General features: G+C 43.7%; 1 protein-coding gene across 1 annotated transcript; it reads left to right on the forward strand.

Moving 5' to 3' along the window:
- Positions 1–9927: 9927 nt before the first annotated feature.
- On the forward strand, positions 9928–93042 carry LOC124711455 (fibroin heavy chain-like). The gene is made up of 4 exons (XM_047241548.1): positions 9928–10120; positions 61356–61650; positions 81461–81710; positions 89219–93042. The coding sequence occupies exons 1-4, from the start codon at positions 10097–10099 to the stop codon at positions 91377–91379; spliced, it is 2730 nt and encodes a 909-aa protein (XP_047097504.1). The 5' UTR covers positions 9928–10096; the 3' UTR covers positions 91380–93042.
- Positions 93043–144179: the final 51137 nt, after the last annotated feature.

Raw genomic sequence — 144179 nt, forward strand, 5'->3', positions numbered from 1 at the left:
ATCTACATCTACATTGATACTCCGCAAGCCACCCAACGGTGTGTGGCGGAGGGCACTTTACGTGCCACTGTCATTACCTCCCTTTCCTGTTCCAGTCGCGTATGGTTCGCGGGAAGAACGACTGTCTGAAAGCCTCCGTGCGCGCTCTAATCTCTCTAATTTTACATTCGTGATCTCCTCGGGAAGTATAAGTAGGGGGAAGCAATATATTCGATACCTCATCCAGAAACGCACCCTCTCGAAACCTGGCGAGCAAGCTACACCGCGATGCAGAGCGCCTCTCTTGCAGAGTCTGCCACTTGAGTTTATTAAACATCTCCGTAACGCTATCACGGTTACCAAATAACCCAGTGACGAAACGCGCCGCTCTTCTTTGGATCTTCTCTATCTCCTCCGTCAACCCGACCTGGTACGGATCCCACACTGATGAGCAATACTCAAGTATAGGTCGAACGAGTGTTTTGTAAGCCACCTCCTTTGTTGATGGACTACATTTTCTAAGCACTCTCCCAATGAATCTCAACCTGGTACCCGCCTTACCAACAATTAGTTTTATATGATCATTCCACTTCAAATCGTTCCGTACGCATACTCCCAGATATTTTACAGAAGTAACTGCTACCAGTGTTTGTTCCGCTATCATATAATCATACAATAAAGGATCCTTCTTTCTATGTATTCGAAATACATTACATTTGTCTATGTTAAGGGTCAGTTGCCACTCCCTGCACCAAGTGCCTATCCGCTGCAGATCTTCCTGTATTTCGCTACAATTTTCTAATGCAGCAACTTCTCTGTATACTACAGCATCATCCGCGAAAAGCCGCATGGAACTTCCGACACTATCTACTAAGTCATTTATATATATTGTGAAAAGCAATGGTCCCATAACACTCCCCTGTGGCACGCCAGAGGTTACTTTAACGTCTGTAGACGTCTCTCCATTGATAACAACATGCTGTGTTCTGTTTGCTAAAAACTCTTCAATCCAGCCACACAGCTGGTCTGATATTCCGTAGGCTCTTACTTTGTTTATCAGGCGACAGTGCGGAACTGTATCGAACGCCTTCCGGAAGTCAAGAAAAATAGCATCTACCTGGGAGCCTGTATCTAATATTTTCTGGGTCTCATGAACAAACAAGGCGAGTTGGGTCTCACACGATCGCTGTTTCCGGAATCCATGTTGATTCCTACATAGTAGATTCTGGGTTTCCAGAAATGACATGATACGCGAGCAAAAAACATGTTCTAAAATTCTACAAGAGATCGACGTAAGAGATATAGGTCTATAGTTTTCCGCATCTGCTCGACGACCCTTCTTGAAGACTGGGACTATCTGTGCTCTTTTCCAATCATTTGGAACCCTCCGTTCCTCTAGAGACTTGCGGTACACGGCTGTTAGAAGGGGGGCTAGTTCTTTCGCGTACTCTGTGTAGAATCGAATTGGTATCCCGTCAGGTCCAGTGGACTTTCCTCTATTGAGTGATTCCAGTTGCTTTTCTATTCCTTGGACACTTATTTCGATGTCAGCCATTTTTTCGTTTGTGCGAGGATTTAGAGAAGGAACTGCAGTGCGGTCTTCCTCTGTGAAACAGCTTTGGAAAAAGGTGTTTAGTATTTCAGCTTTACGCGAGTCATCCTCTGTTTCAATGCCATCATCATCCCGTAGTGTCTGGATATGCTGTTTCGAGCCTCTTACTGATTTAACGTAAGACCAGAACTTCCTAGGATTTTCTGTCAAGTCGGTACATAGAATTTTACTTTCGAATTCAATGAACGCTTCACGCATAGCCCTCCTTACGCTAACTTTGACATCGTTTAGCTTCTGTTTGTCTGAGAGGTTTTGGCTGCGTTTAAACTTGGAGTGGAGCTCTCTTTGCTTTCGCAGTAGTTTCCTAACTTTGTTGTTGTACCACGGTGGGTTTTTCCCGTCCCTCACAGTTTTACTCGGCACGTACCTGTCTAAAACGCATTTTACGATTGCCTTGAACTTTTTCCATAAACACTCAACATTGTCAGTGTCGGAACAGAAATTTTCGTTTTGATCTGTTAGGTAGTCTGAAATCTGCCTTCTATTACTCTTGCTAAACAGATAAACCTTCCTCCCTTTTTTTATATTCCTATTAACTTCCATATTCAGGGATGCTGCAACGGCCTTATGATCACTGATTCCCTGCTCTGTACATACAGATTCGAAAAGTTCGGGTCTGTTTGTTATCAGTAGGTCCAATATGTTATCTCCACGAGTCGGTTCTCTGTTTAATTGCTCGAGGTAATTTTCGGATAGTGCACTCAGTATAATGTCACTCGATGCTCTGTCCCTACCACCCGTCCTAAACATCTGAGTGTCCCAGTCTATATCTGGTAAATTGAAATCTCCACCTAAGACTATAACATGCTGAGAAAATTTATGTGAAATGTATTCCAAATTTTCTCTCAGTTGTTCTGCCACTAATGCTGCTGAGTCGGGAGGTCGGTAAAAGGAGCCAATTATTAACCTAGTTCGGTTGTTTAGTGTAACCTCCACCCATAATAATTCACAGGAACTATCCACTTCTACTTCACTACAGGATAAACTACTACTAACAGCGATGAACACTCCACCACCGGTTGCATGCAATCTATCCTTTCTAAACACCGTCTGTACCTTTGTAAAAATTTCGGCAGAATTTATCTCTGGCTTAAGCCAGCTTTCTGTACCTATAACGATTTCAGCTTCGGTGCTTTCTATCAGCGCTTGAAGTTCCGGTACTTTACCAACGCAGCTTCGACAGTTGACAGTTAGAATACCGATTGCTGCTTGTTCCCCGCATGTCCTGACTTTGCCCCGCACCCGTTGAGGCTGTTGCCCTTTCTGTACTTGCCCAAGGCCATCTAACCTAAAAAACCGCCCAGCCCACGCCACACAACCCCTGCTACCCGTGTAGCCGCTTGTTGCGTGTAGTGGACTCCTGACCTATCCAGCGGAACCCGAAACCCCACCACCCTATGGCGCAAGTCGAGGAATCTGCAGCCCACACGGTCGCAGAACCGTCTCAGCCTCTGATTCAGACCCTCCACTCGGCTCTGTACCAAAGGTCCGCAGTCAGTCCTGTCGACGATGCTGCAGATGGTGAGCTCTGCTTTCATCCCGGTAGCGAGACTAGCAGTCTTCACCAAATCAGATAGCCGCCGGAAGCCAGAGAGGATTTCCTCCGATCCATAGCGACACACATCATTGGTGCCGACATGAGCGACCACCTGCAGATGGGTGCACCCTGTACCCTTCATGGCATCCGGAAGGACCCTTTCCACATCTGGAATGACTCCCCCCGGTATGCACACGGAGTGCACATTGGTTTTCTTCCCCTCTCTTGCTGCCATTTCCCTAAGGGGCCCCATTACGCGCCTGTTTGACTCAATGCCCAGGCGTATACCAGAGGTGGTTGTTCTGGGTGCTGATTTCTCAGGATCTATGCACCCAAACTGCGTGAAAATGTAATCACATGTCAGTTCTAGTATAATATATTTGTCCAATGAATACCCGTTTATCATCTGCATTTCTTGTTGGTGTAGCAATTTTAATGGCCAGGAGTGTATTAATTTAATAGGCCGGGAAAGATCACGAGTTCATTTTATTGAAGTTCTGCTGCATACCTTGCTGGACAAGCAGTGCTACAAGAAGTACACTGACGATTACTGGGTTAGCTACAGTCTATGGGATTGCTTCCAGAACGGATATTCAAAAATTATATCAACTACGAAGTGAAGAAATGCAGACCTTTTTGAAATGAAATGGAGCTTATATGGAAGTCTACCTACAGTAATTGAAAATTTTTCAGCATCTGTGTCGTTTCTTTTTGTACCGTCTCGTGTTCCACATTTTCTGGACGAACCAGGAACACATCTGCAGTAAATTGCTCTCATACTCTGACTGAGTTAACTGATTTTGGTGAAACTCGTCCTGACTCTAGAACACAGTCCACGTTCAAAATACCGTTGTCCGCAAATAGGACGCTACGAATGATACCTTATCACTGTGAGCAGAGTCGGGTTATTTTTCTCGGACCTTGTACGGTACGGAACGTAAGCCTATGGTGTTGTAATTTGCTTCTAGAAGAGTTTCCGATTACATTTTATGCATAGTATATAGCGGACACTTGTATTCATCTTCTTGGAGTACTCTGAATGGCAGTCATACACGGATGAGCTGAAACACGACGGGCGTTCAATAAATAATGCAACAAAACAAGTTGGTTTTATTCGGGAGTCCAATAACCATAGTATTCCTCACTCTATGAATCTTATCCATAGTTAACGCTGTTGAATTCAGTGACTGTTCCTTTATAGGGTGTAGAAAAATTTCCGTTACCAGTCACAAGTTTTTCTACACCCTGTTCCTCACGCTTTTGCCTTCAAAGCTCTGTCTTTCAATATAATCCTACGCCATCTAACTAGGAGGTCTTGTATGTCCGAATGGTGGGTACCAATCTACCAATCGACGTCGGGGCCAGCGTCTTTCTTCATCAATAATCTGCCCGTCTCCAGGTACTGCTCCCCGCGCTGTGCATCCTTTACTGAGTCAAGCACACGGAAATCGTAAGGTGAGAGATCCGGGATGTAGGGTGAATGAGGAAGAACAGCCCAACGACGTTTTGTGAACACTGCCAACAGAGAAGTCCAGTTCTGCAGCGAGATGTTTGGCTGTCATCCGTCGATCTCTTCCAGTGAGAGTGTCCGCACGTTCCAGCACTGCAGGAGTCACAGCTTTGCGCTGCCAGCCGTTACGCCGGAAATCGAACAGACTGACGCGACCGTCATGCGATGAATGACAGACGCCTCGATCAACGAGTTACCGATCGCTACGAGGTCTTCGTAGACATTCTGCAGGCGCCTATGAATATCTGAGATGTTCGGATTTTCCTCGAAAAGAAGCTCTTTGACAGCTCTCTTGCTGGAACTCACGTCCGTTATAGACGCCATTTTGAAGGCTAAGTATAGCGCCGCCACCTACTGGTTTTTCATGAAACTATAGTGGCTGTAGCGGGAATCATTCGACAATCTCTCACAACAAATTCGGCATTTCTTTAAATCGAAACTGGCCGATAAAAAAATGGTTGCGCTACTTATTGAACGCCCTTCGTATTATAACCAACTTGATAATAACAACTATCTGCTTAAAACTGTGTTGATTAACCTTTGGAATGGAATACAGCTGTGATGCTGCATGGAATGGATTCAACACCTTGGTAGGTTTCTTAAATTATGTGGCACCGGATGTCTACGCCATTCCGCAGCTGGCAACCGATAGTGTCCCTAAGTTCACATCAGGCAAATTTCGTGACTAAGACGTCAACTTCAGTTCACTGTCGTGCTCTTCAGACCACTTTACCACGATTCCTTCATTGTGATAAGGAGAGTTACTCTGGTGGACGATACCATCGCTGTCGGGGATGTCATCAAATATGAAAGGATCCATAATCTACATCTACATGGATACTCTGCAAATCACATTCAACTGCCTGGCAGAAGATTCATCGAACCACCTTCACATTTCTCTATTATTCCAGTCTCGTATTGGGCGCGAAAGGAATGAACAGCTATATCTTTCCGTACGAGCTCCGATTTCCCTTATTTTGTCGTGGTGATCGTTCCTCCCTATGTAGGCAGGTGTCAACAAAATATTTTCACATTCGGAAGAGGAAGTTGGTGATTGGAATTTCTTGAGAAGATTCCGTTGCAACGAAAAACGCCTTTCTTTTAATGATTTCCATCCCAAATCTTGTATCATTTCTGTGACACGCTCTCCCATATTACGCGATAATACAAAACGTGCTGCCTTTCTTTGAACTTTTTCGATGTACTCCTTCAGTCCTATCTGGCAAGGATCCCACACCGCATGGTGTAACAATAACGTCAATGTCTTGGATTACTACCATACGTTCCGTGGAACCCCAGGTGAACGACTTCCGTAGCGTAATACAGCCCCACCTACTAGCTTCCGTCACGCGGTGCACATTTCCAGCAATCGTTAGCATGGATGACAGAGCACTCGGACATGAGCGTCGGCCTTGTGTAACACGAAACATGATTCAGACGAACAGGCATCACGTTTCCACGGAAAAACTGTCCAATATCCATGATTCCGTGGCCACTGCAATCGACAATGCCCGCTCAACACGAACACCCAATGAGCTTTAACGTTCCCTAGGTGCTCGTTTCCAGGCCTCTGACCATAATCGGCTTTGGGCCAAAATTAGTTACTTCAGTGGTTTTCCCCCACTTGCGGCCAGTTTCGTCGCTAGAATGATTCCTCATTCGTGCCCCACTCCACCTATACACTTTCATTACCGCGTCACTGGCCGCAGCTCCATCAGAGGCCGTACAATCTCGCGGTCAGCGGTGACCACAGTATTTTGGCTCATCATTGTATGTGATCAAGGATGCAGCACCTCTTACTGAGCCATGTTACAAAGTGATAAGGCGCTGGACTCGATTTCGTGAAAACCAGAGTGGTATTCCCTTCTAAATATCCTCCGCTAGATTCCACTTGATCTGTCTAATTCGCTTAAGGAAAACGCTAGTATAGTTCCTATGAAAAGCACACGGGTGACTTCCCTTTCCAACGTTCCTCTGTCTGTGATGAAATCATAAGCAATATATTTCCTTCTCCTTATGAAGTTTTGGGTACCGATAGGACGATTCAGCTAAGTAGAGTGTAAGAAGTGTGTGTGCGAGAGCGTGTGCATTCGCTCCAGTATGTCCTCGACGCGTGGATCAATTTCATCCGAGCTTGGAAGATATATGACTTAACTTAAGGAAAAATATACTGTTGGGCTAACATACTTCTTGTGTCTTTAGCACGTGGATGTTGGTGACGAGGAGTGATCTGCCAAGTAATGGAAAACAATCTTGTCAACGCCGGCCGGGGTGGCCGAGCGGTTCTAGGCGCTACAGTCTGGAACCGCGCGACCGCTACGGTGTGTGATGTCCTTAGGTTAGTTAGGTTTAATTAGTTCTAAGTTCTAGGGGACTGATGGCCTTAGAAGTTAAGTCCCATAGTGCTCAGAGCCAATCTTGTCAAATCCACAGTTTTAGTGGTAGCCATTATTCAGGGACTGTTGGAGGAATTTCTCCGAATCGTTGGGTATTTATGACTTGGTACAAGCAGACGACTGCCATGGGACGCAACACCTTGAGCGCAGCTATTTGTTTGAAAGGGAGAAGGAGGAGGAGAAGGAAGGGAATGGGGGAGGATAGTGGTGTGAAACAATAATGATGAAAAGCTCGTATTAATTTCAACCAAGATAGGTGTAAAAATGATTAGTTTGTAAAAAAAATATTATGGAGCCAGGGCATCCATATCACGCTTAGATATGAGGGTTGAGGTTGGGGTTGCAAGTGGGTGAGATGTAAGTATAGCTCTAGAGTATAAATTTCCACCAAACGTGCTACGCATACGGCTTGCTAGATAGGAAAAAGCTCGTGTGGGTGTAAGGCACTCCAAGTAAGGTTCAAATGGCTCTGAGCACTATGGGACTCAACTGCTGTGGTCATAAGTCCCCTAGAACTTAGAACTACTTAAGCCTAACTAACCTAAGGACAGCACACAACACCCAGCCATCACGAGGCAGAGAAAATCCCTGACCCCGCCGGGAATCGAACCCGGGAACCCGGGCGTGGGAAGCGAGAACGCTACCGCACGACCACGAGATGCGGGCTCCAAGTAAGGCTTGACTTCAGATGAGACTATCCACAGCAACGTTGAGTGGAATGACCATATAAACAGATAGTGGAAAAAGCAGACAACAGACTCAGATTCATCGGTGAAATCTTTAGCAAATGTAACTCAACCACGAAAGAAGTGGCTTATAAGGAGCTTTTCGCCCGATTCTTGAGTATTGTTCATCCATCTGGGATCCCTATCAGGGAGGATGATAGAGGAGATAGAGGAGGTCGAACGAAGAGCGGCGCGTTTCGTCACGGGATGGCTTAGCTGGCGAGAGAGCGTTACGGAGATGCTAACCAAATCTGAGTCTGAGTCTGACATTACAAGAGAGGTGGTGTGCATCACGGAGAGATTTAGTATTGAAATTGCGGGACATCGCTTTTCAGGAGGCGTCGGACAAGATATTACTTCCCCCCACATACACCTCGCGTACTGACCACGAGGAGAAAATTCGAGGTATTAGAGCTGGTACAGAGGCTAGTTGACGATCATTCTTCCCACGCACTATGCGCGAGTAGAACACGGTTGGAGAGATCAGATAGAGGTACCGAAAGTACCCTCCGCCACACCCAATAGGTGGCTTGTGGAGTATGATGTAGATATAAGTGATATGTGAAAATATCCTTTAACTGTACCATACAAATGTCACTGGGATGGTGTTTCTAGGACAATTTGTGACAAATCCGATATGGGTTCATTATTTCATTCAGTTTCCTTTCTAATGTCTATTTATTTATGCAACCTGACCTGATTAGAGCCATTAGGCCCTCTCTTACATCTGACCAGCGTTTCAGTCGTCCAGTGCCTTTTTTGCATGATAGCTACATGAGAAATAATAATTTTCGTATGAGAAACAGTACTAAAATGCTTTGAGTGTCTATAGAGACAATATGAGTTAATACTGACTGTGAAATAATGAAGTTAATACTCACAGTACTTCTACTACTACTGCTGCCACTAATAATGATAATGATTTTAATAACAATAATAATAATAACTGTAGCGGATACAAAAAGAAATAATGGTTGTACAGAACAGATGTTTTCTGATACAGCGAGTTCTGGAGAAAGGAAATTTTAGGAGACTATAAACACTAAGAACACTGGAAAATCAGGAAGATCCGGCTGGAAAGAAATATGTACAGGGGTATAAGGTGGGTACTTGGAAAATGATAAAAATTAATTTTGCTTCAGTAGACATGTAATCAACTGTCGTCTGAAGCTGGAGACGTTATTCAGTCGTCTAATGCGGTAGGTGATTTCAGCGCCGGGTTTCTGCCATGTTGTTCAGACGACATCAGTATTGAAGTAAGTTGGTAACTGGGCGAAGTGAGGTAATCAGGTAGTTATTAACAGTAGCAATGACAAAAAATGGTTCAAATGGCTCTGAGCACTATGGGACTTAACTTCTATGGTCATCAGTCCCCTACAACTTAGAACTACTTAAACCTAACTAACCTAAGGACATCACGCACATCCATACCCGAGGCAGGATTCTAACCTGCGACCGTAGTGATCGCGCGGTTCCAGACCGTAGCGCCTAGAACCGCTCGGCCACTCCGGCCGGCTATTAGCAATAACAAGAAGAGTTTCTTTCTTGAACTATGAGACTTAATTATTGTGTGTATTAGAAGTTTAATGGACACAGGAAACGTGAAGTTAAGAGACTAATGAAAGTGACAATGAGAGGAGTCTGCGAGAAATTGTTTCCAAAGAAAGAGAAAATTCGACGGAGACGACTTAATACATCCGGGACCAGCTAAGCTGGCCATGGGTAGAGTTAAGGAGTAAGAGAATCGTAGGAATTTGGGGAAACGTAACTGAGTAGCATGCTTTAATTGGTATGTCGAGAGGATGAGAGGGGTCCAAAGTGGAAAGAGATGGGAGTTGGCGTCAGAAGAGTGGAATGTGTAGCAGTATTTGGATAAGTACAATTTCGTAGTCGGGTGCACCACATACGATGCTGCGATGGGGTCGTGAATCTCTTTAGACAGCTCGAACGGACCGTGTCGGCAAGTCAAAGGGTACCCCTAGCGCCCAGGACGATCATCCGGAGCACTTAACGGTGAAGCCAGTCACAGTTTGCCGCCGCCTCATTCCGAAGTGACGAGTTACGCGGCCGGCCGGGGAATGCGATCCGGCGCTTACGCAAGGTAAGGCCGGGCCGGGGTCCCCGCGGTGCCAGCTGCCCCCAGAGGTCGCGCGCGCCGCGGCGGTGAGCGTCCTTGGCAGTGAATCCGCCGACCGCGGCACCCCGCGCGCGCCGGCCCCTCTCTGGTGGGAAGCACCCCCCACCACGCACCGCGGCGCGCATATATATGTCGACGGCGGCCGGCGCCGGACACTCGGTCACTCGGCGGAAGCCCCTCAGGACCGGCCGGCGCCTACCATGACAGCCGCCCTCGTAACTCTCGTGAGTACCCAACGCCTACAAACAAATACAAGGCTTTCTCTTTTTTTACGGATAGGATTGGAAAAGGGGACGTCATCAGTACACTGTCTGATTTTTATGCAGCCCATCACAGCCTCTTCATCTCTGCCAAATCCTCCATCCTTAATTATTTGCTAAATACATACCAATCTCGCTCTTGTCCTACATTTTTCACCAGCTCTGGCTCACTATAGAACTGTGAGATTCATTCCGAAGTCTTGAAACAAGACATATCATCCAGTCCCGCAGTTTGCTTAGTGCTTTGTAAATGCTCCTTGACTGGTTTTATCTGACCACTCTACTTTATTTTCCACGTCAACAGTAGACTTCAAATGCTCCGAATTCCTTATTTTCTACATCTATAGACCGTGGTTCACTTCTGGACAGTGCAATGCCGCAAATGAATATTCTTAGAAACTCCTTTCTAAATTAAGGTCGATATTTAATGCTATACACTAGACCAATACATCTCTCATTCTTGAGAAGCACCAATGAAGCTTTTATCAGCACAATCAACACAATCAATATTTGTCTTAGCATATCGTACTCAGCAGGCAGTGGAGCTGACCGTGATGACGATGATGTGGTTAAAATTCATACTCATATCTTCTACAAATTTATAGTTATGCCCATACTGTACTGTAGTCAAATGACGACTACTAACACGATTACTCATCAGTTATTGCTCAATGGTATTTAATGTTATTTTCTAAAGAATTTGCTCGTGCAGTTTACAACATTCTCCTAAACAATACCAATTATTAAGCTGCCAGAGATCTTTTTCCTAACCAGTTTCCATCCTGACTAACTAAAAGAATGCTGAGTGTCAAAAAAGGAAAACGATGGAATGCATTAGTGGAAACGGAATATTCAGATTTGAAATAATTACTATGGGCGCACTACAAGGATCACTATTCGGTCCACTCTTTTTCGTGGTATATATAAATGATCTCCCATTGTATACCCAATAAGTTGAAACAGTTCTCTTTAATGACTTTTCAGCTATTTTAACCAAGCCTAATTGAAATATGTCAATACTTGAAAACAGATTCATTTTTTGAACATTATTAACTCATTCTGTGCAAGTGTCGCTGAAATTTGATAAAACACAATAGATGAAACTCCGTTATACACTTGTCTTGACCACTCCGCTAGAACTAAAGCTCGAAGTCAAAAGAAACAGGTTAACGCAAATTCTTGATGTTTCGTAAGAACGTGAACTGGTTGATAATCATTAATGTTTAAGTTCTATAACTTTTGCATTAACGGTAGTAGCATACTTTCGTGACTCAAATTTCAAAAAGTTCACTTACTTATTCCATTTCCACTCGCTGATGTCTCGTGATATTTTATTTTTGGGCAAGGCTTCATTAAGAAAGAAATGGTTCACTACAAGGAAGCGTGTAGTAAGGATACTATGTAGTGTTCATTCTAGGGCTAGTAGACAACTCTTCAAATAGTTGGACGTACGGCCAACAGCTTCACTGTACACTTACTTCCTTATAGAGTTTGTTATCGAAAATCAGTCACGTTTCGCAAAACACCAGTGACATTCATAAACGTAACACCAGAAGGAGAAATGAGTTACATTATCGTTCACTCGTCTTCATGTGTTCACCAACAAAAATTTTAAACTATAAATTCAAACACATACTGAAAACGTATCTGCTGAACAACTTTTACTAGACTTAACAATTTCTGAGTAAACTTTTACTAGACTTTACAATTTCTGAGTATATAATACGTATGTGTGTGTGTGTGTGTGTGTGTGTGTGTGTGTGTGTGTGTGTCTGCGTGCAAGTGACTGCACATCTCAGAGCACTCTACTACTTTAATTTAAAATTAAATAAAAAAACTGAATATAGCCAAAACTTCGCGTAAAGGTCAATTTTTCAGTGAGAAAACATTGTAAACTAAAAATCGCTCCACACCATACTGAAAGATCGCAGTTATAGAACCTGCAGATAATTAAGTAACCTTTAAGATCTACTGCTGACTTAACAGAAACACACATACCACATCGAAACATGTAGGAACATGTAATCTTTAACCTCCACTTTTAACTTAACTGGTACACACATACCACACATAACGTTGTTAATACACTGAGACAAAGCTTCTTCCTTCAACGTCGAACACTCCCCTTGCATGCGTTGACGATGGAAGGATGGAAGACAGGGTTCAATGTCCCGTCGACGACTATGTCATTAGTGACGGAACACAGGCTAGGATTTGGGATCAAAGGGGAAGGAATTTGGTCGTGCCGTTTCAAACCATTCACCTTTATCAATTTAGGGAAGTCAAGCGAAACTTAAAGGTGACTGTTTGGGTGGGTATAGGAACTGCTGCCCGCAGAATTCCGAGTCTAATGCCTTAGCAATACGCTTTTCACTATCCTTTCGAAAATTCTCAGTCGTAATGTTTCCCACATTAATGTCATTACCAGTGTCATCTGATTTCTTATGGATGCTTGAGCTCATTTCAGCATCTTCCTTTCTCGCTTAGTTAGCGATGTTTAATGTCTTCCGTGACTCAATCTTGCAGTTGCACCCTAACAGGCGTTAACCTGTGTTTTCCTGGTGCTTCTGTATTTGATACGTTTTCATACGATACTGTTTACCGGAAAGCTTTACAATACGTTGTGATATGTTCATGCCAAAAACTTGTTTCCATTTCTGTCGCGTGATTTTCATTAAGTGCTATACGTCGCTTCAGATTTGACTGAAGGCGCTTCCCTGATGATATTGTGCTGTGAATCTCTTTCTGTATTGTAGAAGAATAAAGGAAGACTCGGGTTTAAAGTGTCTTCGGTGATGAAATCATTAGAATTTAACACAAGATCGGAATGTATTGGATGGAGAGAGAAATGGGCCGTGTACGTCGTAAAAGTAAGCTCCCCGGAATTGCCCTTGATGTGGTACACCAGGTGATGTCCAAGAAACTTAGCAAGACATTTGCCTTAGTTCAAAGTCTCCTATTCATATATTTTTTGTTTTTTGTAATGCTTTTGTCTCCTGAGAATTTTGGAGTTTGCCGTTAGCGTTTTTTTTCTTTATTTCATACAATAATGAGCCAAACTAGACCCCCTGTTTAATAACTTGTTTGTCCGCCTTTGGAACGAAGTATCCGACAGTTTTTTGGTAGGTTTGTGGAAGTATATGACATTACATGACTACGCACAGGACATGAAATTCGAATAAATAATGGGCCGCTGACTTGCGTACGTGGTGATGGTGTCCGATTGCGACCCAGATGGGTTCCATAGCATTTACATCAGGCGAATTTGGTCGCAGAGATATCAATGTGAGATCACTACGATGTTCCTCAGACCACTGCATTACGATTCTGGCTACGAGACATGAAGAATTAAAGTGCTGAAAAGTGACATCGCCATCGGGGAAGACATGAAGCACGAAGGGGTGCAGGTGGTTTGTAGCTGTCAGCACGTCTTCGTTTTCTACCATAATTCCCATCCAAGCGCAGGAGGACGTGACCCCTAACACCATACTGCTCCCACCAGCCTTCGTTCGCGGCACTCTGCACGTTTCGCGCCGCCGTTGCCGGTCCCCACGGTGACGGCCTTTGTGGAGACGACCACTGACCTAGTGTAGCAAAAATGTTATTCATCCAAAGAGCCGACCCGTTTCCATTGATCCACGGTCGAATCCCGATGATCCCGTGCCCGCTACAATCGTACTTCACTATGGCATTGGGTCTTTGTGTGAACATATTTCTGCTGCGAAGCTCCATGTTCAACAGTGTGCGATGAACGGTGTGCCCAAAACACTTGTGCTTGCACCAGCATTGTGCTCTTTAGGCAGAGGTGTCACAGATCACCAACTATCCCACTTTACAGAGCAGACAAGCCTCCGAACCCCACGTTGTGTGAAGTATCGTGGACGTTCAACCATTTAGCCCCTAGTGGTAGTTCCACTGTCCTTCAACCTCTTTCCGAGATGCTCACGACAGTTGCACGTGAACATTCAACCAGCTTCGCCGTTTTCGAAACACTCGTTCACAGGCTCTCCATAATAATAATCCGCCCTTTGTCAAAGTCCCTTATCTCAATGGATTTCCGCACTTCGCTAGGGTGATCCCCGATCCGTGTCTACTACGCTTACACACTTTTGCTACCGCGTCACGTGCCTGCAACGCCATCAGTCGGTATCCAACGTCGCGGTGGGCAGTGGTTCAAAATGTCACTGACCACTATGGGACTTAACTTCTGAGGTCATCAGTCGCCTAGAACTTAAAACTACTTAAACCTAACTAACCTAAGGACATCACACACATCCATGCCCGAGGCAGGATTCCAACCTGCGACCGTAGCGGTCGCTCGGCACCAGACTGTAGCGCCTAGAACCGCACGGCCACTCCGGTCGGCTAGGCAGTGGTCATGAAGTTTTGGCTGATCAATGTATTATTACTTGGAATCGTCGTTATCAATTTTTTAAAAGCATATATTTCCGTGATTTTCGATCGCATATTGTTCTGACCTGGTGCACGAAAGCTATTTGTGCAACCAGGGACTGTTTACACGAAGCTTTACAAGGGAATGACGACACTGAAAATATGTTCCAAACCGGGAGTCAGACCTTTATTTTCTGCTTTATGCCAGCGGTCACCTTAACCGCTTTGCCTATCCGTGCCCAACCCACAGCCAGAACCAAACTTCCATGTGTCACAACGAACGCGTATTCATACGTATATATTAATTGTCGCCGGCCGGAGTGGCCGAGCGGTTCTAGGCGCTACAGCCTGGAACCGCGCGATCACTACGGTCTCACGTTCGAATCCTGCCTCGGGCATATATGTGTGTGACGTCCTAAGGTCAGTTAGGTTTAAGTAGTTCTAAGTTCTACGGGACCGATGACCTCAGAAGTTAAGTCCCATAGCGCCCAGAGCCATTTGTACCATTATTAATTGTCGTGTAGGGGAGGACATTTTAATTGAGTGTCTTTGCCTGGTAACGGGGGATAAACACAATACCGCGGTGCCTGTGTTGTTAAGAGGAACGACGCATTGTTCCTTCGGACATACATACACAGGCACAGGAATATTGTCTCAGAGAGAAGTTTTTGCACTGAAAAGGAAGCTACAATGGTTTCGAAAAATGGCTCCAAGCACTATGGGACTTAACATCTGAGGTCATCAGTCTCCTAGAACTTAGAACTGCTTAAACCTAACTAACCTAAGGATTTCACACACATCCATGCCCAAGACAGGATTCGAATCTGCGACCTTAGCTGTCGCGCGGTTCCAGACTGAAGCGCCTAGAACCGCTGTCACACTGCCTGGCTACAATACTTTGTTAAGTTCTGCAAAATATATTTAGTACCTCAGTCGTGGGATTTCTTTTCGTTACAAGAGAAACTGTACTTAGCACACTTAACTATATCGTATTATTAAAAGGGTAAAGGAATCTGTTATTCAACGAAGAAAATTTTTTTCTCATTTTTTTCGTGCCCCATGCAAGTGAATTTAATTCCTGTACCAATTTATCTCCTTCACTTCAATCTCGATGTATTTATTATGTTTTACATGCTATTGACCAGCAGCTATTGAAAATTCACGACGTATTTTTAAATTTTGTAACTGTTACATATGTTTCTGTCCGCCCCGATAGCTGAGTGGTCAGCGCGGCGGTGTGTGTCACACCAAGGGGCCCGGGTTCGATTCCCGGCTGGGTCGGAGATTTTCTCCGCTCAGGGACTGGGTGTTGTGTTGTCCTCATTATCATTTCATCATCATCAGTGGAAACCACCACTGGAATCACTTCCGTAGACGCTCATGCGGTGGACCTCTCTGACGAGTCTACCCCCCATGACAAGACCTGCCGTAAGGCAGAACAAGTTAAAACATACATGTCTCTGGTACTCACTGATCTAGGTTGAAAATGGTGATTATTACAGTTACATTTTGTAATTATAAAAACCCTATGTCAGTGCGGAAGTAGTGAAGGGAAAATTAAAAAGAATGTCACTGTAGTGATGAACGCAATGTGTACCGTGCAGCAGGACAAGGAAAAGCTAATAGTGCAAACTGTGTGGTGAGCATCGGGCACTCTTCCCTGAAGATTCTCGTGAGGACGCAAACTGTAACACTTTGCGATTTACTGTCTACTGTCTCTATACGCGAGGCGTTCTCTGCCAAGCGAAATTTTTCCTGTGATTTGCATTAGTGACACGTTGTGCTTTAGCACGAACAACATTAAGCCATCGTGAAATACTCTCACCGGAACGACCGCTGTTAAGGGCGACAATTATTTTAGAAAGTCAGCAGCAAATGGCCACTTCGAAACACTTAACTACATTTCAGGGATGCGAATGACGGGTGAAAGGGCGCGAGAAGCCATTCGCGACGTATATGTTGGACACGAAAAACAGAGCGGTTGCGAAAAAGCGTAGAAACCACTGCAGACGTAAAAAGTAGACTATGACGTAGTTCAGTCAGCCTCTAATTTGGTAGGGTGACGAGGCTACTATTGTGTTGTTGAGGCGCATACGTCAAGGAAGGACTATGGAGATATTTAAACGCTCAAACTTTGGGTAAACTAATAGGTTGCAACTCCTTTCAGGTCGTAGCGTATCTTACATTGGCTTGGTTAAAGATTTCATTGATATGTCGAGAATGGCGGAAGGACGTGAAAGTGAAGTTTTATCGCTGGTGTATATTTTGGTTATTTTGTATCTGGCTTATTACTAGATCATGATGGGAGAACTAGAGTCATTGATACTGCTCTTTACCTACTACGGCGCCGTACCCACCGTATCTTTATTTTGTTTTCTTCCATTATAAATGTTCATGCGTGTGATAAATTCAGAACCAAAGAGGCCGTCAGGCTAGGAAATTCCTTATAATGACAACTATTCTGAGCAGTCATGGATCAAGTGTTCATTTCCGAATACTGAGCAAACGAAGAAGAAATACATTAAATGAAGCATATCTCCCTTTTGCGCACGATATTGGGTTGTTTGTGTGTAATACCGATACAATACAACAACGAATCGAAGGACAGTGGAGCAAAGTTGAAAGTAGCCTGTAGATCAGCTGAAATAAGACTAAAGTAATGCATAGCCAGCACGTTGTATAGAAAGTGGTTAAAATTAACAATGAAGTCGTAGAACTATCTAATGAGTGAGTAGAAAAAGACAGAAACAGCAGAGAAAATCTGACGTCAAGTGCTCTTGGTGAGCTAGATAGACTCTTCAAACTAACCCTGCGATATGTTTTAAAATGTAAGTTTACCGCCAGTGTACGTTACCAGCTTTGAATTACGGCGGTGAGAAATGAAGACAGAGAACAAATGAGAGATGCGTTAGCGGAAGTAGTACGAGGGATAAGAAAATAACAAATATGAATTAGGAAACAGACTGGTGTGGAAGAAGTAGCTTTCATATTAATGAAAATAAGATGTAAATGGCGGATCGTGGAGCAAGGCTAATGGATGATAAACGGATGAAATAAATTCCTTCCAAGACATGAGACGATGACCCACTGGAAGGTGTTTTATTTTATGTGTTTTGCAGTGTCTTAAGATGACAATGCTTACTGACAGATGCTTTACAAGAGATAGTGAAAGGCAAAAGGAGGGGTAAAATATGCCAGTTAATAGGTAAGGTAAAATTGCATAACAGTTAGATACTGAGAAAAGAATGGCAGGAGACGGAGACTGATGGGGATCCAATATTATACAAAGACATGCTTGACGAGCATAACATAACAAAATCCTTCCATTAGTACATCGTCTCGGTCTTTTCTCATCTCTTTGTGTCCAGTAAAGAACGAATGAGAAAGTTTTAAACATTCAGGTTCAATTACGTGCTGTGACGGCACTTTTGAGGACGATATGGGGACCGAAATAGCTATGCGTAAGTGAGCGCCGAAGTTACTACCTCGCCTTTTCTGAAAAAATAGTATTGTTCATCAGATAGCAAAAGGATATTACACAGTATTAGTCGAGAATATATTTACTTCTGGTGCGGAAATGTGGCCATTTACAAATAAAAGAAGCGACAAGATTAGGACAGTAGAACTAAATTATATGAGAAGATGCCTGTAGGTTAGCCGTGAAGATAAGAGCAAAACATCAGCAATATAGGAGAACATGGCAGTGACACACACCATAATGAGTTGACTGGAGAATAAATGTTTTCAGTGGTTTGGACATGTTAAAAGAATGAGAAATGACAAGTGGCGCAAGAAAGCGTTAATGTGGGCCCCAAGAAGAACTAGCAGGGGAAGGCCACTTTTGTTATGGAAATTATATATTAATCGAGAAATGGATAAGAAATGGTTAACAGCTTACAACATCTCCATCTATATCTACATCGATATTTCACAAGCCATCTGACGGTGTGTAGCGGAGGGTACTTCTGGTGGCAGTAACTGATTTCCCCCCCTCCCCCTCCTCCCTGGGAATAACTGAGATTACTGGAAGGAGAAACAGTCTAATCTCTAATGGGAAACGTCTAAGAAGAAGAAAACGTCCATCCAGTTGCTTGCCCACATATTCCACCGATCTGCATTTTATTTTCCTTACAGTCTACAGGCTAGGTAGGTGAAGTGAGAAAAATATGCGAGAGCAATAGTAATGGGTTTACCTGAAGGTCGGAGTGCACGATAAAATATCTGGAAGGGTGATTGTCCAATACTGGTTGTCAAATGGCTGATGATGGTGATTGAGGCGGTGGTGGTGGTGGTGGTAATGATAACCTAACAGTGTTAACGACTTTGTAGCATTTTTTTTTAATTTCATGTTTAGATTCCACCCTTTCAGCCAGCCTTCAACAACAATAGCTCGAGTATTCGGTGGATTATTTCACAATATAATTAAAAGTTACGCATAGTATCGGGACGTTTAAAAGCCACGCCAATGTTCGATGTGGTACTGGAGCCTGTGACATCATCTTTTCTAAGCAACCATACTACGTCTGCACCAAGGTGGTCGATCGCCGAGTCAGTATTTTTAGTAATCTTGTACAGGACAGTAAGGTGACCATAAACTGTCCTCAATTAGACATTAAGACACTTCTAAGAGACAGTAACGTAACCAGAAAAGGAACTCATTTGGACGTGACACTTAGTAGTTACCAGTACTGCTGTTATTACGAAATACTAGCTCCAGCGACGTCTCCAGCTCATATCTAAGTGAGCGTCTATTACACGTTACACAACTGCCCTCAGTGCAGGAAGCATACACGTAGAAAGCGCTGGAGCAGGACCTTGCCTCCGTCAGGTATGAGGAAGTGGAGCGACCGTTTTTGTTATTTTCATTACCCGGAGGAGGCAGCCTCTTCATCTTGAAGGACAGTTCGCGTACATCGCCACGTGTTGCACATCGCTTCACAAATGTAAAGCAACAGAGTCGTCTACCAGGAGGTTTGTTTCCACTGGGCCTAGCTTTACTAGCCTTTGTCCCATTTCGGAAGAGACAAGATTAGAGCGTACTTTGCTTAACTCTAAATCTGTTTTGGAGGATCAGAGATGGCATTCCACAGAATTTAGTGAAGAAGTTGTACCTTGCTTTGATGAATTTCTCGGATTCCAACGTGCAAAGTACTCGAACTCCCGTGGAAGACGTCCTTTCTCATTTGATATGAGATTTGGGAAACCGTCTTAATACACATGCGAATCACATATTCTGTAACCCCGGATTAGTCTGGAGAAGAGTTCAAGTGTGTAATGGTTCATATTTAGTTTACAGTCTAGTCCAGTCGAAACTACTTCTGGCGTCGTTTTCACATGGATTCAGTCCACACAAACGAGACATACTGAATCGCACTGTCTTCCTAGGCAACTACGAGGTGTGGTTATAAAGTAACGATAACGGGACTGATGCTGTCACAGAGTAAGTACGCTTGCGCCAAAGATGAACGACCAATAGCTGCGAAGCATGAAGCCTCGAATTCGGCGTCTTTGGCGTCTGCAGACAAATCAATGAATCAATGCGGTCGCGGCCTTCGTTTGTGTGAGAGCTATTATTTTCTTTTGTCGGAAAAAGTCTTAAACGTTATAACAGAGCAGAGAATTTCATGAAGTTTCACATGACACTTGGAAAAACTGCTACTGAAACTTATCTGTTACTAAAAGAAGTCTCTGGCGAAGACAATTTTTGAGTGGTTCAGGCGTTTCCAAGATGACAGAGAAGACGAAGATGAATCATGCTCTGGACGCACTTCACCATCAAAGACCCACGAAAATATCTAAAAGTAAGTATCCTGATTAGATCTGACCGCCTGTTGAGTATTAGATAGATTATTAGGAGTGTAGGAATTGACAAGGAATGCGTAAGGCAAATTTAGCATAATGAATTTGACATGACAAATGAGTGCGTGAAACTAGTGCCGAAAGTTCTCACGATCTAACAAAAAAGAAGCTCGTAAAAATGTTATTACTGACACTGGAGTGGCCGAGCGATTCTAGGCTCACCATTGTATGTGATAGACGCAAGGATGCTGCACGTCTTACTGACTGATGTGACGGAGTGATAAGGCTCTGGACTCGATTTCACGAGAGCCAGAGTGGTATTCCCGTCTAACCATTCTCCGCTAGATTCCACTTGGTTTGTCTAATTCGCATAAGGCAAATGCTGGGATAGTTCCTATGAAAAGGACAAGGATGATTTTCTTTTCCAACGTTCCTCTGCCTGTGATCAAATCATAAGCAATATATCCTCCTCCTCCCGAAGTTTTGGGTACCGATAGGACGATTCAGCTAAGCAGAGCGTAAGAAGTGTGTGTGCGAGTGTGTGTGGATGAGCTCCAGTATATCCCAGACGCGTTGATCAATTCCATCGGAGCTTGGAAGATATATCACTTAACTTATGGAAAAGTATACTGTTGCGCTAACGTACTTCTTGTATCTTTAGCAGGTGGATGTTGATGACAAGGAGTGATCTGCCAAGTAATGGAAAACAATCTTGTCAACGCCGGCCGGAGTGGCCGAGCGGTTCTAGTCTGGAACCGCGCGACTGCTACGGTCGCTGATTCGAATCCTGCCTCGGGCATGGATGTGTGCGATGTCCTTAGATTAGTTAGGTTTAACTATTTCTAAGTTCTAGGGCACTGATGACCTCAGAAGTTAAGTCCCATAGTGCTCAGAGCGATTTCAACCATTTGACACTATGAATACCAGTGGAAATGATCTTCATTTCTTGGAGGCAGTGATGACACGTGAGGGATCTTCGTTTTTCACTTAAGATCCCGAAACGAAGGTCCAATCTACGCATTAGAAGAGCCCAACTTCAGCGAAAGTGACAAAAGCTCCAATGAGCAAACCTATATTAAAAGCTATGGTTTTCTCGATCTTCATGGAATTGTGCACCTTCACTGGGTTCCTGAAGATGACACTATTTATCAGTATTATTATCTCGAGGTTCTTATTCAAAATACAAAAAAAAAGTCCGAATAGTTTAAGAATAAGTCATGGGTTCTGCATCAAGACAGCCCACCGGCTCATACCACACTGTCTGTTAAGATGTTTCTAGCAAGTAGAGCTTCCCAGTACTAGACCTTGCACCTTATTCGCCCTACCTAGCACCATATGACTTATCTATTACCCAAAGCCAAATCTGCACTAAAAGGAACAAAATTTACATCCGTTGAAGCAGCGAAAGAAAGGGTGGCAGACGTCGTCAAGGATCTCACATAGGAAAACTGTAATGTGTGTGAAATGTTATGGGATTTAACTGCTAAGGTCATCAGTCCCTAAGCTTACACACTACTTAACCTAAATTATCCTAAGGACAAACACACACACCCATGCCCGAGGGAGGACTCAAACCTCCGCCGGGACCAGCCGCACAGTCCATGACTGCAGCGGCTCAGACCGCTCGGCTAATCACGCGCGGCATAGGAGAACTACCGGCACTTTTTTCATCAATGGAATACTCGTATGGGGCTTTGTAGGGATAGAGGAGGGGAGTATATTGAAGGTGACTGTAAGTAAATAAGTATGTTTTTGAAATGAAAATGTTTATCACCAATAGGCAGCTGGTTTGAAATCTGGTGATGGAAGGGGCTTAGTCAGCATTTGGCCGCCAAGGGGAGTATTGGTGAAGAAGTACAGCTATTGAACTCCGAACTATGCTCCAGTACCGTGGTTTCAATTACGAACCTGCCCACAGTAGCCAACGAAGTGATAGAACATGTCACGGTTGGTAGCGACCCATTCGTCGGATGGAGGCCTTAAGCTCAGCGGCGCAGTTCCTTGTTTTCCTTTACCTCAAACAAGAAATGCATGGGCAGTGATTTTCGTCATCCCTGCAGACCCAGTTTTGAGGTATAAACATCAGAATGGAAAGAAGTGTTACGATAACTACTTGGAAAGCAAGAATGTATAAATTGAAAAGCTGTGTAATTCGGGAAACAATAAGACAACTTTAAGCACAGCTGTGTGCAGTTGCCGTGAAAATATTTTTTTTTCTGTTTTAGTTGCAATGGATTTTATAGTCGAATTGACCATGGTTTCGACTCCTAAACTAAGGTAGTCTTCATCAGAATTTATATTACATACGTAAAAAGTCGAGCATTACAGCTCTCGTCATACAATTTTAACACCAGAAAGGCCACGTCACATGGTAAAACATCCTACGTAAAAGTTTTACTGTTATTTCTAGTTGAAAATTAAAGATTGCCGCTTAGCGCTGCTTGTGTATACTGCTTTTCAGTCTGATGCCACCTGTCTCAGTATACACAAGCACCCCTTTAACTAAAAATGACAGTAAAACCTTTAGGTAGGATGTTTTACTATGTGACGTGGCCTTTTTGGTGTTAAAATTGTATGACGAGAGCTATAATGCTCAACTTTTTACTGACGTAATATAAATTCTGATGAAGAATCCCTTAGTTTAGGAGTCGAAACCATGGTCAATTCGACTATAAAATCCATTGCAACCAGCGGGCTGTCTTTACTACCAAAAAAAAGGAATCAATAAGAGTAATTGTACAATTTTTTTATTTAAAAACTAGAAAGACGGTGCTGGTAAGTGCTTCCGCTGAGCGATTCTGGACACTGTACTCCTGGACGCAGCGCGCCGCTGTGACGGAGAGCGGCCGTCAGCTTTCGCTAGCTCGCGCGCCGGCGCCCCAGCGCCAGGCACCGACCACTTTCCGCTTAATCGGCCGGAGGCGGTCGCTGCTGCATCTGAGACCGTTGCGTGGCCACTTTCACGCCGCGGCATCTCCGCTGCGGGCCGGCGCAGCAACACTGCACCCGCTCTGAGGCTGGCCATGACATAGTGTTCACCAGCGCGAGGTGGACCGACACTGAGAAACCCATTCGCAAGTCTGATGACCGACAGAGGAATGTAAAGGGGTAGGATGTGAGTCTGGTGAAGACAGACTAAGTAATGGCTCTGAGCACTATGGGACTTAACTTCTGAGATCACCAGTCCCCTAGAACTTAGAACTACTAAGGACATCACACACACCCATGCCCGAGGCAGGATTCGAACCTGCGACCGTAGCGGTCGCGCGGTTTCCAGACTGTAGCGGCTAGTACCGCTCGGCCACACGGACCGGCTTCTCGATTTCATTTTAGATATGCGCGCTCAAGTAAAGGACCGTATGAATGAGCTCACATCACCTGCAAAGCAGCGGTCTACAAGAGCTGCTAAGCGTATCGAAGTTCATGGTGGACTTTCTGGAGGAGGAGGAGGAGATTAGCGTTTAACGTCCCGTCGACAACGAGGTCATTAGAGACGGAGCGCAAGCTCGGCTTATGGAAGGGCGGGGAAAGAAATCGGCCGTACCCTTTCAAAGGAACCATCCCGGCATTTGCCTGAAAGGATTTAGGGAAACCACGGAAAACCTAAATCAGGATGGCCGGAGACGGGATTGAACCGTCGTCCTCCCGAATGCGAGTCCAGTGTGCTAACCACTGCGCCACCACGCTCGGTTGGACTTCCTGAACATCTTTTGTAAAGAAAGGTAAACAATTAAACAATAAATTAGATCACTGTGTTCCATTTACAGTCACTGGCATTTGTCCTGCTCCCCACTGTCTTCTTTAGTTTTCTTGGAAACTATTAGAAACAGGACATAAGTTTGCATGACGAGCTTTTTCATAATCACTAATAATGTCAATCCCTCAAAGATGTACCTTTTCTCCTGAGTCATGACAAGGAACCCTGTCACAAAACTGCGTCTGTGAGGCAATGGTTTGCGGGCAGGTAACGTTTGGGATGCGTTATAATGTCAGCATCACTGCAGACCGCTGCGTCTAACATCAGTTTCGGATCTTGAGGAAGAATGGTGTGCCATTCCTCCACAGACATTCAGGCACCTCAGTGAAAGTGTCCCCGGCAATATTCAAGCCACCATAAAGGCGAAGGATGGGCACACCCCCTCTTAATGTACACTAATACAGTGACAGTATGCTTTTATCAGTTGTGTATCTCTGGAATTTACTATCAAGCTCTTAATTGCAGAATTCTAATATTCAGTTCCTGAGATCCTGTGTGCGATTATCAATTAACAATACTGAATCAATAACTTGATTTCCGCGCTCATTTGTCTATAGGCCCAAGTCACAATGCCAGTACGAAATGGTTCAAATGGCTCTGAGCACTATGGGACTTAACATCTACGGTCATCAGTCCCCTAGAACTTAGAACTACTTAAACCTAACTAACCTAAGGACATCACACAACACCCAGTCATCACGAGTCAGAGAAAATCCCTGACCCCGCCGGGAACGAACCCGGGAACCCGGGAATGCCAGTACGAATTCGGCACCAGAAGAAGATATTATATTCCGCAGATATTTATTACCCATGCTGTCTCTCCTGTTTCCTCCGCGTGAGTGATTAATAGTGTACTTGCTGGTAGTCATCCGACTTGTTTTTCCCATCTTAACTCAGATGAACAGCCGCAAGCGTACCGGAATTCATTCCCTATGTCGCTTATGGGGAGTGCTGTGGTTGCTAGTCACGTGCAGTAATTTACCTAGCAAGCTGCCAACTTTGGTATAACGTTATGTAGGATACTCTAGAGAGGGCCATAGTTTTATCAGTTGTGGCGCACACTCGCAGTGAAAGGAAAGTGGTAGGTGTGCAGCACTTCACGTTAAACACAGCACCGGCTACGAATTTGTCTCTTGTCTACCGCCTCCGGCACCCAGCACCGAACAGGCCCGGCGAAACGCAGTACAGCAAGAAAAAGTTGCTCCCAACAGAGTCACATTAAATTAGCAGCTGGTCTGGAGAGTTTCACTTCCTTTTGAAGGAATCATCAGTTTTTCATGCAACTGTTCTTCTGAATTAGTTGGTTTTTGGCTTGAGTGGTTTGGATGAGCTTTGAGCCCAGCTACCCGTTTGTCAACTGTGAGGAATTTTTCCAACTTTCTTTTGTCCTCGCGTACTGAAGGTGAATGTCAAGGCGGAATGCCATGTACGGGAGTGTGTTGGGGGAGGCGGAAGACTGCCTGTTCGTTGTCGCCTATCTAATAAATGCACGTACTTTATAGGATGATACGTTGTTACAACTTCGTCGTGCATTAATTATGAATTCCAACAGTTTTCAAGAAGTTTTATACAGAATGGGGCAAATAAAAGTAGTCCGGACGTTCTGAAGCCATTTGTAGCGGCATTAACGGAGGAGGAAGAGCCCTACAGTTTCTTCCAACAAGATGGAACAACTGCCCATACAGTCGGCTGAACCTCGGAGCACACTTACACAGTCTTCAAGCCTCACGGAGACGTTAGCAGAGGTCAGGCTGGTCATGGCCCTACCTAGCCGCTGAGGTCATCTGATCTGTCAGCGTACGATTAGCTTGTGTGGGGAGCCCTCAAGTCTAAGGTGTATCCTAACAACCCTCATAATTTTCAAGAATTGCAGTAGAACATTTCGGATGAGTCTGCAGCAATTCCAGCCTGCCGGTATGGTCGAGCGGTTCTAGGCGCTTCCGTCTCGAACCGCGCGACATTTACGATCACTGTTTTGATTCCTGTCTCGGGCATGGATGTGTGTAATATCCTTAGGTTAGTTACGTTAAAGTAGTTCTAATTCTAGGGGACTGATGACCTCAGATGTTAAGTCCCATAGTGCTCAGAGCCATTTGAACCATTTTGCAGCAATTCCAGCAGCCCAGCTTCGATCCATCTCCAGTAACTTGCTAATCAGGGCCCAAAAGTTCCGAGAGACGAATGGTGGTTACTTTCAACAACTGCTAGTCAGGTCTACTTCCTTTCCTCTGCTGTGTTTCTTTGTACTCTGGGACTCTGTTCTCCGGGCCCCTTTTATTTGTCCACCCTGCAATAACTCTGGAGAGTTCAGAATTTCGTAGTTTCCGGTCAAAGAGCGCTCGAGTCTTGTCGATATATCTTGCAAATGATGCGTAACCGCAAAGCCAATATCGATTTTAGACGTAACATTATCTCCTACCGGTTTCGATAATGTGCTTCCCGATCATTTATCACTCCCCTCCATTTCCTCCTTTTAATTTCGTTTCTTCGTCTTTCCTCATTGTTCCTTTTCTCAAAAGAAGAATTTAGTGGTAATCAACAAATTGCTTGCTGACGTAACTCATATGAAATGTGTAATCCTTTGCCGCAGGTCATCTGAACTACCGCAGACAAAGGCTCTTGGACTTTGGAGCAGTGAATAATAACTTCGTTGACCGAGAGAGATGGCACAGTAGTTACCACACCGTACTCGCATTAGGGAAGGTGACAGTTTAAATTGCCTTCCGGTCATTAAAACTTAGGTTTTCCTTGATTTTCTTACACTAATTAGGACAAATGCCAGGATAATTCTTTTGAAAGGGGAACGGCCAAATTCCTTCCCCAGGCTTCCCTAATCCGAACTCTCCATTAACACTATTGTCGTCGAGACGTCGAACTCTAATCTTACTGCTAGTAACTTCGTTATAAATCTTGTGAAAATAATGTTCTTCTATTCGTTTTTGTACACAAAAAATTCGATCGCTCTCGTCGTTTTAAGTGCAAGAAGGGCACGTTTACTTCGAACGTCATAAAGGCTTCAAGTCCGATTGAATCATGACTATAGGAGGCTGTGTTGGCAGATCACATCCATGCTACGGAGAAGGCGCTAGATACACATGCAGGAGAGGGTTCAGAGCGACGTCTGCCCATTCACGTTTTGGTTGGCCGTGGTATACTTAAATCTCTGAATGCGGATCTCGGGATGGCTCCTTACAGTTCGAAAAGACCGTGTTCCACGGTCTTATTTGCTAATCCTTGGGTACACTCCATCTCGTACCGTCAGCAACGAGATGTTAAGCCTTAGTCTTTAATCCTTCCTTTTCCGTGTTGTGAAGCACATCTCTTACCGATTAAGATGTGACTCGATGATAAATAAATTGTAATAAGGTGATCTATTCAACCAAAGAACTACTGTGTGATTTGGCACGTAAGTCGGAATTGAAGGCAAGACATCATTGTTATAAACTGTGATGCTACACTACTAAACTCTCTGCAAAATAAATATTCCTATAATACCTTCTACAGTCATATTTAGATCATGTTTACTTTTCGCCTTAATCGCTTCCGCTATCCGAGCACTCTTCGTGGCCTACCGAAACGTTCAACTCCTCGCACACTACTTCCGCGGCGCTCCTTTGCCCATCATATTCGTTGCTCACAACAGACACCTCACACATATTAGTAATATCTATACACATTGACGGTATTTCATAATTATATATTCAATGTGTATGCACCCGAGGTGCGACCTCTCGTGTGAATCACGCTGAATGCTGCGAGCAAATAGGAAATAGGGCAGGAGGCGCTGCGTAAGTAGAGTGCGACAAGAATGAAATTTTCACTCTGCAGTGGAGTGTGCGCTGATGTGAAACTTCCTGGCAGATTAAAACTGTGTGCCGGACCGAGACTCGAACTCGGGACCTTTGCCTTTCGCGGGAAAGTGCTCTACCAACTGAACTACCCGAGCACGACTCACGCCCGGTACCCACAGCTTTATTTCCGCCAGTACCTCGTCTCCTACCTTCCAAACTTCACAGAAGCTCTCCTGCGAACCTTGCAGAACTAGCATTCCTGGAAGAAAGGATATTGCGGAGACATGGCTTAGCCACAGCCTGGGGGATGTTTCCAGAATGAGATTTTCACTTTGCAGCGGAGTTTGAGCTGATATTAAACTTGCTGGCAGATTAAAACTGTGCGCCGGACCAAGACTCGATATGGATCTGAAACTTCCTGGCAGATTAAAACTGTGTGCCGGACCAAGACTCGAACTCAGGACCCTTGCCTTTCGCGGGCAAGTGCTTGATATTTTGGGCAGACTGTGAAACACGCTAGGATAATCCAAACAGTTAAAGTGACCGCTGTCTTAAGAGCGGGAATTCCGGGTTCGATTCCTGTTACGGCGTTAGTTTTCACTTGTCGCCACTCAGTTATTTCAATGACGACATGCGGCCGACGTCTCTATTTCTTGTCCATCACGTATATATACGGCCGCGAGGTCATGAATGTGTGGTGGCTGTTGTTCGAGTCACGCCTTAAAGAACGGATGGCATACATGTAATTGCTGAGAGGTATGAGCCGTACACATTTCAGTGTTCTTGAAAAAAGAGACAGCATTGGTCGTATATTTTTTACTATTGCAATCTTCAGTGCTAGAAGTTAAAAAATTTTTTTTCACATTACGATCAGAGAGTACAACATAGAAAAATCCACAATTACATCTGCATATGAACATAACACTTGTTAGAAACAAACCTATATTGTATAACTTAAATTGGGATGCAGTGTTGTCACTAAGCTTACGGCAATAACATAGACTGAGGTCGCTGTTTACCTGCACTTGTTCAGCAGACCTCGGTGTGACGGGGCTTGACACGCCCTCTATGTGACATGTGTCACTGAAGACGTAGTATTATGAATTTTTAACACTAAATAACTCTTGTACTTTTATGAATGGTGTAGTAATTCAAATTTAAAATGTACGTACAACACATAGCAGACGCAGGAGAATATCTAAAAAATATTAGCGTATTGTTTTTTAACTATAAAACATAAAATAGATCGATGATAAGTTGTTAGAGTGCAGAACATATAAAAAGCAAAAGATAATGCCAAAGAACAATAAATGAACCACATAAAAAGAGGCGCAACACAGGTCTTTCTTAAAAAACATAACACCCACCATCTGGCGTGGGAAGTCAAAAGTACAACGTTCGTAAATTATGTAACAAACGTAAATACCAAGGCGTCAAATATATAAAAAATAACGTTAATACCAAGGAGTCAAATATATAAAAAAAAATCACAGTACAAAACTGCCGTTACTTAATAATTAAAATACCGTGCAAATATAAGGTGTGAACAAGTAGTATACATCAATCCTCGAGAAACCATCATGAGGTAGAACAAGTAATAGTGTCACTTATACCAAAATGTACGTCGTACTTCAGAGAAATTAAACAGACTATGCACGGTATCCAGCACTTATTCAAATAGCAAAGGAATTGTTAACATACATTAAAAATAATTACGTAAAATGATAACCGGTTTGTATTATTTTGTGTCAACGCCTACGAGATGTCGACTGTCGTAAAATTATGTTTAGTAGGCGTCCATAAGTTCTGTAAATTACAGAACAAAAAAGAAAGAAGCATCTTTTAAAAAACCGAAATTAGTAATGTTATTGAAACAAACTTCTCTTTTTTCAAGTATACCTGTTATCTGGTCGTAGTGCACAAGACAACATGGAGTCGCCAATCAATAACATTTCAGTGTTGATGCATTCTTTTCCAGTCTGGAATGAGAAACTGTTAGCTGTTAAAATAAAATCCTTTGAGTAGTCGGATATTGTAGTGCAAAGGTACCAAAGTGGCGGAACTGTGAGAATTTAAATTGGAACCGAAGTTACGCTGATCGGAGAAGTAATAAAAATTAATTGCAATTCGGTTACCCCTGAAAACCAATTGTACCACCTATGTTGTTTCTCGATACGTCAAAAGTCCCGTGAATGATTTGTAACACGGAAACTGCACATCGGCCGTGTGCTGCGAACTGTGGCCCGCGTAACAGGCTCGCCGCAGTCTAGTGCCCAAACCAAATTACCTTGTACAACGCAGGCTATTGTGCGGGATCCTGTGTGCGCTGACAATTGAACGCCAAACGCCAGAGGAGCGGCTATCCCGAGAACGTCGACCCACTCTCTGCGGTTGGCGGACGACCTTGCTTTCTCCGCGACATGCGGAAATCAACGTGATACGCCGCTCCCAATGAGCCGACACCAGCGACTCCCAAACCGCAATTGAGAGACTGGCCTCTCAAAGCTCAGAACTGCAGCCTTTGTTCCCCTTCTGATTGTAGCCCGTGCCTTGTGTACCGTATACATACCGGGTGTTTATAATTAAGGTACAGCTACTCACGGATGTCCAGTGTGAGCCGTCACCACCGTACGGCAGTCAAACTAGGAAGATATTTTAATGCGTTAATGCTTAAAAAAAGTTTCAATTTATGTCACTAGCTGCATGTATGGCGCTGTGAGTGCAAGAAAGACGTATAGAAATGTTTCCTCATGTAGTGGATTAGGAAAGGGATATGGGCAGAAAAGGTCAAACAAGCGAGAAAGGGATAATGTTCATTTTATTATTAATTTTTAATTATTTTGTGCGATACAGTTCCCCACAGTAGTTTAATGAACAAAGTAAGCGCATATGGACTACCAGACCGATTGTGTGATTGGATTGAAGAGTTCCTAGGCAACAGAACGCAGCATGTCATTCTCAATGGAGAGAAGTCTTCCGAGGTAAGAGTGATTTCAGGTCTGCCGCAGGGGATTGTCGCAGGACCGTTGCTCTTCACAATATACATAAATAACCTTGTGGATAACGTCGGAAGTTCACTGAGGCTTTTTGCGGATGGTGCTGTGGTATATCGAGAGGTTGTAACAAAGGAAAATTGTACTGAAATGCAGGAGGATCTGCAACGAATTGGCGCATGATGCAGGGAATGGCAATTGAATCTCAATGCAGACAAGCGTAATGTGCTGCAAATACATAGAAAGAAAGATCCTTTATCATTTAGCTACAATATAGAAGGTCAGCAACTGGAAGCAGTTAATTCCATAAATTATCTAGGAGTAGGCATTAGGAGTGATGTAAAATGGAATGATCATATAAAGTTGATCGTCGGTAAAGCAGACGCCAGACTGAGATTCATTGGAATAATCCTAAGGAAATGCAATCCGAAAACAAAGGAAGTAGGTTACAGTACACTTGTGCGCCCATTGCTTGAATATTGCTCACCAGTGTGGGATTCGTACCGAAAAATGGTTCAAATGGCTCTGAGCACTATGGGACTTAACTTCTGAGGTCATCAGTCCCCTAAAAGTTACAACTACTTAAACCTAACTAACCTAAGGACATCACACACATCCATGTCCGAGGCAGGATCGGAACCTGCGACCGTAGCTGTCGCGCGGTTCCAGACTGTAGCGCCTAGAACCGCTCGGCCATCCCGGCCGGCAGATCCGTTCCAGAAAGGGTTGATAGAAGAGATAGAGAAGATCCAACGGGGAGCAGCGCGCTTCGTTACAGGATCATTTAGTAATCGCGGAAGCGTTACAGAGATGATAGATAAACTCCAGTGGAAGACTTTGCAGGATAGACGCTCAGTAGCTTGGTACAGGCTTTTGTTGAAATTTCGAAAACACACCTTCCCCGAGGAGTCAAGCGGTATATTGCTCCCTCCTACCTATATCTCGCGAAGAGACCATGAGGATAAAATCAGAGAGATTGGAGCCCACATAGAGGCATACCGACAATCTTTCTTTCCACGAACAATACGAGGCGGGAATAGAAGAGAGAACCGATAGAGGTACTCAAAGTACCCTCCGCCACACATCGTCAGGTGGCTTGCGGAGTATGGATGTAGATGTTGATGTAGAATCACCCCTTACACAATTTATTCATTGTGACCACCGGAGACGTCTATGAGATACTGTACAGTGCCAGACTTGCACCTCGTGTCCAAAATTAGCTTCATTTATTTATTTATTGCAGAAAAAGAGTGGGCGCGCCCACATGTTGTGAAGTTTGTTTCGACTGCACTACAGAAGTTTCGCTGGGTAGCCCTTTACACTTCCTCTATACAGTTCCTACCTCTTCCTATGTGATCACTATACTTTTGGAACACTAAAGAAATACTTTCGTAGTCGTCGATTTGCTTCGGACGCAGGAGTGCACGCTTGGGTACTATCATGTTTCTGAAGGCAACAGTGCTTTCGCATGAACGCATTGAACGCCTTGACTGACAGTGAGATAAATGCATTTACAGTTATGGCGATCACTTTTGAACTACTGAGCAGTTTACTCACATTTTTTCCATGTCTCTTACTTTCATTTGGTTGCCCCTATTGTATGAGGCTGAGGGAATTAGATTAGGAAATGAGACACTTAAAGTAGTAAAGGAGTTTTGCTATTTGGGGAGCAAAATAACTGATGATGGCCGAAGTGAGAGGATATAAAACGTAGACTGGCAATGGCAAGGAAAGCGTTCCTGAAGAAGAGAAATTTGTTAACATCGAGAATAGATTTAAGTGTCAGGAAGTCATTTCTGAAAGTATTTGTATGGAGTCTAGCCATGTATGGAAGTGAAACATGAACGATAAATAGTTTGGACAAGAAGAGAATAGAAGTTTTCGAAATGTGGTGATACAGAAGAATGCTGAAGATTAGATGGGTAGATCACATAAATAATGAGGAAGTATTGAATAGGATTGGGGAGAAGAGAACTTTGTGGCACAGCTTGACCAGAAGAAGGGATCGGTTGGTAGGACATGTTCTGAGGCATCAAGGGATCACCAATTTAGTATTGGAGGGCAGCGTGGAGGGTAAAAATCGTAGAGGGAGACCAAGAGATGAATACACTAAGCAGATTCAGAAGGATGTAGGTTGCAGTAGGTACTGGGAGATGAAGAAGCTTGCACAGGATAGAGTAGCATGGAGAGCTGCATCAAACCAGTCTCAGGACTGAAGACCACAACAAACAACAAACAAATGTATGAGGCATCTCTCCACTGTCCTGTTACAGATACAGTTTATCAGATAGGATCAACGGCGCTACATAATTCTTCGCTGACGATACTGTCGTACAGAGGAAATGTAAAAAGACTTGCACAAAATATTCACTTGTGATAAATGACAGTTCTTTTCAAACGTGCATAAACTGGAGATAATGCATACAGTAGAGAGAAAGAAACCTATAGTATCCTATTACACGGTTAGTGGCGATTGTGCACTTAAAAACGCATAAGTTGTGGTAATATTAAGAAGAGATACGAAGCAGGATGATCGCGTAATTAGAGAATGTGAATGGAAGACTCAGACATACTGCAAGGTTTCTGAGGAAGTGCACTGGTTCTGTAAAGGAAATAGCTTGCAAGATTCTTGTGCGACCAGTTGTATTTATTCATCGTTTGAAGTTATTACCAGGAAGGAAGGCAACAGACATCTAATGTGCGTATTCAGACACGTGTTACTGCGGTCATATCAGACGTTTATAGACGACGCGAAACTGTAAAAGAAATTTTCGGGGCCCTTACATGACAATCCGTGGAGGAATCGTTATGTCCATACCTACAACACTACAGGAAGAAATGACCTCTGTTACGCATAATTAACGCTGTTACTGACTCCGAAAAGGATTCAATAAGCATCAAAAAAAATTTTTTTTTGTTCTTTGTCCAGTAACGTAAAATGCCTAACAGGTAGCAGAGTTTTTGATCTAGCTTAAAATAATTTCTTCTGGACATCTCCCTCTACTCGAAGTAGCCGCTCGCATCTCCGCAGCTCGTGGTCGTGGGGTAGTGTCCTCGCTTCCCACGCCCGGGTTCCCGGGTTCGATTCCCGGAGGGGTCAGGGATTTTCTCTGCCTCGTGATGACTGGGTGCTGTGTGCTGTCTCTAGGTTAGTTACGTTTAAGTAGTTCTAGGGGACTGATGACCATAGATGTTAAATCCCATAGTGCTCAGAGCCATTTTAGCCGCTCGCGTCAGCACGCCATTCCGGGATTCGGGGAGGCGCGCCGGTCACGGGTCGAATAAGCCCGAGGATTAACGACGAGGAGCGGTGTGGCTGGCCGACTGGATGTGGTTTTCAGGCGAATATCGGGCTGGTATCCACGTTCCACTTCAATTATAAGCCTACGATTCGCAAAAAATTCGAAAATGTTCTCGCACTTCCACGTAGGGTAAATCAGGATGCAGACAAACGGAGTTCACAAATTGAAAGGGGGAGGAGGAGCCAAGAGGATGGCAACAGGAAAGGTATGAGGCCGCCCTCCACTACCAACATTGTCAAATCCAGAATAATACGCCAATCGCGTGAATACATCGGATGAGGCTATAAAAAAAGAACAACTTTTATCTCCAAATCACTATCCCGTAAAAAAAAAGTAATTTAAGGCTGGTTGCAACACATTCATTAAAGTTAAAATTAATCATGTGTACATATACTGCACACTGATTAATTCTAAATGATTTCGATGAAATGAAATCGTCCCGTTCTTCTATGTAACGTGCAACTAACTACGTTGGAAAAAAGACAGCATAGTTCTTAGGAAACATAGTTGCGCGAACTTAAAGAACCACTACTTAAAGAGAACTGTGTGATTATTGTGTTGACATAACAGTGCTTTTCACGTACCGGTAGGAGAATAGGACAATAGAGATTGCAGTGCGTAGGACAGCAGATAGACAGTTATATTCCTGTCGATTAATACGCAAACTGAATAGCACATAAAATCAGCTAATATTGCTTCATAGTGGCTGTATTAGCTATTCCTATTCACTCAGTGTTTAATCTATTTTAATTTCAGTAAACAATAGCCAAATTGCTCATAGCTATAAATGTCATATTAGTTGTGACAACTACAAAAACTACTGCAGCCTCGAAGGTGCTGAACATAAACGGTACTTGGTTTGCACCGTAATATCGAACTCTGTTGCACCGTATTAACCCATTGTAACAATGTAAATCCAAACAAAGCTAAAAGACAAACTGCTTTCAACAGTAGCATTAATTTGATAGTAAAAATGTACAGCTTCAGCACCTTGCTAACCTGTTTCGATGCAGGTCACAGGGGCTAGTAAAGCATTAGGTACGTGAACTGTTTCAGAACCGTAATATTTCAGTTTTCCATGTTTTTCCTTTTGTAATACATTTGGTACGTGAAAAGCTAGCTTTCAACGGTTCTGTGTTCTCTGCACTCCCCCGCAGGAAGCTCCCATTGGAGAGAACTTGACTTTCTCTCTGGAAGCGGTATCTGCAGTGCTGATACATCTCCGGATGGAGGAATTCAGGGCCGTGGAAGCCAATCTTAATTGCAAAGGATACTTACTGGCGATAAAACAACACGGCTCTCTCCTGCGGAACAGAAGTATTTCCTGCGCGGTCTGTAATTGTCCTCCACTTCTGCGCACGGGGAACGTACGCACGCATTTCACGAAAGTTTCGACTCAAACCTGAGTATAAAATGTATCAACAACTATACGACAGAAAAGGAAAGTGTTAGCCGTGAAGCACTGGTCCAGTACTTGTCAAACTTCTTTGACATGTTCAACACATAACAATTATGAAATGTTTAAACTTTCATTTCAGTCGGAACTAGTAACCATCATCAACGTCTGTATGACATGTGACCGCCACGGGCACGTATGCACTCTAGTATTGTTACAGCGCGGAAGCAAGCAGCATCGACCTCCATTTTGAGGTCCGCAGCTCGTGGTCTCACGGCCGCATTCTCGTTTCCCGAGCACGGGGTCCCGGGTTCAGGGATATTCACCTGCCTCGAGATGAATGTGTGTTTGTGTTGTCCTCATCATTTCATCATCATTCACGAAAGTGACGATACTGGACTGAGCAAAGTTTGGGAATTTGTATGGGCTCTGATAACCTCGCAGTTGTGCGCCTCAAAAACCAACTATCGTCATCCATTTTGAGGAATTTCTTGCGATGTCTGGAACACATGCTGTGTAAGACAATGAATATTGCTGACAGGAGTCCGATATGATAGTCTGGTGTTTCAGTCACATTCCAGAGATGCTGTATCAGAGACAAATTAGGTGACCTGACAGGTTAGTCAAGGAACCATACGTTCTTTATGCCTCTTGCGGATAGAGGTATTGCAGTATTCTGCTGGAATGTGTAATGCAAAGTTTGAGAAAAGTCATGATATAGTGATATGTGTATAAACAGATGGCGGTAGTACCGTGTACACAAGATATTAAAGAGCAGTGTGCTGGTGTAGCTGTCATTTGTATTCATGTGATTCGTGCGAAAAGGTTTCCGATGTGTTTATGACCGAACGATGGGAATCAACGGGGATTGGTGGTTAGAGCTAGAGGAAAGGGACGTTCCGTTTCGGAAATTGTTAGAGAATTCAATATTCCGAGGTCCACAGTGTCAAGATTGTGCTGAGAATCCCAAATTTCAGGCATTAACTCTGACCACGGACAACGGAGCTGCCTATGGCTTTCACTTAACCACCGAGAGTGGCGGCGTTTGTCTATATGTCAGTGTTAAAATACAAGCAACACTGCCTTTAATAACCGCAGAAATCAATGTAAGTCATACAACGAACGTATCTGTTTGGACAGTGCGACGGAATTTGGCGTTAATGGGCTGTGGCGGCAGACAATCGACGCGAATGCCTTTGCTAACAGCACGACACAGAGTGAAGGACCCGTCCTGGGCTCATGACCATGTCGGTTGGACCCTGGACGACTGAAAAACTGTAGTCTAGTTATATAAGTCCCAATTTCAGCTGGTAAGAACTGATGGTAAGGTTCGAGTGTGGTTCAGAGCATATGAAGCTACTGGTTTAAACTGTCAACAAAGCACTGTGTAAGGTGCTGGTGACTCCATAATGGTATGTGCTGTGTTTACATGGAATGGACTGCGCCCTCTGGTTCAATTGAACCGATGATTGACTGGACCATGTTCCCAAACAACGATGGAATTTTTATGGATGACGAGCACCGTGTCACCGGGCAACAATTGTTTACGGTTGGTTTGGCGAACATTCTGGGCATCTCGATCGAATGATATGGCCAACCACATCGCCCGACATGAATTCCATAGAACATTTATGGGACGTAATCGAGAGACCAGTTCGCGGACAAAATACTGAAGCGGCAACACATTCGCAAATGTGGTCGGATATAGAGGCTGCATGGATCAATATCCGCGGGGGACCTCCAACGATTTGTTCAGTCCATGACACGTGCAGTTGCTCCACTACGGTGGCCAAAGGAGGTCAGACACGATGTTAGGAAGTATCGATGGATTTTGTTACCTCACGGTATGGTACCCCAGTCTTGACGGTGTGATTTCATCGGTCACATATTTACCACGTAAGTTCAAATGGCTCTGAGCACTATGCGACTTAACTTCTGAGGTCGTGACACACATCCATGCCCGAGGCAGGATTCGAACCTGCGACCGTAGCGGTCGCTCGGTTCCAGACTGTAGCGCCTAGAACCGCAGGCCCACTCCGGCCGGCGCACGCTAGAACACGATATCTACACTAGATAAAGACAGATGAGACACACAAATTCCTCCGAGGCTAGAGTTATGACGTCAGGAAGGGTACTCGGCCACCTAAAGCCTCTAGCACTGCCAAATCCGGTGTATGACAATGCCAACCACAAATAAAAACTGGCAAAATCAAAAATGGAAAGAAGACAGGTCATGTAGACACTCTGTGTGTAACCAGCTCCTAGAGTTAATGACATATACTTGCATGTCATAACCAGTACAACTATTGTATGCTCTCGTGGTGTAGTTCTTCTCGCCACACTGTTGTCTTTTTTGTGTCAGCACGTACCAAAAAGCAAAGCGACTTACAAATCCTGGCAACTTTTGCCCTTGGTCGGAGCTCCCATAGACCGCTGCATACATATTAACTTCTGCGACCTTTGAGACTAGTACAGTTACTAGTCTGTCTTCCTTAATTCTCAGAAGACGGTGATGTGCTACACAGCTGTCTGCCTGTTGCTGTCCAGATGGAATATGACGCCGTGTTGGTCGACTACTCCCTGTCGAAATCCTCACTACTCATCATCTACATTAATAATTTTTGAAAACATTATTGGAATCTGATTAAATAATTTGAAGCAATAGTCAGTCTTGATCGAAACTGTAATTCAAAAATTAAAAATCACTTGCCAGTGGTAACCTGTTTCGATGAACTCTAGATCATCGTAAGACCGTGTATCGTTAGGTGGTGAGCAATAACGACGAGCGCAGTACTGACAACTGTTGGACGACACCTCCGGCAACTGCAGTCGTGAAAACCTGGAATATTTACGGAGGACTGACATTTGGAACAGTGACTGACAGTTGATAGTCGACATGTGGCATATCAATAGGTGCGAAGGCCCTTTACTTTTCGATTACACTATTGGCGAAAAATCACTAGTAACAGTAACAATAGCAAAAAATTTGTACCTATCCTTCTGGAGAGACCTAAGGTGCTGGGATCATGTAAAACTACTTATAGGAAAACAGATGCCATGGTGATATTTGTAAACGTGAACATCAGCCAGGGATTAGGCGTTAGGCGTATTCCGACTTAACATCTACATGGCAGTACGAGGAACAGTCTACGATCGTGTAACATGTGATCGGCATGTCGACAATCCTCCCAGCCATTAGCACCACTCGATGAATCCAGGGTGATATTTAGTGCACGAATTGTCAGGAACTGTAATTCACCTACACAAACAAGGGGGTTAAGAAACAATTGTTTGACAGTATCTTGAGTAGTTATCGACAATCTGGGAGCCGTTACCACGCTGGATTAGTGGAGGAGATGGAGAAGCTACAAAGAAGAACGGCGCATTTCGTTACATATCTGATTTAGCAGTACCTGTGTTGTTCGGAAGTGTGATGCAATGTTTCTACAGACTTGCATGCGTGCGAGGAAAATGGTTCAAATGGGTCTGAGCACTATCGGACTTAACATCTGAGGTCATCAGTCCCCTATAACTTACAACTACTTAAACCTTACTAACCTAAGGACATCACACACATCCATACCCGAGGCAAGATTCGAACCTGCGACCGTGGCAGTCGCGCGGTTCCCAACTGAAGCGCCTAGAACCGCTAGGCCACCGCGGCCGGCAATGCGTGGCATATTTGTTTGTTAAGACAGGGAGCGTTACGGAGGTGCTCAATGAAGTCCAGTGCCACATGCTGCAACAGAGGCGTTGTTCGGTCGCTACAAATGGCTCTGAGCACTATGGGACTCAGCATCTGAGGTCGTCAGTCAACTAAAACTTAGAACTACTGAAACCTAACTAACCTAAGGACATCACATACACCCATGCCCGAGGCATGATTCGAACCTGCGACCGTAGCGGTCTCGCGGTTTCAGACTGAAACGCCTAGAACCGCTCGGCCACCTCGGCCGGCTCGCTCGCTACATTCGACCGAGGCACTGTACAGTGTTGTCCTCTTTGGAGTTATGGGTACTTGCGGGACTGTGGTCAGCAGGCTACTGCTCTAACTGCACCTCAAGATACTCTCGCCGCTACGAGAGTAGAAGTACGGGAACAGAGTCTCGGTCGATGGGATGTCGTAAGTGTGTGCTTCGTTCGAGCCATGTTCGTTAAAAGGCAAATATGTACAATTATTTTGGTTTTTGAATATCATCTTAACTGCGAATAATAAATGAGTCTCCATCACATACCCTTATTCGTGGCATTCCGAAAGGTTCCGCACCATTGGTATCGTACAGTTCTTCAAAAGCCTTCATCGTCCGTTAACAGTTATCTTTTACATTTTCGTCTGTGGACAGTAAGAGGTGTTGTAGATCAACGAGAGTTTTACTGTTGAAATTCCGAGAGCACACGTACCGTGACTTATGAGGCTACAAATTACTTCATGCATCATTCGCCAACTGAAGATGAAAAGGAGGATACGATGATGACACCATAATTTGTCCGAACCACACATCGAATGGCAGCTTCCGGAGATTAGATGTAGTGGCGCACGTAGACTACGGTATGGCTACCAGTCTACGGACTGACATTTTCCGAATGCTCGTTCAATAGTACAAGGAAATTTGCGATGGACTGACGTCACAAGTCACCATTTATATCACAGAAATATTCCACAACAAATCAGAAATTAAGCTGCACAATTTCTACTAGTAGACAACTAGGTCTTTCGAATCACTGTGCAGTGAAATTTTTGTCCTCCATTCGACATGTACTTTTCATACCTAAGCGAAGCAATTGTTTTCTCAGACAGAAAACCAGCAATTGCAGCGATAGGTGTTGCTTGTGGTGTTTCATTAAGACTTGATACTGGAGAGTGTTGTGGAGGGGCGTATGAGGCTGGACCTGCATCCTACCGATATCACACTGGCGCTCTACCTGGGAGTGGATGCGGCTAACCGGTAATCAAGCCGGCGAACACAGAGGGAATGCGGAGAAACTGTTCGATGGAGGAAAGCGGCGCTCGGTAGTGACCCGCGGTGCGGCTCCGTGGGGAGGATAGCTCTCGCCACATTAATTGCCGACGCCGGCGGACAGACGGTCTCGCCGGCACGCGGCGGACACCCAGGACGAAAGCAGGCGTTGTCTCGTCTCGTCTGGACGCAGGCGAGGTCAGCGGCTCACGGTCGGCGCAGCAGGGGGAATCAGGACGCGACGACAGGACCCCGTCTGTAATGGGGGCAGCAAGCAACTCGACCCGGTGGACAGGGGACGGGGGACGGGTGACGGGGGACGGGGAGGGGAGGGAGGGAGGCGTCCCCTTCTGGGCAGAGACTTCTATTTTCTTCCACCCGTCGCGGCTTCGCTTTCATCGCTGCTCCAGCTACAGCCCAAATACAGACACACACACACATGGGGACTCCGGCATACGCTCTGGGTGAAAAGAAAGAGAGAGATGAGCGCAGGGGGGAGAAATACACACGACGGACAGGGGGACGACAGGTTCTCCTGCTTATTAGAAAGTGAGCGTTCGGAGTTTCACTGAGGAATATCGTACTCCCTTCGGGTGGTCACAGCTGCTTAGGCCACCATGCCGATTGGGATTATAAACGTAGATGGCACTGGTAAGAGAAGTCTCGTGTCTGATTACATACTCTTTTATCTGGTTGGCTCCTGTAAGTAACAACCGTCAGGACAAGATAAGGCCGGCCAACAATATAATTACATTAATACACTACTGGCCATTAAAATTGCTACACCAAGAAGAAATGCAGGTGATACACGGGTATTCATTGGAGAAATTTATTATACCAGAACTGACATGAGATTACATTTTCACGCAACTTGGGTGCATAGATCCTGAGAAATCAGTACCCAGAACAACCACCTCTGGCCGTAATAACGGCCTTGATGCGCATGGGCATTGAGTCAAACAGAGCTTGGATGGCGTGTACAGGTACAGCTGCCCATGCAGCTTCAACACGATACCACAGTTCAAGAGTAGTGACTGGCGTATTGTGACGAGCCAGTTGCTCGCCTACCATTGACCAGACGTTTTCAGTTGGTGAGAGATCTGGAGAATGTGCTGGCCAGGTGTAAGGGGTCCATAGGCCCTTACTATAACTTTGAACTTGGCACAGGTCGATAGGACGAACAATCGATTGCGACGTGTTGAGAGAGATATTGTTTTGAGATGCGCCAGTGTGGTTGGCAGGTTTAGGTGTGTGAAGGCCATTGTTGAAATAGGGCCTTTAACGGAGAAGGGTGTCGCCATCGCCGTGGTTAGACCCCTATGTAATAGATTAATACCGGGAAAGTATCAGTGACGTTACTAGTGCCGATATTTGGTTTCGCGTCTACCGCGCCGGCCTAACTTTGGATTGCAGTGTTGGATGCAGTGATGGATTAGCGTGTGACGAAAATGGAAAATGAAGGAAGCCTGTGCTGAGATTAGCCGTAATTAGATATGTATGGCGAAGGCAGTGGCTGTCTCCTTTTTTGTGTTTTGAGAAGAATATAAGTTCGTAATTAGTAAAACTGTGTTAGTGTTCCTCATTACCAGACATTCAGTATTACAGTATTGAGCAGAACGAACTGGAAAGTAACAACTTCCGTAGCAGTCAATTCCGATTACCTGCCCCATTAGGTTCACGGTCATATTAATAATAAATATTGGACTGCTATTAGATCAGATCAGGTCGGGATAAAAAACGGAAGTGTTACACAGGGCACAGGTCGAACATGTTCTGTATCCGGAAAGGCCCCTACAGGACCTGCAACATGCGGTCGTTCATTATCCTGCTGAAATGTGGGGTTTCACAGGGATCGAATGAAGGGTAGAGCCAGGAGTCGTAAGACATCTGAAATGTAACATCCACTGTTCAAAGTGCCGTCAATGCGAACAAGAGGTGACCGAGACGTGTAACCAATGGCACCCCATACCATCACGCGGGGTGATAGCCACTATGGCGATGACGAATACACACTTACAATGTGCGTTCACCGCGATGTCGCCAAACATGGACGAAACCATCATGTTGCTGTAAACAGAACCTGGATACATCCGAAAAAATGACGTTCTGCCATTTGTGCACCCTGGTTCGTCGTTGAGTACACCATCGCAGGCGCTCCTGTCTGTGATGAAGCGTCAAGGGTAACCGATTCCACGGTCTCCGAGCTGATAGTCCATGCTGCTGGAAACGTCATCGAACCGTTCGTGAAGATGGTTGTTGTCTTGCCAACGTCCCATCTGTTGGCTCAGGGATCGAGACGTGGCTGCACGATCCGTTACAGCCATGCGGATAAGATGCCTGTCATCTCGACTGCTAGTGATACAAGGCAGTTGGGATCCAGGACGGCGTTCCGTGTTACACTCCTGAACCTACAGATTCCATATTATGGTAACAGTCATTGGATCACGACCATCGAGGGCAGCAATATCGCGATACGATAAACCTCAATCGCGATAGGCTGCAATCCGACCTTTATCAAAGTCGGAAACGTGATGGTACGCATTTCTCCTCCTTACACGAGGCGTCACAACAACTTTTAACCAGGCTTCGCTGGTCCACTGCTGTTTGTGTATGAGAAATCGGTTGGAAACTTTCCTCACGTCAGCACGTTGTAGGTGTCGCCACCGGCGCCAACCTTGTGTGAATGCTCTGAAAAGCTTATCATTTGCATATCACAGCGTATTCTTCCTGCCGGTAAATTTCGCGTCTGTAGCACGCCATCTTCGTGGTGTAGCAATTTTAATGGCCAGTAGTGTATATTATCACTTTGTCACCAGGTGTGTTAGCGCTCCAATAAACCACGCGAACTCATCCACTTAAGTTTACTACATGTTCTTTACTGACGCTATTACAAACAGCCGGTTTAATACGGTTCTAGCGACTATATACACAAACATCTCGCAACTGTAGCAGAAATATGAGCATGGCGAGGTAACATAACCACCTCGTCTTCAACTCGACAAGCCTACATGAGAAATGAATATCACTAAGTCTCTGCCAGAAGAGCACTTTAGGAAGTCTGCCTGGGAACTAACCTTTATCAAACACATCGGTAGGCCTATCGGATGTCAGGTATAGTTACGGGCAGACGGTACATTGTGCTAGGCTCGCTTCCCCCTTCCCCCCCCCCCCCCCCCTTTCTACTCGATTCCCTCATTCTCCCCCAACTCCATAGCTTTGCCGTTACGTTTTGGTATTTACTAGTATTAAATTCTTGTTTCGTTGTGTCAGTCAGTTCTGTGTCAGTCTTACCTAACAATTTATCTAGAATAAGCGTGCAAAATGGCTAAGCAGGGATGGCTAGAGGACAAATGTAAGGGTGTAGAGGATTATCTCACTAGGGGTAAGATAGATACTGCCTACAGGAAAATTAAAGAAACCTTTCGAGAAAAGAGAACCACTTGCATGAATATCAAGAGCTCAGATGGAAACCCAGTTCTAAGCAAAGAAGGGAAAGCAGAAAGGTGGAAGGAGTATTTAAAGGGTCTGTACAAGGGCGAGGTATTTTAACACAATATTATGGAAATGCAAGAGGATGTAGATCAAGATAAAATGGGAGATAAGATACTGCGCGAAGAGTTTCACAGAGCACTGAAAGACCTAAGTCGAAACAAGGCCCCAGGAGTATACAACATTCCCTTAGAACTACTGACAGCCTTGGGAGAGCCAGTCCTGACAAAACTCTACGATCTGGTGAGCAAGATGTATGAGACAGGCGAAATACCTTCAGACTTCAAGAAGAATACAATAATTCCAATCCCAAAGAAATCACGTGTTGACAGATGTGAAAATAACTGAACTATCAGTTTAATAAGTCACTGCTGAAAATACTAACGCGAATTCTTTACAGACGAGTGGAAAAACTGATGGAAGCCGACCTCGGGAAAGATCAGCTTGGATTCCGTAAAAATATTGGAACACGTGAGGCAATACTGACCTTACGACTTATCTTAGACGAAAGTATAAGGAAAGGCAAACCTACGTTCCTCGCATTTGTAGACTTAGAGAAGGCTTTTGACAATGTTGACTGGAACACTCTCTTTCAAATTCTGAAGGTGGCAGGGGTAAAACACAGATAGCGAATGGCTATTTACAATTTGAACAGAGACCAGATGGCAGTTATAAGAGTCGAGGGGCATGAAAGGAAAGCAGTGGTTGGGAAGGGAGTCTCCCCGATGTTATTCAATCTGTATACTGAACAAGCAGTAAAGGAAACAAAAGAAAAATTCGGAGTAGTATATATCTTCCATGGAGAAGAAATAAAATCTTTGAGGTTCGCCGATGACATTGTAATTCTGTCGGAGACAGGTACTGGGAGATGAAGAAGCTTGCACAGGATAGAGTAGCATGGAGAGCTGCATCAAATCAGTCTCAGTACAGAAGACCACGACAACAACAAGCTTTCATTTTAATTTTTGTTGTACAACTCTAATTTCCTCCAGGAGGATCGTTAGGTGTTCTTGCTGTTTCTGCACCAATGTGTATCAGTAGCTCGAACTGCCGAATACACCCTTCCCGCTCATCACAGAACAGTCAAAGCAAAGAATCCAAGTGATCAATATATTTTATTTACTGTTTAATACCTGCGGGGGACGACTGTATCGTTACAGGGTGCTGAGTTACTTTCGTAAAGTCTGTGAGTAATGCAGACTGGTCGCTCGTTAAGCTGCTTGATGTAGATAATTTCCCAGAAGGAGAAAGGCTGTTCTGTGAACATACTTGCTATCTCAGTACAAATAGCAACATTAAGGCAATAATTACAAATGAAGCATATATGGTCATCATTAACTTTTACAAATGGGCACTATATTGTACTTTATTTCGTACCAGCTAGGTGATTACAAAAGTAAATGCAGTCTAGGTACACAAAATTCGATGTGTGGAACATTGATCCCTCCTACAGTAATTGTCACTCTAAAACACACTTAAATGAACCACAAGGCTGATTTCTCACGTTGTGGTTGGAATGAGCAACATCGATAATGAACAGCAGATAATACGCGATCTCTGAAGTGCTGAGATCTCGAGAGAGTGAGCTAGCATCTGTGTGAGAGGGGAAAAAGAAAGACGGGATCCTTGGTGCTTACCTGATGTGGCGGTGAACGTAAGCTGCTCGAACAAACGGCAGGAGGCTTCACTGCAAGCAGCGTCATGGCGAGCGGTGACTTAACAAATGATTGCGCTAGTTTCAGAGGCTGTTACTTATGTATAACATGAATATGGTCAGCCGCTAAATTTCTACCACATTACAGGCCACGTGGTGTGTAAGACGAAGCCGCCCGCATTCGCCTACCCGGATACAATTGAGGTCCAAAATGAGAATTATGTACCGTCCGGCGTTTCGGTAGACAGAGCTCTTACATCTCGCTGAAGTGGGACTAATTTATGGTGGAAACCTTTTTGGTACGTCCTAGAAAGCTACCTACTTCAGTAGTCAGTGGAACAACAGCAGGACAATTTTTTCTTTTTTTTCCCCAACGTCTGATTCCCAATTACATTAACTATGAACTTAATTAACAAAGATCTTTACATGCCTGAAAACCACAACACCTATGCCTCACGACGATAGCACCGTTGTTCTCTTCTTAGCTTTTATAAATACAATCTACGAAAATTGACGTTTTGTCCGAATCTCTTCACGAATTTGGACTTCCGACGCTAGCCTACCGTATGAAGCTGAGTAGGAACGCACGATGTCTCGAAGGAAGCGCAGCACATCAGTAGACAGGCCAGCATCTACAGCCTTAAGGTTAAGGCGAGAGCGTGAAATGTGTAGGCACGCCGGGATCTAACCTCCAGGTCGGTCCTGCTGGATGAAACAGCGCCTTTCACCACAGGACGCGGCTCACGCGGCGGAAGACAAGTGCTTCGCGGTTTCCGTCTTTCACTCCCGTTCAGCAGTTAAGTGCAACGTGATGATCGTGAATGTTCCTTTGGATATCGCACCATTTTTGCTTGTATGGGAACCTTTGATGGAAATCCGACATCATTCGTGCGAAATCTCTTTGATTAAATTCAGATAACCGATGTTCATGGCATATTGCTCGATAATTCGCTTTCGGGTTACGAGAGTAAGGCAAGAGAGGTCAGGACTCTGACATAGGCATATAGACAGTCATCTTGGCCTCGTCCAATGCACAAATGCAATAGGACATAAAATTGCTAATATTATTGGTAGAAAGTACTTTCCGCTGTACACTGTGCTGTTCATGACCATCGGTCGCGGCAGTCGCTCTTTTCAATTCTGAGCGTACAGTGATGGAAATGGCCGTGCGGTTCTAGGCGCTACAGACTTAGGTTGGTTAGGTTTAATTAGTTCTAAGTTCTAGGCGATTGATGACCTCAGAAGTTAAGTCGCATAGTGCTCAGAGCCATTTGAACCATTTTTGAAGTGATGGAAATGAGTCTTTGGCGTTATTGGCCGGGAGGCCCCTTGTGGGGCAGGTGCGGCCGCCTTGGTGCAGGTCTTATTACATTCGACGCCACATTGGGCGACCTGCTCGCCGGATGGGGATGAAATGATGATGAAGGCAACCAACACAACACCCAGTCTCTGAGCAGAGAAAATCTCCTACCCTGCCGGTGGAAAGTTAGTACAACGCTACGGCAAAAGTCTAAATCGAAGGGGGAAGGTGTAGCTAAGTACTGCAGATAAAACAGTTTTGAATTTCACTGTGATTTACATTTCACGACCTATCGGAATATACACTGAAGAGCCACAGAAACTGGTTCACCAGCCTAATATCGCGTAGGTCCCCTGCGAGCACACAGAAGTGTCGCAGCGCGTCGTGGCATGGACTCGACTAATATCCGAAGTAGTGCTGGAGGGAGCTGACACCACGAATCCTGCATGGCTTTCCATAAATCCGTAATAGTAAGGGGGGAGGGGGTGGAGATCCCTTCTGAAAAGCACATTGAAGGCATCCCAGATATCCTCAATAATATTCATGTCTGAGGAGTTTCCTAGACTGCGAAATTGTTTAACCTCAGAAGAGCCACTCTGCAGCTATTCTCGACGAGTGGGGTGTCGCATTGTCCTGCTGAAATTGCTCAAGTCCGTCGGAATGCACGGTGGACATGAATGGATGCAGGTGATCTGACAGGATGCTTACGTACGTGTCACTGTCAGAGTCGTATGTAGATGTATCTGGGGTCCTACATCACTCCAAATGCAAACGGCCCACACCATTAAAGAGCCTCTACCAGCTTTAACAGTCACCTGCTGACATGGAGGGTCCATCGATTCATTAGGCTGTCTCCATACCCGTACTCGTCCATCCGCTCGATACAATTTGAAACGAGACTCGTCCGACCAGGCAACGTGTTTCCAGTCATCAACAGTCGAATGTCGGTGCTGACGGCACCAGGGGTAGTGTAAAGCTTTGTGTTGTGCAGTCATCAAAGGTACACGAGAGAGCCTTCTGCTCCGAAAGTTCGTATCGACGATTTTCGTTGAATGGTTCGAACGCTGACATTTGTTGATGGCCCAGCACTGAAATCTGCAGCAATTTACGGATAGGTTGCACTTCTGGCACGCTGAATGATTCTCTTCAGTCGTCGTTGGTCCCGTTCTTGCAGGATCTTTTGCCGGCCACAGTGATGTCGGAGATTTGACGCTTTACCGGATTGCTGACATTCACGGTACACTCGTGAAATGGTCGAACGGGGAAGTCCCCACTTCATCGCCACTTCGGAGATGCTGTGTCCCGACGCTCGTGCGCAGACTTTAACACCATGTTAACACTCACTTACATCTTGATAATCTGCCATCGTATCTTGATAACATGGCATTGCAGCAGCAGGAACCGAACTAACAACTGCGGTAGACACTTGTTGTCTTACATAGGCGTTGCCGACCGTAGCGCCATATTCTGCCTGCTTACACATCTCCGCATTTGTATACACATGCGCATACCAGTTTCTTTGGGGCTTCATATATAAGGGATATAAGTGCAGACATTGTGATCATTCGTACATTAGTATGATGTACCCACTTCAGTCTGGTAGTTGTTTTTTTCTCTGCGTCTAAAAGTCTTCCCGCCGGTACGTCACGTATTATACTACCTGATTTTCTTGCATCGTCTTAATTGTTGCTCCACCAAGTGGACAGGGCGTGTCAGGTCGTAACTGCATCACTAAGTGGACAACGCCTGACAATGTGTCAGCAAGAACTAATCGTTTTGCATCCAAGCGTCGTCACATCGACCTCTGATCTACTGATAGGAGAACATAAGCATTAATGGGTTTCTCTTGCCCCATTTACTTGGAGGTAATAACAACACCAAAAATATCATCTAGTACTAATCGTGTAGTTGCTAGTCTGCAAATGAAATAAATGCTGATGAAATTTTCTTTAGCACACCACCCTCAACCACCAATTAAAATATCTGCACTTATATCCCTAACACCCTACATATATGTGTATTGGCGTGGTTGTCTAGCAGGTAAAGCAGCATACTCCTGCCCCGGAAGTTCCGGGTTCAGTCCTGGGTAGGGGCAGAAACTTTTCCTCGTTCCTGTCTCTGCAGGATGGCTACAGGTCCATTCAGACAAGTATAAAACTGGTATCAGGGATTTATCTCGGGGACAAAAGGCGGTCGGAGCGATGGACGCGTTGCCGTCCCCGTCCTAGTGCTACGCGGATAAAGGCTACACTCTACGATCCTTCAAGCCTATAGCCCGTCACGGGCTTGTGCTGTACGACACACATACAGGGACCAAGATTTCCGTCTCTCGAAGCAGTGAAAGAAACAGTGGCAGGCGTCGTCAAGTAGCTCTCAGAGGAAGACTTCCAGCCCTGTTTCCACCAATGGAAAATTCGCGTAAGATTTTTTAGGGATACACATTGGGAGTACATTGAGTCTGACAGTAACTAAATATATATATTTTGGAAATAAAATGATTTACAGCAATAGGCACGTAGTTCTATGGGCACACCTCGTCTAGTGAAATGTACAAAGGCCGGCCGAAGTGGCGGAGCGGTTCTAGGCGCTACAGACTGGCATGGATGTGTGTGATGTCCTTAGGTTCGTTCGGTTTAAGTAGTTCTAAGTTCTAGGGGATTGAGGACCTCAGCAGTTAAGTCCCACAGTCCTCAGAGCCATTTTTTTAAATGTACAAAAATATGTAAATAGCGATAAAATGAAATATCTCAATCCTGTTAACATAATTCGTGAACGTTTACACTTTTCAAGTGCTTAAGAGTGAAAGAAAGGAACTGTAATTCCGTAAGCACCCAGGCTCTACTAATAACAAAGTGATCTCGAAAGCCTATGGCTTAGGCGGAACAGCAGTGGAATGGGAACTCGTAACAGCTGCTTGGGGATGTTTTTATTAACGCCGCAGAGCCTCGTTCCAGGCGCTCTTATTGCAGCTTTTCTTTGTCCGCAGTGACAGTGACAGTGAAGTAGCCACTGCGAGCTGCTGCCAAACGAGCTTCATTGCTAACACCTGCCGTCCGTTCTAAGCCTCCTGGGCCGTGACGAACGCGAAGGAGCGTGTTGTGCTTCCGGCTTTCGGTTTACTTATAGATAATTTGGACCAGCATGAATCGTTGGATGTTCTCATGTCGTTATAAACTGTGCTTACTTTAATGTTAGAAACGTTATCTGAGGAGCGTTTGTTAATCCGAATAATTTACTTTTGGACGCAGCACACAGGCACTCGCCGTAAGGCACTCGCTTCTGTAAACTTTCCTTTCGAATCAAATACCAATTCTCGCCGTACTGGAAATGTATAAACAGTTTTCTTTCTTAAGAAAGACTGGCAGTATCATTCTGCTATACATCTAACTTCATGTCCAGCGTAACTAAAACGCTCAGCTATAGTAGGTCAACTCTACAATGGACATCTGTCAAAAAATGGTTCAAATGGCTCGCAGCACTATGGGACTTAACACCTGAGGTCATCAGTCACCTAGACTTAGAACTACTTAAACCTAACTAACCTAAGGACATCGCACACATCCATGCCCGAGGCAGGATTCGAATCTGCGATCGCAGCAGCAGCGCGGTTCCGGACTGAAGCGCCTAGAACCGCTCGGCCACAGCGGCCTGCTGGACATCTGTCTACGCCTGATTTTTCTTGATTCAGTTGTTGTATTACATTTAGCAAAAACTTTTTCTGGTTACTAGACAGCGGCCCGATTCTGGAAAGAGACCTATGTTCTCTTCAGAATACCTCATACGATTAAGATAAAAATCATATGAACAACAAAAGATCGTAAACTGGGTTTTTCGAACTCACGAAGTTGGAAATTAGAATTTCAAGTGGAACATCGACTTGAATAAGGGATGGGTCTGAGGAAGGTGTGTGTAAACCTATTTCGTAATAAATATTCGTATGCTGCATTGACGTAGGTGGTGACACCTGGAACGGCAATACATCATTATCTGTGATGTTTTCATGGTGTTGGTTTTCCTATAAGGTTACGTAATGTCGTAGATGTACGAATACCCAGTAAAAACTAAAGAGAAACTTAGTGGTAGGGTCTTAACAGCCTGTCCCTCGTGTAAAAAAAAAAAAAAAAAAAAAAAAAAAAAAAAAAAAAAAAAAAAAAAAAAAAAATTACCTGGGCCCGTGGGAGAGGTGTGAGAAACAATACGCGCCATTGTAATGCGTATATTTCGACTGATTTTCATTACTTCGAACATTTGCTACGGTATTAGGATGATTCCTTATCTCGGGGCATTAATTTCACTATATTTTGTACAATTTTAATTCCACGTAGTGAGACAGTTCGCCATATTCTGAGGTATTGAAGCTGAGCTCCGAACTGTTAGTCGGATGTTACCGTCAAACTGAGTGTATGCGCAATACAATGGTGGCTGTGTATTCTGTGAGGATCAGAATTCTCACAGTTAATATTTGCACACAACGAACAGTCGTACTTAATTCATTCATTTATTTTTCACGTTTCGTGGATTACGTGGATAAGGAAAAACATCGGAGATATGGAACGAGTTTAGGTATCCATTAACAAAAGGTAAGAAAACTATAAAAATTTCTTATGTTCTCTGTATTATACATACGCTGTCAGTTTACTGTCTAATACTGTTTGCACTAACACTTTCTAAATTTTACCTGATAAATTACAACGACAACTGGCACGTCGTAAAAAATTGTTGACTGGTTAGTTAAATTAAATAGTTGTTGTTTATACGGCAATGGAAGCTTGATATTATCTGTTAGCATTTATATATAAACTTTACTGCTACCAGTCACGATTTTCTTTTATTCATAGTTTAAATGACGCGTTTCGGGAAACGATTCCCATTTTCAAGTGTGTTTTCTCTGTGTACCTTGCCATTTTTACATACCGTTTTAGATGTGTGAAGTTCTGCTTTGTTTTGTTGACTTTATTAAAATACATAAAAACGCGCAGTTTAGTTAATTATCGATTTTCATATGTAGTTAGTGGCGAAATTTGGAAGAACTTTTACATTCAGTTGACTTTCAAGAAACCATATATAATGGACAAAATCTAACTGCATTGATTTATTTAAAGAAAATTGCTGCCTTCTACATCTGTAACAACAATGACATACCTGTCTGGTGGACATGTAACTTCAGAACTATCATTAATACTTGTCATGTAGCTAAGAAGAAAGTCTAGTGCTTTAATCTAGATTATCAGATAATTTACAGAAGATACTGCTGATGGGACACGTTTCTAATTTCGTTTTGAATTGGTTGTGGTACCCAACTTGTTACACACTGTCATGAACAGATGAAAATGCTTCAGGCGTTTTGGCTACACAGCATAGTTACAATTCTTTTCTCATCAAAAGTAAAAAGGGCATTGTCGTAAGTAACATATGTAAATCCAACGTAAAACTCTATTTTTTCCTGTAGAAAGATTACACTTGCAGCCAATAGCATCTTAAAATTGATAATATTTGCCAAGGTAGCAAGGAGCAACAGCAAGTGGTAAGAATTTATTATGTAGTATACACCTCTTTTGAATATTACAATTTGCAACTAGAAAATGGATGCTTGCCATACAAAACTGTTCGAATATAAATGCTAGTATTCAAATGTGACTCAATATTACGTACAATGAAACATTATTTCGTCACTTACATCTACCATTGTACGTCTTGCGACATTAACCTGATTTGAATTTATAGCCAAAGAAACCATTTCGTCTTAGTTATGGAAGTGTGAAAAGATGGTTCTTTGGAGTAGGTACTGGTATTCATTCTTGCAGGAGAACATCGAAGTATTTATTTCACCTTAATGATTGCAGTGAAATCTTCTAAATAATAAGACAATAATTTGATAATTATTGGTTTATCAATACATGCATGAGGGCAGTGTTATACGCTTTAGTTTTCTCCTTATATTTTGTAAAACGTTATTTTGTTGATGACCAATCACTCGAGATGTTAATGAGTGACACGTGATTGGCTCAGTGTTCAAGTGCAAATTAAAAATCCAGAAATCTGGGCTTCGATACCCCGCATGTCCTAAGGATTTATCCTTTCACTTACTGCTTCTTTCAAATCTATCAATGACTCATGTGTGTGAACAGTTTCGAATTGCAGCGTGCTTCCGAATCAACATGAAAGTGCAGCTTCCCAAACAGCCGGCTGGGTACGTCTGTTGCAAAGTCGGAGGAAGGCAAAGATGTACCCTTGTCGAAGCACAGTGCCAGTAAAGCCTTCGGTGTTCAAACTAACCGTCGGGCTTATATTAACATTAACATTTTAGTACGAGCTACGAAACGGGATGAGTACTTCCTCACTCTACGCTGGAAATGAAGGTGGAATCAGCCATGGCTCATGAAGAAGCCCAGAGAGAAAGAGTGGGTAGTTGGGTCAGGACGGCCGATCCGTAGTGAAAGCTAAATGAGAGTCGGGAACGGTACTGTCAGCCGCCAAGCCGACAGACCGGCAGGTGGTAGCGCTGTAGAGGGACGTCCCAGCCGCAGCCGCAAACGGTCACGCAACAATGCCCTGTGACGTCACAGTGTGCGGAGGGCAGTGGGCCAAGGTCAGGCAGGCTACGGGCAGATACGAGTAGCTGTGACGTGACCTCCCCGGTCGTTTCTTAGCCGCGGACAACTGTCGGCTCCACTAGCGGCTGTGACAACACTCTATGTGCATTCTGCAAGTTCACTCTAAATACTAGATGACCCACAACCGTAGTCGGAATCGCCAACGCACACCTGGCTCATAGGTCTCGACTCTGAGGTAAGCCGGTTCGAATTCCGGTGGTGGAAAATTTTCACTGGCTGCATTTGGCCGGCAAGGGGAGAAGAAGTGGTTGCATCAGTTTCCTGATCATCACTGTTTGTGACGTGTCGTACATTAAATTCGAAACCTCTTTGCAGTGTCTCGTGAGGCGAGGGCCTGTGACACTGTTGATGGTGAACTGTCGGATGGGGTGCAGTTCGCGAGGCGTATGCTATGTGCCGGCATCGGGGTTTCATGCTCACCTTTCCCTTCATCCATAACAATACGAACCCAACACTAGGCTGTACCAGCACTCACCAGTGTTATCTATACGACACAGACACACATTTGACACTTTATAACAGGCCAGAGAAGGCAATGGAAGATCATGTACACCACGACCTTGTCTAGAACGGCGATGCAGCTACATTTTCTCACCTATGCTCATTCCCTTAGTATGCGACTACTCTGACTTTGATACCTTAGACAATGAAGCGAAATCTATATGAAAGTTAGCTTTCGGTGTTGTTTTGTGACAGAGACAAAACCTGTTAAGTTAAAACACTTTTGTATCATCATTAATAAATGCCTTTACGGGGTAAATGTAGTGGGAGACAAGTATAGGAATTCAGGCACCTTACTGCTCGTTTATGTTGAATGAAAATCTTATTTACTTCAGATGCAAATATAATCTCTTAAGAAAACAGGGACTGAATAAATGAAAATGAACGAACAAATGTGTTCAAATGTGTGTAAAATCTTATGGGACTTAACTGCTAAGGTCATCAGTCCCAAAGCTTACACACTACTTAACCTAAATTAACCTAAGGACAAATACACACACTCATGCCCGAGGGGGGACTCCAACCTCCGCCGGGACCAGCCGCACAGTCCATGACTGCAGCGCCTTGACCGCTCGGCTAATCCCGAATAAACGAACATATCAACACATTTAGAGCTATTTCTAAGCGCTAAATAGGGTGAAATGAGCTTCTTCATTATTTCATTTGTGCATTGACTCCATATTAACTTGAATCCAATTTGAACTGAAGTTACGTTTTGGTTATCTTACGACCATTAACGTCTCGTTCTGGCATTAGCACGTGATTATTTGGTCGTTTGAAATTGATTAATATAAGACCAAATCCACATCTACAGCTGTACTCTGAAAGTAACCGTTCGGTGTGTGACGAAATGAACCCAATGTACCAGTTATAAAACCCCTTTCACCAAACCTGACGAAGTCTCCCGTTCGTATTCTAATTGTGAATGGTACCCAGGAAGTAAAGTAGTCCGTATTCCGCAGCATGAACCAGAGTCTAATTTTAGAGTCGTGGCTATTAGTCGAAATGTAGGGAGAAGCAGTTTGTATGTAGCTTAATTTTGGAACGCGAACTCTCGGAATTATGTGAGTATGTTTTTTTTGCGATAACAGCGCTTCTTATAGTATTTCACAAAGCACTGTCATGCTGATTGTGGAAACCAGTGGGGAACTATACTGCTATATTTCTCTTTTCTACAGCTTCGGTTAATTCAAACTGGTAAGTATCCCAGACTGATGAACTGTACTCCAAATGCGTTGAACAATAATGTTATAAGCGACCTCCTTCACGTAGATTACACTTTTCCAATAAACCGTTCCGCCTTCTATTATAAGCGACCTCCATCATGCATATTACACATTTTTTCGTTCCAACTTCTAGCGTCCCCTAGTCTAGATTTATGAAATCACTCGGCATATTCTCTTAAATGGTTCAAGACGCGGCTGATAGCATTGATTGGTCGGGCACCTCCCTGTGTTCTACTGTATCATCTGCGAAAAGCCTCAAAAGGCAACATCAATTATCCAGCATGTGATTTACACAGATCATGAACAGGTGCTGCTCTATGATACTATCATGAGAAATGACAGACTCAGCCTTCGCTTCTGTGTTAATACCGAAGTACTCGGCGTATTCCTGCTGCAGAATCGTGCGCGATCACAAGAGATTTGCCAGAAGTATTGGTGATATTAGTTCTCTACACGAGTGAAGAGAATCCTGCCAATACGTTACGCTCTGAACTAGAAGCTGGGTTCAAATCGCCTGTTCTCACGGCGAGATATCCACCTGTTTCCCAGTCCTCTCCCAGTACGGTGTCCCTACTCTGAAATCTGTGCCCCGAACGAATGTGTGATGGACGGTATTTAGGGAGATACCAGTACTGTTATGAAGAAGAAGTGACGAGGAAGTGAAATGAACTCACTGTTAGACAAACTTGGGGCCGATCGCTGCTTATCCCCTGGACATAGTGTCCGCTACGATTGCAGCCAAGTGTGAAGCGTGTAGACACTGTTTAGGTGCTAGAGTTCGGGGCGACCTCAGCTCGATGCAACGTACTGTGCTGAGCGTTAAAATTACAACATGAGAACTGTTTGTAGCAAAGGTCATATTGGCCGAAGTGTACTAAATATTGGGATATACGAATGATTAACGTCTCAGCACAATCGCATTAACCAAGTAAGAGTAACGCCATCGACATTGCGTATACAGGGTGTCTCGGACTAAAGGTCAATATTGTGGGATATAACAGGAACTATCTTTCGTGCAATAAGCATAGGCTCTAAAATGCATACTTTAAGAGACATGAGTGCTTGTTCAGTTCAAGAGATGAGTTTCACAGTAGTGAAGATGAACAAGCGCTCATAGCACTTAAGGCATGCACTTAAGAGCCCATGTTTACTGGACGTTTTTTCCTTGCTTTGGTCCATACTACTTTCTCTTAAGTAAGGGAAGAAAAGATCTTTCAGTAGCAGATATTTGTTTCACAGTATCGAAGATGTAGGAGTGTTGATAGCTGTTAAGGTATACAGTTTAGAGTTCATATTTACTAGACTTTTTATCGAAGAATCATCGTTCTCACCATAGCTCTGAATACTGACCATTCCTCCAGGGATACCCTGATGCAGGTTTCTCATTGAGGAATCGCGTCCGAGTGATGAATGTTTTAGGAAGGGCGTGTTGTACCTCGTGTGAGAAGTACGAAAAAGTATATTAGCACTTGTCGGAATTCGACACAGCAGGGCTATCGTGAGTGCAGTGTATTGTTTAGGAATAATGGTGTTTGCGTTTAACGGGACCCCCCGAGTCCCATTTGAATATGGAATCGACGGGTTCGGGAAGGCCATACCTAACGTCAAGTAGGACACAGCAGCCCGTGGGAGTAGAGCACCGCTGGTAACCTCGGCGTTGAGCGCCCGTGTACGTTCCTCCTCCTGCTGTTAGCTCACTAAATGACACACATATTGTTCGCTAACACGTGCAGGATCCTACAGCAGACCACGTAACTCGAGTTCGAATTCAACAACGTAACACAAGACTGGCTGTTGCCTGTGCTCGCCTGGCCTACCTCTACGCAGAGGATGTGTGTCTTCAGCTCGTTTTCCAGGTCTCGCACCCACTGAGAACATCTGGTGATGGTGAGGCACGAGACTGGCAAACCATTAGTCGCCAGCCACTGCGACTGATGATCACTGTTTTATAATCGAAGCAGCATGAAGTGATGTACCGGTATCGGTCACCCAAGGTCACATCCTCTCAATGCCCAGCCGACTAAGACGTTGCTGCAGCTATGGGTACTGAATTTCGCACCCTTTATCTCCAAAATATACACAAACTTATCATATATTTCTCCTACTATAGAGCTAAGTAGGTTAAAATCGTGTACCTTAATGTTTAATTCTGATGAACTACTTTCAATGATCAGTGAGTATCCCAATTACGGTTAATCATACGTCTTATATATTTAGTAACATGATAAAACACATAAATCATTGAAAATACCACCACGGGATACCACAAACCTGATTTTAGTACCAAAACTGGTTTTTGATAAAGAATAAATTTTCAAAATAGTGCAGCAATATAGGCAAAATTCGCAGTAACTGTTCACTATAAAAAAACCAAAACACACGTTATTAAGAGTCCAGAACACTCAGGCTCTATTCCCCCTTCCACAATGACCCTGAATACAGATTTTTTTCAAAACATGATTGCTCCTTCTCTGTCCTCCTCACATGATGAAGTCGAAAAATCTTGTTTTTTTTCTATTTCTTTAAGCCCGTCTAGTCTTTCCAACGTTTTCTGTTTCTGTGTCTTCTCTACTGCTTGGCTCTTTGGTTCTTCCCCCTAAAAGGTTTTCGTTCTATGCTTTTCTTTTCTTCATTCTCTTTCTTGCTTTTTCTTCAGGTACGAAACAATGTTTCTAGGGAGTGCAGGTCAGTATTACCGTTCTGCTTAGTTGCTTTTATTGTCCATCAAGCCAACCTTTGGAGAAGGCACTGGAAGCTTTGGTGACACAGAGAATGACAGAGGTGTACCATAAGTTCCAGCAGCCGCAGTTAGTTCGCCAGATGTCATTTCCGAAGTCCCAGCAACAGCTAACCACTCATCCTGTGGTTCTCGAAATTTTTCGGTAGTACAAGATTGAGAAAGTTTGCCTTGGCCCACCTTAACTTAAGGGACGTAATCTTGAAATGTCTCACCAACCTCTTGTGGGGCTTTGCCTTGTGGTTTTATTTATTTATTTTTTTCCTCTCTGTCTGCTGTACCAATTTTTGTCCTAGAGTGCAAAACTGAACAAAACATGGCGTCGGAAAATTAGTATTCACATTACTTTAATCCCAGGAACATTGAATCACACTGAAAAATATGCTTCATCGAATTACCTACTTACCTGTTCCGAAGCAGATAATGTTTCACTTCAAAACTCTGCTCCCAGGACGTCATCACCGGAGAAGCTTTCAGCACTAACATTAAAAAGTCTACAAGGGACAAAAACAGTCTTTCAATACTGAAGATTTCCTACAACTTCCCGAAAAGGCCGCTGCCACAGTCTGATTAAAATTACTTGGTAGCTGACATCCGTCACTTGCCGCTACATTGTCGCCACATCCGCTGTCGGCTACAGCTGATTGTAGGCGACATACAAACACGGCGGGTCTCTTCAGAAATGCTGTTAATGTGTAACGCGGAGCAGCGTTGGAAGCGGCTAACGCGACGTATGACAGAAACGGGAAATGCTCGGTCCACAGGTGATTTTAAATGACCAATGACTGAACTGCGGCAGACAGCGGGTTTCGTAACCGTTCATTTAAACTCGTGTTCTAACCTTATCACAATCTTGTGATGTGCAATCTCACCGAGAAACGGCGATCAACAATCTGCGGCAGACCTAAGCTCACAATTGGTTTGTTCAGAGCATTTAAAGCTAATTTTTACGAGCAAACTGAAGGTAGAAAAATTTCACCATGTGTTTGTTTGCATAGCCATCTTTCACAGCAGCATTTCAGTTTTAGCGGCAAAAGAAAACTGTAATTATCCCTGTCATTGGTTTCCTGAAACTACCCTCACAATGGCGACATGGGATGCCGCGTTACCAGCTGATGAGAAGTTCCGGTTGGCACTTTCTTGGATATTATAGGCAAAGGCAGATTCCAAACGAAAAGAAGATAGGAAGAAAAATAAGAGCAAATATAAAGTTCTATACGATAATGAAAGTGACGCAGCGAAGTATTAGAAACAAAGAAAACGTATTTAAGCAAGTTAACTTAACATAAATTATAATCAAAGTTTTCTTACAAGGTTAAGACAAATAGAAAATTTAGCTGCGTTGGACGAGATTCGAACCTTGGTCCTCCTACAAGTAACATTTGTACAGATATCACTACGCTACTCCATTACAGTGCACTTGCTCATGTATTTATGAGTTTGGTGTCTGCGTTGCCACGACTACTTGACAGCCTTAAAAAATTCGGCTTCGTGCTATGTCGTGTGAAGCTTATCTAATATAAGCCGATCTCTTTGATTATAATAGCTGTATAAATGACGCTGAATAGCGTCCTGGGTGGAAGGATCCAGTAGTGCTGTGTATTTTGTTAGCATCGTTGTGCGTGTATGTATGTCTGTGTGTGTGTGTGTGTGTGTGTGTGTGTGTGTGCGTGTGTGTGTGTGTGTGTTGTATTTGATATGGTTTCCATGTGTGATGAAATACGAAATGAAAGGGACAGACCCAGGATTCGGGAGCCAAACACGTCAAGGAAGAAAGGATAAGGAATTGGAAGTGAAGTAATTGTTGTGGCAGTTTTGCAACAGTGAACGGATCTGCGTGACGTTGAGCAACCTGATTGGAGGGAACCAGCTACAACTCGCGAAATGTCAACTTTATCTCACCAATACCAGCAATAATGACAGAGTTGTTGAGGTACAACATTTGCCTCGCATACTTGGTTCTACTCAGCTGTCCAATACTGTGTACGCACAATGCCATTTTAATGATTAGTTGTGTACAACTCTATTGTTTCGCTCAATACATCGGCGGTAAAGACGACATTTCTTTTTTTCTTTTTTTCGACTTTCGTAATGGGTCTGTTTGGACTCTTATCGCTAGCTCTCGAGCTGTTTGTCTGTTCTCGTTCTTGATCGTAGTGCGAGATTCCAATTTTGGTGCCCCTCCCACTTTCATTGAAATTTCCCCCCTATCAACTCTGATCTTCGCCTCCCCCTCCGTACCTCTGTCCTTTTCCTGGGCTCCCTCTTCTCCCCCTCCCGCCCATCCTATTTTTCCCTCTTCCCGACCTACCCTCTCACTGACTCCCTTGTCTCCCCTGAGCCCATTTGCAATCTCCTCCTCTGCCTTTCCCCACTCACTCACGTGTCTGCCTTCCCCACCCCACCCTCCACCCATCTTATGAGTCCTCTCCCTCCTTCGGCTAGGCGCTTCAGTCTGGAACCGCGTGACCGCTACGGTCGCAGGTTCGAATCCTGCCTCGGGCATGGATGTGTGTGATGTCCTTAGGTTAGTTAGGTTTAAGTAGTTCTAAGTTCAAGGGGAGTGATGACCTCAGATGTTAAGTCCCATAGTGCTCAGAGCCATTTTCACCTCCTTCGGCTCCTTCCTCCTCCCCTTTTTGCTTTTTCCTCTCCTCCCTGCCCCCCCCCCCCCACCCCTCTTCAGTCCGGGACGCCACCCCTCCCCCATCTGACCTAGGCGGTGATGCGTCAGCTCCTTGCTAACTTTTTAGTGCATTGTTTTAAATGAACTGTAAGTGTTGTGCGTCTTTTCCGAAGTGCAGCAAATAGAAACCATACTGTCGCTGGGTGTGATTTTTTTTTTATCTCTTGCGAAGAGAAACCAGTCTGTCGCCGTGTATTTTTTTTTATTGTCTGTCTACTATTGTACTTATCTGCTTACTGTGTTCTTTTCTTAGCATCGTCAACTCTTGTTTTATATTTTAACTTCCACAATTTTACGCCATTTTTCAATTTAAAAGTCACCGTTTTTATCGCCTGCTTTTATTGTTTCATATCTTCTTATTATGTTTATAACACTTCTGTAAGCTGAAGAGCGGCGTACTAAGCTGCTGCCAGCCGCTCCCCGCCTCCCCCTCTCCACCCCTCTCCCCCGAAGGTACGGAGTTCGAACTGAGAGGGAGCTCTGCTGCAGTGTAGTGCATCCTGGGGACGGTCAATGATTTTGTATCCGCCTGGATAGTAAAACTATCATCGTCATTTACCACGCACATTGAAGCAACTGTTAACGGGCTGCGGTCTCGCTGCAGGTGCCGGCGTTGGCGCTGATGGCCCTAGCGGCGGCGTCCCCCGGCTACCGCCACGTGCCGGGCATCCCGGCGGGCCGGCGCGCCGAGTACTACTTGCAGAAGGCGGCCGGCGGCTACCTGTTCGGCTACGACACCGGCGACGCGGCGGCCCACAGCCACGCCGTAGAGGCGGACGCCGGCAATGAGCTGCGCGGCCGCTACCAGTACACCGACGCCGCCTCCGGCCGCCGACTCGGCATCTCCTACACTGCGGGCCGGCGCGGGTTCCGCCCCACCAGCGTAGACCTCGCCGCAGGTCAGTAGCTTGCGCCATGCACTCACAGCACATTGCGCAACACAATTAAAGAGTCACTTTTTCGATACCCCGTAATTTTCCTCCATTGCGTGGCCGAGCGGTTCTAGGCGCTACAGTCTGGAGCCGCGCGACCTTTACGGTCGCAGTTTAAAATCTTGCCTCGGGCATGGATGTGTGTGATGTCCTTAGGTTAGTTAGGTTTAAGTAGTTCTAAGTTCTAGGGGACTGATGACCAGAGAAGTGAAGTCCCATAGTGCTCAGAGCCATTTGAACCATTTTTCCCCATTGCAACGTGGAAGTTTGAAATTTTCCTCAAAAGTGCCTACAGACATCTTCTATAACGAAACTTCCTGGCAGATTAAAACTGTGTGCCTGACCGAGACTCGAACTCGGGACCTTTTCCATTCGCGGGCATGTGCTCTACCAACTCAGCTACCGAAGCACGACTCACGCCCTGTCCCTACAGCTTTACTTCTACCAGTACCTCGTCTCCTACTTTCCAAACTTAACAGAAGCTCTCCTGCGAACCTTGCAGAACTAGCACTCCTGAAAGAAAGGATATTGCGGAGACATGGCACAGCCACAGCCTGGGGGATGTTTCCAGAATGAGATTTTCACTCTGCAGGGCAGTGTGTGCTGATATGATATGAAAGTAGGAGACGAGGTACTGGTAGAAGTAAAGCTGTAGGGACAGGGCATGAGTCGTGCTTCGGTAGCTGAGTTGGTAGAGCACTTGCCCGCGAAAGGCAAAGTTCCCGAGTTCGAGTGTCGGTCCGGCACACAATTTTAATCTGCCAGGAAGTTTCATATCAGCGCACACTCCGCTGCAGAGTGAAAATCTCATTCTGGAAACATCTTCTGTAACACTGAGCAAGGGTGGCGCCATGCGACGTCACCTCGCCCTCGACAAAGCTTCAAACAAGTTGTCGATACATGTGAGAAATGAATAAAAACACTAGAGCTCTCAAGTTCATATGAGTTGTAAGGTAGGTTAATGACGTCACACTGGCAACAAATTTCTCCAAAATTATGCTAAACATCTCCGTGGACATGTCAGGTTATCGGAAGGTCTCATGTTATGAAGTTTTCCTTGAGACATTTGAATCTCAACTCTATAAACGATAAAGACGGCGAAGAAATGAATTAAAATTTGAGCAACAGCCATGACTTGCACCCAGGTCTCCTTGCTTACTAGGCAGGTGTGGTAACCACTACATCACCACAGCAGAATAGGTAACACAGATGCATGGACTACCCTAGGCCACTGTCTTCCCTAACACCAATTCATGTTAGGGTTGACACTGGACTAGGGCAGGCCATGCAGCTGCAATAGGTATGCTGCTGGGGTGATATAACGGCATAGTAAGCAAGGCGACCTGGATGCAAATCCTGGACCTGGCTCAAAATTTAAATCGTTTCTTCAGCTTCTTAACGTAGATGGGAACGTCACCATACTCCCTCTTACCCACGTTCGTATGACGCTTCCGTGAAGGAAGTTAGATACGCAATACCCTGCGATGAAATCACGACATTTTCTTATGAGGGATCGAGGAAAATATTTCAAACAAACCGCTGCTCAGAATCGACATGCAAAGGTCTTGGGAGTTGTCAATGAAATTATGCCCTCCCTTTGCCCGTTGATTCCCACACATTTCGCTATCTAAACCAACCATTCATTGTGCGATGTCCGCCCCGGTAGCTGAGTGGTCAGCGTGACAGACTGTCAATCCTAAGGGCCCGGGTTCGATTCCCGGCTGGGTCGGAAATTTTCTCCGCTCAGGGACTGGGTGTTTTGTTGTCCTAATCATCATCATTTCATCCCCATCGACGCGCAGGTCGCCGAAGTGGCGTCAAATCGAAAGACCTGCACCAGGCGAGCGGTCTACCCGACGGGAGGCCCTAGCCACACGACATTTCCATTTATAGTGCGATGAGCAATTGGATGAAGTTCTTGCCAATCTTTGACATTACCGGCACGGCACAGACGATTCAATCCCTCTAAGGACAGCGTGAGCCTTCATCCACACTGAACATGATGTCATCCCTTCGCAGTGTAGCGCGACCGCAACTAATACTCTGGTGTTTAGGCTGAAATCACTAGGGACCGTTCGAAACCACTGGACGAAATTTGAACGTACTCCGAAGCAGCAAAGAATGTTAACCTTTTTCAGCCTGAAGGCGACGTCGCAGGATGCCCCACCTCTGCACCGTTTAAGAGGCAGCTTTGAGACAAATTTCAGGCTTTCGTGCCGCATTGGGAGACAAGTACGGGGCTTCTAAGAACTGACGTATTAATCGTGTTGCCCAGTGTGTATACAGGTGCGGTCTCACTCCATCGCAGTCCTCTGCATAGGCTGCATGCACACCAGTGTCAGCGTCATTTTCTCGCTCGTTGAAGAGCCACGCACACTACGGCGGTGAAGCTGCGAACTGTGCTCGCAGCGATCTCACATCGTCGCCAATCAGTTGACTTTGTGGGACAATAGGGCTGTGTACAGGCGTTCACAACCCTAGAAGCAGTTGCTGTCACGCCATCACAGTTGCATAGGTTTGGATGTGACATTGTTTATTGAAGAGATGAGCAAATACCTTGAAATGTATTAAACGTCTTCCAATGAGTATGTCGATAATATTAAGAATAGACTGGCATGGTTTGAAGTTTGTGAGGTGTTTTACAGGAATACAATGAATCACAGACAACTGTGTAAGTCAGAAAAGGAAGAGACCCTACAGTAATGGGTCAGAAGCCTAAAAAGTAACTTCCCGAAACGTCCGAAACAAACAGAATTTCCCTTGTATGCTCGTACAAGCATAGGTTACTAAAAGTTTTCCCAATACATGATAGTTGTGAGTGCCCACTTTGGTTTTGTATTGGGTAAAGTTTGACGTTATCAAAGTTGTGAGAGTTCCTTGTTGTTGTAAACCTTAAATTACTTGTGTGACGCAAGCACTTCTTCAATGTGAAGACATATACTTTTCATAGGTGACATTTTTCTATGTTACGTCAATGTATTATTCACAAATATAACACAAATATAATTATTACTTTGCATATTTTATGTTAATTAAACGATTTATCAATATTACACCAACATGTTTTATATATGATACAGTAACTGCTATTGAAATCGTACAAACCTCAAACATGACACGCATCAGGAGTGAAGCTGACGGCAAGTTATATTTGGTGGTGAAAGGGGTGTGGGGGGGGGGGGGAGAGGAACTGTGGGACCGGTAAGAGAAAGACACCGTAACACACAGCGACACACAGCGACCCCCAGAACCGAATCCTGGATGCTCGCCTGTCTCTGATCGCCCAGTCACTAACTGTTGAGGTGTAGTAAAAGTGGGAAAAGTAGTAATTCTATGTATCTTTTCCCGTTACGGAAGAAATTTTCATTACTCTTGAGATATAACATTTCAAATTTACCACACCTGACTAGATTTCACTGATGTAATTTCATGTCACTGCATGTTCATAGATTTTATCCCTATAGATTCATTAATTTTATTTCATTGAATTTAATTCATTTTAATTTGGAACTGACGTAATCATTTATTAAGAATCAGCCGGGCAATTATATACATTCAAATACAGTGTTGACCACCATCAACAGAACCAACATCCATTCCTAGCATGGAATACGGTCCCATTCTGCGACTACACAACTTATTCACCCAGTCGATGGTCAGTCTTTCCTAAATCTCTTTCTTTTGGGTAGTTACTGGCGTATTTCATAGGCCAAACCAGTCTCTGGCACTACAAAAACGTGACGATGCCATTTAGTAGATTTGTTCTCGTCGCGCGGTGTAGCCCAGTGGTTTTGGGTGCCTTGTCACGGTTCGTGTGGCTCCCCCCCCCCCCCCCCCCCCCACACCCCCCCACCTCCCGTCGGAGGTTCGAGCCTTGTAAGCCTAGGAACCGATGACCTCAGTAGTTTGGTCCCATAGCAACTTACCACAAATTAAAAACAGAAAAACGCCTGTGCTCTTGCACATGATGTACCATTTCATCTATATGCAATTGTTGTCTTATATTTTAACTTCTCACTCTGTCCCTCAACGTTACATCACTGAGAAAACGCGTAAAATTCTCATCGGTGCGCTATTTCTTGTGCGTCTGTCATTCTCGGGAAGAATCCGACATTCACTTCTATACAAGGTGGTCGAAAACAATCAGAAAAGTTTGAAAGGGTTATGCACGGTAGCTTGCGGTGAGAAAAAATTGTTAAGAACAAAAATTCCACACGTTGCGCTGTTTTCGACTTAACTGGCATTGATGTTAGCGAACGAGGCCGTTGAGCGCACAGATTGAAATCGCTTGACAGATACAATTAGCGGTTCGCATGGCGTAGACGATAGCGCATGAGACTACTCTGAATTTGGCTCGGATTCATTAAACAATGTTAGCATAATTTTTCCTGCGGATGTCCGTCGCTGTATTAGGTCACTGTAAAATTCGCAGACGGAATAGACGACTGCAAATAGGCGTGGGTTTATGAACCAATAGCGAGTAGCACAGACAAAAGAAGAGACTGACAGTCAGTACGTTTACACGCGACACATCTTAACGAAAGAGAACCGAATTTCGTAAACCGTTTTTTGATTATGTGTTTACAAGTTAAGTTCTGAAGCGGATTTTCTAGCCAAGAAAAGTATGGCGTCTGGAAAACAGCTCTTCGAGTTCCTGATTTAGTTAGCACAATTGGCATTTCTCTTCAATTAAATATCAGCGAGAGGCAGCTTCATGCTTAGTCCAATATTTCTCCTTCTCTTTCACTGCACAATAAATCACTCCGTCCATATTAGCCGAATATTTTGAACACAAGACGTAACCTGACGACCCAGGCACATTTCAAAAGCAGTTGCGCGTCTACGTGGGAGCGAAAACCGAGTGTGGAAGTGGAAAACAGGCAGCTAGAAACGGGTTTCCAGAATCGATTTTGGAGTGTTTACATGACCAAATAGAAACGTTATTGTGAAAACGGTTTACGAAATCCGGTTTTGGGAGCCCCATGTAAACGTAGTGAGTGTTTCAGAGTGGAGCGCCTGAGGTGAGCGCCATAGCGGAACTGCAATCCGGAAGCAGCCCGGCACCGAGGTGTGGACTAGAAAGCGGGCACCGCTCTCAGGACGTTCAAAAAGGAAGAGTGCGGAGTAGAGGGCCGGAGGAGGGGGAGAGGGGGGTGGTGGAGGAAAGCCGAGGTGAGGCAGGTGGATCACCCGCCAGCGGCGACGCCCACATACTGTGTTCGCTGGCGCCTCCTAACAACACTGACGCAGCACTTCTTTCGACACCTGCAGTCCAAGCGAGCGCTCGTTTCGCGCCTCAACACGTTACTCATTACGAGCGACATCGTAATAATTAACCGGTAGAAAAAGAGAAGGTGCAAGGGTCTTATCACGTATGCTGCCTGAGTACTGTGACATGTAAACGATCTGACAAACGGTGTGAGCAGCAAAATACCATTGTCTGCTGGTGGCGTTGTAATGTACGCGAAAGTATCGCTTTTTAGTGACTGTACGAGGAAACAGGATGACTTTGACTATTGTTCTATTAGTTGTGACGAGTGGCAGCTTGCTCTATATGTGGAAAAAATGTAAGTTAACGCGGATAAGCAGGTAAGATAATCGTGCAATCTAAGAGCATAGTACTTAGTGGCGTACTGTTTCACGCTGTCCCATTGATTTGTCGGCTTCGATTTGTTGGAATTTGTAGCTCATCTATAAAGCAGACAGCAGACGGCGAACAGTACACTTGTGCGACACATTTTGCGACGCTGCTGAGTGTTTGGGATTCCCTGCTAAGCTGAGTTAAACGAAGACACAGACGCAATTCATAGGAATGCTGATTTTATTTGATACCGGTATTTTCAGTCAACACGCTAGTAGTACGGAAATGCTCTGTGAACTCGAGTGGAAATCCCTGGAGGAACAACTCGTTCTTTCGCCAAACACAATCGAGAAAGTTAAGAGAACCGGCTTTTGCGAAAGAATGTGGAACTATTCTAGTAACACTAACATACGAGTTTTGTCCGCAAAATACGTATAAAAGTTGAATAATGTCTTTATGTTACAAGTTGCAGTCACCGCCAGATGGGAGTACTGCTGTAATCAATCCCATCAACGCTCAGTTCGAGTCAGAGCACTCTGCGTGAAGGTAGGAGTGTGCGGCAGCTTGTTGAGAGTTACCCTTTTTCACCTGCCGTCGGCATGGAGCTCTCTCTGATTGAGGAACAGCGCGTCAACATCAAGTTTCTTGCAAAGCTAGGCAAGAATGGCCGTGAGATTTTTGAGTGTTTGAAATAGGTTTACGGAGACAATTCTCTGAAGGAACCAAACGTGAACAAGTGGTTAAAAAGGTTCCGTGATGGCCGAGAAGAAGTGAACGAGACCCTCGCCCAGGACGCCCGTCGACATCGAGTTCCGATGCAAATGTTGAACGACTTCGGGCTTGTGTTCTTAAAGACCGTAGATTGACAGTCAGAATGATTGCTGAAGAGCAGTCAATCCCCAAAACAATCGTTCACGAAATCCTGACACAAAAACATGAAATGAAGAAACTGTGTGCGAAAATCGTACCGAAGCTCTTGACGCCAGAACAGACAATGAAGAGGTTTGAGTGCAGTGAGGATTGGTTGGAAGCAGAGGAACGAGGGGACTTTCTCAACCGAGTCATCACTGGAGACGAGTCCTGGTTTTACAAATTCGATGTGGAGCTCAAATCGCAAAGCAAGGAATGGAAACTAGCAGGAGAACCGAGAACAAAAAAGTAGCGAAAAGCAAGGTCCAATGTGAAGACAATGTTGGTTGTTTTCTTTGATTCTAGGGGCATTGTTCACAAGGCGAAGAGAGTGAACCGAAATTTTTACGTTCAAGTTCTGACACGTCTCAGAGCTCGTGTGGCCCGAGTTCGACCGGAGTTGGCAAAAGGGGTCAGGTGGATCCTTCATCACGACAATGCGCCCGCTCACACGTCGCACGTTGTGCGCGAGTTTTTGGCCCGAAGCTCGATCACCGTGACAGACCACCCGCCTTATTCACCCGATTTAGCCCTGTGTGACTTCTTCATGTTCCCGAAATGCAAAATGGTGCTTCGGGGGCGGCACTTGGGAGATGTGGAAGCCATCAAGGCGGAAACGACACGCCAACTGAACAACATCACAACTGAAGACTTTCAGCAATGTTATCAACAGTGGAAACGGCGTTGGCAGAAGCGTATCGCGTCTCAGGGCGAGTACTTTGAAGGAGACCATATTGTAATACCTGAATAATTGTAAAATAAAGTTATTATTCAACTTTTATACGTATTTTCCGGACAAACCTCGTACATCACGTGACGACCGCGAAGAGAAGATATGAGAAACCAGGGATTGTGGGGAAGCATGAAGATGTTACCTGCTCTCTCTATTAGCGAGTGGAATAGAAAAGGCAGTGAGTAGCAGTGGTACAATAAACCTTCCGCTACACACTATATGGTTGTTTTTAGGGTATGTATCTACGTGTAGATATGTATGTATCACGGCTCTTACTACATGAACGTTCAAGATATCGTGGCCAACAGCCTTGCCTCAGTGGTGACGCAGGTCCCTGGCAGAACACTGAAGTTAAGCGCTTTTGGGGTGGGCTAGCACTTAGATGGGTCACCGACCGGGTCTGCCGAGTGCTGTTGCCAAGCGAGGTGCACTCAGCCCCTGTGAGGCCAGTCGAGGAGCTACATGATTGAGAAGTAGCGGCACCAGTCACGAAGACTGACAACTGCTGGGAGAGCGATGTGCTGACCACTTGCCCCTCCGTATCCGCATCCGGTGACGCCTAAGGGCTGAGGATGACACGGCGGCTGGTCGGTACCTTTAAGCTTCAGTGCCTGTTCGGTCGGTGTTTGTTCCTTTCAAGATATCGCAATGAGGGACTTGATAAACATTATGGAAAGGGGCGCGGAATTTCTTTACATGGTTTCTACTTAAAACTGCACAATCAGATGAGGCATTGAAACAAGTATTATTTTAAGGAAGGGGGTATTTTTAACGACATTCGAAATCTCTTGAAAAGTCTGTTACAGTGATATAATGCCTGTCAATATCTGTGCGGAAACTGCTCGCAAAATAATCTGCAAAACGTATGGATATTGAGCGGCCGGAATCCTTCATTATAGTTTATACTTCTCTAATCTTCCTGCTGCATGTAATGATGGAGACAGACCGCTTGGGCGGCGCGGAGTAGACTCGAGGTTTGAGGCGTCATGTCACGGACAGCGCGGCCCCTCCCGCTGTAGGTTCGAGTCCTCCCTCGTGCTTGGGTGTGTGTGTGTGTTGTTCTTAGCGTAAGTTAGTTTAAATTAAATTAAGTAGTGTGTAAATGTAGCGACCGATGACCTAAGCAGTTGGGTCCCTTAGAAATTCATACACGTTTGAAAGTTTAGACCGCTTGACACCATACTTTTTCCGTTTCTCGGTTGGTTAGTTAATGGTATTAAGCATGGGACAAAATTACGCGCTCTCTACGTTGTATCATTAACCGTAAACTTCATTACATCTTGAACCGTTTGCCGGTTAAGAGGGGTACCCTCTGAATGTGTTGTCATTTACTATACCATATCTGATGTCTACCCATAATCTCTTACAGATCTTTCCACTCCATTCTGAGCTCTAGACTGGAATACTTCGTCTGTATAGAAATTAGCTTTATTTTTAGTACTCTGGTTGTGAACTTTAAGGTCTTAGTACAGCCTTATTATTAGCTACAAATATCTTTAGGAAAATGTTTTGCGGTATGTGTAAGAATAGGTCTTCAACCATCTGTTATTGTTGGATGGTCACCCATCCAAGTGCTGGCCACGCCCGACAGCGCTTAACTTCGGTGATCCGACGGGAACTCGTGTATCCACTGCGGCAAGGCCATTGCCATAACTTGTAAAGGGCACCACATAAATATTGGCTACATAGGGAACCATTTCCGAAAACGAATCCATTTCGCGCAACAGGAAAAAAAACAAAACTATGGATAAACAAGGTGTTCCTCGTTTGTGGGAAAGAGGAATAGCAATTTAATATGATTCTAGCGAAGACTACTTTTTCATTCAATAAATAACGCGATAATAATGCCCATAGGTAATAATCACATGAGACGTGCAGTATTCATTTGTAATATTACAATATTCGGTTTGTATCCTCTTACTACTACTTCAGGACTGCCGCCATGTTAGTAAGTCAGACACAATAAATTACTATTGTTTATTCATCCAGCACATTCGCAGAACGAGAACACAATGTTTAAGTTAAGGATCTTGCAGCATCGGAATGAAACGACTCTTTACTACGGTTTTATTTCGAGGAGTTATGTGTTGAGCGTTTTCTACATTATGTGTGAAGTTGTAAATGAAATTTAGAAAGAGCCAATTCTCACACTAAGTTTGAAAATGCTTCGTAGCATAGATAGTTCTGTAAAACGTAACTTAGTCACGTAAGCAGACACGTGATCCGAAACTGTACGCAGGAAAATTGTTTGTCTTCATCACTTCATAAATAAGTAGTCATACAGGGTGAGGCAAGTAGAAGTGGCCCGGAGAAGTAGATACGATTGGTCGTGAGTAGCGCTACTAACGGAAAAGGAAAACACCTACAGTTGCCGGCCGGAGTGGCCGTCCAGTTTTAGGCGCTACAATCTGGAGCCGACGATCCGCTCCGGTCGCAGGTTCCAATCCTGCCTCAGGCATGGATGTGAGTGATGTCCTTAGGTTAGTTAGGTTTAATTAGTTCTAAGTTCTAGGCGACTGATGACCATAGAAGTTAAGTCGCATAGTGCTCAGAGCCATTTGAACCTACAGTTACTTCCAAATGGATGGAGCGACTGCCCATACAACTGGCCGAATCTTGGAGCACATTTACACAGTCTTCACGCCTGACAGAGTTTCTAGCAGAGGTCAGAACTTTCGCGGGCCTAGCTGGCCACCCAGGTCATCTACTCTGTCAGTGTGCGATTGTTTTTGCGGAGAGTCCTCAGATCTAAGGTGTATCGCAACAACCAAACAGTCTTCAAGAACTGTTGCTGAACATTTACGATGTGACTGCAGCCATTCCAGCAGTCCAGCTTCCCTCCGCCCTCAGCAACTTGTTAATCAGGGCACCAACGTGCAAAGAGATGAATGTCGGTTACGTTCAACATCTGCTATAGTTAGGTTAGTACTGTACTTCCTTTTCTCTGCTGTGTTTCTTTGCACCCTGGAACACTGTACCCCAGGCGACTTTTATTGGCCCCACCCTGTATAAACGGTTTCAGTTGTTGAACAGTCCGCCCCCGGTAGCTGAGTGGTCAGCGCGACAGTATGTCACTCCTAAGGGCCCGCGTTCGATTCCCGGCTGGGTCGGAGATTTTCTCCGCTCAGGGACTGGGTTCTGTGTTGTCCTAATCATCATCATTTCATCCCCATCGACGAGCAAGTCGCCAAAGTGGCGTCAAATCGAAAGACTTGAACCCGGCGAACGGTCTACCCGAGGGGAGGCCCTAGTCACACGACGTTATGTAGTTGTTGAACAGCCATCTTCAGGTCTACGAAAAGTAGAGAGAAACGACTACCACTAAGGAAAATGACACTGGTGGAAACTGAAGATATAACAATTTAATTTTCTTAAACAGGACAATGCACCTTAGCTAGTAATGCAACTGGTATCGCGAAACAGATAGTGAGCTGTAACAAAGAACAGTGTGTTACGCATCACAGCTTGGTAAAAGGGGGGGGGGGGGTGGAGATAGGGATTACAGTGATACTGAAACAGATAAAAGAGAAAAACATCAACGGGAAGAGTCATATGTAAGGACATATAGCACAATTACTGCGTGTGACTAAGCTCCAAATATCCCTTGTATTAATGGAAAAGATGACAGAATGTAACACTTCTATATCTGTCAGCAGATAACGGTCTTTTCTATGTTTCTTCTATACCATGTTATGGCAATTTGTAGGGATCATGTACAAGATTGTTTGAAATTGATAGTTAAATTATAACGTTAACTAAATGGATATCAATGCTGCCTCTATGTTCAGTTTTTCTAGTGTGAATCTGAGTTGTTGGAATTAAAAGCAGAGGCTCTGTAGTGGAACTGTCAGCGTGTCTGAATACCTGTGTTTGATCCCTAGTACTGTCTGTAATGCCACGCGGAGTAGCCGAGCGATTAGAGGCGCCGTGTCACGAATTGCGCGGCCGTCCCGCTGGAGGTTCGAGTCCTCCCTCGGGTGTGTGTATGTGTGTGTGTTGTGCTTATCGTAAGTTAGTTTAAGTAGTGTGTAAGTCTAGGGACCGATGACATCAGCAGTTTGGTCCCTTAGGAATTCACGCACATTTGAACCATCCGTGAGTTTTCTCTGGTGGAGAGACTGGAACAGAAATTAGCGAGCCTCGTGAGGGGATTTGAGGAACTACTTGGATGAGAAGTAGCTGACGGCAGGCAGAGGACGACACGGTGGTCGGTCAGCATCGCGTGGTTCTCTCAGCCCGATGGCGGAGTTATGTTTTCCTTACACTAGACTTACGAACTGTTCCCAAACAGTTCCCTATGGTCAGATTCAGCTGAAGTGATGGCTTTCGATCCGCAGAAATTGGGCTCCTTTCTCTGCTTCCAATGACTGGGAACAAGACATTAAGGTCTATCACACAAGTTTTCACAGTCGTGACGAGATTTGTCGTGAATTCGTGCTGCGGAATCGGAATCTGTTTAAGAGGAGAGCAATTTCACGCCACTGATTGCCTTGGGGAGGACCGAGCGCTGACAGCGAAAGTGGACACGTTCATGCACGAATGGTCCGAATACCGGCGCTGCGCTGGACGTAATCTGCAGGCGGCTTTCACTGCCGGCGGACCTCACTCGGTCCGTGCGCCGTGTGTGTCCGCGGGCGCTCTGCGACCGCGTCGCGCCTCTAAACTGGTCGTGGGTCGCTTTCCTCGTAGCGGCGCGCATCTCCAGCTGGACCGTCACCGGTAGCGGCGGCGTCAGCGTACGGTACCTGGCGCCGGCCACACGTAACGCGCCCAACTGGTTCTGCTGACCAGTCCGCCAGCAATAGGTCCAGCTCCGGAAGTTACGCGAGGACCAGACAACTGGTAAACAGGTGCCCAAGGCAAGACACTCATCTCTCTCATTTCATTCACCGTGTTTATCTGTGAAGTAACGACCCGTTGCCCTCATGCTTGTCCCACAGACTGATGTAAGGCTTCTGTCCGAGATCGAATGCTTTAGTCGACGTTTTGTCAAAGTGTTGTGTGAGTGCTATTTAAGGGGGGGTAGGAAGTCAAACGGGCCGACTTGGAGCAGGAGAGTCACCACAGATCATTTTAATTTCTACTGTCTATACTTTCAAGAATAAATTCATAAAACTCTGTCACCATGACCAGTAAGGATTGAGGACTCACACTCATCGCAGTGGAAGTTCAAAAACGTAGCAAAATACCATTTTTTTACATGGGAAATTTCATCATTTTTTCCGTTATTACTGGCTGCATTTGTTGTTATAGGTACACTTTTCTTCCTAAGTAAGAGAGATTCTTCGATGAATTTTTCATAGCATACAAATAGTACTTACAGGTGTATGAAAGTCAAATTTTCCAAATCTATTAAAAAACTGTGGAAAAAAATTGAGATAATTAACTATAAAACTTGAATTTTTTCTAAACATGAAATTTAAAATGTAACAGTTCATCTATTTTTTCATAAATTAAGTAACTTCTTTAGTTTCATACAGCTGTAACTATGGTTTGTATGCTGTGCAAAAGTCATCGAAGAATCTCTCTTACTTAGGAAGAAAAGTGTACCTATAGCAACAAATGCAGCCAGTAGTAAGTGAAAAAATGATGAAATTTCACATGAATCCTTCCTGGTGCCTGCCGGAGTGGCCCAGCGGTTCTAGGCGCTTCAGTTTGGAATCTCGCGACCGCTATGGTCGCAGGTTCGAATCCTGCCTCGGGCATGGATGTGTGTGCTGTCCTTAGGTTAGTTACCTTTAAGTAGTTCAGAGTTCTAGGGGACTGATGACCTCTGATGTTAAGTCCCATAGTGCTCAGAGCCATTTGAGCCATTTGTCCTTCCTGGTCATGCTGTTAATGTTTTATGAATTTATTTGTAAAAGTATAGACACTGGAAATTAAAATGTCCTGTGGTGCCTCTCCTGCTCCAAGTCGGCCCGTTTGGCTTCCTACCACCCTTAACATAGAGGGACACAGACAACCACGAACGTTTTCACAATCGAATAAAACTGGACCTGATAAAGGAAAGAAATCGGATTCATAGTAATTGTAATCCTACAGCTTTGTCATTTAACAAACATTGATGGCATTAAAAAAAATCACGTCCTTTTGTTAGAGTAGTTCTCTACGAATGCCGCGGGTATAGCCGCGCGACCTTGGGCGCATTGCCACAGTCCGCGCGGCTAACCCCGTCGGAGGTTCGAGTCCTCCCTTGGGCATGTGTGTGTGTGTGTTGTCCTTAGCGTAAGTTTGTTAAATTAGGTTAAGTAGTGTGTATGCTTAAGCACCGATGAACTCAGCAGTTTGGTCTCATAAGAACTTACATAAAATTTCCAATTTTTCTTTTCCTGTACGAATACAATCGTGAAATCTGCTGTTGAGATTCTTCATTAACCGCTGCAGCATCTCAGCTGGGATACTGTGAATTGCATCCAGAATTCTCTGTTTTAACTCAGCCAGGGTTCTTGGCCGAGTCGTGTAGCCCGACATGAAAAAATCACAAACGGATAAATCTGGCTATATAGGGGGCCGAATCTCGAGATTACACACGGTTGCCAAACAATTCTCGCACATATGCCATTGATTACCGTGCAGTGTGTGATGCCGCTCCGCCCTGTTCAAACCAGACTTCTTGAACGTTTGGAAAGTTGTTTAATGCAGGTGTAACGAGAGTTCGTAACATCTCCACGTAACGATCGGCACTGACAGTTATTGTGTTTCCCTGTTCATTTGCGAAAAAATACGTTGCGGTAATCCTATGTGATTAAACACCACAGCATAGTGCCACTTTACTAGCGTGTAAAGGACGCAAAAAAATGGTTCAAATGGCTCTGAGCGCAACGGGACTTAACTTCTGAGGTCATCAGTCCGCTAGAACATAGAAGTACTTAAACCTAACTAACCTAAGGACATCACACACATCCATGCCCGAGGCAGGATTCGAACCTGCGACCGTAGCGGTCGCGCGGTTCCAGACTGTAGCGCCTAGAACCGCTTGGTCACTCCGACCGGCCGTAAAGGACGCACATGAACGTCATTAGGATTTGCGCTTGCCCAGTAACGGTAGTTCTGTTCATTCACATAACTTGTGAGAAGAAACTGTGCCTCATCTGACATCCATAACCTGTTTAGAAATTCATCGCTATTGTTTATTTTTGTTATCATTTGTTGACAGAGTCCTGCGCCGGCCGAAGTGGCCGTGCGGTTAAAGGCGCTGCAGTCTGGAACCGCAAGACCGCTACGGTCGCAAGTTCGAATCCTGCCTCGGGCATGGATGTTTGTGATGTCCTTAGATTAGTTAGGTTTAACTAGTTCTGAGTTCTAGGGGACTAATGACCTCAGCAGTTGAGTCCCATAGTGCTCAGAGCCATTTGAACCATTTGACAGAGTCCTAATCGCAATCGGTAATCGTTGGCCTTCAACTGTTGCACCATCTGCATTTTGGACGGATGAAATTTTAAATCAAGATGAAGAATTCTTCGAACACTTACCCGGGACGTTCCAATCACTGCTACTTGGTTACGAATTGAACGCCGTGGCCTCCATACGACAGACTCGCGTACAACATCAATGTTTGCTGGAGAACGCACACTTCTTTATCGTTCTGTTCAAAGTTATTACTTCAACATTTAATCGCGTATTTGGACGGAACGTCATCATGACGCCCGAAATTATAAAAACGTCGAATTTCTCTCTACGCCGCTACCAAACTATCATTGTTTTATAAAACATTTTTATGGGTAACGCACGCTGTTGTCCGTTCCACTGATCCATGATTACTGAAATGGGCCTCCCGTCGAAGTTTTGAGTCCTCCCTCGGGCATGAGTGTGTGTGTTGTTCTTAGCATAAGTTACTTTAAGTAGTGTGTAAGTCTGGGGACCGATGACCTCGGCAGTTTGGACCCTTAGGAATTCACACACATTTGTAACGAATGAACGAGGGAAATGAGCTATATATGAAACCTAAACCTTCCAAAATGCTAGCGTCCTTCGTATATTTAGTACATCGGTAGAGACGTCAGTCCTATGTTGAGTAACTTTCACAGCTATTTTTTCCGGAAAAATTCACTGCTAAAGTTGACTTACCTTCCCTTCAAGGAGCAATCTAATGCAAATGTGCAGCAGTCACATAAAATTCAACACAGACGTTCTAAGAACTTCGTAGTTAAAATATACAGTTATCGTCTATAAAGGAAAAAAGTGCATCTCTTTGTAGTAACAGTGGTCGAAACAATTCTTGATAAGTTTCTGAAATAGTAGGTCCGTGTATATTACCAAATACAACGTTTTTTTCAGCCATTTTAAGTCTTAATACCAAAGTATCCCTAAGAATCGAGTCGAGATCGTTGTAGGAACACATAGAACACATACAACAGTTTTTCTTTCATCATACAAACATCAACCGCAAAATTTATGCTGAAAGACTGGGACCAGATTCTCGTTTCACACTGAGAGCACGCCTTCCGGCACATTCCGGTTCTGATCCGTAGGTGTGTACCAAGCACGCGAGAGAGCTTCTCTGCTTTCGTAGAGGACCGGTTCCGTTACTGCTTCTCAGATCGTCCAGCCAAGGAATGAGATTCGCCACTCATAAGCTGCCAGATCGTTAAAATAAATTATTTTCATGCACCCGTTTCATCTAATGCATTGGGGGTATACGACACTGCTGATCACGAATTCAGCCGGTTTCTGACATCGTTACCCGCTTTCTGTATGAGACTTTCGTATTCGGTTAGTTTCTTCTATGATGGAGTCTTACTAGTGGTCGAAAGCGTTGTAACATAAAGTTAATCCGTCTGGCAGTCTGTCGTGCAAGGTGTAAACCTGTCGAGCGAGAATGTTAATGGGATTACATTTCATTAACTGCCATCGATATACAACTGAAAGACATCACTTCACGTTAATTCAGAAGCATCCAGTTCTGCGTGCAGAAACACGATGGACGCGAACGTGTGTGGAGACTCCGAGGGGAACAAAAGTCGTCAGATCGCACTCGCCTACGACATACGTATAATTTTGACAGCGGACATTACATTTCTCACGTTTCTAGGCATGTGGCTTGATCGCATCTTCGAGGTCTACGTGACGCTATCTTTCAACAAGATAACGCCACATCGTATGTTACCAGTACGGTGGACGATCTCGGTACAGAGGCTGTTTGACTTCTGACCTAGCCAGCACGTTCTCCAAAGCTTTTATCCATTGAAAACATCTTGCCATCAGTTGCCAAGAGGTTGGCACGCCACCACTCGTAGTTGATGAACTCTGGCATACAGATGATACAGCATGAAATGATATATACCATCCTGTCTTCCAAGCTCGTTTCTACGTTATTTTATCTAGAACATTTAAAGCAGCTTGTAAACAGTGCGCAATGGAAACAATAGTTACGTAGCGGTGCAGATTTTTGCTTAATAACTATTTATTAATTTCACTCTCTCGGTCTACTTAGCCTCGATAGCTATTCATTTGGGTGTTACGACCGACTTGCCCATTCCCAGGGGCATCGACACGTGGAGACTAATCCTAATTCTCTACTAGGAAACATTCAGTCTAAACTCTTCATTACCGTATGTCATTACAGGAAAATTCTAACTCAAAAACTGAAAACGAAAGAAATATAACATCGTAACTAGTTATGATAAGAGATGTATGTACATATGGTACACGACCGTCTCGGAAGTACCTTAAGTGTTTCCTCTATCATAAACGCAACTACATATAAACTACCTGCGGTGATCGTACCACGCCAGCCGTTCTGGTGTGACTTGGAAATACTCGAGTCACCAAAACTCCAGATTTAACTATTGTATTTAAAGAATACAATTTGTTTCTACTACTGCAGCGTGAGACACACATGGTTTCTCTAAAACGACACCGAATTTATGTGACATGGGAAGGCTCCAGTCCACACAAAATCTTTTCAGCTCTGTTCTAAAAGTCTGATTCATAATAATGACTAAAGAAACTACATATTTCCATACAGTGAAAAATCAGACTATGTGTTCCCAAACTAAGGCACACTTAAATCTGCTAGATATATTTGTAAGTTTAAACTGCGCAGATTACAATATTCCGCTATAGACTCTTCAGATAGTCGTCTTCACAACTGAGTCCATCAACAATGGAGTCCGCATCCTCAACAGTACCAGGCGGAGTAAACGCGCACGCTTTGTGAGCGAAACCCGTAAGAATCCTTTCAGGCACAACACCGCCAGTGGTTGCTTTTGCGGCTACCGCCGGCACTTGTTTCGTTTGGCTGCATTTCTGTGTGATTCTTTCTTGATGAGACTACTCTGTCCACTAACCCACCTAGTCTTTTATCTCCTAAGTTTTGTGTGCCACGCTTCTGATAATATTTGAAGTGTTGATATTCTGTTTGCAACGTTATGTACTATACTGCACAAATTTATGTCTTTCATTATATCCTCTACCTTTGTATCAGTGCTGTTGTTTGCCCTGTCTGTGTCATAACTGTGTCATAAATGTGCTTCGGGCTGTCTACATTGCCACAGTGGCACAAGTCTGTAGATCGCCTCTGATTTCAGTTCGACTCGTTGCGCAGCCGGTGTAGAACCATTGTTGCTGTCAGAGTTGGCGACACTGTATACTAAATTTGGCATCCTGTATATCCCAAACAGTCTACAAATTTTCTCATGTGTTCTTCCCACTATACTGTATACGGATAACAAGTAAAATTTGGTTATTAGGGTTTCATGCCTTAATCTGTAGAAACGGACCTCTTACCGAATTGCTTTGTTGTCCGTCTATCTTTCTGTCTGTCTTTCTGTCTGTATTTCTCTCCGACTGGTAAGAACACTTTTTGTCAGGAACGGGTAGACGTACCAAGATCAAATTCACGACACATTCTAAGACCTCTGCTCCCTTGGCATTGTACAAATTTTAAGTTTCTACGTCAATACCATCAAAGGATACCGATATTCAAGTCACACGTTTTATTATTCGAAAACTCACTCATCAAAAGCTATAGGGTCTCTCCCGTCAACATAGAGTCACAAAATTTAGTAATAAACGGGGTTTCACAGTGTAAGTAAACTAAAATATCTGAAATCGGTTAATTTGTAACCATATAACACGAAAAAGAATTTTTTGGTCACTTTTTGACCGTCTGCCTATCTGTTCGTTTGTTAAGACCCATCCTTTCTCTCGAATCGATTGGCTTATCAAGTTCAAATTAATATCACATACTAAGGTATACGGTCCCTTGATTACGTAAAAAATTTAAGCTTTTAAGTGCATGCAATGAAAAGATTCGTCCACTTGTGTCACACATTCTCAAACTTGAAAATAACTCATCGAAATCTGTGGGGTATTTGTCCTTGACCGCAGCGCGGGATTAGCCTAGCGGTCTTAGGCGCTGCAGTCATGGACTGTGAGGCTGGTCCCGGCGGAGGTTCGAGTCCTCCCTCGGGCATGGGTGTGAGTGTTTGTCCTTCGGATGATTTAGGTCAAGTAGTGTGTAAGCTTAGGGACTGATGACCTTAGCAGTTAAGTCCCATAAAATTTCACACACATTTTTTTTTGTCCTTGACCTAGAATCATGAATTCAGCCAAAACTAAGGTTTCACAGTACAAGTAATGTAAGAAATTTGATACTTGTTAAACTAACTACGTCACAACCTACTCTGTGAACATACTCTGCATTCACAGCAGGTCAAAAACTAACATTATTGCATGCAAAGATAAAAAGTAAGTTTTAGCCATATTTCACTAAGTAAATAAAAAGTGTTTTATGAAATAGTCTCTCTCTACATAATATATATACTGAAATCCACTGCCTCCTTCTTTTAGTACGTCCGGGCTTGTCTCAAGAACTCCTTTAGTGATTTTGAAACAGTCTTGGAATTCCTGGGACCAGTATCATGCCAGTATTGGTATCGGTAGCAGGCCAAAATGCTTGAGATTCTCGATTCCCGGGAAGAATATAATAAAGTTCGTTCGGAAACCTCAATTTGCAAGTCCTCCTCGGATTTGAACAATTTTTTCCGAAGTTTCGGGTGTTGTAATAAAAATTTCGTAACAATAGTAAGCAGTGCATTTCTTTCTTTGTAAGGGCCGCTGTTCGAAATACCCCACGTACATCAGCTTACCTTCCATTAGGAGCGTGGGTGCACTCAGCGACTGTGATATGACTTTGAAATGATAGAGCACAGCAATCAGTCGTCTTCCCTTGGCCGATTTCATTCGGCAAAACTAGATTTCGGCTGGTACCTAGCCAATTATCAATGCACCATTTTATGGTACCAATACATGTTCTAATACGTCAGTCCCGTGTGGTTCGGGCTTCTGTGACAGAAGCCCGAACAATGACGTATTTGAACATGCATTGGTACTATAAAATGGTACACTGATAACGGCTAGGCACCAGCCGAAATCTAGATCTGCCGAATAAAACCCGGAAGAAAAGGACGACTGATTGCTGTGCTCTATCATTTGAAAGCCCTACGTGCTTGTATTTAATAGGTGTTTTTTATCCAGTACATTTGGACTGCTTTCCAAGTGTGCGAGACGCCTTATATACCACGCAAGCGAACGCGGCTGTTTCTTTGCAGGCAGTGCAGTGTCGGGATCGGCCGCAGTCGCCACGCCTCGGCTGGATACGGCCGGCCCAGGCGACGCCGCCCACGTGGACGCCGACTACGACGCCAACGCGGATGCCTCGTACAGCTTCTCCATCGACACGGACTCGTACAAGCGCACCGAGGCGGCCGACCGGCGCGGCAACGTGCGCGGCCGCTACTCCTACTCCAGCCCCAGGGGCGGCAGCCACGGCCTCAGCTACGTCGCGGGGGAGGGCACCGGGTGAGTCACTCGTTTCCTCTCTCTGTTGGTCCACTGAGGCTGCGAGACAGCCGCTGGTCAAATATTTACCTGGGAAACTCGCCGGACAGACATACGTTTTGGGAAGTTATTTTATTTTATTCTGACAACCAGTTTCCGCATCTCAATAATGCAACCCTCAGGCCATGTATGCATTTCATGTATAGACAATCAGATGTATCGATACTAGTTGTCAAGTCTTAAAAGGAAACACTCGAGTAACGAATTCATAGCATTCAGATACTAATGGCATCGTTGACCCGCCCGGTTGGCCGTGCGGTCTAACGCACGGCTTTTTAGGAGGGAAGGAGCGCCTGGTCCCCGGCACGAATCTGCCCGGCGGATTTGTCTCGAGGTCCGGTGAACCGGCCTGTCTGTAGATGGTTTTTAGGTGGTTTTCCATCTGCCTCGGCGAATGCGGGCTGGTTCCCCTTTTTCCGCCTCAGTTACACTACGTCGGCGATTGCTGCGCAAACAAGTTCTACACGTACGCGTACACCACCATTACTCTACCACGCAAACATAGGGGTTACACTCGTCTGGTGTGAGACGTTCTCTGAGGGGTCCACCGGAGGCCGAACCGCACAATAACCCTAGGTTCGGTGTGGGGCGGCGGAGGGGTGAAGTGGACTGCGGTAGTCGTCGTGGGGTTGTGGAGCACTGCGGCTGGGGCGGGGACGGAGCCTCTCTGTCGTTTCTAGGTCCCCGGTTAACATACAATACAATACAATGCTAGTATCGTTACATCTCGTTGTCTATGCATGACGTGCATATGGCGCCTGAAGATAGCATTATTGAGATGACGAAACTGGTTGTCAAAATAAAATAACTTCTCGAAACGGACGGTTGTTTGGCGATTTTCCTTGGTAAGCGTTTCCTCTCTGGCTCACTCTGCATAACTTTCTTTCACTTCTTTTGATCAAATATCTGAGCACAACGAAAAGAACACTCCCTAGAAATTACACAGGGCATCGCTGTCAGAATTTTCATAGTCAGACTAAGAGTCTGAAATGGTCAAATATGCTACTAAATTAAATAGAATGAGATCTAGGTTTGCAAAAAAATAAAAAAAATAAAAAGCACTTGAAAGTAATCAGCGCAGTGATCCGAGGTAAAATTGAAATATTTCACGAACAGATCCTGCTGGTTATGTGAATGAAGTGCCAAGAAGTTCCTCTCTTTAAGACCTATCTATTTTGAGCGTAAACAGATCCAAATTCAAATTTGTTCCACTTGTAATTCAGGCTGTCTGAACAAACTTGGGAAAAGTTGAAAAAAAGGTCAAATGTTTGATTCCTCTAAAAGCAAGAAATAAAAAATTATTGAACTACTGAGCTTTTTAATGTAACACGTTTTCAAAACGGACTAAAAAAATGGTTCGAATGGCTCTGAGCACTATGGGACTTAACTTCTGAGGTCGTCAGTCCACTAGAACTTAGAGCTACTTAAACCTAACTAACCTAAGGACATCACAAACACCCATGCCCGAGGCAGGATTCGAACCTGCGACCGTAGCGGTCGCGTGGTTCCAGACTGTAGCACCTAGAACTGTCGGTCACCCCGGCCGGCTCAAAACGAACTAAAAATATAAAATAATTTCCCCTAGGCCAATAGAGATTCCAAATCCCATACAGAAAAATCGCAGTATCAATAGCGAATTGTGCGATTTAGACGAAAGCAGGGACGCGTGTTTATCTGGAAGATGATGTCTATTCAGATTTCCCGCTAGTCCCGTTAAGTTCACATGGTTCAAATGGCTCTGAGCGCTATGGGACTTAACATCTGAGGTCATCAGTCCCCTAGAACTTAGAACTACTTAAACCTAACTAACCTAAGGACATCACACACATCTATGCCCGAGGCAGGATTCGAACCTGCGACCGTAGCGGTCACGCGGTTCCAGACTGAAGCTCCTAGAACCGCACGGCCACTGTGGCCGGCCAGTCCCGTTAAGAGTGGCACTAATAGCGGCACTATGAGAATGCATATCAGGTTTGCTTTAAATACTCGTCTTAATGGTCTTGAGAGTTACTTACCGTTGAGATTGACCAAGGTGAGCTGATGTTAGTCAACAATGCCTTTAAGGCGACAAAAATGCCGTCACGAAAACCTCGCTACGGATTTTGAACAAGGTTACGAGAAGCTGTATGTTCCTTCTGCGATACTACAAACAGACTTCGTAGGCTGTGGTCACTGTGCATGATTACTGACAGCAGAGGTCACGATAATGTACGTTCGCCAGAATACAGGGTTCTGGACGGCCATGTGACACTACCGGGAGGGAAGACCATCTTGTTCGCTGTGGGATTGAGGCAGATCGAACGGCATCTGCAGCAGAAATCTGAGCAGCAGTTGGCACCACGCGGCACAACGAACAGTTACAAATCGGTCACTTCAAGGACAGCTCCGGCCAGACGCCCCGTGGAATGCATTCCACAGACCCTAACCCAAAGCCATTTGAAAATTCAGTGGTGTCAAGCAAGAGGTCATTGGAGGGCAGGGTGGAGGTCTCTTGTATTTTCTGATGAAAGCAGGTACTGCTTCGGTGCCAATGTGTTGGTTAGAAGGAGACCGGTTACGGCCTGCAACCAACCTGTGTGTGTCCTACCCACACTGGACGTACCACTGGAGTTATGGTCTGAGATGCGATTTCGTGTGACAGCAGGAGTACTCTAGTGATTATCCTGCGAACCCTGACTATAAATTTGTAAGTCTGTTTGGTGATTCGACCAGTTGTGCTGCCATTCATGAACAGTATTCCAAAGCATGTTTTCAACAGGTTAACGCTCGCTGTTGTAACCCAACATGCTTTACAGAGTGTCGAGATGTTGCCTTGGCCTGCTCAATCACAAGATCTGTCTCTAATCGAGCACGTTTGGGGCTTCATCGGACGAACAACCCCAGCGTCAGCCACAAACACCACTGACTGTCTCTGTACTGACCGACCAAGCGTAACCGGCATGAATCTCGGTCCCACAAACTGACATCCGGCACCTGTGTAACTCAATGAAAGCACGTTTGCACGCTTGCATACAAACTTCTGGTGGCTACACAAGTTATTAATGTATCAGCGTTTCACATTTGCAATGACTTATCTCGGGCTTGCATTAGCCTGTTATATTGCACGTTAATAATTCAAATATATTACCTAGACAAATATATTAAAATTTCCTTCCTCTACATTAATTATTTTTCATGTTGCGATTCTTTCCGTGAATGTAGTTCTGAAAATTGGTGTTTGTAAATTGTTAATGGCTACGACAATACGTTAAAATCACTGTTCTACTGCTGTGTTGGCAGAAGAGCCAACACCGTGTTGCTAGAGGAGGCCGAAATGCACGCGTTTAATTACACGCAGACTGGCGTGAGGTCTGGAACGGTTAACTGTAATTAATATAGCCAATAAGGTACGCTGTTGCTGGAATACTTAACTTTAATCCATAATTGGTGTACATCGGTCTGACGGTACAGGCATCACAAGTTAAATATCTATTGATAACGGCGCCTTGCTAGGTCGTAGCAAATGACGTAGCTGAAGGCTATGCTAATTATCGTCTCGGCAAATGAGCGTATTTGTCAGTGAACCTTTCCTAGCAAAGTCGGCTGTACAACTGGGTCGAGTGCTAGGAAGTCTCTCTAGACCTGTCGTGTGGCGGCGCTCGGTCTGCAATCACTGACAGTGGCGACACGCTGGTCCGACGTATACTAACGGACCGCGGCCGATTTAAAGGCTACCACCTAGCAAGTGTGGTGTCTGGCGGTGACACCACATCTAGAACCGCTGAAACCACACACGACAGGTTCTTTCACTAATAGCGTTCTTACCATAGTACTTGAGGGCATTTGATGAGACTAGCCACTGTTTTCTTCATACTGAAACAAAACAATAACGCCTCCCGCTAATGACGAGTATTAGTCTCGTAAACTGACATTTTCAATCCAGAACAACTTTATGATGCAGACACAAATCGACTAATGTTTGAATGAGGTTATGTTGACCGAGGTTCAGGTTAAGTGCCTGACGTCTGTGATCTGTTTCTTTCGACCGATACTTACCGTTGTCGCCACCTATCGGCAAACGGCGGAAGAAAAGTTGTACACGCCGTAATTTTTAAATTTTTGTTCGTTTTTAAGAAGTTTGCTATGACAATGTTATTAAGTAGTTATTTTCTGCTTTTTAGTCCCGATTGTGTGTGAAATTTTTCAATCGTTTCAGACATTTTGACGAGATTACGAGGTCCACCAACTGTGATCAACAGATTTGAGTGTTCTATTTGTTGTTGTAGTCTGAAGACTGGTTTCATGCATGTCTCCATGCTACTCTATCCTGTAGAAACCTCTTCACCTGTGAATAATTACTGCATCATACTCCCTCTGAATCTGCTTACTATATTCATCTCTTGGTCTCCTTCTACGTCCGCCCCCCCCCTCCCCCCTCACTTCCAATACTAGACTGGTGATCCAGTGATGTCTCAGGATGTGTCCTATCGACCGATCCCTTCTTCGAGTCGAGTTGTGCAAGTTCTTTTCTCCTCAGTTCTATTCACTATCTCCTCATTAGTTATATGATCTACCCATCTAATCTTCAGCATTCTTCTACAGCACCAAACTTCAAAAGCTAGCAATTTCTTCTTGACTGGATTGTTTATCGCCCGTGGTTCACATCAATACATGGCTACAATGCAGACAAATGCATTCAGAAGAGACTTCCTATTTCCTAGCACTTAAATCTATATTTGATATTAACAAGTTCCTCTTCTCGAGAAACGCTTTTCTTGCCATTGTCAGTCCACATTCTATGCGCTCTATACTCTGACCGTCATCAGTTATTTTACTGCCCAAACAACAAAACTCATTGTTGTGACTTGGCAAGACAACCAAGCCACTCTGAGGAAGCCGAAAGGCACGCGTTTAAGCTCACACAGGCTGGCGTGAGGTCTGGAACAGTTAAAGGAATAGAGACTAGCAAAAAAGGTACGTAGCTTCTGGAATACTTAACTTTAATCCATAATAGGAGAACATCGGTCTGACGGTACATGCATCGCAAGATAAATAGCAGATGGTATTGGCGCCTTGCTAGGTCGTAGCAAATGACGTAGCTGAAGGCTACGCTATCGTCTCGGCAAATGAGAGCGTAACTTGTCAGTGAACCATCGCTAGCAAAGTCGGCTGTACAACTGGGGCGAGTGCTAGGACGTCTCTCTAGACCTGCCGTGTGGCGGCGCTCGGTCTGCAATCACTGATAGTGGCGACACGCGGGTCCGACGTATACTAACGGACCGCGGCCGATTTAAAGGCTACCACCTAGCAAGTGTGGTGTCTGGCGGTGACACCACACTCATCTACTACTTTAAGTGTCTCATTTCCTGATTTAATTTCCTCGCCATCAACTGATTAATTTAGCTACATTAATTTAGCTACATTCCATTATCCTTCTTTTGCTTTTATTGATGTACGTCTTACATGCACCTTTCAAGACACTGTCAGTTTCGTTCGGTAGCTTGTGTAAGTCCTTTCCTGTCTCCGTCTTGTCTCTGAAGTTCAATTTATACTCCAAAATTTTGGTTTCTTTTGGTTTCGTATGCTGCTTGTTCGTCGTACAGACTAAATAACATTGGGAATAGGCCAGAACCCCGTCTCACTCCCTTCTCAGTCACTGCTTCGTTTCATGCCGCTAGGGTATTAATTGAATTAAAATTCGCTTCAGCTGTAGATAACGTGTGTTTTAATGTACGACTAGATTAGGAGGCTTAAAGCTTCATCATCAGGAGCCATTAAATTATTTGTTAAGTCATAAGTTTATGACAGGTGGGACAGTCAGTCACAAGGGATGAAACATACGCCTGACTTGGTTAATTATTGGGTGGTACCTGATGACTGAGCTACAAGCCTCCGATATTAGTTCTGCAGTAAAGGATGCATTATTGACACTACTGGCCATTAAAATTGCTACACCAAGAAGAAATGCAGATGATAAACGGGTATTCAATGGACAAATATATTATACTAGAACTGACATGTGATTACATTTTCACGCAATTTGGGTGCATAGATCCTGAGAAATCAGTACCCAGAACAACCACCTCTGGCCATACTAACGGCCTTGATACGCCTGGACATTGAGTCAAACAGAGCTTGGATGGCGTGTACCGGTACAGCTGCACATGCAGCTTCAACACGATACCACAGTTCATCAAGAGTAGTGACCGGCGTATTGTGACGAGCCAGTTGCTTGGCCACCATTGACCAGACGTTTTCAATTAGTGAGAGATCTGGAGAATGTGCTGGCCAGAGCAGCAGTCGAACATTTTCTGTGTACAGAAACGCCCGTACAGGACCTACAACATGCGGTCGTGCATTATCCTGCCGAAATGTAGGGTTTCGCAGGGATCGAATGAAGGGTAGAGCCACGGGTCGTAACACATCTGAAATGTAACGTCCACTGTTCAAAGTGCCGTCAATGCGAACAAGAGGTGACCGCAACGTGTAAGCAATGGCACCCCATACCACCACGCCGGGTGATACGCCAGTATGGCGATGACGAGTAGACGTTTCCATTGTGTGTTCATCGTGATGTCGCCAAACACGGATGCGACCATCACGATGCTGTAACAGAACCTGGATTCATACGAAAAAACGACGTTTTGCCATTCGTGCACCCAAAGTTCGTCGTTGAGTACACTATCGCAGGCGCACCTGTCTGTGATGCAGCGTCAAGGGTAACCGCAGCCATGGTATCCGAGCTGATAGTCCATGCTGCTGTAAACGCCGTCGAACTGTTCGTGCAGATGGTTGTTGTCTTGCAAAAACGTCCCCATCTGTTGACTCAGGGATCGAGACGTGGCTGCACGATCCGTTACAGTCATGCGGATAAGATGCGTGTCATCTCGACTGCTAGTGATCCGAGGCCGTCGGGATCCAACACGGCGATCCGTATTACCCTCCTGAACCCACCCATTCCATATTCTGCTAACAGTCATTGAATCTCGACCAACGCGAGCAGCAGTGTCGCGATACGATAAACCGCAATCGCGATGGGCTACAATCCGACCTTTATCAATGTCGGAAACGTGGCGGTACGCATTTCTCCTCCTTACACGAGGCATCACAACAACGTTTCACCAGGCAACGCCGGTCAACTGCTGTTTTTGTATGAGAAATCGGTTGGAAAGTTTCCTTATGTCAGCACGTTGTAGGTGTCGCCAGTCTTGTGTGAATGCTCTGAAAAGCTAATCATTTGCATATCACAGCATCTTCTTCCTGTTGGTTATACTTCACTTCTGTAGCACGTCATCTTCGTGGTGTAGCAATTTTAATGGCCAGTAGTGTACAATTGAAGCCGCTGTTTTAACTCAGTGGACATGATCCTCAGTTGCGCATGTTCTCCAAATCAATTTTTGTGTGCAACTGAGAATAAAAAAGTAATATTTTCCAAAACATGTTCCGTGCTCCAATTTGCCTACGTTAAATTTTGTTGTTTTCTGGCTTAGATTCGTGGTGACGTCAGGACCGGCCAAGTCTGATGAGGCCGAGAGCAGCAGCCCAGCAGCCCCCGGCGTCGTCGGCTCGTCGGCTGGAACCGGCGGCTACAGCTTCAGCTACAGCGCGGACGACCACAGCCGGCAAGAAGCGGCCGACGCCGCCAACAAGGTGCGCGGCAGCTACACGTTCCGCGCCAAGGGGGAAGCCGCCACGCGCAGGATCGACTACGAGGCGGGAGCCGAGACGGGCTTCGTAGCCCGGGGCAACCACCTTCCCGTGGCGCCCACGCTGGCCACCATAGCGGGCTACCCCGTCCCCCTTGTCGCCGCGGCGCCCGCCGTCCCAGTGGTCGCTTACTCGGCTCCAGTAGCGCCAGCCCCGTACGACGGGCCTCCGGCAGACGTCAAGAGCGCAGTCCATCCCGACGGCTCCTACTCGTTCTCCTTCAGCACCGACGAGCAGAGCAGGCAGGAGACGGCCGACGCCGAGAACAACGTCCGCGGCAGCTATTCCTTCAGGAGCAAGGATGACGGCGTCACCAGGAAGGTGGAATACAGCGCCGGCGCCGCCACAGGTTTCGTGGCGTCCGGCGATCACCTGCCCGTAGCGCCGCCGCTGCCTTCCGCTGCGGCTCCCGCGGTCGTTTCCGCGTACTCTTCCACCGGAGCAGAGGCTGCCGACGTAGCTGAAGCGGAGGCGCCGGGTGACGCCTCGTACGAGTTCTCCTACGACGCCGGCACGCACTCGAGGCAGGAGTCCTCCGACGCGGCGGGCAACGTACGCGGTCGCTTCTCTTTCGTGGCTACCGACGGTGTCTCGCGGCACGTGGACTACGAAGCTGGTGCCGAGAAGGGTTTCATCGCCAAGGGAGCGCACCTTCCGGTGCCGCCGTCTGTCGGCGACGCTGCGACGACGTACTGCGCCAGCTGCTCCCCGGCGGCACCTTCCGGCTACTCGTTCAGCTACTCTACTGACGACCAGAGCAGGGACGAGCAGGGTGACGCGGCCGGGAACGTCCGGGGAAGCTACTCGTTTACGGCCAAGGACGACGGAAAGGCCCGCCACGTAGACTACAGCGCTGGAGCCGCGACTGGGTTCCTGGCACGTGGGGCTCACCTACCGTCAGTCGCCAGCGTCTCACCTGCGTCGTCGCCAGGTAGCGAAGCGTACTCTGCGCACGGCGGTGGTGCCACCGCTTCTGACGGGTCGTACTCGTTCTCGTATAGCACGGGTGACCACAGCAGGCAGGAGTCGGCAGACGCTGGCAACAATGTCCGCGGGAGCTACTCCTTCGTGGCCAAGGACGACAGCAAGAGCCGGACAGTGGAATACGAGGCCGGAGCGACGACGGGCTTCGTCGCGAGGGGTTCGCACCTCCCGGGAAGTGGAGCGGCAGCAGGCCCGCTGGCGTATTCTGGAGCGGCCGAAGAGGCGGCAGCACCGGCGGCGGCGCCGTATTCGTCGCAGAGCGGCGCCGGCGCAGGAGGCTACAGCTTCTCGTACAGCACTCCGGACCAGAGCAGGGAAGAGACGGGTGACGCCCACAACAACGTGAGGGGCAGGTTCTCGTTCGTGGCCAAGGACGACGGCCAGCGGCGCAGCGTCGAGTACGAGGCGGGCGCCGGGAAAGGCTTCGTCGCCAAAGGCGCGCACCTGCCGCAGCCTCTGGCGCCGGTGCCGGGGGCCGGTCTGCCAGTCGAAACCGCTCCGGAGGCGGCCGACGCCCGCGCGTCTGCTTCGGGAGGAGACGCCGCCGAGGCCGGGGGCGACGCCAGCTACTCGTACAGCTACGAGACGGACAGCAGCAGCAAGACGGAGAGCGCCGACGCCAGGGGCAACGTCCGCGGCAGTTACTCGTACAGGACGCCCGGCGGCGCGAAGCGGACCTTCCGGTACAAGTCGCACGGCGCCGAAGGCTTCGTCGTGACCGGCGTCGAAGACAGCGGCGCCGCCGACGTCACTGCTGCGGCGGCTACGGCGCACGCGCCGGCTGGGGCTGCCGCCACTGTGCAACCGCAGACGCCTGCCGCGGCGGCGCTGGCGCAGTCGCCCGTCTCCAGGATAGTCGCCGGCGTCGGCTCGGGTCCGAGGTTGGTGGTGCGCAAGTACCTGCCGCCAGAGAACTCGCACAAGTTCGGCTACATCATAGACACGCAGAAGCGCCGGTGAAAAGTCAACACTCTCACAAAATTAACGCACTAACTAACTCTGTTCTGCAATTACGCAAGTTTTCAGGCTATTGCGCTGTGATCGAATGAAATTTCTTCAGGAACCAAATGTTTCGTCTCGATTTCGGTAGGACATTCTTAAGGGTAAATGCCGCGATGTACTCCCGTACAGTGAATCGAACCGAAAACCCGTTGCTATCCCATCCTCAGCTCCGCTGAAGATGACCTGTGCGTATAGGAATGAAATTTTGGTATGTGCCATGAAAATCCGTTCGACCACTACATAATACCCCGGAATACTAAAATAATTGTAACACTACAATTTATAACCCTATTCTTTCATTTATTTCCACCTGATCTTCTCAGGGACCAATGTGAGATCAAGTTTGTGTCAGTGGACGTTTGATAACACTAATAAACGAGATATAGTGACATGAAGTGTTGTTCTCTTCTCTCTGTGTTTATTTTCTTCTGGGTTCTGCAAAAAATACTTATCACTACGCTCATATCTATTACGTATGCGCTAGTTGTGTCGTAATTACTGTGTATATTTGTCCAGGTGCTCTTTACTGTTTCTTCTCCTACACTTCCCTTTCTGTACAGCTCAGGCTCTCGAGAAAGAGACTGGAAAAGTAACTCGCTCACTTAATCCTTTTGTTACTTTCTTGCCAGATCTTTTTATTTTCCCCTTATAAAACCTACATATCTTTCTAAGAAATAGACCTTTCATTCTAAACTATGTAATGCTAATATTAACAATGCGGTATCTACGAAATATAGTGAAATTATCTTACGGTCCTTTCATAGACTTTGTAGATACTGTGTGGTCACAGGGCCTGATGTAACATAATGCCTGTACAGCCTATGGACGTTTATCAGGTAAAGTGTTTTTATTGAAGAAGAATCAGTGTGCCGTGAATTCTTGTGGTTAATCTCTCGAGATCACCATTATTTACCTACAGCAGCTAGGCTATAGTAACACTGAGTTTGAATGGTTTTACATTGAAACTTAGGTGTTTGAATTAGTGTTTTGTAGATGTCCCTTTCGAAGGAGTTGCATAGTCATTTATTTTAACAGAACCTTAGATTAGAGATTCCGTTCTTTGCACAGCATTTAAGATTTACGAGATCCATAACGTGTAACAGGAAGTTTTGAAGTGGTAATGTGTGAGGGATTGTATGAATCTTGTTTTTGTATTGAGACTGATTCTGTTGTAGTATGACGACCTAGCAATGTTTTTCGGACTACCGTATGACTACGAGAACCACTTACTGACGACACTAGCAAAGTACACGGACTTGTGACGACATTTATGTCTTAACAATGTGTTCATGTAACAACAAAACGGCGCGTCGTATCAAACACGATTCGGTCGCCGAAAAAAATATAGAAGAAACAAAGAGTTAAGTTCATTTATAAATATCGCTGTGAATTTTTGTTACATTTTATTAAAAAAAAACTTGGAGCAAATGCACAAAAATATAAAAAAGTAGGATGTTCCCTTCATGTAAAGTATCGATTGTACAAGGCGTTACATTATCATGAAATATGTTGTGTGTTATGTACAAATCTGTGATAATGCAGCAATACTCATTAGATTAGGAATATTTCATGGAGTTATTTGTAACGCAAGTGTTCAATAAAACATTTACATAAAACTGTATTTGTGTTTTCTGTTTCCAGCATCAACCTTCCACAACGTTTCCTCATAGTTCAAGCTTCATTTAATGTGTACCGTACGCTTTATGTTGGTTTGTTTACGAAGCCAGTTATTTGACACTCCTTAAAATCACTCACCAATCGTCTAGTGCCATCTCTACACCAACATACAAACAAAAATTAGGAAAGTAGACAAGCCCTCGCATTCCAGAATCTGATACAATGGAAATGATTCAGAAAAAAGCAGCATTCAGTTTCTGCAACAAGAACTTGGACGTGATACTTCCATGAAAGCTTTTCAAGTACCTCAGTTCCTATAATTTAAATCGGTCTACTCGCTAACTTTGTGACTACCTTTGGACAGTAATACTTACATTTTGAAAGAGTTCGGTGTCAGAAGCTGCATGCAATGCGTTTCGTTGTAGTTAACTGTTAACTTCGCATGTGACGGCCACGTCCTGATGCTACGAACTACCTTTCCAGCTAGATAACACACATTCCATCGTACGTTGTTCATAATAACACTTCTGTCATCTCCAAAGAGAAAATTTTTGAACACTCTTTCATGTTCAGTATTAGATTGTTCATATGTAATAAGAGATGAAACGGATGCAGGACAGAGCTCAGTGGCACCCTCCACTATACATTAAGCCAAACAGATTCAAATCCCTTCCTTGTGCCAGTCAGATTCAAATCTCTTCACTGTTCTTTTGTCAACAAAGCACAATCTTCTGTCTCCTTCTTTACAGACAATGAATTGAACTATAGTTGAGCAGTTTACTGACCCCACTATGTTTCAACTTATGCCAAACATTCTGAAACAATTTTTAATGCTGTGTGGCCTTTACTAGCTCCGTGTACATCCATCAGCTCAACTGATTACACGACCCACAAAATAAATAACTTAGGAAATAACCTGTTACTGTACTTTTACCCTCTATCATAGCGAGTGGCCGACGCGGAAGCAGCGACGCTGTGCACACCGTTTGCACCAGGCTCAGTACTTAACAGTCGGCAGGAGGAAGCGTACATACTGGTGGCTGAAGACATCAGCTTGCAAGTAACGTTCTTCAACTAACTATGGAGTCATAAAGAGATGGATAGAGGGGGAAGGGGTGGACAAGTATACAGAAAGACCAAACACACTACACACTACCCTGCCTGATACCGCCAGGAAAACTATTGCCATTCTAAACAGCTTCTTGTCGTCTGTCAATGGATAACTATACGTCCTGCATGGGTTTAAGGGAATCTTGTACCATGCACCCTGCGAAATAATGGCAAGGTCAGATAACATGACGGAGGTGTATAGCGCTCACTCATCCTATCTCCAAAGTAGACCACAAAGGCTCAATAATTTTGAGCTCTGCTGACTACGTTGTCTTGGGCAGATGCGGCAGTTGGTCCTCGTGGTCTCCAAACCAGTTCTGATTGATGCAAGCTTTGTGAGCAAGGGGCCTTGTTGTCTTGGAACTCATCCTCATCATGAGGGAACAGACATTGTACCATGGAATGGACCTGATCAGCCTTATTGCTGACTTGGCAGTAATGGGACACTGCAGAGTAACCATGGGGCACACGGAATACCATGATATGGTTGCACAAGTCGTCACCGAACCCCCGCGATGTTTCACTCTTGGGCCAGAAGTTAGAATTAGTGTGAAAGAAGACTCATCGGACAATTAACATTCTCCCATTGCTCCTTAATTCAGGGACAGCGGATGATGTTTCTCCGTTTTCCCTGTATGCAGTATAAATCTTCGGTATGGTGTCTCCTGAAGCATAAAATACTTCGGCTCCCTTTGTTACAGAAGCAACCTGCATACAAGTATCAACAACTTGCTCACGTTCGGCTGCACTGAGTTCCGTCACAAAACACTCACAAAAACACAGAACGTAATGAGGACACTGCAGGGGTGCCATTCCTAGTGAACTTGAAGGTTTGCCTCGCATCTGATTTTACATTCAAGCATGCATACCTCACTGTGCTTCCATATTTTTGTCCTCGTCTTTCACATTCCAAGGAATATATTGAGGTTTGCATCTGACTTTCGTAGTACTAAACCGGTAATTAGTGCGATACGTACGAGATTGCAACGACTATGGGTTTCACCCCTGAAGATGTATAGGGATTACAATTTTGTACCTTGTAAAATGCGGTATTCACAAAAATTAATTCGAAAACCACTTGTGAAATACTCCTTGATCATACAAAAGGTAGGTACATTTTAAGATCTCTTTGGTAGTGGTGATCAAAGGAACTGTGTCTAGTGCAGTATTAGGTTTACGAACTATGTGCGTTTAAAACTTACCTTTTGAAACTCCAGCTGATCCAAACGGTGCTGCAAAACTGCGGTGAAGTGTTTGTAGTTCGACAGGAGCACTGGAGCACTAACGCTCGCATTAACGTTCATATCGGGGTTAGACCCTTGTAAGCCGATCCTGCGAAATAATGTTATGGGGCATCGCGCTCTCGTCACGTATGACGAGCCGCCGCGAACAGGCGCATTATGCGGTAACACGGGTCATCTGGGGGCAAAGTGTGATCAGCTGCATGTACTTAATCAGTTACAGCGAATAAGCGCAGCAGGAGGTTCTCAGAGGAAACCTGCCACTAGATCTTACGTGGCGGCCCTGTCATACAGGTAAATCCAGTCAGTGCATACACCTGCTGAAGCTCAACCTAGTCCGATAAAACATTTTGCTCATATGAAACAACAAAAAGAAATAGTAGTCCCATCCCAGAACGTGACGCCTCATGTAGAAAAAAGTCTGTGTTTACAATTTGAAACTGAAGATAACATATCCTTACCACACTAACCTCAACCAATGCAAACTAAACTAGAAAATACCGGCAACGACGCAGACATTACGCTGAGTCTCACATGCGAACAACCAACACCGATAAAGATCATTAATTAAATTATGGCAAATGTCAGTACGGAAAGCGAAAGGAAATAGTTAAGCCCGTGAAAACGTCACAAAAAAGTCAGTGTCACGACCGGAAACAAAGCCAAAATGTAGCCGTATCATCTCAGCCACTCAGGAGTGGCGAAAGGTTAAATACTGAAACACGGACTGAACAAGTAACGATACAGAAAGACTGAGTATAATCATGACCTGCTGTGGTCTCGTGATCACACACTGAAGCACCAAAGAAACTGCTATAGTAACGGATATTCGAATACATATATATGGAAACAGGCAGAATAAGGCGCTGCGGTCGGCAACGCCTATATAAGTGTCTGCTGCAGTTGTTAAATCGGATATGCTGCTACAATGGCAGGTTATGAAGACACAGTGGCAGGTTATCAAGGTTTAAGTGAGATTGAACGTAGTGTTATAGTCGGGATACGAGCAATGGAACCTATCTCCGAGGTAGCGATGAAATGGAGATTTTCCTGTAAACCATTCCACGAGAGTACCGTGATATTCAGGAACTCGCAAAACATGAAATCTTCGACATCGCTGCGGCCGGAAAAAATTCCTGCAAGAGCGGGACCAACGACGACTGAAGAGAATCCGACGAACTTGGGCAATTCCAGCATGACAAAGAAACACCCCAAACGTCCATAATTGCTACAGAATGGCTCCAGGAACACCGGTCTGAGTTCAAACACGTCCGCTGGCTACCAAACTCCCCAGAAATGAACATTATTGAGAATATTTAGGGATGCCTTGCAACGTGCTGTTCAGAAGAGATCTCCACCCCCTCGCAACATAGGTTTTGGTTAAATGTGTGTCTTATAACTGGTACGATATTCTGGTACCTGTATCAAATACAGGGCGTAAAGACCCAACTTACGTCGGAAGTAATACTGTAAGCAGACTGCACAGCTACTGCACATACCAACTAGCGACGTTCTGTCACTTAGCTTTTCTGACCTTTTTATCTGTCTAGAGGTAAACCAAACGAAAGACATTGGTATATTTTACATGTTTTCATTCAAAATGTCGTCTGGAATAAGGTTATTTAAGAAAGAAAATCTTAATTCCACAGAAACATGTTATAAGCATAATATGTCATGCTAACCCACGATCATCTTGTAGACACAATTTGAGGAGTTGGGCACTCTGACTACGGCTTCAAAGTATAGTTATTATTTCATGACGTTTGTTGCAAATAATCCACACCTGTTAAAAAGGAACAATGATGTACAGTCGTGGACAAAACGAGCGAGAAGCCTCGCCTTTTTCGTTATGCTGATCCGCACAGCTTTAAAGTCTGCTACACAGCATAACAAGCAAGGCCACGGAGTGCTACCAACATAATGTGCACAAGCGTGAAATTGGAAAACTATCCGAACTTTGTCAGACTGTTTTCACTCATGTGTAAATCTGATTAGTGCGTTAAACGCAACACGTAAATATAAGATATAAATGGAAAAAAACGCTAATTAGTATGAACTGTACTAAGAAAAATGTATTTCAGCTTATAGAGATAACAAAACTGTTTTAGTAGGAAAAAGTACACCAGATCGTTAAGAATTAGCAAAATATTATGCGCATTCGGACGCGAAACAGTCTGTGTCAACGTTCAGACCAGTCGTACTGGATTACCGTTGCTGAGTAGGGGGAATTATTTATGCGGCCCTCATCTTCAGTAACTGTCGTTGTTAGGATTTCGTCACCTAAATCGGTAAAAATGGAACCCTACTAGTCTCACGCTCTTGGCTGTCTATCTGTCTAGCCAACCCTTAAAACCAGCTTACCTCGAGTAGGGGTAGACATAATAAGCGGAAATGTGTCGCACTTCCTGCGGTATACGGTCCCTTGGTGGTGTGAAAAAGTGAGCTTCTATGTCAACGCAATCTAAAGATATGGACGTTTATGTACAGAGAATTTACGCGAAAGGTCAAAAAATGGCTCTAAGAACTATGCGACCAATCTACTTAGGTCATCAGTCTCCTAGACATAGAACTACTTAAAACTACCTAACCTAAGGACATCAAACACATCCATCCCCGAAGTAGAATTCCAACCTGCAGCTGAAGAAGCCGCGCGGTTCGTGACTGAAGCGCCTAGAACCTCCCGGCCACCACACTCGGCGAAACCCTTTTCACCTAATGTATAATAATAACAATAATAATAAAATAAAGGTTCAAATGGCTCTAAGCACTATGGGACTTAACTTCTGAGGTCATCAGTCCCCTAGAACGTAGAACCACTTAAACCTAACTAACCTAAAGACATCACACACAACCATGCCCGAGGCAGGATTCGAACCTGCGACCGTAGCGGTCGCGCGGTTCCAGACTGTAGCGTCTATAGCCGCTCGGCCACTCCAGCTGGCAATAAAATAATAATAATAATAATAATAATAACATACTGTCTAGTGAGGATAAACTGTATTCTCCATCAACTCAGATCTTTTCATCACGGAACTTTTACGAAGCTACAATCAAATTTTTTTCGAAGTCGTCTGACATCAGGAACGTCGTATCCACTTCTGAAGACGCTACCAGATACTGCAGTACGATAAGAAGCAGTTAATAATTTTTTGTTATTGGCCCATGCATGACACTTTATTTCAGTATCAATTTAACGCGCCTAGGTGTTTGTCTATGGCTGAAAATAATGAACAAAAACTAAATAAACAGCAAACAACTTCGATGTTCAAATCAAATGTGACTCACATGTCGCAATCACAACATAATTTCGTTTTTACATCTACATGACTACATCTACAGGATTTCTTTGCAGTCCAGACATACGTGCCTGGCAGAGGGCTCATCGAACCTCCTTCGGACCATTTCTTTACCGTCCCAGTCTTTAACAGCGTGCGGGAAAAAGGACCACATAAATCTTTTCTTACGGGCCCTCAATGACATTATTACTATGGTCATTTCTTCGTGTGTAAGTTCCCGAGGAAATAATGTTTTGGCATTCGGAACAGATGTTGGTGATAGAAATTTCGTGAAAAGATCTCGCGGCAACGGAAAACGCTTTTGTATTCATGAATGGCACCCCAACTTGCTTATCAAAGCTGGGACTCTCTCTCCCCTATTTCGTGACATTACATATCGTGCTACCGTTCCTTGGACGTTTTTGGCGTGCACTATCAATCACTTCTGTCATGGATCCCATACCGCGCAGGAATACGGACAAACGTAGTGTAGGCAGGGTTTCCAGTAGACCTGTTGCGTATTCTTAGTGTGCGGCCAATAAAACGTATGCTTTCGTTTGCCTTCCCCACAAAAGTATGTTTGAGATCGTTCTAGTTTTAAGTTTCACTGGGTACTGAGATGAACTGACAGTATTTCCACTTGTGTTTTGTCATGCAACCGAAAGCAAATTATTGTTACCGGACGCAGCTTTCGTGTTTAATGTATTCCTCATTAAACACAGTACACTCCTCGTACACCACACGCAACTGTTTCAAAGCATTAAATTGGTACTGATGTTACCAAATTGCAGTGGTCATCTGATTCGCCGTTAGGAAGCAAAGGAAAATATTATAGCGAATTATGACAACTAAGAGGAGGACTATCCAAATAAACAAACATTTCCGGTTCAAGTCGTTGCAGTAGGTCTACTACACAGTAACGTAAATTAGGAGTAAAGTATAGAAACTGTTATGTAGGCATGCTATTCCTATTTTGTGCTAAAGGATTTCCTGTCTACTCCATTGTTATTTATTTACTGTTCAGTTTTTACTTTTTCATTGCAAAGATGTTACTCACTGTATGTTTCTACTTCAGTCTAGATGTGTTACTTCTCTTCCAATGTTGGCTGCTAACATTTAACTTCTTTGGTGATAATACTCAGTAAATGTCTGAAGATGACCTTGTAAACCGAAAACCGGTTAACAATAAAAGTAATATTGTAGAACAAAAGCAAACTGGTGCTTTTCATTTATTATAATGTTGTTCTACTAATAACCGACGGAAGATTCTGTTAATATGATAAAATGTGCCACAACAGCACAATTATCCGTCTTTTATAGTAGATAACTGAGACAAAAAAGCAAAGTCAACATAACACATTTGATTTAACAAGCAGTGTTTGCAACGCAAAATTACGCCAAAATACGTCTCCATAAAGTCAAGAGGAACATCCACCGTTGCAAACAAAGCCGTTGACGTCGCAAGATACACGTGGATAAAGGAAGAAATGGTATCGTGTTCGTGACAACGTGTGTACACCTCTAAAAGTGGTACATATGGCAATCACATCTAAGTTACATCCCTGTGAGTCCGACGTTTTCGATCGAGAAGTTCACCAAAGTGTACGTGATCTTATTCACGACGTATTTTTGCGGCAGAACAAGAATTTATCTGTGATTAGGAAGGTGAGTGTACCTTTAACCTCAAACTGTAAACAAAATTTTTCGCAACGCGTAATTAACTTATCGAACTTGGTTCTCTCTCCAAACGAACAAAAAATGCTCGAGAAAGGTTTTTAATATGGTCCTCCCCACCCTCCATCAGAAAAACAACTGTATGTTATGAAAGTTGTTATTGAATGTGCCCTAACGAAAGATACCACTGCAAAATACATTGTTGTCAATGAACTAAAGAACGAAACCAAATTCGTGTATAACATCCCACGGTCTATTGACTTTCACACCCTCAAGTCCTTAAAACAGAAATTACAACACCAACTTATCATTGCCACAAAATCTGATAAAGGCAACAGTATTGTGCTTTTGAACAAATGTGATTATGTGGATAAAGTTAATGATTTCCTGAATACCACACGCTTCCAAGTCCTTTCTAAAGACCCTACTAAATCGTTCAAAGAGGATGTTAAATATGCAATCAATTCATGCAAAAGCATATTCTTTGAATTTGAAGCAAAACTGTTAACTATATGAACCCAGTGCCTCCTAGAATATATGGCCTTCCTAAACTGCACAAACGAGATGTTCCTATTCGTCCAGTTGTATCATCATTCACTGCTCCATCTTACAAACTAGCCAGTAAACTGGGCGTCCTATTTAAAACAAGACTAAATTCAAACCAAAGCATGGTATTTCAAACTCTGTGGACCTAGTAAACAAGTTAAAAGGTATATCTGTCTCACACAATGATAAATCAGTATCCTTTAATGTCAGCAGTTTGTTTTCTAACATACCAGTAGTAGAATGCATTGATATTCTGACAGAGCTGATCCACAAGTCTAAGGTCAATCCTGTAGAATTGGATGACTTGAGACTGGCCTCACAGACATGCATCGCACAGAACTATTTCCAGTTCCAAGGGACTCTTTATAAACAATTAGATGGCTTAGCTATGGGTTCCCCTCTTAGTCCACTGTTGGCTGAAATATTTATGGACCATTCTGAGCAAAATTTTCTAAAAACAGAACCTTTGAGTGCAAACATCAAATACTGGTTTAGATACGTAGATGATGTCCTGTGTATGTGGACTGGTACTACAAGACAACTCAACACATTCTTGAAAAACCTAAACAATCGACATAAAAATATCCAGTTCATTATGGAGATTGGAAAAAAACCCATAAACTTCTTAGATCGCACCATTGACATCAGTACACACACACGTTGTTTCAAAATTTACAGAAAACAGCAACTATAGACACAGTAATACCATCTTGATCACAACACCCCATTGCTCACAAACATGCAGCTTTCCACTCAATGGTACGCCGTCTCATATTTATCCCCATGTCCAGAGATGATTTTAAAGCAGAGTTTATGCAATAAAATTTATTGCCACAGTCAATGGCTACAAACCAATTCTTATTGACCACATCTTGCACAAGAAACAAAAACGGAAAATCATACCCCTCCTCTACGCCCCACCTACTTCTCCATCCACTGTCTGCAAGAAATGGTGTACACTACCATTTCTAGGTCAGGTATCACAGATTGTAGCCAAAGCACTGAACTCCTGCAAGTATAGGCTTTCCTATTAGGTCAGGAACACGACAGCCCAGTGTGTTTTTAATAAACAAGAAAAGTTCCAGTTATTAGCCAACAGTGGGGTATACAAAATCACCTGTTATGATTGTGACAAATTTTACATTGGTCAGTCAGGCAAAGACATATCAACTAGGCTGGCTGAACATCAACACAGCTGGAGGTTGCAGAATTCAGACACTGCATTTGCTGAGCATGTACTGAGTTAGGGTCACAACTATCAGCCAGTGTCCCATGTACTTCACTTAGCAAACAAAGGCCATAAACTCAACCTGCTGGAAGCCCTGGAAATTAACAAACATCTAGCTCACAGTCCAGATCTCATCCTAAATGACCAGACACAGCTCAACACTTCCCCTCTCCTAAACTTCATATAATCATCTTTGTTGTTCATTACTTCCCACACACTCTCTTCCTACATATTCCCATTTTCCTGTATTCATTAAGTTGTTTGTTTTGTTGAAGTTGTCGTTGTATTCTACATAGACTGTAGTTTCAATAGTTAATGCTTTCTTTTAACTGATACTTGTATTACTGTCCATGTTTAGCACCCCTTGTAGTTGCCTCAACACATACTGTGTCACTGCTTTGATTATAATGTTAATGTTAAAATGCAGTACCACCACACTCTCAAACTGTAGGTTCCCTCAAATACCTCCATTTCCCCGAATTTATTTATTTCTGTTTATCTTATTGGTATTGCTTAAGTTCCCTAAGTATTCTGTATTTACATTGATAACTGTCACTTCTTTTAATTGGTTATGTATCACTCTCTATGTTTCACACCTCTTGATGCAGCCTTGTCTAGTACTAATTTTATTTTATTAGTTTTGTTTATTAATAGACACTGTTATGTAGGTATGCTACTCCTATTTTGTGCTAAAGGTTTTCCTGTCTACTCCATTGTTATTTATGTACTGTTCAGTTTTTACTTTTTCATTGCAAAGATGTTACTTACTGTACTGGATAACACTAAAAGTAATATTGTAGAACAAAAGGAAACTGGTGCTTTTCATTTATTATAATGGTGTTATACCAAGATCCGATGGAAGATTCTGTTGATAGGAGTAAAGTCCATTAGTAGAACGTTATCAGGGAAACCAGCCCTCATAATGCAAACTGCCACTTCAAGAACGAAAGTTTCCAAGCACGTCAATGAAGAGTCGAGGAAAGTGGACGCATTCTGCCTACTGAATCGCAACGCATGCCACTTTCGAGGGGACCCACCAAGTGTCATACCTCGATCTTGCTGAAATAAGCGAACACGTGTCTCGGCTTATCTGCACACACTTGACCGCAGTAGGGGGACAACCTATGTACCAGGACATGCTGCATTGTTGCCAAATTTATTCAAGATGGCAGCGATGACGTCATCCAAGATGGCAGCATGTAGACTTGGCAACATCGCATGACGTCATCCAAGATGTCGGATTTTGGCGGGAAAATAGTCCAATTGTGCTACGTCCACTAACCTAACGTCAAGAAAAAATGGCGGGAACTTGGAATTCCAACAGGATAATGCATGCAAAGACCATACTTGTCTTTATTATTATTATTGATTATCATTCATTAACATTCATTATCATTCATTATCATTTATTAACATTCATTATCATTCATTGTCATTCATTATCATTCACTATCATTCATTATCATTTATTATGATTTATTATTTTTTATTATTATTGACCTACCTCCACTAGAAAATTCCCTCCAAATTCAAATTCCAACATGATAATGGCTGCAAAACCTTACTTTTGTTTATTATTCATTATCATTCATTATCAGTTATTGTCATTCATTATCATTTATTGTTATAGGCCTACCTCCACTAGAATATGGTGCCAAAATCAAATTCCAACACGAAATTCTCTCGAAAACTGTACTTCTATGTATTATTATCATTTATTATTTATTCAAGATGTCCCATTTTCTCGGTGAGAAAGCCATTCTCCTTACATCCATAACAAAAATTTATCACATGTTCAAATCCCAAACACCATAATTGATCACATGTACGAGCCTTCTCCGTCACTTATCTTTTCTCACTGGTAGCCTATCATAGTCGCGTCAAATAATAAACTGCACTTATAGTAACGTAATTCACGTCCTTTGATTTTGCAGGGGGGAAGGGACTGAAGACTTATTCCAAGCAGTACGGTCAGCACTTGTTCTCCAACACAGTCAGTACACACATCTTTGATATCGCAGTGCGGTCACCACGACGTCAGCGCTCCAACTGAATTGGTTCAAATCCTCGCCACCCCCTGGCCAGCACGCTGAGACACTGCCTACGCCTGTCACGTGAGGCGCATGGCCACTAGCATGGGAGCGAGCCCAGCGATCGCTCCCACGTCGTAAACATTCTCATCCGCCCACGAGCACTTAATGCTGGACACGCTGAAACTTGTCGAGTTTTTCGTCACAGCGACCCCTTGTCCGCTCACCACGTGCATTCGCCACCTCCACACGTTTCCCGCCAAAATTGTCTCCCTCGAAGCTGAATCACACAACGGTCGGCCGTTTTCCTGCAACACTTTCGGCACCACGTTCAAACCTGTCGATGCCAACCTCACACAGCCGTTCGCCACGTGTCCCTGTGCGAGCGAGAACACAGTGCTGCACTTTTGGCGGCAAAGTTTGCTCGACAGTGGAATCCGCCATGACTATATAACAGCACCTTTGGACCGCACTAGAATGCCCGCTAATTGACTCGTTCTCGCACGTGCGTAATAACTGTACAATCGCTGCGCCATTGCGCTGCTCACGTCACACACCCTCCATACACGTGACGGACATAGCCTTCTGTAGATACCTAGAAAATGACTCTCTATTTCAGACATTATGGACATGCAGGTGTGTCCCAACTGACTTCTCCATGCTCACACAGCGAAACGATGTTTCCTCTCGACCACGTGCCATACAAATGATACGTTTGGCACCAGAGTTTGACCGACAGTGGAATCCACCATGAACTATATAACAGCGCGTTTGCTCGTCGCGACAACGCTCGCTAATTCACTCTCACCACCCCGCTATATTAAATAATTCCATTTACAAATTCATATACATATTGAAACATGTTCAACTCCCTAATATCAACTAATTTTCGAGGACCAGAACGCCACCTCCTCCTCCTAGGAACCAGCGCCAAGTTTGAAATCTGCCAGTAAACAAAGCTCAATTGTGCTTCCGCCACCAACCTAAGAAAATTGTTTCAAACTAAGCCACCAGCACTCAACCCCTTCCTACACGTTTCTGGTAAACAGAATGTTTTTTCTACCGAGTTGGAAACTTCCTTGACGTCACAACGCGCGATCGACCACGTGGCTCTGTCAGACAAAGAACACTCTCACTAAGTTAACTGATCACCTAATTCTCATTATTCAGCTCACATGCTTCGATTATCTAATCCAGGATCTTGGCAAAAACACACGTCCGTACACATGAGAGATCGCACGCACCTAGCTTAGTACCTCCGCAGGTGAATGTAACAAATTCCGCATGACTATTTAATTAATCTGATCAATTAATTAACATCTCTGATGTGGAAAACTGCCACGTCCACCTAGACTTGGAATAAATTTTCGCCACTGCAACACCCACCTGGACTTGAAATGAAATAGTTAATGTCCCTACCGACCACCACGTCCTTTTACCGACCCATGTTCGTTAGCTAACATGTACTAATGCTTGCTTCCGTTTACTAACGTGCACTAACGTGTACTAACCCTCATTAACTTATATCACATTGTGTCTATACAAATAAGCCAAGCTTCAATTTTGATGGTCAGTTCGTGTTTCCCTACCAAACACAAGAAAATTGTGGCAAACGAAGCCACTAACCTAAGTCACCTGTGAATACTCAAAATCGTCTGCTTTGCCTCTCTCACACACCACGAGCGCGAGACCGCCCACATCACAGTCTGGACCTTTATACTATCGTCGGACATACTCCTGTATTAATATTCTAGCTAAACTATGACCCAAATACTGTTGTTCAATCCACACGGTCTAGCACATGGCCAGAGCACACCCCCAGTACCTAAGTCGAGAACATTGCTCGCCCCATCTTTAGTTAACTGCTGAGAGATGGAGATTGCTGCAATCACATCCCTCGCGCTCTCGTAGCTACTCACCTCAGCAATTAGATCTAACAAACCCTCGAAGTAGAAAAAATAACAACCAACTCGAACTCTCTCATATTCTATATTGTCCCACAAATACTTAACGTGCCTTTTTTTTACGCATCGAGTATACCTATCACTCTCATACAAAAAACACTCGTCCTGATATACCTGGTATCATGTTGCACAGTCGGCAGACACGCAAACAGCTCCTAATTTCAGTGCACAATATCAAACTGCTCCTAAATAATGCAGTACACATAACTGTAAACACCATCAGTACTCGTAACCTGTCCAAATAACGCACAGCAAAGTAACTCAACAGACGTGCGCAATCAACCTGTCCCACATTACGTCACACGTCCGACAGCTCTCAATTAGCTCAATGGCTTCTTCAAAATTATTATAACAGGGTGGGTAGCATATAAGTAGAACAAGTTCTGTGAAAGCGTGTGTAGAAGGAGTGAGCGAGTGGATGACACGACTCATCTACGACTGTATCATTGAGACATGTAAATAAATGTCGGATAATCTAAAGTGAGGTCATTTTTTTTCTTTTTAATTATGTATGACTTCTGCTTGGAGTTATGTTCGTCTATTTGTCCTAAATGAATACTCATCTTTGCTTAGAAAGTGAGTTTTGACAGATGTGACGGCGCAACGTGAATGACGACGGGTTCGCTGGCTGGGGGAGTTACGGTTTACATGTCGAGTTGGAGATGCAGGGGAGGACAGAGATCTGCACTATTCAGGAATCCGTCTGTGCAGTGTATGTCGTTAGAGCAGGTATAGAGAGAGGGAGAGAGCCCTCTATGGCATGCTGGTCCTGGGGCTTAGTGGACGGCTGTTTAGATGGACAGATATGTGGCTTTGACATGCCGCTGGCGGCGCTTTAATTTCAGGCGAGTGGTCAAGACAAGTTCCTGTTGCAGTAACTGAGGTCATTCTGCTTGTAGACAGGCTGCAGAAGGTAACTGGTATGTCTTTCTCCAAATTAAATTGCATATATCAGATGCGCAAGGATCTGGAAATGGGATCAGCTGAACGATGTGTAGGGTGTGACTAAAGCCAAGTTGGAATTTTAATGTAGCATGCAGGTTCGGGAAAGGTGGCACGTTTCGCACTGGGTGCAGCCATCTTGAATAATGGTAATTGCATAATCAACGACGTGATGACAGAGTGCTCTTGTGGTTGTCATAGGAGCTAAACACAGTTGAACGTCGAACCATTTTTGTTAGGTAACATAATATAAATAATAAAAAATAATAAATCATAATAAATAGTAGTAAATGATCATAAATGATAAAAAATAACTGGAACAGCTGTCCGAATGTAGAGACCTGTTGGGGTGTATGGATCTGTAAGAGCGAACTTTGATGTCCTCTAGACGACCGAATAGTGAAGTAATTTATGAGTTGGGCAGCTTTGGTGATCAAGTCAGAATTTGAGGAGATGATTGATTTTGGTTGGAGTGTTATTAGATGGGATGTAGATTTTTCTGTTGACTACTTCTGCAAATTTGCTTCCTTTATTTAGCTGAGTGAAGATCGATTGTTGTGTGTTGGATACAGGCTTGTCTGTTCTCTAGATCTGGGACAGACCTTAGTTGACGTGTGAATTATAGCCAAGATCTCGAAAATGTTACATGACTGAGACCGGTATTCGAGAGTCCAAATATCATTTTGCGTATGTTTGTTTCTAGTTAGTCAGTGGTTTACACCATGCTGCACATAGATAAAGTTCGGCGTTTGTAGAGGATTAATTTGAAGTCTATATCTTGGGAATTATGATGAACTAGTGATCGGTAGGATGTAGCCTAGTGCATGATATTGAGAAGAACAGCTAAAATGGTGTAATATTATGGAGAAAGTGCATGTGTTCTTGCAGTCTATGAGTCTGAGGATGTTTGTAGAAAAGCGAACAGATAAGGAAGAAGAGAGAGTAAGGCGTTTGTGCTGAGGAGGGGACGATACCGAATTTGTGAAAAAGAGTTCTGAGGGTGACTTAGGTCCGCTGATGTAAGAGGGAAGATTAGCTCTGAGTGTCGGGTCTGTAGAGAGAACAGGTTGACGGAGCTTTCCTAGGATTGGGGAGCATTGCTGTATATAGACGCTGTAGGGATAGGATATTTTTTCGCATGGTGTAGAGATATACTGGATAAGTGCACTGTTTTGTGTCAAATGTGTATATACTGTATTGTGAAGTTAATGTGGTTTACATTGTGTAGCGTTTGTATATACTGCACAGTAAAGTTAATATTGATTATGTTATGTGACGAGTAGAGAGGAAGTCGTAAGGACGGTAGAGATATTTCCAGAGTAACAGCGGTCAAGAGAGAGTATTTCCGATACTTAGCTCATCGTGGAATGCCAATCAAATGAGACCGCGATCGTAGATTTAACTCTATAAGTATAATGAGATCAACGACTTCGGTATTCGAGAGTGCGAATATAATTTTTTGGTCTGTTTGTTTCTAGTTATTCATTGGTTTAAAGGATTCAGTACTTAGTAAACAAATCGTGTGTTCTTGTAGTCTATGAGTCCGGATAAGTTTGTAGAAAAAAAGCGAGCAGGCAAGGAAGAAGAAGAGAGAGTAACGCATTTGTGTTGAGGGGAAGCAATCGCCGAATTTGTGGAACAATTCTGAGAGGGACTTCCATCCGTTGATGCAGAAGGGCTGATAACCGCTGAGTGAGGTGTGTGTAGAAAGAAAGAGCAGGTTCACAGTGCTTCCTTAGGAATTGAGAGAATTGGGGCATGTAGTGGGTATTGTAAAGTTAATGTGGCTCACATTGTACAGGGTTTGTTTATAATGGATTGTAAAGTTACTATTGCTTATGTTATGGGATGAGTAGAGAGGATGACCGTGTGTGTGTGTGTGTGTGTGTGTGTGTGTGTGTGTGTGTGTGTGTGTAGATTGAGGGGGGGCTGTGGAGTAATTTACCGATCTCTGTAAAAGTAAGCACAGGAGGCATCAGAAAGAAAAGAAGGATGGTACTTCGATAACAGGTCCTTAGGAAATTAGGCCAGTAAATTCGATAAGAAGGAATAAGAATGATTAATCGGTTGTACTGGGATATAGGAGGGTTGAGAACATTTGCGTATCTTGAGAGCTGGAAAGGTAGGAGGTGGGGAGCGCATTCAGTATTATTTTGGTGAACAAGTTGTGTTAGGGTAAGAATTTGAATTTACAAATAAGCTTAGCAAACACGAAAGCGAGCGTTAACTATTTTTGGGGGCACGATACAATTTCGGAGAGGTTGACTGTGCTCTTTTTTTCTTTTTTTTTAAATTTTCAAATGATCGTTTTAGATTGAGAGGGGAGAGAAGCGCTGGGTTGTGTGCGGACGGTGTGTGTGTGAACTCGCTCTCAGGTATTCTGGCAACAGACGTGAAGGTGGAGATGTGTCGCATATAGGCCGGCAAGCAATGGAATGCGGCCTTAACATGTGTGTTGGACCGCACTCAGTTAGGACGGTGAGATGCGACTAGCGTGGCCTGGCTTGGATAGTCATGTTCGGCGTGTAGGTGATATGAATTTCTCAGGTGGTAGGTGTGAATGAGGCTGCCATCAAGTCATGTTTGAAGGGTTGAACAGAGGCCTTTGAGCGAATTGAGAGCTATCGGACGTGTGACTTAATGTGGGACAGGTTGATTGCGCACGTCTGTTGAGTTACTTTGCTGTGCGTTATTTGGACAGATTACGAGTACTGATGGTGTTTACAGTTATGTGTACTGCATTATTTAGGAGCAGTTTGATATTGTGCACTGAAATTAGGAGCTGTTTGCGTGTCTGCCGACTGTGCAACATGATACCAGGTATATCAGGACGAGTGTTTTTTGTATGAGAGTGATAGGTATACTCGATGTGTAAAAAAAGGGTACGTTAAGTATTTGTGGGAAAATATAGAATATGAGAGAGTTCGAGTTGGTTGTTATTTTTTCTACTTCGAGGGTTTGTTAGATCTAATTGCTGAGATGAGTAGCTACGAGAGCGCGAGGGATGTGATTGCAGCATATCTCCATCTCTCAGCAGTTAACTAAAGATGGGGCGAGCAATGTTCTCGACTTAGGTACTGGGGATGTGCTCTGGCCATGTGCTAGACCGTGTGGATTGAACAACAGTATTTGGGTCATAGTTTAGCTAGAATATTAATACAGGAGTATGTCCGACGCTAGTATAAAGGTCCAGACTGTGATGTGGGCGGTCTCGCGCTCGTGGTGTGTGAGAAAGGCAAAGCAGACGATTTTGAGTATTCACAGGTGTCTTAGGTTAGTGGCTTCGTTTGCCACAATTTTCTTGTGTTTGGTAGCGAAACATGAACTGACCATCAGAATTGAAGCTTGGCGTATTTGTATAGACAGAATGTGATATAAGTTAATGTGGGTTAGTACACGTTAGTGCACATTAGTAAACGGAAGCAAGCATTAGTATATGTTAGCCAACGAACATGGGTCGGTAAAAGGACGTGGTGATCGGTAGGGACTTAAACTATTTCATTTCAAGTCCAGGTGGATGTGGCAGTGGCGAAAATTGATTCCAAGTCTAGGTGGACGTGGCAGTTTTCCGCATCAGAGAGATTAATTACTTGATCAGACTAATTAAACAGTCTTGCGGACTTTGTTACATTCACTTGCCGAGGTACTAAGCTAGGTGCGTGCGATGGCTCATGTGTACAGACGTGTGTTTTCGTCAAGATCCTGGATTAGATAATCGAAGCATGTGAGCTGAATAATGAGAATTAGGTGACCAGTTAACTTAGTGAGAGTGTTCTTTGTCTGACAGAGCCACGTGGTCGATCGCGCGTTGTGACGTCAAGGAAGTTTCCAACTCGGTAGAAAAAACATTCCGTTTACCAGAAACGTGTAGGAAGGGGTTGAGTGCTGGTGGTGGCTTAATTTGAAACAATTTTCTTGGGTTGGTGGCGGAAGCACAATTGAGCTTTGTTTACTGGCAGATTTCAAACTTGGCGCTGGTTCCTAGGAGGAGGAGGTGGCGGTCTGGTCTTCGAATAGTAGTTGATATTAGGGAGTTGAACACATTTGAATATGTATATGAAATTGTAAATGGAATTATTTAGTATAGCGGGGTGGTGAGAGTGAATTAGCGAAGGTTCTTGCGACGAGCAAACGCGCTGTTATATGGTCATGGTGGATACCATTGTCGGTCAAACTCTGGTGCCAAACGTAACCTTTGTATGGCATGTGGTCGACAGGAAACATCGTTTCCGGTGTTAAGTGCTCACGGGCGCGGCCGACCATTTGTGGCGGGGCCCTGAGGCGCCGCTACCTGGCACGCAGACCATGGGGGCTGTGCGGGCACCGTAAAGCGCTTGACGTCAGCCGGCCAGGGAGCGGGCTCAGCCGGCTGCACGTACGTCAGCTGCGCTCTGGAGTTTCGCTGTGTGAGCATAGAGAAGTCAATTGGGACACACCCGCATGTCCATAATGTCTGAAATAAAGAATCATTTTCTAGGTATTTACAGAAGGCTATGTCCGTCACGTATATGGAGGGTGTGTGACGTGAGCAGGGCAGTGGCGCAGCGATTATACAGTTATTACGCGAGTGCGAGAGCGAGTCAATTAGCGGGCATTCTAGTGCGGTCCAAAGGTGCTGTTATATAGTCATGGCGGATTCCACCGTCGAGCAAACTTTGCCACCGAAAGTGTAGCACTGCGTTCTCGCTCGCACAGGGACACATGGCGAACGGCTGTGTGAGGTTGGCATCGACAGGTTTGAACGTGGTGCCGCAAGTGTTGCAGGGAAACGGCCGACTGTTGTGTGATTCAGCTCCGAGGGAGTCAATTTTGGCGGGAAACGTGTTGAGCTGACGAACACACGTGGTGAGCAGACAAGGGGCCGCTGTGACGTCAAACTCGACAAGTTCCAGCGTTTCCGGCATTAAGTGCTTGCGGGCGGATGAGGATGTTTACGGCATGGGAGCGATCGCTGGGCTCGCTCCCATGCTAGTGGCCATGAGCCTCACGTGACAGGCGTAGGCAGTGTCTCAGCATGCTGGCCAGGGGGTGGCGAGGATTTGAACTAATTCAGTTGGAGCGCGGACGTCGTGGTGACTGCACTGCGATATCAAAGATGTGTGTGCTGACTGTGTTGGAAAACAAGTGATGACCGTACTGCTTGAAATAAAGTCTTCAGTCCCTTCCCCCCTGCAAAATCAAAGGACGTGAATTACGTTACTATAAGTGCAGTTTATTATTTGACGCAATTATGATAGGCTACCAGTGAAAAAAGATAAGTGACGGAGAAGGCTCGTACATGTGATCAATTATGGTGTTTGGAATTTGAACTTGTGATAGATTTTTGTTATGGATGTAAGGAGAATGGCTTTCTCACCAAAAAATCGGACATCTTGAATAAATAATAAATGATAATAATACATAGAAGTACAGTTCTCGAGAGAATATCGTGTTGTAATTTGAATTTGGCGCAATTTTCTAGTGGAGGTAGGCCTATAATTATAAATGATAGTGAATGGTAATGAATGATAATGAATGATAATGAATGACGAGGAATGACAATAAATGGTAATGAATGTTAATAAATGATAATAAATGATAATGAATAATAAACAAAAGTAAAGTTTTGCAGCCATTATCGTGTTGGAATTTGAATTTGATGGGAATTTTCTAGTGGAGGTAGGTCAATAATAATAAATAATAATAAATGATAATGAATGATAATGAATAATAATGAGTGATAATGAATGACAATGAACGATAATGAATGATAATAAATGATAATGAATGATAATGAATGTTCATGAATGATAATCAACAATAATAATAAAGACAAGTACGGTCTTTACATGCATTATCCTGTTGGAACTCCAACTTTTTGCCTTTTTTTCTGAATGTTAGGTTAGTGGTCGTAACACAATTGGACTATTTTCCCGCCAAAATCCGCCATCTTGGATGACGTCATGCGATGGTGCCAAGTCTACATGCCGCCATCTTTGATGACGTCATCGCCGCCTTCTTGAATAAATTTGGTAACAATGCAGCGTGTCCTGGTACATAGGTTGTCCCCCTACTGACCGCTTCTGAGAAAACGACGCTCAAAGTTTTCAATGCGCTGTTGCTATAGTGTAGATACCTTTTAGCGTGTAAGGATTCAATTGAAGCGGTGGCTCAGCGGCTACCCTCGCCACTTCAGAGCTTTCTGCTGCAAGTTCGGAACCTGGTTGTTGCTTCCCCCCCTCACTCTCTGAATTATCTACATATGTTTATTCCAATTGATGTTGAAACAATGTTGTCGTTATTCGTCAATTAATTTACTGTGTAATGAAAGAAGTTAGAAAAATAAACGAATGAGAAAATGATGTGAAATATTTGTGAATGTCCTTGCAACCTTACAGGTTGTAAGGAGGTTCAAAAATATTTGACGTTATTTTCTTATTCGTTTATTATTTTTTTAATTCATAATTACACAGAAAGTTAATTGACGAATAATGACAACATTAATTCAACATAAATTGGAAAAAACATTCGTAGATAATTCCGATGGAGAGGGAGGAAAAAATAACAATAAACAAAACAATATGGTCTCGAACTCGGGAATCAAAGATAAGAAGGAATGACGGTAACCGCTGAGCCACCGCTTCAGTTGCATTCTCGGTCGCAAAAGGTATCTACACTATAGCAACAGCGCGTTGATAACTTTGACCGTCGTTTTGTCGGGAACGGTCGAGTGTCTGCAGATAAGCCGAAATACATGTTCGCTTATTTTGTCCTCTCCTTCCTATGGCAACTGGCGAATTCTCCTCGTTAATCGAGTCGCTTCTTACGCCCGGCGAGAACTGTTATGCCTCAGAGTAAACTGCGTCACTTGGAAACACGGCAAGCGAGGATAAACACGTTTTCCTTCTTATAAGGCAACCTTCTACAGCTAAAATTCACGGAGTGTTCTTCAGGTTGCCTCAGATATTTCAGAAGTGTTTCTTGCGTTAGGCCTGCCGTGTATGCAAAATGTAAACATTTCATTCCATGTAATATTTATCAGGATAAGACATGACAAGAGCGCACCAGTCCCTTCTGAGAAAAATTACAGACCATAAGTTGCTCCACTACGTAATGACACGTGTACGGGCTTGCGATCTCTCGTTTATGACATCGATTTCCGTGTTACACATACTTGGCCATTGCGTTGTGGCTGCAGTCGTGGAGGAGGCAGTCTGTTTCCTACTAGGGCTGTTTTCGCAGCAGATATTAACCGCGGCGAATCATTCAGTCAACGCTAAATGGCCCATCTGGCTGAGGCAGACAAGGTCGCCATAATAGCACTCCATGCAGAGGGATTTTCAGATGGTTATATAGCAAGAACTATGGGTCTTCACAAGTCGACGGCAGCCAGGTGGATTATTAGAGGAAAGGAAGAGGATGGTAACCTCAATGGATGGCCTCATGGCCGTCGCCGCACAACAGCAGCAGCTCAGGATCGGCAGATACGCCGTTCCAGTGAGAACCACCCATTTGTCAACGCACGACAAATTCAGCAGACTTTGGGTCTCAATGTCAGTATTAAGACTGTCACTGGTCGGCTAACGGAAGGTGGACTGAGAGCAAAAAGAGCTGCTGTGAAAGAGACATTGACTGTTTCCCACAGAAAAGCCCACCTTGCTTTTGCTGCTGAAAATGTCGACAAACCTCTCCAGTCTGGAGCCGAGTGATTTTCACGGATGAAAAAGTTTTCTCTACGGCATCAACCGGAAATGTACTTATTTAACGGCCAAAAGGTGCTAAGTATAGTCCAAAATATATTTACAGTTGCCGAAGGGGTTGCAGGGAGTCGGAACGGTATGGGTATGGATATCGGCCGAAGGGTGTGGGCACCTGTGGAAAAGTGGAAGGAAGACTCGATGCGCGCAATAACGTATAAATTCTGGAGAACGTGATGTTGCCTTCTGTGACAGCAAGATTTGGCGATGATCACATCATGTTCCAACAAGATCGCTCGTCTATTCATATGGAACGTGAGGTTAAGAAGTGGTTCGACGACCATAATAATATTACTGTAATGGAATGGCCACCTAAAGGAGCTGACATGAATCCCATTGCGAATATTTGGGCAGAAATGGTCAGAGTAATACGGGAAAGGGGACAGTCACCGTCGACTCGCCGACAGCTTTCTGATGTGATGCATGACGCTTGGAATGAGTTACTTGAATCTCCTAGTTATGTGGCTCGAGTTGTGGGCTCATTGCCCAACAGACTTCGAGCCGTTGTGGAAGCCGAAGGAGGCTATACGTGATACTAAGCAGCATCAGCAGAGGTGGTTTTCTTTCATTCCTTAACCAATCAGATGCAACAGATGTTTCAAGCTTTATTATTATTTTTTTTTACAGATGTACATTTTATATAATTTTAAGGAAACGCAGTAAGTGAAATCTGGACAAAGAAATTAATTCACAACAAGATATGTTATATTTAATTTGATGAGAGACGAAATACTCACGCGATATATTCATGCAGTCTCTAAAAAATACATGACAAACGTGTATACGCAAGAAGGGTAAAAAGCAATTCAGCGCAAATGAAAAATTATGAGCAGAAGCTCGCCGATGAAGGCGTAACTGGAGAGCGAAGGTTGGGCTATAAGGGGAGGTAAGGAGGCCCGAAAAAGAAGACAAAAATCAAATACCCAACAGACTTCGAGTCGTTGTCGCAGCAGAGGGCGGTTGGTATGTGTGATTCGGAGAAACAGTAGAAGAATAGTTTTATTTACTGATTTTCGAGACTTTATTTTGTGACGGCTAATCAGTGCTGCTTCATGAGACCCACTATTTGTCCACATGTGGCTGAACATCAGAGATGTAAAAAATTTTGAGAGATGCCGAAGTTCTCTGGAACAGTAACGTGTTTTAGATAAGGAGATGATTTTTAGTTCATTTCATTTTAACCATTCACAGTATGCTTTGATCTTCTAATCCACGATTTCATTTTATTATTACGTATGTTTTCTTCAGTGAAAGTGAACGGTAGTAAGTTTCATGATATAAAGAATAACTGGAAGTTTTTAATTTTTGGAAAAGCGTATTTAACAGCTAATATTTTCAACAAATCGTTAGTTATATGACATATTAAGAAGTAAGTCAAAAATAGCATTGTGGAAAGATCAGGTTGGTCTCTAAAGGGTGACGACGGTCAAATAGCAAATACAAAACTATGGGTAACAACTATTGTTGATGGTGAGGAGCCATAATCGATATGCAACTATTATGCAATTGTTATTCTGAAGTTTATCGTCGATCCTAGGACTGAAACCGATACTCTGTTTTACATGAAGAATAAAACCTTTAAAATTTACGTAGCAGCGCAGAATATTAATACACAGCATATAGATCAGGTACCTAATCCCACCGCCTTTAATGTTAGTCTCACGGATGACAGTGAGACAGCAAATAACAAGAGGAATAACAAAACTCTCAGAATCAATAGAGAGAATTTAAGTATCCAGTGGATTCAAAAGTTTGCTATAATAGTGAATAATTGCTTTCACTGACTCCTTGATGCCTGCGCTTTTTCAGTTAGACAATGTTTGAACCCAGGACTAGCAAGGTGAAACATGTTTCCACAAATTATCAAAGTGGAAGTCGAAGAACAAGTTATATAAATTAAGATGACAACAAACGTTTTTCAAGTAGACTGACCACTTTAGGCAACCAACACTTTTATTGTGTGTTACTTGCGCAGAATGTAAACTGGAAACGCCACCAACACACAATGCAACTAAGTTATGAAACAACTGTAGCAAAACAGAGCATCCTCGTTGTCTATGTAATGGATAAGATGACTAATTCGCAACATAAAAGTCAATGTAAGCAGCAATTTCTGTTGGAACGTGCTTCCTGCACCAAATAACATACATTTCCTACGTCTTCAGTGCGAATCATGCAGCAAATGTAATTTAAAGGACATAAAAATATCGAGTAGATTTACTAACGTAATTATGAATCACTCAAGAACGTAAATCGATGGTCACGCAGTTGTCAAACGTATTTCACGGTGTTGCCATTGTCCATTAGACTAGCAGCAGGAAGTAAACCTTGTCTCAGCTGATGTGCTGAGATAGCTAGCACTGGCGAAGCTAGCGCTTCGAAAACGCCACAGCATCGTCTGCCACCACTTCGTGGGAAACGAAACACCTCAAGTATAAGCCAATGTGTTGTATTCGCATATCTGTGACTATGACTTGGCGCTAAAGTGTGGTTATGGATAGTACGTATGCTCAGATTGCGAATCTAACATCACCAATAAAGACAAGGGGAAATGAATTAGGCGTCCTTCCTCTTCCGTAACACCAAATATATTTTAGTTGTTCTATCCTAAATGAACTGCGCAGAAAATCAGTCACCAGAAGTGAATAACGTTTTAGCAAAACGAGATGATATTAACAGCTTGCCAGCGCGGGTTAGCCGTGCTTTCAACGGCATCATACCGCAGACAGCGCGGCTGCTTGCACCATCAGTTCGAATCCTTTCCCGCGCATGGATGTGTGTTAGGTTAGGTAGTTTTTAGTAGTTCTAGGTCTAGGGGACTGATGACCTAAGCAGTTTGGTCGCATAGTTCTTAGAGCCATTTTTTCATCTTTCGCGTAAAGTTTATTTACATAAACGGCCGTATCTTTAGCTTGCGGTGACATAGAAGCTCACTTTTTTAAACTACCAAGGGACCGTATACCGCAGGAAGTGCGATACATTTCCGCTTATTATGTCTACCCCTACTCGAGGTAAGCTGGTTTTAAGGGTTGGCTAGACAGATAGACAGCAAAGAACGTGAGACTAGTAGGGTTCCATTTTTACCGACTAAGGTGACGAAATTCTAACAACGAAAATAGCTACGATGGCTACTGAAGATGAGGGCCGAATAAATAATTCACCCTAATCTTTGTTCGAAATGTGCTAGTTACAGTCGATACATGACCATATTAATCGTAGCTACGCTTTCAATCCAAATCACGTTTACAGGAATGCAAATAAAATCCATTTGCCTATACACGTGGTAATTCAGTTTCTAGGATTAAATACACCACGCTTTAGAAGTGTGAGCATTCCCATTGCCAGCTAGCTTAACAAATACTTCGGATAATGAACGTTTTCTGGCTGTGGCGAGTCTAATGGGGAATTCGAAACATTGTTTGGCAGCTATGTTTCCGTTTATTTCCTGGGGTGGTGCAGAATTATTCTAGTAAATTTATTAGTGGTGACATAAAGGTAGAAAATTTTTGTTTTTCAGTCCAGAAAGCTCTGTGCAACAGAAACTGCAGACCATTTTGCCATTTTCATTGCGAAATTGCCGGATTATTCATGTCTTGGGTAATAATAGAGGGTTGTTTGCCTGGGCTGTCTGCTAGCGTAGTGGAAGGTGTTTGCTACTGCAAGGGAGGTCTGGTTTGTTTTCGGTTCTAATCTCGATGGAGGCAGATAGACTACCAGTAAAGCAATTTTAAGAAATTCTCGTGGCCCCCAATACGTTTTATTGCTACCTTTATTCTGTACCGGCACCCTGTGGATGACAATATGAAACTCTTGTAGAATTTGATACTTGTTACTGCCTACTTTTCCGCTTCTGTCAATAATTGAATTGACTTAAGTGTGGCACTGAATGATTTGTAACTGAATTCCGTTATGAATGTTCACTCATTGCTAAATTTCTCACTTTCATGGCAGGTCAGCAACGGAAATCCAGTATGACTGGTCTGAACGTTGACACAGACCGTTTCGCGGCCGAATGCACATAATATTTTGCTGATTCGTAACGATCTTGGGTACTTTGTCTTACGAAAAGAGTTATGTTATCTCGATAAGCTGAAATTCATTTTTATTTGCACAGTTCATACTAATTAGCGGTGACAAATTTCTTATAGTTTGTCAATTTCACGCCTGTGCATAGTATGATGGTAGCACTTCGTCGCCTTGCCTGTTAGGCTGTGTAGCAGACTTTAAAGCTGTACAGTTCAGCGTAACGAAAAGGCGATGGGTCTCGCTCGTTTTGTCCACGACTGTATATAGTTATAGTACTAGAAGAATGAATGACTTTCACTACTTCACATTAAGGTTGTCTTTAGGACAAAAAACGATGAAAAATTCTGCAGCAACAGTTTCTGATCAAGTAGCCAGTGTCAGACAGCAAAGTAAAATTTAAAGCAATCCGAAAAAATTTATCGTGGAAACGATATATGGAAGATGATATTAACTAACTAACTGACTGACTGTAGAGCGTGAGTCCGTGGAGTGTAAGTGTCAACCACAATCAAAGTTCCTTGTTACAGAAACCGAAAGACTTTGCGAATTACGTCACGCATCTTGTTGCGAATTTCGGAAAGGCGTTGATTGGTGTTTGCCGTATTGTTAACTCTGGCATGCAAAGGATTCCACAGTGACTACACGAGAGTAAGTAACTAGATTTTCCCTGTGAAGAAAGAAACTAAATTTCTAGGAATGATGAAGAACTCACGACTCGCAGCGACCCTCATATCTCATAGAGAAGCTCCAAACTTATCTCAACTTGTTGTGCTCGGATACAAGAGTATGTTGGTGAACGGAGAATAATATTCTACAATTCATGTGTAGGGGTGTAATAGTATGTAAAAATCGACTATGGAAGCATGTTGTCCTGCTCAGGCAACAAGCAGTCAGTTTTGAAACTAGTAAATATCCGGCTTATCTGCATCAGGACTCGTGTAGGAGTTATGTGTTCCACGCCAACAAATACACTGTTAGCAGAAGCTGGAGAAATGTCAAATGTCTAGCGATGGAAATTAATGAGGCACAAATTCCTCCTAAAAACACTTTCTGTGACCTACTCCCAACCGATACGGGAACTCGATAGGCTGTTTCAAGAAAAAACGAATAGGCAAAATAAGCACTACTAAAAAATAAGCTTCAAAAAATTAAGGGCCACGTTACCTAATTACCGGAGAACGACAATATAACCTAATTCAGGTTGAGAGGTGGCATGAGCCCCCTCTCATATTTCTATCTTACGATTTTCCTCTCTAATTGCATGCGGTGAAAAGTCGCTATTCCTTCACACGCGGACTTCCCACGCAGCGTCTCTCGTCACCCGGGTGGTCTGGTGACAGGCGAGTTCTGCTGATTTTGAAAGGGTAAGCCAACGGGTGTGAGAGAGTCGAGTGAATGGTTTCCAGACGCCGACATTGTCAAAAGACACGCCCCGAGGGGTCTGAAATAGCGGCTGGGCTAGAGGTTCCGTTACTTCGCAGAAACTTAGCGAAAACACTTTCTGGCGGGCTACCAGCGAGGCGTGGGAATGACTTGTGTACCCAGGCAGTTGTGGCGGGAAAATTCCCGCGCTTTCTGCAAAATAGTAACTGTGATTGGCTTGCTCAGGGCATAGCTCCGTGACGTAGCAAAATCGGCGCAGAAATTGGCGCCAAGAATCTCCATTGGTGGAATGGTAGTGCTCCGGCAATAGAGTGGAATTTTCCGCCGGTTTTCGGGTTGCTGATTGGAACGTTTCACCACGGCCACTGACGTGGGGGCGGGAATGTTGTGTGTTCGGCCTGTACGGGTGCTCTAAGTAGTCGGCTCTCGCCTTTCGGTCGAGGACGTCGAAGCAACCAGCCATCGCCTCCGGTACGCCAAATCGTCTTCTTGCAGTTAAGAAGACAGATTGGTAAGGTATGTCCGCAGCACCGGCAGACAGGGATTTTCCTAGGTGATAATCAGAGCTCAGCAGAGCGCGCCTGTTCGTCTTTTTCTAACTTTGTTCTGTCTTGGGTAGCAGCAATTAATGTTGGGTTGGCAATGTGTTTTCTCTTAAGATTTGAGTTGCAAGGAATTGGCTCAACATACCACTTCCTCATAATCCTCACAATCTAGTTTATGGACAACTTCACATTCACAGCGTTTGTTTAAGTATCCAATTTGAGCCAATTTGATGTATTGTAAATGTTTCATGTGTTTTTGTTTATTATTTTGTGTTTAGTCGTAATAAATCATATTGTTATTTTGGACAGAACTTTCATTCTGTTAATCGGTAGAGCAACCCTATCATTCCTCACTATGATAATGAAACCTTCGTTTATTTTACTTATTTATCAAATTAAATTATTGCAGGTGCCAAACTCTCTTCTACTCCACTGGCAGGGTTGATTAGAGTCAGTTCGCGTATTTTTTTTTAATCCTTGTGCAACAGCAAAAGTCGGAGTTAGAATAGGGGGGGCTTAGAGCATCATTTACATATGTAGATTCTAGAAGAATTTAGTGTTAAATACACTGCTAGCCCCAGCACCTCGCATGGTTACCAGTATAACAAAATTAATTTTTATAGTTGATTTTTTATACTTCCCAATAAAAAAAAATAGCTACAGCAAAGAAATTAGTCAAATTCTGCCTTGCTGATAATGTAAAGAAGGATTTCAAAATTTATACTGACGGCTCCAGAGCACCAGATGGCAGACTGGGCCACGTGTTCCTGTGTTCAAGCACGGCGTATAAGGAACTGATTTCCCTTCCCAGCGGAACTTAAGAGTTCTTCTGCAGAAGCCATAGCCATACCTGCAGTTTTAAATTACTTGCAGGTCCACATAATTAGAAACATTGTGATTTTAAAGAATTATAGAACCTAGCCTTAAGATATGCAGCCTACAGCCCTTCTCAAGAAAACTAGGCCACTTGTAGTGGACATCATGAAAGGTAACAAGGAAAACGAAAATCACATGAGGATAAAATCAAGCTAACATTAAACATAATGAAACAGTCGATGACTTAGCGAAAACCCCTGTTCAAAGCGTCACTTTTAAAAATATCTTATTACAGCCCAGACCTAAAGACTATAACATGTAGAAGAAAACAAGACCAATTGGAAATCGTATACCGATCATTAATACTCATAGAAGATAAATGTGAACAAACAGCCAAAATCTCCCTCGAAGCTCTGTTTCTACACAACTAAGGGGAATAAAAGTTAATACGTACCATTCATTTTCACGAGATTTAACGACAGATCGTTCCTTAATCATCTTTACCAAATGCGCATCCGTCATTAACCTCACTGTGAAAGGGATGGAATAATAATAGGAAAATTCCGTCACCTTTCTTAGAATGTAAACTTTATACAAATCAGCAAATTGATTTCATACAGCAGCTGATCAGATCTCATCGACTGATACCAACTAATATAGCAACGCAACTCACCAAAATAATATATTAACATTGAAAGCAATTCCCAAACTTTTAGATGAAAGTAACTTACTTTGTAAATTCCGAAACAGTCACAAATTTAGAAATAAATAAATAACTATACCTGTGACAAGTCATAACGTATAAGAAGTCAAAACAGCAGAAACCGCACATTGAAGACGCCACTCCGAAAATTATTATATCTTAGCGCTGAGAGAGCCTCATGACGGTACCGTAGTTACACAACAAAGCTGAGTGTGAACTAAATGGTACAAAGTTGAACAGCAGCGCTATTCACAAAATGACCCCGCCGAAACTGTGGCAAAGAATATAACATACTTTAAATATGTGTAATGATGCTAAGCTGATTTTTCAGTTTATCTTTTGACAATACCACCGTAACTTTAATATGTTAGGACTAGTTTTAAAATGCATCTTAAGATGGTAATTTCTGACCGAAACCAGTAGCCTAAGGACCTAACAATTTTGCGATCATATACGGAAATAAAAGAAATTTATTCTGGTGCCTTTAAATTTCCTAAATCCAAACTGATCGGCATCTAACACATCTCCAATTTTCTTTTCCATTCTTCTCTATTTTAATTCTTCTCAGCAACTTGGATGCATGAGCTGTTAAGCTGATTGTGCGATAATTCTCGCGATCATCAGCTCTTGCAGTTTTCGGCACTGCGTGGATGATATTTTTCCGAAAGTCAAATGGTAGGTCGCCAGACTCATACAGTCAACACACCAAATTGAATAGTCGTTTTGTTCCCACTTCACCAAATAATTTGTGAAATACTGATGGAATGTTGTCTATCCCTTCTGCCTTATTTGATCTTAAGTCCTTCTAAGCTTTCATAATTTCTGATTCTAATAGTGGATCCCACGTCTCTTCTAAATAGGCTCCTGTTTCTTCTTCTATCACATCACACAAATATTCCCCCTTACAGAGGCATTTACTATCCATTTTCCAGCTATCCCCTTTCACTTCTGCTTTTAACAGTGGAACTCCCGTTGCACTCTTAATGTTACAACCCTTGCTTTTAATTTCACTGAATACTGTTTTAACTTTCTCATGTGCTGAGTCAGTCCTTCCGACAATCATATCTTTTTCATCTTGACATTTATCCTGCAGCCATTTCGTCTTAGCTTCCCTGCACTTCCTATTTATTTCATTACTCAGCGACTTGTATTTCTGTATTTCTGAATTTCCCTGAACATTTTTATACATCTTTCTTTCATCAGTCAACAGAAGTATTTTTTCTGTTACCCATGGTTTTTTTGCAGTTACTTTTTATGTACCTATATTTTCCTTTGCAACTTCCCCGGTAGTCTTTTTTAGAGATATCCAGTAGTATTCATCCGAACCGCCTTCCGAGCTAATCCTTATTGCTGTAAGTGTAGACTTAGAAATCTTCAAGCGTGTTCGTCATTCCTTACTACCTCCGTATCCCACATATTTGCACATTGGTTCTTCCTGACTAATCTCTTAAACATCTCATAAACTCTTTATGACTACAACAATGTGATGTGAATCCAATTTCTGATTTCAGAATCTTTGTCTGACCGTGATGTAATGTAACTGAAATCTTCTCATAACACCCAGCCTTTTCAAGTATATCTCGTCCTGTTATGATTCTTGAGCACAATATTCGCTATTACCAGCTGAAATTTATTACAGAACTCAGTCTTTCTCCTCTCATCCCTCGTCCCAATCCCGTACTCTTTTGTAACCATTTCTTATGCTCCTACCCATAAACTGCATTCGAGTCCCCCATGACTACTAGATTTTCATCTCCTTTTACGTACTGTATTACCCTTTCAAAACTCTCGTGTACTTCGTCTATCTCTTGATCTTCAGCTTGTGGCGTCAGCATGTATACCTGAACTATCGTTGTCGGTGTTGGTTTGCTGTCGATTCTGATAATAACAACCCTATCACCGAAATTTTAACAGTAACACTCTCTGCCCTACCACCCTATTCATAACGAATCCTACTCCCTTTATACCATTTTATGCTGCTGTCGAAATTACCCTATACTCATTCTAACAGAAATCCTTGTTTTCTTTCCAAAAAATGGTTCAAATGGTTCTGAGCACTATGGAACTTAACTTCTAAGGTCAGCAGTCCCCTAGCACTTAGAACTACTCAAACCTAGCTAACCTAAGGACATCACACACATCCATGCCCGAGGCAGGATTCGAACATGCGACCGTAGCGGTCACGCAGTTCCAGACTGTAGCGCCTAGAACCGCACGGCCACTTCGGCCGGCTGAAGCTGATGCAAAGCGGCACTTGAGGTTGGGTCAAAAAGTTAAGAACTACGCCGGCCTCTTCTTTCCATTTGACTTCATTGACCCCTTCTCTATGTAGATTGAACCTTTGCGTTTCCCTTTACAGATTTTCTAGCTTCCCTACCACATTCAAATTTCTGACGTTCCACGGCCACCAATGCAGATAATTAATCAAAATCTACGCGGTGGCGGTTTTGAAACCAGGGACCGATGACGATTCGATAATTAATCAAAGACGCTACCCCTCCCTGTCTCTGTTGATCTCATTTTGTTTGTTACTGTTCTATTTTTTCGGAGCGGACGTCCCCTGAGCCTTGTTGAAGTTCATTACTGACCATTTCGTTGTTTTTTTCTTTTTTTTCTCATGATCACCTCCCCTTTGGTAACTGCTCTCGCAGATCCGAATGGGGCGCTATATCGAAATCTTTTGCCAGTGAAGAGATCATCATGACACTTTTTCAGTTACAGGCCGCTTCTCCTGTGGATAAACGTTGTTGTTGTTGTTTTCAGTCCGGAGACTGGTTTGATGCAGTTCTCCAAGCTACTCTATTCTGTGCAAGCTTCTTCATCTCCCAGTACCTACTGCAACCTACATCCTTCTGAATCTGTTTAGTGTATTCATCTCTTGATCTCCCTCTACGATTTTTACCCTCCACGCTGCCATCCAATAACAAACTGGTGATCCCTTGATGCCTCAGAACAAGTCCTACCAACCGATCCCTTCTTCTACTCAAGTTGTGCCACAAAATCATCTTCACCCCAATTCTATTAAATACCTCCTCATTAGTTATGTGATCTACCCATCTAATCTTCATCATTCTTCTATAGCACCACGTTTCGAAAGCTTCTATTCCCTTCTTGTCCAAACTATTTATCGTCCACGTTTCACCTCCATACATGGCTAAGCTCCATACAACTGCTTTCAGAAACAACTTCCTGACACTTAAGTCTATACTCGATGTTAACAAATTTCTCTTCTTCAGAAACGCTTTTCTTGCCATTGACAGTCTACATTTTATATGCTCTCTACTTCGACCATCATCGGTTATTTTGCTCCTCAAATAGAAAAACTCCTTTACTACTTTAAGCGTCTCATTTCCTAATCTAATTCCCTCAGCATCACCCGACTTAATTCGACTACGTTCCATTATCCTCGTTTTGCTTTTGTTGATGTTCATCTTATATCCTCCTTTCAAGACACTGTCCATTCCTTTCAACTGCTTTTCCAAGTCCTTTGCTGTCTCTGACAGAATTACAATGTCACTGGCGAACCTCAAAGTTTTTATTTCTTCTCCATGGATTTTAATAAATACTCCGAATTTTTCTTTTGTTTCCTTTACTGCTTGCTCAATACACAGATTGAATAACATCGGGAAGAGGGTACACCCCTGTCTCACTCCCTTCCCAACCACTGCTTCCCTTTTATGTCCCTCGACTCTTATAACTGTCATCTGGTTGCTGTAAAAGTTGTTCAAATGGTTCAAATGGGTCTGAGCACTATGGGACGTAACTTCCGAGGTCATCAGTGCCCTAGAACTTAGAACTACTTAAACCTAACTAACCTAAGGACATCACACACATCCATGCCCGAGGCAGGATTTGAACCTGCGACCGTAGCGGTCACGCGGTTCCAGACTGTAGCGCCTAGAACCGCTCGGCCACTCCGGACGGCTGTAAAAATTGTAAAAAGCCTTTCGCTCCCTGTATTCTACCCCTGCCACCTTCAGAATTTGAAAGAGAGTATTCCAGTCAACATTGTCCAAAGCTTTCTCTAAGTCTACAAATGCTAGAAATGTAGGTTATGGGTCTTTAATGTGATAGTTTCCATAGCCTGTGCATGCTCATGCCGTTGATCGTTTCTGATTCTTCAACGTTTAGGGGCAGTTTCCCATCCCAAGGACAAGAGAATGCCCTGAATCCCTGTCCGCTTCTCCGCACTCTTTAACAGGGTCGTTGGTAGAATGTGGGTGACTTCTTATGTCGGAAGTCTTCGGCGGCCAATGCTAATTATTAATCAAAATTTAAACGGTGGCAGTATTCGAAACCGAGACCTATGACGATTTGATTACTAATCAATGGCGCTACCCTTCCCCCTTTCTTTGTTGATCTCATTTTGTTCGTTATTGTTCGCTCCATATTTTCGGAGCGGACGTTCAATGACCATTGTGCCAGTTCATCACTGATCCATTAACTCAGACTCAATTTTTACTTCTAAATGTGTCCCAAAATTATCTAGTTACAGTTTGAATACTAACTAATAATAACGAGTGGAATCTGATGTAACCATACTCTGCTAACAATTCCTAGCAGAGCCCGGCGTGAGCGGAAGGACTGGATTAATTGTGTGGTTTATGACAGTTCCCTATTTAATTTGATGAGGTTTGAATTTATTTTAAAGTTAATTAACATCCTCATATTCTGACTGATAAGATTCAGTAAAAATAATAGTCGCTTCTATAATTAAATTTTTCAGTATAAGAATCATATTTGATTGCCTAGAATTAGCAGCTGACTGCATTCACTCTGTTTCAAATTCTGAAGGTGGCAGGGATCAAATACAGGGAGCGAAAGGCTATTTACGATTTGTAGAAAAACCAGATGTCTGTTACAAGAGTCGAGGGGCACGAAGGGGAAGCAGTGGTTGAGAAGGGAATGAGATACCGTCTCCGATGTTATTCAATCTATATATTGAGCAACAAGTAAAGGAAACCAAAGAGTAATTTAGAGTAGGAATTAAGATCCATGAAGAAGAAATAGACACTTTGACGCTTACCGATGACATTGTAATTTTGTCAGAGATAGAAAAGGACCTGGAAAAGCAGTTGAACTCGATGGACAATGTCTTAAAAGGAGGATATAAGGTGAACATCAACAAAAGCAAAACGGGGTTAAAGGAATGTATCCGAATTAAGTAGGGTGATGCTGAGGGAATTAGATTGCTAAATGAGACACTTAAAGTAGTAAAGGAGTTTTGCTATTTGGGGAGCAAAATAACTGATGTTGGTCGAAGTACAGAGAATATAAAACGTAGACTGGGATTTACAAGGAAAGCGTTTCTGAAGAGAAATTTGTTAACGTCGAGTATAGATTTAAGTGTCAGGAAGTCTCTTCTGAAAGTGTTTGTATGGAGTGTAGCCATGTGTGGAAGTATGAGAAGAAGGGAACAGAAGCTATCGAAATGTGTTGCTACAGAAGAATGCTGAAGATCAGATGGGTAGATCACGTCACTAACGGAGGGGTACTGAATAGAATTGGGGAGGAGAGGAATTTGTGGCACAACTTGACTAGAAAAAGGGATCGGTTGGTAGGACACGTTGTGAGGCATCAAGGGAACAAGAATTTAGTGTTGGAGGGGAGAGTGTGGGGTAAAAAACGTAGAGGGATACCAAGAGATTAATACACTTAGCAGATTCAGAAGGATGTAGGTTTCAGTAGTTATTCGAAGATGAAGAGGCTTGCACAGGTTAGAGTAGCATGGAGAGCTGCATCAAACCAGTTCTAGACTGAAGACCACAGCAACAACTGCATTCGATAATCTTACACCGCTCCGGAAGTGACTAACAAAACCGAAGCGGATTCATAGTCAGGAGTGTAAATGATTGTATCATCTACACATGGGCAGTAACATATTGAAAACAAAATGAGAATACTTGAATTTCAGTTCACTACGTAAAATTAAACCTCTAGTATTACAGGTACCACAACCTGTCGAAACCTAACAGACTTCAAAAACATTAATGATAACGGCAACAGTCTTAGCCTGGTGCAACTAAAACTTTTTAGTCTCCAGCGAGTACAATACAATGACTGGCTAATACAATCTTAAAATTGTCTTCCTTCCTATCGGGACAAAGTAACGTTGGGGAAACTGTGCCTCTTAGACCATTGTTTTGCCTATCTATCACATTCAGAAGAGTTTTCTGGGTAATGTATTCTTCGAAGGGATAAGCTGGAAGGCAGTTCAGACATCCTTACACGTAAACTTAAAACAGTTTTTCTTCCAAAATTATTAATAAAATAGTATTTACAATTTAAAGTAAATTTTTAAATCGTTAAGATGTTATCGTTCACGATATTGATTAGGAAAAGGAACAGTTTTTAATAATAAGTAGGCACTAGGGGATAACTGGAAACAATAAAACCAGGGGTCAGAGCCATTATTTTTTCTTCTTTTTGAGTTATTAGCTACTTGACAACTGCAAGTGTCAAAACTGTAGCTTTGGAGCCGCAACACATTCAAAAACACCTCCAATTTCTTTGTGAGGCAAAGTCGGTCCTCTAGCTGAGCTGCAATTACGGTTCGTGCCGCACTGTTGATGCTCCGTCTCATCCCGGCTCAATAGATTCCGCCGCCACTCGTGAAATGCTGACATTAAACGAGCAGGCACAACTGCGCCCTCTATATGGCTCCGCAATGGCCACTGAGGCAGTCAGGTTATTCAAATGCCATGCGGACACCAACGGAACGATGCCGTGTCCATCACGGCACACAGAAATTTAAACAGTTGTTTAAAGCATGGCCTATCAAAGACATAGTATTGCGCTAAGGATGATCTACGAGATTTATGAGGAACGAAATCAGTTGGGAAGCTTACTCACTGACTGATGAAGGACTGAATCTTCCACACTTTTCAATAAATCTTTACCAGGAGCGTCATCGAATGGCAGTAGAGCTCTTGAGCGAGCTGGTATACAAGATATAAAGCGACTTGTTTGCGTTTAACCGTTTTCCTGTTTTGTATAGTTTTAACCTGCGTTTTCGGTCGCGGAATTTTCTTATTACATTAGGTGATGGCATAAGTTCGCAGCCTTTTTGTTTTGCGTGTTTGTATTCCGGCTGCTATGGGTTGATTTATCGATTGTCACTATTTATTTGTAGTTCACTGATGCTGCTTGAGTTTACATGTTGTCATTGTGTCAGTTGGAGACAGTGAGTGGAGCTATGGGCCTTAGAAAATGGAATGCCAAGTGGAGAAATTGGAACATTTCAGACGTATTCTTCCGTTTGAGTTCAGTAGAGGGGTGACAGGAGTAGAAGCAGCTAGAAACATTTGCGTCTTATATGGGGACGACGCCACTGGACAGAGAATGGCAATAAAAACGTTATCTCGTTTTAAGAAGGATAGTTTTGACATTAGTGACTCTCCACGTACAGGAAGACCTTCGGGATTTGATGAATGTCGTTTAAGTGCAGTAATCCACAATCATCGACGTCAGTGAACTCGAGAACTGGCAAATGTGATGAAATGTAGCCATTCCACCATTGTGCGACATTTGTGTGGAATGGGTAAGGTTCAAAAATCGCGTGTACGGGTACAGCATACTCTAAGCCAAAATCACGAAAACCAGTGGCTGGCCTTATGTGGACCTCTGCTTGCTCTTCATCTGTTTACTCGTGAGCAACACCGACCACTCCAATCCTGTATCGTTGCTGGTGACGATGATTGGTTATTTGTGCTGAATAAGGAAAATAAGGGGATACTTAAGCCCAAACAAAGCAGCAACTCCCCGTACGGAGAACTGCGCCCATCCATACAATACACTGTGATGCATCTGGTGGAATAGCGACGTTGTGGTGTACTAAGAATTGCTTTCCTCGGTTGTAACTATCGCTGGTGGCATTTATTGCCACAACAACGGAGACGCCTGGCATATGCAGTTCAAGAACAACGGCCAGGAAGACTGTGACGTGATGCTGCTGCAGGGTAACGCCTGCCCGCGTTCTGCTAGGCGGACCAGAAACACTATACAGGAGTTTGGCTGGCATGTCATCCCACATCCACTTATTCAACTGATCTTGCTCCCTCAAATTTTGACCTTTTTCGCTCTCTAACAAACGGCCTTCAAGGAACTTACTTTCCGGTGAAAATTCGCTTCCAACATGGCTCGAAGAGTTCTTCGCCACGTGATTTCTACAGTCGCGGAATCGGGAAGTTACCCCTTTGTTGGCAGACTGCAGTAAGTAGTGAAGGAGAATATGCTATTGATGACTAAAGTCTCTGTTATGTACGAGGGCAGTACAATAAGTAATGCAACACATTTTTTTTCTGAAACAGGGGTTGTTTTATTCAGCATTGAAATACACCAGGTTATTCCCCAATCTTTTAGCTACACAACACTATTTTTCAACGTAATCTCCATTCAATGCTACGGCCTTACGCCACCTTGAAATGAGGGCCTGTTTGCCTGCACGGTACCATTCCACTGGTCGATGTCGGAGCCAACGCCGTACTGCATCAATAACTTCTTCATCATCTGCGTAGTGCCTCCCACGGATTGCGTCCTTCATTGGGCCAAACATATGGAAATCCGACGGTGCGAGATCGGGGCTGTAGGGTGCATGAGTAAGAACAGTCCACTGAAGTTTTGTGAGCTCCTCTCGGGTGCGAAGACTTGTGTGAGGTCTTGCGTTGTCATGAAGAAGGAGAAGTTCGTTCAGATTTTTGTGCCTACGGACACGCTGAAGTCGTTTCTTCAATTTCTGAAGAGTAGCACAATACACTTCAGAGTTGATCGTTTGACCATGGGGAAGGACATCGAACAGAATAACCCCTTCAGCGTCCCAGAAGACTGTAACCATGACTTTACCGGCTGAGGGTATGGCTTTAAACTTTTTCTTGGTAGGGGAGTGGGTGTGGCGCCACTCCATTGATTGCCGTTTTGTTTCAGGTTCGAAGTGATGAACCCATGTTTCATCGCCTGTAACAATCTTTGACAAGAAATTGTCACCCTCAGCCACATGACGAGCAAGCAATTCCGCACAGATGGTTCTCCTTTGCTCTTTATGGTGTTCGGTTAGACAACGAGGGACCCAGCAGGAACAAACCTTTGAATATCTCAACTGGTGAACAATTGTGACAGCACTGCCAACAGAGATGTCAAGTTGAGCACTGAGTTGTTTGATGGTGATCCGTCGATCATCTCGAACGAGTGTGTTCGCACGCTCCGCCATTGCAGGAGTTACAGCTGTGCACGGCCGGCCCGCACGCGGGAGATCAGACAGTTTTGCTTGACCTTGCGGCGATGATGACACACGCTTTGCCCAACGACTCACCGTGCTTTTGTCCACTGCCAGATCACCGTAGACATTCTGCAAGCGCCTATGAATATCTGAGATGCCCTGGTTTTCCGCCAAAAGAAACTCGATCACTGCCCGTTGTTTGCAACGCACATCCATTACAGACGCCATTTTAACAGCTCCGTACAGCGCTGCCACCTGTTGGAAGTCAATGAAACTATACGAGACGAAGCGGGAATGTTTGAAAATACTCCACAAGAAATTTCCGGTTTTTTCAACCAAAATTAGCCGAGAAAAAAAATGTGTTGCATTACTTATTGAACTGCCCTCGTATATCTGTTGTGTATGCTAAAACGCTCCGAAGTTACGTACCAGCCCAACATCCCTTGGACACTGCTGCATGCCACAAATAGCGTCTTATTCTGTAGCCCATCAGATAGCCCCACATCACTTTTAGAATGTGCATTCTGCTTTCTTGTGACACCGCTTAGCGTAGAATTTAACGAAGATTTTAGGCTGGCGACTGGGCGAGTAATTATAGTTCATTCGTTGTAGATAACTCATCAGACTAGATGGAGGAGTGGTCTGGTAAGAGCTATGTCGTTGCTGGTCAGCAAATAGAACTTCTAATATAAAGACAAAACAAACTTATGAACAAGATATTAAACCGTTAAGACCTCGACATCCCCTAATCACTAACAACAAATTCAGAGAGGATTGGTTGCACCCAGCGCCATGTTACAGATGTAGCCATTCAGTTATCTACCACAGACTAGTTCTTGTCCCTTTAAGTAGGCAAAAGGTGTAAAAATTACAGCAATAGACATTTAGAGGACCTTAGAATATTAAGGAGTGATAGATCGCACTCAACACGCGCAGGTCACTCAAAAGAATGGAACAACTTCTGAGAGTTCACTTAAACTGAAATAATGAGACTAGATATTACTTTTATAAGCAAATAAATAAAATCATTAGATTATGGGAAAAAGTAAAGGAGTGAACCATTTTGCAGTAAACCGCTATTGGCCACAACGGATGAACGAAAGATAGTAATGCATCCCTCTCGAATGCACTGGCACTCTTCGCCCTTCGCCTATCCCCGCCACCCTCTTCCTAATCAAATCACTGCTGACAAGCTACCAGCGAGAGTAATTTAAAATTTTTATTGTAACTGTTCGTACACCTAAAGAATGAAGATTGGTTCTCTGACCCTACCATACATTCCTAATCGTGCACAAATCTCATATATCAACAGAAACTTACGAGCTGATGCGGGAGGTATTGAGTGCCATGCTTCTGTATTGTGATATAAACTAAAGGAAGCCAGTTTACTTTGCTTTCCGCCACACTAATTACGTGTGTAAGAGGGGAAAAATGCTGAAAACAGTTAAGTACTGTGTGAACACAAAATAAAGCTTTAAGACTAATAAACTGTAGTTTTTAAGACTTCAAACTACTATAAAAAAAGGAAATATTGTGTTTTTGCCGATGCAGAGCTGTATATAACTTGTTGTAGTAACGACATAAAACAGTAGTTATATTATCGAAAGTAAGATGTCGTCATCAGGGGAAACACAACTGGCGGTCTACGGATCGCAGCATGGAATGTTACATCCCTTAACCACGCAGGTAAGTTAGAAACTTTAAGAAGGGAAATGGATAGGCTGAAGTTAGATATTGTGGGGATCAATGGAAAACGGTGGCAGGACGAAAAATGGTTCAAATGGCTCTGAGCACTATTGGACTCAACTGCTGAGGTCATAAGTCCCCTAGAACATAGAACTACTTAAACCTAAATAACCTAAGGACAACACACACATCCATGCCTGAGGCAGGATTCGAACCAGCGACCGTAGCGGTCGCGCGGTTCCAGACTGTAGCGCCTAGAACCGCTCGGCCACCAGCGGCCGGCCGCAGGTCGAGTAGCACTTCTGTTCACATGAATACAAGGTTATAAATACTAAGTCAATGGTGGTTATGCAGGAGTGGGTTTAATAATTAATAAGAAAATAGGAATACGGGTAAGCCATTAGGGTCAGCGTTATTGTAGCCTAGATACGCACGATGCCCACATCTACCACAATAGTATAAGTTTGCATGCTAACTAACTACGCAGAAAATGAAGAGATTGAAGAAATTAATCATGATATAAAAGAAATTGTTGAGATAGTTAAACGGAAACGAAATTTTAATTGTGGTAGGGGATTGGTATTCGGTAAGAGGAGAACGAATAGAAGGAAAAATAATAGGTGAGTATGGACTGGAGGAAAGGCATGAAAGAGGGGTCCGCCTAGTAGATTTCACATAGGGCATAGTTTAATCATCACTACCATTTGCTTTAAGAATCATGAAAGAAGGTTGTATGCGTGGAAGTGATCTGCACACACCAGAAAGTTTCAGATTGATTATATAAACGTAAGACAGAGATTTCGGAACCGGATTTAAATTACAAGACTTTTACAGATGCAGATTTGTACTCCGACAACAATTTAGTGCTTAAGAAGTGTTGATTAAAACTAAAGAAATTACAAGTAGGTAGGAAATTGAGGAGATGCGACCTGTAAATGTTGAAAGAACCAGAGATTGTTGAGAGCTTCAAAGAGAGCATTAGGCAATGGTTGAGTAGAACAGGGGAAAGGAAGAGCAGAAGACGAATGGGTCCCTCTAAGAGATGTCATGGTGAAAGCAGCAGAGGATCAAATGAGTAGAAGACAAGACCTGGTAGAGATTCTTGGATTACACAGAAGGTATTGAATTTAAATGATGAAAGGAGAATATGTAAAAATGCAGCAAAAGAAGTAGGCGAACGGGAATGCAAATGTCTAAAAAATGGGACTGGCTGGAAGTTCAAATTGGCTAAATAGGAATGGCCAGAGGAGAAATGTAAGTATATAGAAGCATATATCACTAGGGGAGAGATAGATACTGCCCACAGGAAAATTACAGAGGTCTTTGGAGAAAAGAGAAGCAGCTGTATGAATATCAAAGAAGGGAAAGCTGAAAGGTATAAGGAGTATACGAAAGGCCTGTGCAAGTGAGATGAAGGCAGTATTATAGAAATGGAAGAGGATGTAGATGAAGATGAGATGAGAGATGTAATCGTGAAAGAAGAATTTAAGGAAGTACTGAAAGACCTAAGTCAAAACAAGGCCCTGTGAGTAGACGACATTCCGTTAGACGTACTCATGACGTTTGGAGAGCCAGCCATGAGAAAACTTTTCTATCCGGTGTGCAAGATTGCAATATATATGGCACGGGTGAAATACACTCCGACTTCAAGAAGAATGTGGTAATTCCAATTCCAGAGAAACCTGGCGCTGACAGGTGTGAATTACCAAACTATGAGTTTAGTAAGTGATGGTTACAAGATACTAACATCACTTCTTTACAGAAGAATGGAAAAACTGATAGAAGACGACTTCGGTAAAGATCAGTTTGGATTCCCGAGAAATGTGGCACACGCGAGGCACTATTGACCCTACGACTTATGTTAGAAGGTAGGTTAAATAAAGGCAACTTAGAGAAAGGCTTCGACAGTTTTGGGTGGAATACTCTTCTTGGAATGCTGAAAGAAGCAGGGCTAAAATACGGGGAGCGATGGCTATTTACAATTCGTTCAGAAACCAGACTGAAGTTATAAGGGTTGAGATGTACGAAAGCACACAGTGTTTAAGAAGGGAATGCGACAGGGCTGTAGCCTATCTATGACGTTACTCAATCTGTACTCTCAGCGAACAGTAAAGGAAACCAAAGAAATTCTGTCAGAGACAACAAAGGATTAAAAAGAGCAGTTGATCGGAATTGACAGTCTCTTGAAAAGTGGGTATGAGATTAACATTAACAGAATCAAAACAAGGATAATGGAATGTGGTCGAATTAAATCAGATGATGCTGAGGGAATTATATTAGGAAACGACACACTTAAAGTAGTCGATGACTTTGGCTGTTTGCATCAAAATAACTGATGATAGCTGAAGTGGAGAGGATATAAAATGTAGACTGACAACGGCAAGAAATGCGCTTCGGGGAAACAGAAATTTGTTAACATGGAATAAAGACCTAAGTGTTAGGAAGTCCTTTCTGTTGGTATTTGTCTGGAGTGTAACCATATGTGGAAGCAAAACGTGGACAATAAACAGTTTAGACAAGAAAACAATAGCTAATGAGACGGTACTAAACAGAATTGGAGGGAAAATCAATCTGTAGCATAACGTGAGTAGGAGAAGGGCTGGGTTGTCATACATCAGGGGATCACCAATTTAGTACTGGAGGGAAGTGTGTGGGATAAAAACCGTAGAGGGAGACCAAGAGATGAAAACCGTAAGCAGATTCAAAAGGACGTAGGTTGCACTAGTCATTCGAAAACGAAGAAGCTTGCACAAGATAGAGTAGCGTGGAGAGCTGCATCAAACCAGTCTTTCGACTGAAACCCTTAAGCACAACAACGACAACAACAGCAACAGCTTAATTTGGGCTGTTAATGTTTTTGGGTGCCTAAAAACATATACTAACGCTCTACCTGCGTGTCGCGACACCTAAACTTGTGCCAAAGTCATTAGGTATATCTTTTAAGAGTATCTATGAGTATTACCCAGTTTCCTAAAACAGATTTTTGGTCGAGCTTTATGAACATCTCAAAAACTATAATTTGAGGACTCTGGACGGAGTATGAAAACAATAAATTTTAATTCCACATACGTCCTGAGACAATCACACAATACCTGATTAATGTCACTTAATAACTGCGTCTTGTATAAATTGATGTTTTCGAAAACTAACATAAAAATAATTTTTTTGCAGAAAAGGTGAATGTGTTCTCAACCTGAAGTTTGATTTGACCAGCAATTTGCTTTATTACGCATGGTCCTATTCTTATGTTCTTCCAGCCTCTGAACTGCCTTATTCAGCTATTTTCCGGGAACCTGCAGCTTAGTCTGTACGAAAGAATCACGGTTCAGCTTGGCATATTTTCACATTCAGCTCATTGTCACTGGTAAGAGAAGGGATAAATCTCTCATTACTAGAGATTTGTCGCATAGAACGGGATCAACGGTTATTGTCATTTCTTAAATTGATTTTTACATTGATTTTGTGTGGGGACGGCTTCCTGCCGCCATGATCTTCAGTTAATGTGCAAGGGAAGACGTGCATTATCACATTTTAAGTGTTTGTGTATTGTTTTATCTGTGCGAAAATTGCGGGACTAGCCCAGCAGTTGTCTAAACGAGCGTTAAAAACCGCCTAAAGGCACCACTCAGACTGGCTGGTATAGCAGTCAGACGCCATTGATTCGCTGAATGGATTCTGTCTTGATCTGGTTATCCTCCAGGTCTCACAAGATAGCAAGTCAAAAGAAGTAAGAAGATACAGGGAAAAGGTCTTGGGACCCACAGGGGATAGAACCTCGGTTCGCTGCTTCTGCAGGCAAACACTTACCCACCGAGCCACAATCTTGTAAAATTTAAAATAATGATTTTAACACAATTCAGGAGTTCGTCTGCCCTGATAAAAATGGCTTAAAATGGAACGGTGAAAGTAATAAGGGGTTACGAAGTAGGTGACGTTAGTAATGGTGAGCGGAGTATGCTGAAGTTGTTAATTCCATCTCCCAATAAGAGTGGGAAAGGAGATCCACAAGTCAGGTCAAGAAAGGAAGTACTCTTTTTACCTTCTGAAACAGACGTGGATTTCAGATTCCAGACATGTTCTCACCAAATTGTTATTGCAGAAAGCTTCGACGTCAAATATTTGTGACGCTCTCATTATCAAACCCGTAGCTACTCGCGCAATTCCGTGACGTTCTAAAATTAATACATAGAAGTTGCTTGGCAACTTAACGCATTTCAACAAACTTTATAAACAACTCCGGTTCGAGAACATTTTCCCACTGTCGACGTTCCACTGGTGTCGGTTCAATGTTATAAATATTCACAAAAGTGCTGGACAAGCAGACACGAAACAGTGTAATACCAAGGAAGAGGAGCACTCTAGGAGACCAATTATCACTGAGGTCTGAAATCAAGTGTTACTACCTCATTGTTTGGATGTCATAATCGTCTATGCAGTGGCGGAGGGAGAGGAGGGAGGCGCCACAGATGGACACAGATTCTGTTCCCGTAAATAGCCTATTCCTCATCATAGAGCATTGGCGAAGCAGTAAGGAATTCAGTTTATCAGTTAACATGAGCTAGGTTAAAAATCGGAAGAAATTAAGATTATTCATTACGAATGCTTACGAGCCCATGACTGTTTTTTCAGTGTAAAGACCAGTTCATCATTATTATTTATTCCATGGAACGGTTTTCGAACCGTTTCAGATTCTTCTTCAGATGGAGTACCGGAGGTTACGTAGCTATTTCAACGCACAATACCGGGTGCTGGTTCTGTGACTGGAAAATGGAACATGTTTTAATGCACAGCCTTGAGTATTGTTTATATGCCGATTTGGATCCAAAACTTAATTTTGTAGTCACTGCGACAATTTGGATGGGTTTGTTGTTAATATCCATATGTGTGCTTCCAGTGTGATGGACAGTTGGTAACATATCCCTCAGTTTTACAGAGTATGTATGTATCTACAACGTAGTAACGAAACTTCGCTAGCATCCAGCATGTACTCTACAACTATTAATCGTTACAAAGATCTTCTTGCGAAGATATAATATTGGTCCATTTTGTCCGGAGATACTATTTGTTTTTGTTTGCATGTATTAGAATCGATGTATGCGCAAATACTTTAAGCAAATCTGGAATTAACATGAATACCCAAAATAAACCAAATAAATAAATTGCTACGAGAAGATACTTCAAATCATCTGGTGTCTTATTTCTGTTCTTGAGTTAACATATAACACAGTCATGTTATGGGCAAATACTTTAATAAAAGCTGGCATTAACATGAATGCCCAGGAATAAAATAATTTAGGGTTATAGTGTTTGCGATGAACTGCCGCTGTTTGTATGACCTGAACTTTATGTTTACAACTTCGAACGAACTGTTCTCATCAACATACGGGTAGTATAGGTTTTATTATCTAGTGGGATATTTATGTTGACATCAATTAGTTAGGATATAAAAAGAGGGACAGAGGGGGTACCCTCGTTGGAGGAGAGGTTGTAAGTAGGCTGTTTATGTTTTCTTATTGGAAACGTTAGGTAGCGCTCTGTATGAAAATCACTGGCTGTGCTCTGTGCAGTCTGTGGCCAGTTTGCATTGTTGTCTGCCATTGTAGTGTTGGGCAGCTGGAAGTGAACAGCGCGTAGCGTTGCGCAGTTGGAGGTGAGCCACCAGCAGTGGTGGATGTGGGGAGAGAAATGGCGGAGTTTTGAAATATGTAAGACTGGATGTCATGAACTGCTATGTATATTATGATTTTTCAACACTATTAAATACATTGTTTGTTCTCTATTGAAATCTTTCATTTGCTAACTATGCCTATCGGTAGTTAGTGCCTTCCGTAGTTTGAATCTTTTGTTTAGCTGGCAGTAGTGGCGCTCGCTGTATTGCAGTAGTTCGAGTAACCAAGATTTTTGTGAGGTAAGCGATTTGTGAAACGTATAGGCTAATGTTAGTCAGAGCCATTTTTTTTTTTTTGTAGGGATTTTTGAAAGTCAGATTGCGTTGCGCTAAAAATATTGTGTGTCAGTTTAAGCACAGTCTTGTATAATTCTTTTGAGGAGACGTTTCTAGGCGTCAGGGGGTGGGGGTCAGGGTTAATTGATTGAATACCGGTTTTGAACCAGTAAATCTTCGAAATTCTGAAGAAAAGTTTATTTCTCTGTTCAGTATGGTCATTGAGTAGTTAGTCAGGTGCTGTATTCGTGTTGATTAAGAATTCGATTTCTTCGAGAAGGCCAAGTGTCATGCCTTTGTTGTCAAGGTAAAGTATTTAGAGGTTCTGTTCTATGCCATTTGCAGAATGATTATGTTGCGCAAGATGTGTGAAAAAGCTCGATTTGTTCAGGTTCTTAAGACGGAGTGTATTCATGTACTCTTTACATCTCGTTGTGAAACTCCTGCCAGAGTGGCCAATGGTGAAACTTGGACTGACTTTTGATGCTGTTGTGTAGTGGTTTTGGTACTGTAAATGACTTTATCCTGTATTTTATTGCTGGTGAAGAGGTTTATTTTTATGTTGTATGTCTTGAAAAGGGTGGGAGTTTGGTGAGAAATCTTCCCCAAGAAAGGCAGCTTACAACTGTGGTTTTCTTGTTTGTGAATGGTTGTACAGCAATTGGTCGGTTTAATTTAGATGTATGGATTAGTTTATGTATTATAGCAGGATTGTACCCATTGCTAGAGGCAATTAATAAATAATTTCTGTTTTTTTTTTTGCCTTTCACTTTTCTCCATTGGGATTTTAAGCATGTGATTAACCACTACCCCGAAAAATGCTTTTTCTATGTTGGTCTGGATGGCAAGAAGAGTTACTGTGTGTATGATAATATTGCTGGCTGTTGGCTTCCCGAAAATTTGAGCGTTATGTTTTAGATTCTTATTTGAGATTTTTAAATTAAGATACTTAATGCTTCCTGACGTTTCACCGTCTACTGTGATTTGAATTTTGTAGTTTAATTTGTTGGAAGCTGTTGGGCTAGATTTTCTATTTCTTTTGTTGTTCCGTTGAACAGAATGAGAGTTTCATCAACATAGCATTTGTAATGAAGCAGCTTATGTTTCAGGTGGGTTTGCAAAATAAATGACTTGTTTTCAGTATTTTTAACACATATGTCTGCTAGCCTAAAGCACAATATGGCCCCCACACTAAATAGAAACAATACAAAAGTCAAATAGTGCTAACAAAAGTTGCTTCGACAATTGCTGAACAAAAACACAATGAACAAAATGCTCTAACCCATAAGGCAATCAACGTTATTATGAGAAATACAGACAAGAACAAAAAGTGTAGTGGGATGAACAATGAACTTAGGGTATTATGTGACATAAACAAGAAACTTGCATCCGAAAATACCCTCGTTCTTAGAGCAAAATAATGGTTCAAATGGCTCTGAGCACTATGGGACTTAACTTCTGAGGTCATCAGTCCCCTAGAACGTAAAACTACTTAAACCTAACTAACCTAAGGATATCACACACGTCCATGCCCGAGACAGGATTCGAACCTGCGGTCGCGCGGTTCCAGACTGTAGCGCCTAGAACCGCTCGGCCATCCCGGCCGGCTTATCAGAGCAGACAATGGCTCCAGAGTTATTGTCCTATATCAATCAGATTATATTAACCAGCCTTGTCTGCAAAAGAAAATACGGTGAATAATATCAGATAAAACATATCAGTGCATTACATATCGTAAATGGTTCCGAAACTTCGTATCCTTTATACGAAATATGAGTTATTACATAAGAGAATGTAGGCGAACTTGTATGGTGTCCTGTATCCTAGTAAGCGAGGCAGACTGGCCATTGTAAGAACATCTCCTATATAAAAATTGAACTCGGAAAATGTTTATAATCTTCTGATTTCAGCGTTGAGGCACCAGTCCTTAACGGAGGCTTTTGACTGTGTGAAGCAATGTACTGTATAAAACACGGAGTTATTTTACAAAACTGGCTGTAGCTTAATTAGACATTAATAATGAATTCACTATGTAGTGGTCGGCAACATGGGCCTCATACATTCAAGTGAGAAACATACAAACTGCGTAAAATGTAACTATGCAGGAAGATGCGGTAATATGCAAAAATCTGGTTTTGTTTGAGTTAGGAACGTACGACAATATACAGGAAACAAAATCGGTAAGTATGAATTACTTGAATTATGTGTGCTGATGAGACCGAGCAGCACACTCTGCCGCCATATCGTTGAATCTCGATATTCTATTGTTCCTCGGAAGATGTCGCTGTCCCGAAGCTTCCAGAGTGGAAACCTGTGCGCCATCTGGCGAGCGGAACCAGTTTTGGGAGCTACCACGACGTGGTTCCGACCAGCGCTGTTAGATGGCGCAGCAGGCTTGAGGAGGAGTTACGAATGAAACGGTCGCAACTGTGTCCAACGATGGGACCGTCATTAGATTTTCAGCCGTATTACGGTTTTATAGAGCATTTACTACGCCTAAGGTAAACGATTGGCTGGACAAGGAAATGTTGTAAGATCACTAAAAAATCGGCATCGTTTATTCACGATTTTACCCATAGCTGTAACACTTCGGTAATTATCTCAAAGTTCATAGTAAGTGGTAAAGAGTAGTCTCGTACAGTGATATAAGAATTTTTTTTTTAGAAAGTGAACTATCGAACAGATGTTAAGTGCCATAGGGCTCATTTCATCTCATTTCTCATTTTAGTTATTTCTTACCTTCGTTACGTGAAGTACGACAGTTGGTACACAAAAAAGGGGCTGTGGAAATGTTAAAACTCTGTAACGTCTAGAATTTAGGTTTCATTAAGCTGTGTGAGTGCGCTTGAGCAATAGTCCCCTTCTAGAGCAAGTGATTTGTTGTGGTAAAGTTAGCTTGAATACAAGATACATGTATTTTATTTTTTAAATGAATGTGAATGTCTAGTTTGAATAATTCACCCTGCACCGGAATGTATGTTGATCTGAAAGTAAATTGCAGGTCAAAACCGCGTGCAGGACAGGAGATTCGAAACTATTAGCATCGTTTCTCGCAGGCAACACTGTAGTTCGCCGAACAATCCATACAAGATTAACAGGCAGCGTTCACACGGTCACAGCTGCAAACAAGCCACTGGGAACAACCCCCAGGTCATCCCCCGCGCGGTCTGGGGCGCATTGTCGCGGTCCGCGCGGCTCCTCCGTCGGAGGTTCGATTCCACCTTCGGGCATGGGTGTGTGTGTGTTGTCCTTAAGTTAGATTAAGTAGTGTGTAAGCTTAGCGGACCGATTACCTCAGCAGTTTCGTCCCATAAGACCTTACCACAAATTTACAAATGAGGAAGTCATGTCTCCGCGATATCCCTTCTTCGAAGAATGATGGTCCATCACGGAAGATCTGCTGTGAAGCTTTGAAAGTAGGGCTATGTTCCGACAGAATTTATCAGGGCGACTCGTGAATCACGTCTGGATAGCATTAAGTGTACAACCTGGCAAGAAGTTTCGAATTTAAACGTGCTAGTGCAAGATGGGATTTTCCGGTCGCCCAATTGATATTTCTTATAAAAATACGGTTCAGTAAAATTCACGGTATTCTAATAGACGCACCTATGCGACTGAATGCATTTCATGAACTACTGCTCTGAGACCCCGGGAAGACGATATCTAAATACAGTAAATGAAAACTATCGTTTGCAACAGAGTGGTCTTCCACAGCACGGAGAGAAGGTAGGACACCATTTGGAGGGAAAGGCAGAACTTTTCTGGACGTTTCTTGAAAGTGAATAAAAATATGAAAAAACAAATCTGCCAGTGAAAAGGTGAAGTAGTTGTGGAGACAGGGGAAAATCTAGACAAACAAAAATAAATTAAATTCTAATATGATCCTAAATGATCAATATAGTCGAAAGAAATAGAAATTACTTGCAGATATGTACTGTCGTAACAGCATTGCTTATGCCATCTTGCGGATTAAAAATGTATGCTTTCTCAGAAAGTGTTTGCCTACCAACGGAATGAAGCTTTGCTGTGATTAGAATTCAGGGGTAAAAGGCCCAACAATATGTCTTGAGTTATGACGCCCTCAGGGAATGGGAAATTTGAACAAGAAAAATTAATAGGACTGAACATATGTCGAGAAAGAAATTTCTGCTGTGCAATGACCAATGTCGTTTCAGGGATGTTGGAGGGTACGCAATCGTAAGAGACATTAAGTCGATTAGTTAGTAAAGAAGAATATAAAACCAAGTCGTAGAGAAGGAATGTAGGGGGAGGTTAAGATTCTGGATATGTTATTAAGTTGAATATTTAGTAATAATGTGTTGAGAAATGGTAAGTTGTAATTTCATGGTAGCGTCTTATGGAAGAAATCGCTGCCACACGCATGTTCTTGGTGCTTTAGGAGGTGACGACAGGTTACGTTCCTGTTGTTAAAGATATTTACTGCACCACTCCATGGGGATGTATAATTGGGTGGTTATTGAAGTAGCGTGACGTTGGCTTTGACGTGGACTGGTAGAGTTGTACCCTCCCAGCAAGGTGGACGGAGATCATGTCGTAAAATAGGGTTTTGTAGCAGGGAGAATGGAGAATCATATGGTGTATTGAAATCCTGAATAAAACCAATCTGCTTTCAGAAAAGAAAATGTGTTGCATTACTTAGTGAATACCTTTCGTAGTTTAAGCAAACCTGTTCATAAATTTTAACATTCCCGGTCGAATAAGAGCTAGTAAGGCTTTCAGCAGTGTGTCAGTCCTGCCGATACGACAATGTAACTAAAAAGTAAAGAAATTTCAGCGTGTTGTCGCGAGCGCGTATGAAAGGTGATCGCAGAACGTGGAGAACGGAGATTTGTCCGCTCAGTGAAGCAGGATCGGCGGCAGCCTGCGGAAGATCTGACGACAGAGTACCATGCTAGTGCAGGCACAAATGTTATGGAGCACATTTTTCGACCATCTTGCTCTACTGCAGGCGACTTCCATGTTTTCCAACGATATCATGAGCTACGAGTTACCAAGCGTGATTAATCTTCGAGATTGGACCCTGTATCCAGGAAAAAGTGTCGTCCGATCGGATGCAT

The sequence above is a fragment of the Schistocerca piceifrons genome, chromosome 8 (assembly GCF_021461385.2).
Source record: "Schistocerca piceifrons isolate TAMUIC-IGC-003096 chromosome 8, iqSchPice1.1, whole genome shotgun sequence".
Classification (NCBI taxonomy): domain Eukaryota; kingdom Metazoa; phylum Arthropoda; class Insecta; order Orthoptera; family Acrididae; genus Schistocerca; species Schistocerca piceifrons.

Bases quoted from the DNA above. Each gene is read 5' to 3' on its own strand.
- LOC124711455 (XM_047241548.1), top strand. From the start codon at position 10,097: ATGACAGCCGCCCTCGTAACTCTC. The intron at 10,121-61,355 runs GTGAGTACCCAA...GTCTCGCTGCAG, and splicing joins CAGCCGCCCTCGTAACTCTC to GTGCCGGCGTTGGCGCTGAT. The intron at 81,711-89,218 runs GTGAGTCACTCG...TTTCTGGCTTAG, and splicing joins GTCGCGGGGGAGGGCACCGG to ATTCGTGGTGACGTCAGGAC.